General features: G+C 33.2%; 12 protein-coding genes and 4 long non-coding RNA genes across 28 annotated transcripts; 7 read left to right on the top strand and 9 right to left on the bottom strand.

Moving 5' to 3' along the window:
* The first annotated feature begins 10,686 nt into the window (after window positions 1-10,686).
* LOC123905375 lies at window positions 10,687-14,153 on the top strand. The gene is made up of 5 exons (XM_045954977.1): window positions 10,687-10,852; window positions 11,802-11,950; window positions 12,669-12,812; window positions 12,999-13,181; window positions 13,756-14,153. The coding sequence occupies exons 1-5, from the start codon at window positions 10,687-10,689 to the stop codon at window positions 14,080-14,082; spliced, it is 969 nt and encodes a 322-aa protein (XP_045810933.1). The 3' UTR covers window positions 14,083-14,153.
* A 2,941-nt stretch (window positions 14,154-17,094) lies between these two features.
* LOC123911122 lies at window positions 17,095-21,864 on the bottom strand. Of its 2 annotated transcripts, XR_006810371.1 has the most exons (4): window positions 21,536-21,864; window positions 20,917-21,034; window positions 20,113-20,234; window positions 17,095-17,982 (listed from the first exon to the last, which is right to left on the bottom strand). It is a non-coding gene; the product is annotated as an uncharacterized LOC123911122 (long non-coding RNA). The 2 variants fall into 2 exon arrangements; XR_006810370.1 differs by lacking the exon at window positions 17,095-17,982 and having other exon boundaries at window positions 18,434-20,234.
* A 3,462-nt stretch (window positions 21,865-25,326) lies between these two features.
* Window positions 25,327-26,917, bottom strand: LOC123905376 (heavy metal-associated isoprenylated plant protein 46-like). The gene is made up of 3 exons (XM_045954978.1): window positions 26,909-26,917; window positions 25,693-25,771; window positions 25,327-25,594 (listed from the first exon to the last, which is right to left on the bottom strand). The coding sequence occupies exons 1-3, from the start codon at window positions 26,915-26,917 to the stop codon at window positions 25,329-25,331; spliced, it is 354 nt and encodes a 117-aa protein (XP_045810934.1). The 3' UTR covers window positions 25,327-25,328.
* Window positions 26,918-35,954: 9,037 nt separating this feature from the next.
* Window positions 35,955-37,279, bottom strand: LOC123908968 (heavy metal-associated isoprenylated plant protein 16-like). Its single transcript, XM_045959724.1, has 3 exons — window positions 37,156-37,279; window positions 36,824-36,902; window positions 35,955-36,496 (listed from the first exon to the last, which is right to left on the bottom strand). The coding sequence occupies exons 1-3, from the start codon at window positions 37,162-37,164 to the stop codon at window positions 36,222-36,224; spliced, it is 363 nt and encodes a 120-aa protein (XP_045815680.1). The 5' UTR covers window positions 37,165-37,279; the 3' UTR covers window positions 35,955-36,221.
* Window positions 37,280-44,230: 6,951 nt separating this feature from the next.
* LOC123908959 lies at window positions 44,231-49,848 on the top strand. 5 transcript variants are annotated; one of them, XR_006809788.1, is made up of 9 exons: window positions 44,258-44,338; window positions 44,496-44,596; window positions 44,920-45,191; window positions 45,344-45,477; window positions 46,679-47,037; window positions 47,445-47,581; window positions 48,579-48,719; window positions 49,083-49,174; window positions 49,649-49,848. It is a non-coding gene; the product is annotated as an uncharacterized LOC123908959 (long non-coding RNA). The 5 variants fall into 5 exon arrangements; XR_006809785.1 differs by lacking the exon at window positions 49,649-49,848 and having other exon boundaries at window positions 44,231-44,338; window positions 44,496-45,191; window positions 46,679-46,853; window positions 46,962-47,037; window positions 49,083-49,340; XR_006809786.1 differs by lacking the exon at window positions 49,649-49,848 and having other exon boundaries at window positions 49,040-49,340.
* An 81-nt stretch (window positions 49,849-49,929) lies between these two features.
* LOC123905377 (two-component response regulator ARR2-like) lies at window positions 49,930-51,284 on the bottom strand. Its single transcript, XM_045954980.1, has 5 exons — window positions 51,137-51,284; window positions 50,846-50,998; window positions 50,378-50,743; window positions 50,147-50,223; window positions 49,930-50,031 (listed from the first exon to the last, which is right to left on the bottom strand). The coding sequence occupies exons 1-5, from the start codon at window positions 51,282-51,284 to the stop codon at window positions 49,930-49,932; spliced, it is 846 nt and encodes a 281-aa protein (XP_045810936.1).
* Window positions 51,285-53,003: 1,719 nt separating this feature from the next.
* Window positions 53,004-54,687, bottom strand: LOC123908960. Its single transcript, XR_006809789.1, has 4 exons — window positions 54,593-54,687; window positions 53,715-53,757; window positions 53,420-53,473; window positions 53,004-53,324 (listed from the first exon to the last, which is right to left on the bottom strand). It is a non-coding gene; the product is annotated as an uncharacterized LOC123908960 (long non-coding RNA).
* A 4,344-nt stretch (window positions 54,688-59,031) lies between these two features.
* Window positions 59,032-63,986, top strand: LOC123908958. The gene is made up of 14 exons (XM_045959711.1): window positions 59,032-59,181; window positions 59,271-59,307; window positions 59,398-59,465; window positions 59,564-59,606; window positions 59,713-59,750; window positions 59,912-60,037; window positions 60,569-60,737; window positions 61,671-61,951; window positions 62,042-62,179; window positions 62,257-62,384; window positions 62,483-62,580; window positions 62,789-62,880; window positions 63,250-63,383; window positions 63,558-63,986. Exons 1-14 carry the CDS (start codon window positions 59,170-59,172, stop codon window positions 63,616-63,618), a joined length of 1,425 nt encoding a protein of 474 aa, XP_045815667.1. The 5' UTR covers window positions 59,032-59,169; the 3' UTR covers window positions 63,619-63,986.
* Window positions 63,987-64,553: 567 nt separating this feature from the next.
* On the top strand, window positions 64,554-68,621 carry LOC123908957 (uncharacterized membrane protein At3g27390-like). Its single transcript, XM_045959710.1, has 10 exons — window positions 64,554-64,689; window positions 64,919-65,027; window positions 65,141-65,333; window positions 65,755-65,891; window positions 66,418-66,706; window positions 67,017-67,123; window positions 67,407-67,569; window positions 67,649-67,844; window positions 67,927-68,167; window positions 68,344-68,621. Exons 1-10 carry the CDS (start codon window positions 64,596-64,598, stop codon window positions 68,480-68,482), a joined length of 1,668 nt encoding a protein of 555 aa, XP_045815666.1. The 5' UTR covers window positions 64,554-64,595; the 3' UTR covers window positions 68,483-68,621.
* Window positions 68,622-71,843: 3,222 nt separating this feature from the next.
* On the top strand, window positions 71,844-72,839 carry LOC123909655. Its single transcript, XM_045960529.1, has one exon. It carries the CDS (start codon window positions 71,877-71,879, stop codon window positions 72,774-72,776), a length of 900 nt encoding a protein of 299 aa, XP_045816485.1. The 5' UTR covers window positions 71,844-71,876; the 3' UTR covers window positions 72,777-72,839.
* A 965-nt stretch (window positions 72,840-73,804) lies between these two features.
* Window positions 73,805-79,104, bottom strand: LOC123910843 (endoglucanase 12-like). The gene is made up of 5 exons (XM_045962118.1): window positions 78,714-79,104; window positions 76,212-76,519; window positions 75,042-75,639; window positions 74,603-74,775; window positions 73,805-74,209 (listed from the first exon to the last, which is right to left on the bottom strand). The coding sequence occupies exons 1-5, from the start codon at window positions 79,102-79,104 to the stop codon at window positions 73,805-73,807; spliced, it is 1,875 nt and encodes a 624-aa protein (XP_045818074.1).
* Window positions 79,105-83,357: 4,253 nt separating this feature from the next.
* On the top strand, window positions 83,358-118,560 carry LOC123905660. Of its 7 annotated transcripts, none has more exons than XM_045955349.1 (23): window positions 83,359-83,832; window positions 83,943-84,397; window positions 84,688-84,921; window positions 85,452-86,558; window positions 87,205-87,882; window positions 87,969-88,040; window positions 88,201-88,281; window positions 88,689-88,729; window positions 88,842-88,929; window positions 89,005-89,154; window positions 112,621-113,139; window positions 113,226-113,297; window positions 113,458-113,538; window positions 113,946-113,986; window positions 114,099-114,186; window positions 114,262-114,411; window positions 115,246-115,437; window positions 115,525-115,604; window positions 115,707-115,776; window positions 115,872-115,973; window positions 116,306-116,411; window positions 117,332-117,419; window positions 117,955-118,560. In XM_045955349.1, exons 1-23 carry the CDS (start codon window positions 83,493-83,495, stop codon window positions 118,148-118,150), a joined length of 5,031 nt encoding a protein of 1,676 aa, XP_045811305.1. In that variant the 5' UTR covers window positions 83,359-83,492; the 3' UTR covers window positions 118,151-118,560. The 7 variants fall into 7 exon arrangements, with proteins under 7 accessions (XP_045811310.1, XP_045811305.1, XP_045811308.1 ...); XM_045955352.1 differs by lacking the exon at window positions 117,955-118,560 and adding an exon at window positions 117,517-117,699 and having other exon boundaries at window positions 83,371-83,832; window positions 117,332-117,453; XM_045955351.1 differs by having other exon boundaries at window positions 83,372-83,832; window positions 113,949-113,986.
* LOC123905662 (endoglucanase 12-like) lies at window positions 94,004-104,378 on the bottom strand. The gene is made up of 5 exons (XM_045955357.1): window positions 103,988-104,378; window positions 96,410-96,717; window positions 95,255-95,852; window positions 94,816-94,988; window positions 94,004-94,408 (listed from the first exon to the last, which is right to left on the bottom strand). The coding sequence occupies exons 1-5, from the start codon at window positions 104,376-104,378 to the stop codon at window positions 94,004-94,006; spliced, it is 1,875 nt and encodes a 624-aa protein (XP_045811313.1).
* Window positions 97,287-101,844, top strand: LOC123905663. The gene is made up of 3 exons (XR_006808446.1): window positions 97,287-97,367; window positions 98,552-98,553; window positions 101,671-101,844. It is a non-coding gene; the product is annotated as an uncharacterized LOC123905663 (long non-coding RNA).
* Window positions 118,561-122,158: 3,598 nt separating the features above from the next.
* Window positions 122,159-123,938, bottom strand: LOC123908367 (probable E3 ubiquitin-protein ligase XERICO). Its single transcript, XM_045958989.1, has 2 exons — window positions 123,787-123,938; window positions 122,159-122,994 (listed from the first exon to the last, which is right to left on the bottom strand). Exon 2 carries the CDS (start codon window positions 122,902-122,904, stop codon window positions 122,425-122,427), a length of 480 nt encoding a protein of 159 aa, XP_045814945.1. The 5' UTR covers window positions 122,905-122,994; window positions 123,787-123,938; the 3' UTR covers window positions 122,159-122,424.
* Window positions 123,939-131,734: 7,796 nt separating this feature from the next.
* Window positions 131,735-135,885, bottom strand: LOC123906976 (zinc finger protein CONSTANS-LIKE 9). 2 transcript variants are annotated; one of them, XM_045957020.1, is made up of 6 exons: window positions 135,445-135,885; window positions 134,173-134,827; window positions 133,757-133,987; window positions 133,015-133,325; window positions 132,330-132,461; window positions 131,735-132,216 (listed from the first exon to the last, which is right to left on the bottom strand). In XM_045957020.1, exons 2-5 carry the CDS (start codon window positions 134,737-134,739, stop codon window positions 132,332-132,334), a joined length of 1,239 nt encoding a protein of 412 aa, XP_045812976.1. In that variant the 5' UTR covers window positions 134,740-134,827; window positions 135,445-135,885; the 3' UTR covers window positions 131,735-132,216; window positions 132,330-132,331. The 2 variants fall into 2 exon arrangements, with proteins under 2 accessions (XP_045812976.1, XP_045812974.1); XM_045957018.1 differs by having other exon boundaries at window positions 132,302-132,461; window positions 135,445-135,773.
* Between the last annotated feature and the right edge of the window lie 7,711 nt (window positions 135,886-143,596).

Raw genomic sequence — 143,596 nt, forward strand, 5'->3', positions numbered from 1 at the left:
GGAAATGAGATCAAGTCTAGGGGATGAGAGAAATTTAATAAGTTGATGATTAAAGATGAAGTTAATCCTGGCAATCAGATGTGGGCTAGGGAGTTCTTTGCAAATGCCTATTTACCGGATCAACCAATGTTTCCGGAATATACTTCTGTGGTTAGGGGTGTTAAGGTGAGTTATTCTTTTGAAACTATAAATAATCTGCTTGGTTGTGCTGCGGGAGGTGTGTGTGAATTCTTGCGTGATAGAGAGGGGATCGACAAGAGTGGTATCGAAGTTAGGGAGGAACTGAAGAGTATAGTGTGTCGACCGGGAGCAATGTGGCTAGCTCACTCACCGACTTCTCTCCCTAGAAGGTTGAGCTTAACAAATTTTAATCCCGTTCACCGAGCTTGGGGTGAATTTTGGTTGAAGAATGTGAGGGTTGTTGGTAACAATTCAGAGATTCAGCTTGATAATGCTTACGCGGTCCGATTGTTGGTTGAAGGGAAGTATATTAATCTCGGGTATTGGTTACAAAAAGATCTTCATGAGATAGCCAATCATCCGAATCCTACTTTTACTTTGGGACATTGTAATCTCATCGCTGCTTTGTGTAGAGCGAATAATGTTCCAATGAATGTGCAAGAAGGTGATCTTCATCCGGTTCATCCTTTGTCATTATCTTACTTCATAAAAAAGTTTGAGAGAGGCCCTATTGTGCCCCGAGGTGAGGGGAATGCTGCAAGGGAGGAAGCCTTGAGGGAAGAAGAAGAGATTAATCGGTTTGAAGAGGGTAATCATCCGGATCAACAGGGGGATCCGGTACATGAGTCTCACGATATACCAGATCAGGACCCTCCTCTTTATTCTCATGATGTCAATCAGCTTGCTTCGATGTTGCATCAGATGGAGATTTCTCAATACTCCGGGCTGCCGAATCTTTACTTTGATACCGCCTCTTCCATGTACACCGAGGCGATGACTTACCGGTCTACTTTCCCTCCTCCCACTTTCAGGACTTTGTATCCCGTGGATGCTGATTGGGAGGCACATCAGGCGAGGGAGCTGACTTCATTCCAGGCTAGACAAGCTTACAATTCGGGTCTGAGAACTTCTGAGTTGGCGGAGATCGAGAGGCGCCGCCGGGTTGAGCAGGATGAGGCAGCTGCCATGGAGAGGGAAATGTTGGATGTGGACGGGCTGAATCTGAACTTGAATAGCCCTTTCACAAACTACTTCACTGGCCAGCCGGATGACACCGTTTGACGTCTTTGGTTATGATTTTTCTGCTGCTGCTACTCTACTACTCTATCTTTACTTTTACTTTCGTTTACTTTACTTTCGTTGGTTTGTAATAATAATTTGATGTTGCTTGGATATTGGCTGGATGTTTTATTTGTGTACTCTGAATTTGAATCTTCTTTTGTTTGATTGTGGAATGGTTTTTACTTTTAGAGTCTGTTTCAATACTTTGGCATGTTCCTTCTTGTTACTTGAGTATCAATTGCTTGATTTTCTCCGTATGTGATATGTGAAACTTGCAGTGCAATAGCTTGTTGCACTCATGTGATCAAGAGGCAAAGGAAGGGAACGCACACTTTTTGACCGGTTCTTTGATTCGACCCAACCGAGAGGTATTGAGCCAAACACTCATTTTCCTTCTATGTGTGATATCCACTCATGTATTGTCTCTCGATTTTGCTTGTCGTCTTTTTATTTGATTGGTACTTTTGTAGCACACACGAGGCATGTTCCTTGGTACCTTTGAGCCTTTCAATCCACCCTTACATATAATTATCCTTTGCTTAACCAATTTGAGCTGAAAAAGAAATTGTTATTTGTGCAACCTTAAGAAAATTTTTGATGAAAAAAAGGAATGACTTTCTTGGAGGTTAGGCACCTAATTAGTGGTTGATGCGCATTGCTCACCACTAAGTTTGGGGTTGCTCTTTGAAATTAGCAACAAATAAAGTTTGGGGTGAGGGTACTAGAGAACTTACAAAAGTTTTTTTGAGAAAAATTTTCAAAGATTACAAGGCTTTATGTGGAAGAAAGATAAGAAAAAAAAAAAAAAAAAGGAAATGAATATGTTGAAAAAGAGAAAAGAAGTACTAAAAGAAGTGATAGCCTTGAGTTCAAAAAGAATTGCAAAACTTTGTGATGATTTAACAATGTTCTCTAGTCCACTATGTTTCAAAAGAATAAGGGTTAGCTTATGGAAATGTTCTTTGACCAATAGGGGGATCTAACTCCAAGTTTTTCTACTACTTATCCAAAAATGTCACCATCCACCCTAGCCAAGCCACGTTATAACCCTAAAAGACCTCTAATGTGTGTGCACAAAGTGAACCGAATGAATTCTTAGACTCCTTGCAAAATTATTGTTGACTTGCATTGATGTGTTGATTTGAGTGAAGTACCAAAAACTGGAGAGTGCATGTAAGTAGTGTGATGTGATCATAGAGCCGTGGTTGAAAAGTGTGAACTACTTGAAAATGTCTTGCGGGAACGATTGTGCGATTGAGCATTGTTTGCAGGTGGATCATTGATCATTAGGTGGGTCTCACGTATGTATGATTCAAGTGAATTTAAGGAAAATGCCAAGGTCTTGACACAAAAGCTTGAGGTAAAAGTTGTTTCCTTGAGGACAAGGAAAGGTTTAAGTTTGGGGTTGTGATGACGGATCGTCACACTCTCTAATCCAGGCCCATTTTAGCAACATTAAATGCTTTTTAGTAGGTTTTTAACAATAAATATAAGAGAAATCTAATCATAAGCTTGATTACTTGTTTTGCAAGAAAACAGGAAAAATTGCAGGAAATTGCTGAGTTTCACTACGCTGGGGGCGTAGCCCATCACGCGCGGCGTAGCACTTGATCACGCGCGGCGTGAAGATGGCAGAGTTGAAGATCAGAGGCCTCTGAGTTGATCACGCGCCGCGTGATACCGTTACACGCGCGGCGTCGTTGAAGAAATTGCAACCACGCGCGGCGTAATAGATCTGGCGCGCGGCGTGGTTGCGTTCAGTATATATGGTTTCTGCATAATTCTGTTAAAGGGTTGGAAAATTCTGCAATATTCATCCATTCTCTGATTTTGGAAGCATCAAGATCCAGATCAAGGACTTCAAAGGATAGCTCCGAGCACCTCAATAGCATGGATCATCAAGCCATGAAGTTGAAGCGAGGACGCGAAGCAAGCAACATGAGGAGCTGAGCTTCTTTTGGAGGTAGGATCTAGGATAATCTAGAATGTAGATGAATTATTTGTAATCTGCTATATGTAAGAATGTACTCTGTTCATGGTGTTGATTCAATGCAATTCTATGTTTAATGCTTTATAATCCTTCATTAGTGTTGTAATGATTTCGAGTTAAGTCACGTGCGAGAGTATTGATTTAATTTCTGAACTGAATTGCATTGAGCACTCGAGTGTTTCCGGTCGAGAGATTGAGACATAGAGTGTAGCGAACGATCGACGCGCTTTCATATCATTCGTTGTAGGTAGCTTCCGCCCGAGAGATCGGGGGAGTATCGACAACGAATAGAGTGGATTTTGACAAGAGATTGCGATTCACTAATTTGTTGATCTAGTTGTGAACACTTGAGTAGATTCCTATGATATAGTAGATTGCATGTGGTTTAGCTATAGACTAGGTGATTCCGATGATTCTACCTCGCTTTTCCATTATATCAAAGCACGTTTTCTAACAATTCATCACTCAACATACCCCCAATTTATGTGTATTTCTTGCATAATGTAACATCCCGAATTTTTATCCAAGATATTAGTTAGAATTTTGCTTAATTATAAAACGTACAATTATTTTTCTTTCTTTTCATAAAATAAAATAGTTACAAAAGAGATTGAAATCAAATTTATTGAAATATAAACTTAATAAAAATGATCAATAGTTTGAAAATTCCAGCGGAAGAAAATACAACAGCAAATTATTTATTACATAAAAATTCTCAAATTTACAAAACCCAATTTTCCCCGTACGTACGCGCTTCAAGCATCACATTCAAACATGCCTTTCTCCTTGAGTACCTAAAATGTTGGTTGTAAGGGTCAATTTCCTGGTCCACATTGAATCATACTCACCACAAGAAAATGTTACAAAATAATAACAAAACACTTCACCTTATCGAAAATATAATTATTAGTTGATTATAAAAACTTGGGTAAATAGTGTCATACCCCCCTGCAAAATAGGCGAGTTTTGCGTTACCCCCCTGCAAAATATTTTTTTGAGATTACCCCCCTGCAATGTCAAGATTCCTTGCGTTACCCCCCTGGCTCAACAAGTGGGCATATGACATGGACGAATCTTGACGTGGCATGACACGTGGAAATTAATTTATTTTTTATTTATTTTTAATTGCCAACTCAGTAATTATTTATTTTTTAATTAAAAAAAATGAAAAAAACTTTTTTTTTTTAAAGGAAATTTTTTTTTTACGGTAACTTTTTTTTTTAAAGAAATCTTTTTTTTTTTAAAGAAACTTTTTTTTTTAAAGAAATTTTTTTATTTAAAGAAACTTTTTTTTTTTCGTTCCGTTCATATGCAGCGATTGTTCTTCGTTTTCAATTTCAATTTGGGGTTAGGGCAAAGCGATTGTTCTTGCGTTACTATGTGATTGCAGTTTTTTTTTTTTGGTTACTCTATTATTATTATTATTATTATTATTATTAGTTTTTTGGTTACTATTATTATTATTATTAGTTTTTTTTTTTCATCTTCGTTTTTTTTTTGGTTACTCTATTATTAGTTATTATATATATATAAGAATTTTTTATATATATATATATAATAACAACTTTTAGTAAAAAAAAAAAAAAACTTTCTTTTAAGTAAGTTCATAAAAATATAACAACTTTTAAGTTTTTTTTTCATTTTTTTAATTAAAAACTCACATTAATTAATGAGTTGGCAATTAAAAATAAATAAAAAATAAATTAATTTCCACGTGTCATGCCACGTCAAGATTCTTCCATGTCATATGCCCACTTGTTGAGCCAGGGGGGTAACGCAAGGAATCTTGACATTGCAGGGGGTAATCTCAAAAAAATATTTTGCAGGGGGTAACGCAAAACTCGCCTATTTTGCAGGGGGGTATGACACTATTTACCCTAAAAACTTTTGGGTGATAAGAGTACAATATAGAATAGAAGTTCTGATACAAAGAGTAACACATTTCAACACAAATCACAAGTTAAATGATCAGCCAAATATATAAAAAGAGAAGCGGCAACCTGTTTTGCTACGTACGTCCAATATATTTTTTTTTCTTTCTCACCTTCCATTAACATTAGTTCTTTTATGATCAATTATTTCCTATTGTTAATTTTCTTCCTCTCTATATGAAATGCAATGCAACCTAAACCACCCTATATGAGATACTAATGATCCGGATAATAAGTCTCATACCAATGAGAAAAACCAGCCACACAGGCTAAAAGTAAACCAGCCACACAGGCTAAAAGTAAAACCAGCCACAAAGGCTCAAGCCACACAGGCTAAAAATAAACAAGCCACACAGGCTAAAAGTAAACCAAGCCACAAAGGCTACCTATAGAAACTCTGCTATACACATCCTATATGATGTATGAACTCCACTTCCTTAACAAGACCAACCTGATCCCCGACATACTTAATCCTCCCTATACTTTTATTTACATCCCTTGATTTATATTTTTCAAATCACACCCATCATCTAATATTCATAGGCAATAAAGAATAGAATGAGACCAACATCTTTAACCATAAGAAGTAAATAAGAAATTAACAACCATGTACATATACGCAGCATATAGAAGCAAATATATAAAATTATTCCAATTACAAGAAAGCATATATATATATATACAAAACGAACATGAATTTATTTATGTTTATAGAGTTACTTTTTTTGGTTTATTTTAAGTGACAAAGGTTCTACTATTATCTCACAACATAACCCTATGTAGCATGAATGTGTGGGGAAAAAGCCCTTACCTTAGGCACTTTCATTCCAAACACAATAATAGACTAAATTCGCAGCTACAATGCATACACTATATCTCACGCTCCAAAGTTTGTTTCGACGATCCGGCGGTTAACGACGACACAATCACAATTTTATGATGGCAGGTGCAAATAGAATTAGAGGAGAATGAGACTTATAACAAAACTTGATGATCACTTGAATAAGTTCCTCATACTAATAAGGACCGTAAAATGTTTCTAGGCTAGGTAAGTGTTTGTGTTGCTTCACTGACTTTGAGGAAATGAAAATATACTTGAGAGGTGGCTTAGAACATAGTATAATATTCTTGTGTGTACGTTGAGAGATGATCATAATTTTGGTCAAATAAATAATTGGGTATTAGCATGATCTGGATCGTTCAAGGCTGATACAATAAGGCACAAGATTATGGAGTAATAATGGTTATTCATGGCTTGTTATTGGCATTGAAGACAATTAAAGGGAATTATCTCCTCATTTTTATTCAGACCAAAATGTTAGGAATTAACTGAGATATGTTAGGCGCATTGAACGAAACGTGAGAGCGGGAGAGAGAGATCATCATGCGTATACATCATATAAACACAATTAATTAACATCATGACAAATAAATCATCTTCTTTTTAGTAAATAAAAATAGTTATTAATGAGGTAAGAATAAATAAATAAATTGATAGAATTACTAAAATATTGGGTCGTTACACATAATGTTTATGAACACTATTAGACTAGTTTAATCACACAATCCCTGTGGATCGATATTTTTATTACTACGTGGTAATTCGTTCACTTGCGAAAATTATCCATCAGAAAGAATTGGGAACGATGGAACAAGCAAATGAAATCTTTGTTTGGATTTCAAGATACACTAGATGTGGTGATTAATGGTGTTGCAGCATTACCTGCAAATGCAAATGCAGAGGCAAGAAACAATCACAAAGATTTGAAGAAGAAAGATTGCAAGGCAATGTATGCAATTCAGGCTGCACTGAATTCAGCAAATTTTGATAAGATCTCTCATGCTGAAACATCCAAAGAAGCATGGGATATCTTGGTGAAGTATTATGATGGTGGAGAAAAGGTGAAAGCTGTGAAACTACAATCACTGAGGAGGCAGTATGAATTACTGCAAATGGACAACAATGAATCGATTGGATCTTATGCATCAAAGGTTCAAGCACTGATTCACACCATGAAGAGTTGTGGTGAAGAAATCTCTGAGAAGATGATTGTTGAAAAGGTATTGAGAACCTTAACCCCTAATTTTGATCATGTTATTGTTGCTATCCAAGAAGTTGGTAAAGTAGCAGACATGAAATTGGAAGATTTGGTTGGTTCTTTAGAAGCACATGAATTGATGATTAATGAGAGAAAGGGTGTACAAGAATCTGTGGAAGCGTTGAAAGCTCAAACATTCAAGAAGAATGATGGCTACAAAGGAAAGAATAAGTCCAAGAATGCTTCACAAAACCAGCAGAAGTTTGATGAAAAATCTGAATCCTTCAAGAAAGGAGGAGGAACATCAAATTCAAATCCAAAGAAAAAGGATAAAAGTCACATTCAATGTTACAATTGCCAGAAGTGGGGTCATTATGCATCTGAATGTAGATCAAAGAAGGCAAAAGACAGTGATGATGAAGCAAACTTGGTGGAAGAAAACTCAGTTGAAGGTAAAGGTGTTGTAACCTTCATGGCTGCTATGTCAGAAGATAAAATAGCTAATGGAGCATGGTACTTGGACACAGGGTGTTCCAATCATCATATGACTGGTCGTAAAAACTGGCTGATCAAATTTGATGACACAAAGAAAAGCAAAGTGAAACTAGCAGATGGTAGGTCCATACAAGCAGAAGGCACTGGGAACATGGTAATCAAAAGAAAGAATGGTAGTTCTGCCATAGTTGAAAATATCTTGTTTGTACCAGGTATGGATTGTAACTTGCTTAGTGTTGGTCAATTAATAGAGAAAGGCTTCTCAGTTAGTATAAAGAATGAATACTTTGAACTCTATGATCCTGCAAACATGTTAGTATTGAGGTCACCTTTGGCTAAGAATAGAACTTTCAAAACTGTGATCAACAATGCTACAGTAGAATGCATGAAAGCTGTGTCAGAAGATAAACAAAATTGGCTGTGGCACTTGAGATTTGGCCATTTGAATTTTAAATATCTGAACCAGTTAGCAAGCAAGGAAATGGTAGCAGGACTACCCAAAATTCAAATGCAAGATAAGATATATGAGGGTTGCTTAGCAGGCAAGCAAACCAGGAACATTTTCAAAAAATCTTTACAATTAAGATCTGCAAATGTTTTGGAAGTTGTACACTCAGATGTGTGTGGACCATTTGATGTGAAATCACTTGGTGGAAACAGGTACTTCATAACATTTGTGGATGAATTTAGCAGAAAATTGTGGGTTTACTTGATACAGTCAAAAGATGAAGCATTTGATGTGTTCAAAAGATTCAAGGCGTTGGTAGAGAATCAATGCAGCAAGAGAATTAAAATTCTCAGAACTGATGGAGGAGGTGAGTATACTTCAAGGAGGTTTGAGTCATTTTGTGAAGAAAATGGCATTGAACATGAAGTCACAGCTCCATACACACCTCAACACAATGGTTTGGCTGAGAGAAGGAACAGAACAATACTTGACATGGCTAGATGCATGGTGAAGCATAGAAATCTGCCTAAGTCATTCTGGGGTGAAGCTGTAAGTACTGCAGTGTATGTGTTAAACAGATGCCCTACAAAGAAACTCAAAGACAAAGTACCAGAAGAAGTATGGGGTGGCAAGAAGCCAAGTGTAAGTCACTTTAGAGTCTTTGGTGCATTGTGCTACAAGCATGTACCAGAAGCCAAGAGAAAGAAGCTGGATGATAGAAGTGAATCAATGATTCTAGTAGGCTATGATGTAACTGGAGCTTATAAACTGTACAATCCAACAACAAAGAAAATGATATACAGTAGAGATGTCATTGTTGATGAAGCAAAGAGTTGGGATTGGATATCTAGCAGCAGCACAAGCAAGCCATTGATGAGTTTAACTGAAGACAGTGATAGTGATCAGAATGCTGAGACAGATGCTGCAGCATCAGAAGCAGCAGATGCTAAAGCATCAGAAGCAGCAGATGATGAAGCTTCAGAAACAGCAGATGCTGAAGCATCAGAAGTTGGAACCAGAGCCAGATCATCAAGGGCAAGAAAAATTCCAGCCAGATTACAAGATTGTGATGTGGTAAATGATAATGAGGTAAATGAAGATGGTGATCTAGTACACTTTGCACTGCTAGCAGGAGCAGAACCTGTTAATCATATTGAAACTCTGAATAACATGAAATGGAAGCAAGCTATGGAGGAAGAACTATGTGCCATTGAGAAGAATCATACACGGGAGATAGTCAAGTTACCATCAGACAAGAAAGCAATAGCAGTAAAATGGGTGTTCAAATTGAAGCTCAACCCAGATGGTTCCATAGCAAAGCACAAAGCAAGATTGGTTGCAAGAGGTTTTCTCACCTGTTGCTAGAATTGAGAAGGGATGCAAAGCACAAAGCAAGATTGGTTGCAAAGAGAAGGGCTGGATTACTCAGAGGTTTACTCACCTGTTGCTATAATTGAGACTGTAAGGCTGGTAGTAGCTATAGCAAATGCAAGAGATTGGCCTATGTACCATCTAGATGTCAAATCTGCTTTTCTAAATGGACCATTAGAAGAAGTAGTTTTTGTAACTCAACCTCCTAGTTTTGTGATAAAAGGTAAAGAAAACATGGTATACAGGTTGAAGAAAGCCCTATATGGCTTGAAGCAAGCTCCAAGAGCCTGGAACAAAAGGATTGATGGATTCCTTGTGAAACAAGGTTTCAGCAAATGCAAGTCAGAATATGGAGTTTATGTACAAAAGTCAACTTCAAGCATCATTCTTATATGTTTGTATGTTGATGATCTCTTGGTAACTGGGAGTGACAAAGCTAAGATTAAGAAGTTCAAAACTGTCATGATGACTGAATTTGAAATGACAGATTTGGGAGAAATTTCTTACTTCTTAGGTATTGAATTTTTGAAAACTTCAAAAGGATTAATGCTACATCAAAGAAAGTATGCTGGTGAGATTTTGAAGAGATTCAATATGTCTGATTGTACCTATGCTATAACTCCAATGGAGACAAATCTTAAGCTGGAAAAGAATGAAAGTGAAGATGTAGTGGATCCTACAATGTTCAAACAGATTGTTGGGTCATTGAGATATCTGTGCAATAGCAGGCCAGACATATGCTTTGCAGTTGGCTTGATTAGCAGATTTATGGAGGATCCTAGACAATCTCATATGAAAGCTGCTATGAGAATATTGAGGTACATAGCTGGCACACTAGATTTTGGAATTCTCTTTCCAAAGTCAGCAGTGAATGCAAAATCAGAAATAATTTGCTATTCAGATGCTGATTGGTGTGGTGATAAAGTGGATAGAAGGAGTACCACTGGCTACTTCTTCAAGTATTTGAATGCTTCAGTTGCTTGGTGTTCAAGGAAGCAACCAGTAGTTGCACTTTCCTCGTGTGAAGCAGAATATATTGCTGGTTCTTATGCAGCATGTCAAGCCATATGAATTAACTCAGTGCTTAAGGAATTGAAGATCGATGTGAAGAAGCCAATTACACTGCAAATTGACAATCAATCTGCAATAAACTTAGCTAAAAATCCAGTGATGCATGGAAGAAGCAAACATATAGAAGCCAAATTTCATTTCTTGAGGGAGCAGGTGAATCAAGGTAGCTTAGAAGTAATTCATTGTGCTACTGGTTCACAGGTTGCAGACATTATGACTAAGAGTTTGAAGGTTGACAGATTTTTGAACTTAAGGAATTCACTTGGTGTGTTCCAACTTAGATCATGAGGTTGAATTTGTTGTATAGGTTTGAAAATTAAGGGAGCATGTTGTTTTGTAATTGTTCAAACCTAGTTTAGAAGTTAGTTTCATTTCAAGTTAGTTGGTTGTAACTAACTTGTTAGTTAGTAGTTGGTTAGTTGGTTACTTGTCTATCAAGTTAACCACCTATCTTTGTTTGCTATAAGTAGGAGTTAGAATAAAGTGTAGAATCACTCCTTGTAAACCATTTCACAATATTCACTAATCAATAAGAATCTCTTTTCTTTCTCCTAAATCTCCTTCCTCTTCTTCAATAACACAAAGTGTGTGCTTGTTCTCCAACAAATATCAGTACCTCCTAAGAAAATTTGAAAAGCAACAAGCCAACAACCAGAGAACACAATACCAAAACATAACAAGGAAAACAACACTAGTAGAAAAATGACTTTTGGATAAGGGATTCCACTACTGGTATGTGAATACCAGTAGTGAAACACATTTGACCAAAGAATTCCACTACTGATATTTGAATACCAGTAGTGAAAAGCTCATAGACAAGGGATTTCACTACTGGTTTTCTTAAATCAGTAGTGAAAAGTAGACACGGTGGCAATGTTGTAATTACGTTGAAATTTGTTTTAATTGGATTTCACTACTGATGTTTTCCACGGTAGTTAAATCTCTTAACTTAGAATTATGATGTGTTCTTTTCATTCAACTCATTCATACGCATGCGTTCTCGTTTCATTCCCAAACGCAGTGACTTCGAAACGCAGTGACTTCGTCTTCTTCGTCTTCGTCCCACAAATCCCAAATCGTGTGACTTCGAAATCCCAAATCATGGCATAAAACTCTTTGAAATCCCTAAATCTCAAATCCCTAAATCCGGATTCAAACTCGTTTTCACCCAGCTCGTTCCAGATTCAAACTCGTTTTCACTCATCTCGTTCCAGATTCAAACTTCTTCACAACTGTTCGTTCAATCACACTCAGATTCAAACTCACGAGTTCCAGATTCTTGGTTCCTTCTTCATTCAGATTCAATCTTCTTCACAACTCGTTCTTTCAATCTAAGATTCAGATTCAACCTCGTTTGTTCAAGGTAAGCTTCAAATTCAACTCAAATTCTTCAATTAACCTTCAAAATCACCTTTAGGTCCAGTTTCTCACTTCGTTAATGTTGAATTTGTTATATATTATTCCAATTTTGTCATCATATGGTAGATTAATAAATTCGTAATTAGGTATATGAAATTTATTTATTCATTTGTTATATGTTTTGATTGAGTATGAAGAATTAGGTTTTGAAATTTATTTATTGGTTTATTGTATGTTTTGATTGAGTATGAATTAGGTATTTAAAACTTTCCGACGACCGCAAAAGTTGAGACAGAGCTAATATGAAGAATTATATTTTGGAGGAAAGAATCGTGTTGTTTGACATAGATCAAATCTCTAACTTTACACAAAGGTTTGCATTCTAAATTAAAGCTTATTTACTTGTTTTGGAACAACTTTTTCTCATTGTTTCTTCATGATTTCATAACGGTAATTCTTCATGATTTTTTACTCACTTTAGAGGAGTCAAATCCATTGTTTTAGATAAGATAATTGTGTCTGGGTTATACTTGCTACTTGGTACGAAGCCCTCTTTGGAGATTTTATATAAACTGAGAATAGTAAAGCTGTTGCAACAAACTTCCAGTTCCACATAAGTTCTTCTGCGTGCTATTATGAAATGATATAGGGCAAGCTGATACTTTTTATATTGGCGTATGTATATTATTTGTGAATTTTGATGAGTGTTAGTATTTCTTTAGATTGACAAAGAAAGTTATGATGATAATTTATGCTTGACAAAGTTATACCGATGTTATGCAGTTGAACCCCCAAACACTGAGCAAGCTTTAAAATGGTTGTACAAAGCTTCCAAAGGTGGGAGCAAAAGTAATATAAGAGAAGCTGTTAGTGCTCTATCTCTATTCATTTCCTCTACTACAATTTTAAATTACAAATAAACAGGGAGGGGTTGGGAGATCTGCATAGTTCTTTGTTTGAGAATTGAAATATAACATCGGGTATTTTGGGTTATTTTATTATCACAACAATATATTCCTATTTTTGCTTTTAACAAGTTTTCCATGGAATAGGTTAAGTGGTATATGAAAGCAGCAGAAGGCGGGTATGTGCGTGCTATGTACAATATATCCTTATGCTACTCATTTGGGGAAGGACTGTCACGCAATCATCAAGTAGCAAGAAAGTGGATGAAGCGGGTTGCAGATCGTGGTCATAGTAAAGCTCAATTTGAGCATGGACTTGCTCTTTATTCTGTAAGTGTTTATCCCTTTATGAAAACTGGTCATCATTGCACTTCTTTTTAATCAATATTCTTGCCACACTTGTTGTTTTGAAGCTTGTTAATTCAAAACTGAGGTCTTATTCTAGTCATTTTTTGTATGACTTTTGCATCTCATCTGCTCTGGTTCTACTCAATGTTTCTTGGTTACATTGATCTCTATGTTCCAGACGTCTGTTAAGGTAGTTTTCAATTGCTATAGGCATACACGCCAACTCGTGCATAATGCAATTTTCACCTGTATTGCATATTTATTTGAGGTTGTATTTCAATTCAGCATTCTGACATTTGTCCTTCAAAGTTTTGCGATCAGTTGCCTCACATTTGCTGTTGGGTTGAATATATTCTGACTATCATATCTGGAATTCGTTTATACTAATGGAATAGTTGTCAGCAATAACTAAAAGTTATGGTAAACTGACAATGATTATTAATAACTAAAAGGTTCTAATAACAAGTTTGATCTGGTGGACAATAATTGAGACTTCACTATTTAATGTTAGATTATAATGTCTTTCTAATTAAGGTATTAAATTATATCTGCACAGGAGGGAGACATGATCAAGGCTTTGGTTTACTTGGAACTTGCTAGCCGTGCTGGTGAAAAGGGTGCTCCTCATGTTAAGAATGTAATTGTTCACCGGCTTTCTGCTGCTTCACGCAATCATGCCATGCTTCTAGCTGATAGTTGGCGTGCTTTGCCATCAAATTGGGCTAAAATCTGTATGATCAGCGAGCAAGAAATCGCATTACTTTTACCACTAATTGAGGCATTAATTGTTTTTTCTTTTGTTCCGGGGGCAATATACAGTGTTAATGATAGCCCTTCCGATGGTAGATTTTTGTATAAGACTGTTGCAATTTTAGCCATATGAACAAAGTACTCCTTTCTGTGTAGACTCACATTGTCTTGAATCATGTTAGTGTATAATGTTTTTAGTGTTAATAGATCTTCTCAATTTGGTTACTTTGAGTGCCAAAGTCTAGTTATTACAAGAAGCATAAGAAGAGGTACCAATACATATGGTCTGTTTCTGATGCCTAAAAATGGTACAGGAAGCAAAAAAACGAAGAAAAAAAAATCAAACATACCACTACTGATATTCAGTTTAACAGTCGTGAAACCATACATACTACTACTGGTATTCATTAAACCCGACGTGGAATCCTCATGATTTAAATTAAAAAAATTTGAAACCATACATACAACAACTGTTATTCATTATAACCGACGTGAAAACCACACATACCACTACGGGTAATTGGAAAAACCGACGTGGAATCCCCATGATTTTTAATAAAAGTTACTACCAAAATCAGGATACCACGTCGGTTATTAAATGACTCGACGTGGAAAGTCCAGACTTACAACGACAACTGCATTTACTACTGGCCACCACCCGACGTGGAAAGTCCCTTTGGCCAGTAGTGGAAACCCCTTTCTGCACTAGTGCAAAACCAAAAACTAAGCAACCTGCAAATTTGGAAGAAAAAAAAAAAAAACACGCAATAGATCAGGAAAAAAACACACGACAGAGCAGACTTCACAGTAGCAGATTAATTAAAAGAATCAAAATGACCTCTAAAATTCAAAAAAAAATATTGGTAATCTAAATAACTAATCATTCATACATAACCAAAAAACATACATGTTTGTTGATAAGCTAAAGACCAAGTAAAACCCAAACAACTAACTAGAAGAATCAACTAATGGCTACTAAAATGTAATGATTATGATTGATATTCCAAAAAACTAAGCATGCCTTATGCTCAAATAACTTACAAATTAGTTAATGAACACATACCTCCTTCAACGCCTTTAGTTGTTGGGAAACAATGCATTTACTCAATCTCCACCCTTTGGATCTTTTCCACCTCCTTAATTCAATCTGCATTCAAATTTCTACGCATACAAATGTGAAACAATGCATAAATTATAAAACAAGTACATTTATAAAAAAAAATTACTTGCAATCTTAGAGGCCACACATTTGTTGCCTCATTGTACAATTTCTTAATAGCTTTTGTCCGGCCATGCGTCAGCCATACCTCATTGTTCTAGTGTAGGTACATCCGTTGAACCTAAGCCTTCTATAAGCATTTGGTTCTTCCTCTCTTCCATTATCTTGGCTTTAACCTTATTGTAACCCCCTTCGGGGCAATATGTGCGGATGGACATTTTACGATGCAGTTTGCTTGCTCTTTTCCCTGTTTTCGTGTAAAACACACGCAACAAAATAAAATTCAATAAAGATAATCAAATTTTACCAAGTCAAACAAAAATATATTAAAAAAATAACACACAAGAAAAAAAATAATACTTGGTGTTCACACAACCAATTAGAACAGGATTTTAGTTTACCCAACCATATGTGCGACACTCTCCAACCCATATTAGCATCAACAGAACTTGTTACTGTCTGGAAGATAGGTTCAACAGGATACATAGTAGGGTTAGTTCTTTATAGGACCCATTTCTAAAAAATAATTGATGCAAAAGTAGATGAAAACAAAACTGAGTGAAGCCAAACTCAAAACTCTCAATAAAAGTAAAGTAATTAATATACAACTCTAAATTCGAAATAAAGGGACGAGTAATAAATTGTATACTTGCGTTAGTTATCTCTAATCAAGAGCTGGAGACATTGACAATAGAATATCTCATCAATTTATCTCACAATTTTCTGCAAACCTTCATAATGAAAATAAAGAAGTGAACTAATATGCTAGTAATGTTAAACAAATAGTTGTTGTTGCTTCTGTTAAATAAATAAGCAAACCTTATAAACTAGTGATCAAAATTTAAGTTAACAAATATAAATTGATCACGTATAACTAAGTGTACAATTTAAACCTTATAAGTACATTTATAATAAAAGTAAGGTTAATTACACTTTTAGTCCCTTATCTTTATTTTAGGTTTCAAGTTGATCCCTTATCTTTTAAAAGTTTCAAGTTGGTCCCTTATCTTTTCTTCAGGTTTCAAGTTGGTCCCTCCTGTCAAAATTTTCACTATTACCGTTAAATTTGGACGTGTCATCTTTTCAAATGTGGTTTCCGTTTGCCACGTGTCCAAATTTAACGGTAATAGTGAAAATTTTGACGGGATGGACCAATATGAAACCTGCAGAAAAGATAAGGGACCAACTTGAAACTTTTAAAAGATAAGGGACGAACTTGAAACCTAAAATAAAGATAAGGACCAAAAATGCAATTAAGCCTAAAATTAAAAATGGTATATGATAGGATTATTTATGTTGTTTTAGGGGACCACATCTGCTAATGAATGCATGTATGTATAGAAGAGGATCAGAATAGAGTTGAAGAGTAAATGAGGGTTTGGGTTTTTTTTTGTTATAACATAACACTGAAATGAATCTGCAACAAAAAATTATTTAGCTTTACAATACAAACATTAAAAGAAAAAAATGAGTGAGATTATTCAGGAAAAAGATAATTTTTTTATAAAGCAATATGGTGCAAAAGCATCAATAATCCTATGATATATACCATTTTGAATATTATTATAGATGCAGTTATAAGGTTTAAAAGGTCAACTAGCCATTTTATTTTCAAAACAAGACACGTGTCACAATGCAAAACATCTATAAAAAGTTCATAAAGATAAGCAGAACAATATTGCAAGTAGTTATTTCATAATATGTTTCACTCAATTTGTAATATATATATTTGTAAACAGTATGTAATTGCATTATTCTATATGCTATTCATATGTTACTTTTCAAGGAAGGTACCATCACATAAATAGACTAAATCTGACAATGACATTTGAAAGATTATGCCGGCGGCAAAGGGTAAATTTGAGATCTTTGATTTCCCAAATAACCATTCCAACGTAGTAAATTTTATATTTTAAGCTTCCATGCTATTCGGTAATTAGAATCAGACACAACCATCCTCAGTATACATGTGAATTGCTGAGTTTTAGGATGCAAATATAGTTCAAAAGAGTAAGAACATGTTTGATTTTGATGAGTTTTTCCACAGAAACAGCCTTTTGAGTAAATGCTCTCTTGAGAATTTTCATGGCAAGTTCCAACCAAATGCATAGTTTTTCATTTAAATTATGCTACATTCCTAGTTGAGTCAATTTTCAGGTCCAAGAATCGCTTTCATATTGCACCACAACCATATGCATCGCACATAAAACATAGGTGCTGCACATAGTAACAGGACACGGGCCACAATAAAACATAGGTGCTGCACATAGTAACAGGACACGGGCCACAATAAAACATAGGTGCTGCACATAATAACAGGACGCGGGCAATAGATATTACCTGATGTCCATCAAAGAATATACTTGCATATGATCGTGGTTAAGAAGAATAAGAGGAAGATCAACTCGTAGTGGTTCCAACTTCCAATCCTAAGTTGTTCTAAGGTTGAAAAAAAACATCTGTTTCACATTATCCCAACAAAATGGTTGACATTTTACCACAAGGAGAGAATTTGGAATTGCCCACAATCATTGCCCAAACCTTCAAAACTGTACGAGTAATCTGATGGAACAATATAACATAAGAAGATACAAGACCTGTCTTTGAAAACAGACATGTACACAATATTTTAACACAGACACTACCTTCGCAACATTGTTAAAACTACCAAATATAATAAAACCATTGGAAAAGGTAGGAGTTGGACAAACACGACCAGCCTCAGGGGAAAGAGTTTAACAGAGGAAGCAATTTGGTAATTGAACTAAACCTTCAACATGTTTGTAGCACAGGGAACATAACATGAGGAAAAAACTGCAATGAGAGTAACAAAAAAACATATATCAATGACAAGAATGTACGGAAATTAGAGAAGATAACTACTTCGGCTTTGTTTTAGGACGGTCTGCCAGTGAACCATATATTCTATAATCAATTGCAGGCAATCCTGTAGTATTGGGATAACCAATCCAAGTCACTTGCATATCATGCAACATAAGTTACAAATTTGAAGAGATCAAATTATATACATTCACCACATTAATAACAGTATAATGCCTGTTATATAAAATGATATGTGCCACTACAAATCACATGCTTGATGGGTAGATTTAGCACATACATGCAGAAGAATATGTAAAAGATTGAAACAAAAGCATACATAAAGACATATATATATATATATATATATATATATATATATATATATATATATATATATATATATATATATATATATATATATATATATAAGATAGTTGTTCAAAATGTAGTAAGTACCTTCTGGACTCGTGTGTAATATTGTTTATCATCAAGTAAATAGTATTTTAGAAATAAATACTGACAATTAGCCACGATAAACTAAGAAGCGCCGTCAAACAACATTTAATTATCTTCAGATAATTTACATAGCCATTAGCAATTGGACTTAAGCGTCATTGAGGCAACCATAACCATATCAAAATAGCAATTGCACTTAAAGGTCATTGAACCAACATTTAACCATCCTAATATTTATTGGACATATCGAGGAATCATATAACCAACTTAGAATTTGTTGGACTTTAACGGTCATCGAGGCAACACATAATCATCCTCAATTTATTTTACCAATAACAATGGGACTTAAAAGTCACCGAGGCAACATTTAACCATCTCAAGATAATTTACATAGCCAATAGCAATTTGACTTAAGCGTCGTTGAGGCAACCATAACCATATCAAACTATCAATGGCACTTAAAGGTCATCGAGCCAACATTTATTGAACATATCGAGGCAACATTTAACCATCTCATAAATTATTGGACCTTAACGGTCATCGAGGCAGCATATAACCATCCTAATATTTATTTACCAATAACAATGGCACATAAAAGTCATCGAACCAACATTAAACCATCTCAAGATAATTTACATAGGCAATACCAATTGGACTTGAGCGTCGTCGAGGCAACCACCATAACCATATCAAAATAGCAATTGCACTTAAAGGTCATCGAACCAACATTTAACCATCCCAATATTTATTGGACATATCGAGGAACCATTTAACCATCTTAGAATTTGTTGGACTTTAACGATCATTGAGGCAACACATAACCATCCCCAATTTATTTTACCGATAAAAATGGCACTTAAAAGTCACCTAGGCAACATTTAACCATCTCAAGATAATTTACATAGCCAATAGCAATTTGACTTAAGCATCGTCGAGGCAACCATAACTATATCAAAATATCAATGGCACTTAAAGGTCATTGAGCCGACCTTTATTGAACATATTGAGGCAACATTTAACCATCTCATAAATTATTGGACCTTAACGGTCATCGAGGTAGCATATAACCAATTTAATATTTATTTACCAATAACAATCACACTTAAAAGTCATCGAGCCAACATTAAACCATCTCAAGATTGGACTTAAGCGTCGTCAAGGAAACCATAGTCATTTCAAAATATCAATTGCACTTAAAAGTCACCGAGCCAACATTTATTGGACATATCGAGGCAACAAAAAAGCAGCCTGGCTAGGGACGATTATTTACTTTGGTTTTTCTTTAGACTTTATTTTGGTTTATGTGGGCTACTTGTGGCCCGTACAGGCTAGCCCGTGTTTTAAATGGGTTTATTCAGCCTAGGCTAGAAGCAACACCCCCCCTCCCCTTTCGTAAACAGGCCCTAAGATTTTCACAGCCACTGGATCCAGTAACCAAATTTTGAATAGCCCCTCACTTAGCTAGGTGTTCCTTCAGGGTGTGGTATTTTACCCATCAACAGAAGCATGCACAAAAAGGGAATAATGATGTGACTCGTGTGTTTTCAGCAACAAATCAAATCACACTCATTCCAACAAACAAATGTGAAACAAATTAAAAGAATACGCATAACAGAAATTAAAATATATGACTGCATTGTGTTGGGGATCAATAAAGCAACTCACAGCAGCTACCGTTTCATATAGAGGACAAATGATTTTCTCAAGGAACTTTTCAGAACCAATCATCATCTGACTGCAGCTTCAGCTTCTCCGTGATCCAAAATAGCGCCCAGTTTCTTTGCCATCTGAATAAACCAATATAAGAGGGGAAATTTTAGCATTCTTCAAAAGTGACTTGAAACAACTTATGAAACAGGGACATAACCTAAGTAACATTCAAGCACAAAACCACACTTTTGATGAAAAATAAACAAATTTTTTTGAAACATTATTGATAAAAAACATTCAATTAAAATAAAAATCTTTATTTTATGATTGGATATTTTTATTTCTATTTTTTCTGTGTCTAACCTTTCGAATTCAAAGTATACAGACAGCTACCAGATACCATCAAAATGTATGTAAAACTTAAAATAAAATCTGACCAGAACAGTCCAACTACTAAAAGTTCAAGTTAATCTTCAAAACAGGCAGGTTTAATACCTTCCTTCTTATGAGAGTACTGGAGCCCTAATCAATTAGAGTGTAATATTTGTCCATGTTCAGTACTCACTTGAAATATAAATAAACAGATAGTCATTTTATATTTGTTCCAATTGAATGACACAGGTGACTAAATATCTTCTTCGCAAAGGCTATTTTAAACCCATCAAAACAGAGAGCACAATAGTAACCTCTGTATATTTGAGGCAAAATATCCATTTTATGAAAGAAAAAAAATTATCAAGTTATCTCAATTATTTGAGGAAACAGCGCTAACAAAGGCAGAAATAACCCATAAGTCAAAAGGTACAATAAAAAACTTACATGGTGGAATATATAGCAAATACACTCAGGGAGAAACCAGATGTTCGCAGCTTCACCCCAAATAAGAAAATACAGAGAAACCAAAATAAGCTTCCTATCACAGTTAATTGCCTCTAAACTGCGGGGAACAAAAACCTTATCAAGCAAACTCAAAGAGAAAACTAGTTCAAAGCAAGAGACAATTCAAGTATGCAAGACGAATTCACAGGTATCACTTGATATAGTTATCTAGCACCTTCAAGAAGACTTCATTGATTGTTTTCTCGTCTATTTACTGCATTCATGTACTGTACTGATCGCACATATTAAAGAAAATTAAGATTATCAATGACAAATATTAAACATGGTTAGTATCAAGACACTCCTAAATTTAGCATAATGTTTTACAACATTATCTTGAAAGTGAATTTAGATTCAAAGATAACACAAAACATAGTTCATATAGAAATATTGGCAACGGTATCATAACTAATCACAATTACAGCCGCATCAACCAGAAAACTATCTCAATATCAAGGTTTACCGCAACGGATTGCAATTCAGAAACCATGAAATTAAGTTATTATATATTTAATCAATTTTCAACTATTAACTTTTCAAGAAAAGATCAAACAATTACCGTTAAGTGAAGGCCAAACCCTAAGAAATCAAAGTTACCGAGAAGACAGAGAATACGAGATTCACGCAAACACACCGAGTATGATTAGAATTCATGTTTTTCTCTATATTTCACAGTGCTTTGTCGGTTCCCAAATACGAACCTGAATCGAATAGAATCATGAACGAATTACAGGACAATGAGTGCTAGCAACAAAATGAATCAAGGTGAGAGTGAACATGAATTGCAGAGAATAGGGTTTTGTTTTGAGTCTGAGAGAAAAGAGAACAAGCTATAGTTGTCGGGTATTGTGTGAATTTGAAAGCGAGAGAGATATTGAGACAAGCCGGAGAGACGGACAAAGGCTCTTTTTGGTAAAATATACTGTCGTTTTTTGGTTACAGCTTATTTCAGAAAAAAATCACTTTTTTTATAAAAATAATTATAATTATTTTTTATTGTTTTGTATCTTTTTGATAGAGCATCCACAATGGAGTACTCCATTTTTTACTTAAATGGTCCCACATAGACACATCATCAATTTATTATTTTTTTAATAATAGTACCTAATAGGTACTCAACCCCTCCAATGGAGTATTTCTTAAAAAGTTCTAAAATGGGTCTCATCAATAACTCCACATCATTAAAATTTGAAATTTAATTTAAAATAATATTGCCAAATTAATTTTTTTTGAATATATTAAATAAAGTGGGTCTCATAAAAAGAAGAGAGAGAGTTCTTATATTAGAAGTGGGACCTATTAGGTACTAAAATGTGTTGTGCTCCAATGGTAGTACCTAATAAGTACCATGAGTACCTAATAGGTCCTACACCATTGGAGATGGTCTTCCAGATTTTTAAAATAATTAATAGTTAAAAATAATTAAAAAATAGATAAAAATGATAAGCTACTAAAAGTAGCTTAATAATAGATTTTTTTAGATCAAAGAGTAAATAAATGTTAGAAAAAGAAAGTTGTTTGTAATTAAAAAAATCATTTTTATAAGTTGTATCCAAACAAACAAAAGATTATTTTATTTTTAAAAAGTAATTTTTATTATAATAAACAAACACAAAGTAAATTCAACTTTTCTAAAAATCTCTTAAAATTAATCTCTAAATTATTTAACATCAAAATCACTATTTTTTTAATCTGTAACAAACAGTTATAGCTTATAAGCTAGTTGATAGCTGAAAAACTAGCTTATAGCTGATAGATAAAAACTTAGCCGATTGAAATTAAAGTGTTTGGTCAAATTAGTTTTTTAAATTATTGATAAATATTAAAAGACATAAAAGGACATTTATACGTGGTGGATAGTTTTTTTTAGTGGGTAGTTTTTTTTTATAAAAGATAATAAAATTAAATTAAAGGTTAAAAATAGAAAAAATTGTAAAAAGCTATAAGCTATAAGTTCAAACGTTACTTGAAATAGCATCTAGAAAAAACTATAAGCTCGTGAGAAAAGCATTTTACCAAACACTTTTATTTTTTTCAAACAAGCTTATAAGCTAGTCCAATAAGCTATAAGCTAGCTTATTGGACTTACCAAACACACCCAAAATATAATATTTACCCGGATTGGATTGTCTGTCTTGATACTTGAGTAAAAGAAAACAAAACTGGAATAGTTGATTTTGAGTTTATGTAAAATACTTTATACAATTATAAAAAATATCTTTCTAATAAGCTATTTTATATAAACTCAAAAATAAGTCATTTCAAATTGCATAAGATATTTATGTCATCTTATTAACTTACACATTGGCTTTGTATGGAGCTTATGAAAAGATGAGACATCTTTTTGATTATCGCGTGCTGATTTTCTCCGTATTAGCATTTTGTTTACTTATCTTTTTGTTTATTGTCAAAAAAATTTATCTTTTTGTTTTTACACGTTTTTTTTATCACACATTTATCTTTTATCTCAACTTGTCTTTTGTATTATATATATATATGGGGCTGCTAACTTAGACCCAGTTGGGTCTAAGTTAGCAAGGTGCACCTTTTAAGTTGGACCAAAATACTCATTCTTTTTAATTAATTAACCAAATTACCATCAATGGACGCGGATCCAGTGTCGCGCGCGTAACGCAGTACCATGGTTACAGGCCGTTGATTTCCATCAGACAGCCAAGATCTGATCTCATCAAGACTGTCTGATCAATCAGACAGCCCAGATCATCCGAATCCATCAGATTCCAGCTCGTGCACCACACTGGATTACAGCCTGGAGAGAGAAGAATCTACTTTTTAAAAGCAGGACACGTGTCGCTGTCTGATTGGCTGGGCGTGATTTTTTTCCATTTAATACTTTGAACTCAATTATTTCGTTGTAAATTAATTTTTTATTTATTTTTTTATACCAAAATTCATAATTTTTTTTTCTCTACAAATAGAGACTTGGTTCGTTTGATTTGGACACAGAAAAAAAAACCCAATTTTTCACTACCTTAATCTCATTTTTCACTACCTTACATCAACTCACTGAAACCATTCTACCAGCAAAATGGTTTCAGATTACAACTCTCTGAAACCATTGTACCAGATAAATGGTTTCAGAAGCAAACACAATTAATAAATTACTCATTGAAACCATTCTACCAGTAAAATGGTTTCAGAATACAACTATGTGCAACCATTCTACAAGCTAAATGGTTTCAGAAGCAAATAACTAATAATCAACTTACTGAAACCATTCTACCAGCAAAATGGTTTCAGATTACAACTCTCTGAAACCATTGTACCAGATAAATGGTTTCAGAAGCAAACACAATTAATAAATTACTCATTGAAACCATTCTACCAGTAAAATGGTTTCAGAATACAACTATGTGCAACCATTCTACCAGTAAAATGGTTTCAGAAGCAAACATTAGTTTTTAATTACCGTTTTATCTCATTTAATTAACTAAAAATAGTTTCAGGTCTCCAAAAATTTCATAAAATATACCAAAAGTTCCAGAATATTATCTACTATTTTCCTGGTATAATGGTTTCAGTGAGTTGGTTGAGTGGCGCGTGTTAAATTACAACACACAAGTAACGTATTTAGTAGACAAAAAATGAGATTAAGGTAGTGAAAAATTGCGTTTTTTTTTCGGTGTCCAAATCAAACGAACCAAGTCTCTATTTGTAGGAAAAAAAAATTATGATTTTTGGTATAAAAATAAAAAAATAAAAAATTAATTTACAACGAAATAATTGAGTTCAAAGTATTAAATGAACAAAAATCACGCCCAGCCAACCATTGTGTGACACGTGTCCTACTTTTAAAAAGCAAATTTTTCTCTCTCCAGGTTGTAATCCAGTGTGGCGCAGGCGCTGGAATCTGATGGATCAGGATGATCTGGGCTGTCTGATTGATCAGACAGTCTTGATGAGATCAGATCTTGGCTGTCTGATGGAAATCAACGGTCTGTAACCATGGTCCTTCGGTACGCGCGCGACACTGGATCTGCGTCTACTAATGGGTATTTTGGTTAATTAATTAAAAAGAATGGGTATTTTGGTCCAATTGAAAAGGTGCACCTTGCTAACTTAGACCTAACTAGGGTCTAAGTTAGAAAACCCCTATATATATATATATATATATATATATATATATATATATATATATATATATATATATATATATATATATATATAGTTTTTTTATATTTTTAACTTATTAATAAATAAATTTTCAAATATATACACTTTCCAAATACCTAAAAACATGTACCGTACACTTTGATTTAATGTTTATTTTAACATGTACATGTACTCCTCTGTTTTGATTCTTTTGTATACATATTGTTGAAGACATTAATTCACATGATGGAACAAGAAGGGTCCTCGTATTGATATGAGTTCCTTATCTGATAGACAGGGTAATGAGGAACACTATAAGTATAAGGCCATGTCACAATTTCTTCATCTTTCTTTTCCTCTGGCTTTCCCACATCACCAACACTCACCAATTCAGCATGACCAAATTTCTTTCTTAGAAGAGATGTGAGTCTAACTGAGTCCACTCCTTCTCCGGTTACTTCTAATTCATCCTTGCTATCTCCTTCTATTGTTGCACCTTCCACTCCTGAATATTTTTATAATAAATGAATAATTTGTTAAGTGGTGGTTTTTTAATAAAGAAAAATTAATGGTTAAAATTTAAATTAGACTGAATTTTGTTACCCGAGACTCCAACTACAATTGTCATGGCTTTGGACCTAAATTTTTCGTTGTTCATAGTCACCTTGATCACTATCTTTTGCTGCACACATTTCACATTCAAACATATTAATTACTTTAAACACATATAACTAGCGTAAATTTTCTACAACAGAATCATAGTCATTGATCTATTAATAATTCTAAGGAGAATGTTAACATGTCTTAGAAATGGGTATTGAACTTAATTCATCCTTACACAACCGGTTTGTAAAGTGAAGATTTCCTTTAGTTTATAAACATTTAGTCAGGTCATCTCTCAACCGATGTGGGACTTTTTAACACACCCCTCGCGCCCAGCACTATTGGGCTTGGTGCGCGGATATAAACGGTGGACGGTCCGATAGCGGAAACCTGATAACAGGTGGCCCAACGGATCATGGAGAGACTTTAATATCATCTTAGAAATGAGTATTGAACCTAATTAATCCTTACAAAACCGGCTTGTAATGTGAGGATTGCCTCTAGTTTATAAACAATGTGCACATATGACACATGTTAAGGAATTAAAAATAGAAATTATGCTTTAAAATTTGTGCATTTTAACTTTTCAAGCATTAAATTTTATATATCATTAAATGTTGAATTTTTATATTAAAATACTTTAACATGTGATGTAGGAGGATTTCTTCTGTATATTATTATTTTAGTTAGATTTAGTTTTATTATATTTTATGTAGATTTCTTATTTTTATATTTCACCTAGATTAGTTATTTTTATATTTTAGGTAGATTTGTAATTTTTATTTAGCTAGGTTTGTTGTTTTTATTTTTACAATCTTTTAGGAGATTTGTTAATTTTATTTTTCACTCCTATTTAAACTAAATTATTGTAGCCTTGAAGGCAAACCTTTTGATTCAATAAAAATTCAGAGATTTTCTCAAATTTGGTGGATTCCAAATTACTCTTTCTGGTGAATTCCGGAAATCTGGTGGATTTCAGAACCTTTATCCTTGTTTTTCCTTCATGCTTCCGTACTACGTCAACATGTGTCATATATGCAGACGTTAACAAGACTTTAATTCTAATACGTCAAACATAATTGATGGTGAGAATTACCACGGAACATATCTCCAGTAAAAGATTCATCGAAAATGATATGTTCTCAGTTGTCACACATATACACTACGCATTTAACTAGTTAGCAGAGTTAATATAAAATTATAAATATTAATTTACCTTGGTCATGATGGCTATGAGAAAGATCTATAGACTATAGATAAATAAATGGAGTACTATAACTGTAAAATGAAATGGATTAGGAGAGTGTTTTTGTTTTTTAAGTGTAGTAGGAAAGTGTTTGATGAAGTACTAATGCATTTAACGTATTTATAGCGCATTCTTTTTTCTTTTCTTTTTTTGACTGATTATACTATAGAGCATTCTTTTGAGCTTTTCTGTGTGGGAACAAAATGAAACGCGTGGTCGTTGAAGACTTTGATTTTTTCAGGGTACTAAAGTTTTTCTTCGTCTTATTATAGTTATATATACACACTAATATATATGCAAGAAATTGATTGGCTCAATCCCTTACATTATTATATTCAATGTGATTAGTTGGTTGGGAAAAATATATTATTCTTGAAAAGAAATATAGTGTCATCAGTCAAGATGTTTAGACGTCCACCCATATACAAAATAGTAAGTCATGGTTGTTGAAATTAATTTACTTTTTGCGTCAAAAAAAATTAATTTACTTTTTAAAAAAAAATGATATTTATTCATTTAAATAGGCAAAATACACCAATCGAAATCATTACATATTCAAATTCGCTAAAAACTAAAAATGATGAATCTGCGAACAAGCTCACATCATCTGAGTTAATAGCATAAAACGGCTCAATGTCTACAAATATAACAAAGCCTACAATTGATATAATAAACTTCAAGTGTCCATAATTGTTATGCCTCGGATCCGCAACGTTGACGACTCTAAAAATCATTGAATCTGCTCTGAATTTGGATTGAAAATAATCTGCAAATTTAAACAAAACAAACATCGTACAAAGACGGCATAAACAGCTTACGAAGACAGGATAAGAAAGAAACAACTTCGCACTAAGACGGGACAACTGACGAAATCACAAAGAAAAAACTCAAATGAAACATAAAATTATGTGTAAATCGGTTATTGAATTGAAAAAAAAAATACAATCAAAGGGGTGATTCCGGATCAAAATTGATCCTAAATCACTCTTTCTAATGGATGAACCAAGATAAAAGAAGAATCAGGGATGAAAAATTTTGCCTCTAGCGGCTAAGAGAAAGGTATTTGCTAACCAGAGTCGCTGGTGGGAAAGCGGGTGTGTGTGTGTGGGGATTTTAACGCGGTCAAACACATCGATGAAAGACGGTCGGCTAGGGATGGGTACCGTTTCTCGGATCATATCCCTTTTAATCGTTTCATTGATGATAACAGTCTGGTGGATCTCCCTTTAATTGGCCGTAAGTTTACTTGGTTCAAAGGGGATGGTCTTTCGATGAGCCGTCTTGATAGGTTTCTTCTCTCTGAGGAGTGGTGTTTGGCTTGGCCTAATTGCAAGCAAGTGGCCAGGTTGAGGGGGATATCCGACCATTGTCCCCTGGTCCTGTCTGCGAATGAGGAAGATTGGGGACCTCGGCCATCGAGAATGCTCAAGTGTTGGAAGGATATACCTGGCTACAACTTGTTCGTTAGAGATAAGTGGAAATCGTTTCAGGTGGATGGATGGGGTGGTTACGTGCTTAAGGAAAAGTTTAGGATGATTAAGGCGGCCCTGAAAGAGTGGCATTCAACTCATGTTCAGAATCTCCCAAGTCGTATCGAGACTTTGAAGGTCAAGCTCTCTACCCTAGACGAGAAGGGGGAGGAAGAGGATCTTTCTGAGGAGGAGTTAGCCGAGCTTCACGGGGTTTCGTTTGATCTTCATTCGCTTTGTAAGTTGCATGCCAGTATTAGTTGGCAACAATCTCGCACGTTGTGGCTCAAGGAAGGAGATGCTAATTCAAAGTATTTTCATTCAGTTTTGACGAGCCGTCGTCGCAGGAATGCTTTGTCCGTTATTCAGGTTGATGGTGTTACTTTGGAGGGGGTGATCCCTATTAGGCAGGCTGTGTTTTCACATTTTGAATCACACTTTAAGGCTCCTATTGTGGAGAGGCCTGGGGTTGACGACCTTCAATTTAAGAGATTGAATCAGGTGGAGATTGGTGGGTTGACCAAACCTTTTACGGAGGCAGAAGTGAAAGAAGCTGTGTGGGATTGCGATAGTTATAAAAGTTCAGGCCCTGATGGAATTAATTTTGGTTTTATTAAAGATTTCTGGGTTGAGCTTCGGGGCGATGTTATGCATTTTATTTGCCATTTCCATCGGAATGGCAGGCTGACTAAAGGTATTAACTCCACTTTCATTGCTCTGATACCCAAAACGGATAGTCCCCAAAGGTTGAATGACTTTCGGCCCATTTCGCTTGTGGGAAGCCTCTATAAAATTCTGGCGAAGGTCCTAGCGAATAGGTTGCGCCATGTGATTGGTAGTGTAATCTCTGAGTCCCAGACCGCATTCGTGAAAAACAGACAAATCCTTGATGGTATTCTTATTGCAAATGAGGTGGTGGATGAGGCGCGGAAAGCTAATAAAGATCTTATGTTGTTCAAGGTTGATTTTGAGAAAGCTTATGATTCGGTGGATTGGGGGTATCTGGATGCCGTCATGGGGAGAATGTCTTTTCCAACTTTGTGGCGGAAGTGGATCAGAGAGTGTGTTTGTACGGCTACAGCATCTGTGTTAGTCAACGGTAGTCCGACTGATGAATTTCCTCTTCAGCGTGGTCTCAGGCAAGGTGATCCGCTTTCTCCTTTCCTTTTTCTTTTGGCGGCAGAGGGCCTTAACGTGCTCATGGAGGCTATGGTAGCACGTAATTTATTTACGGGTTATAGTATCGGTGGCCAGGGGTCAATCACGGTGTCGCATCTTCAGTTTGCTGATGATACTCTCTTGATGGGGGTTAAAAGTTGGGCTAATGTTCGGGCTTTGCGGGCTGTTTTAGTACTTTTTGAGACTATGTCAGGCTTGAAGGTTAATTTTAATAAAAGTATGTTGGTTGGCGTGAATATCCCTGATTCTTGGTTAGGCGAAGCTGCGTCTGCGTTGTGTTGTAAAGTGGGAAAGATTCCTTTCCTTTATCTGGGTCTTCAGATTGGGGGTGATCCACGGCGTTTGGTTTTTTGGGAACCGGTGTTGACTCGTATAAAGAATAGATTGTCTGGGTGGAAGAGCCGCTTTTTGTCTTTTGGTGGTCGTCTGGTTCTGTTAAAGTCTGTCTTGACCTCTTTACCTGTCTATGCTCTTTCCTTCTTCAAAGCTCCCTCAGGTATTATTTCCTCTATTGAGTCTCTTTTCATTAAATTTTTTTGGGGGGGTTGTGAGGATTCTAGGAAAATCTCTTGGGTCAGTTGGAAATCTATTTGTTTGCGTAAGGAGTTTGGAGGTTTGGGGTTAGACAGTTGCGTGAGTTTAACCTGGCCCTGCTGGGTAAGTGGTGCTAGAGGATGCTGGTGGACAGGGAGGGGTTGTGGTTTAGGGTGTTGGCGGCTAGGTATGGGGTGGAGGGTGGTCGACTACGGGTTGGAGGTAGGAGAGGATCGGTGTGGTGGAGGGAGATAGCGCGGATTAGGGAGGGTGAGGGTGAGTTAGGAGGCAGTTGGTTTGGGGAGCATGTTGTGAGGCGGGTGGGGGACGGGTCAGATACTTTTTTCTGGACCGATCCCTGGCTGGATGGTTTTTCGTTGCGGGAGCGATTTGGGCGCCTATTTGAGTTGGCGGAGACCAAATCGCGTACGGTGGCAGAGATGTTTACTCTAGGTTGGGGGGAAAATGGGGAGGCGTGGGAGTGGCGGAGGCGGTTGAGGGCGTGGGAGGAGGAGATGTTGGGGGAGTGTCAGTCTTAACTTCTTGACATTTTTTTGCAGGATCAGACCATTGATAGGTGGCAGTGGAGCCCAGACCCTGACTTAGGCTATACTGTCGGGGGTGCTTATCAGCTTTTGACTTCTCATGCCTCAGTTACTTTGGATGATGCGGAAAACCTTGTATGGCACTCTCAGGTCCCTTTGAAGGTTTCCATATTTGCGTGGCGTTTATTGCGTGACAGGTTGCCTACGAGAGTAAACCTGGTCACTCGGGGAGTTTTGTCTTCTACAGCTGGCACGTGTGTTTTTGGATGTGGAGCGGCCGAATTGGCCCATCATTTATTTCTCTCATGTAGTTTTGCTGGATCTCTTTGGGACTTAGTTCGCGCGTGGATTGGTATCTCTTTGGTGGATTTCACTTCTTTGCGTGATCATTTTGTCCAGTTTACAGCCTCAGCAGGTGGATCTCGAGCGCGTCGGTCTTTTTTGCAGCTTATTTGGCTTACTTGTGTTTGGGTGATATGGACAGAGAGAAATCATCGTTTATTCAAAGGCTCAACAGACACACCTCATCTTTTGTTGGATAAGATCAAGCTTTTCTCATTTCGGTGGTTGAAGACAACGAGTATCACGTTAACTTCAAACTATCATAGCTGGTGGTCTGATCCATTGTTGTGTTTGGGCCTTGTATGATTTGATTATGATTGTATCTTATTGACTTTTTGTAAACTGGTATAGTCTTCCTTGGTACGTCTTGTGCTGGGGAGGCTGTTTATGTTAATATATCTCATTTTGGCTTCTTCAAAAAAAAAATTAATTTAAAGAAATGTTAAATGTCCCAAAACAGAGTTCAGATACGCTTCATTAGCTTATCCTCCATTAACTTCCATTACATTGTTCAGATCGTGACACATGGATAAAAATTTATCAATGGTCCAGATTTAAAATGTAAGGAAAAGTAATAAAAGAAAAAAAGAAACAAGTAAATTGCATAAATTTCCCTCTTGCTTGCAATACATTGCTCTTGATCTTCTTCCTTGTTGCTGCAACACCGTCATCTCCTCACACAAATCACTCTCCATCCCAACGTCGTCGTCTTCCCATCTCATTGTCAATACTAACACACTTGCTCACGTTGTTGTCACCCTTCTCTATCCGTTCAACCGTCGTCGCCGTCATTTTCGCTATTTTCAGTTTTAAAATATCTCTGTTCTTCCGACCACCCAGCATCACTGTTGCTACTATTTTTGGCCAAAGTATTATTGGTTTTTAAAACTATAACTTTTTGTTCTTGTTGATGTTGTTATTGTTTTGATACATTAATTAGTTGGGAATGTGTATTATTGTTGTTATTATAATATTATTGCTTTTCAAGGTATTATTGTTATTATTATACTATGAATTTTATGTTGTAATAGTCCAGAACACAATTGAAAAGGGGGAAGTGGTGGTGAGACACCGCGGCGGTAGCGGCGAGGAAGAAGAGGTCTTGTCGGCGATCGTTAGTGAGAGACACTATGATAGAGAGATGGAGATGCGGCGTAGAGATTGAGAGGTGTTTTGTTGTGACGGATAAGAGGAAAATTGAGAGAGAGAAGTAAGATGAGGTTGTTGCGAAAGGAATAAGAAGAATATGATTTTCCAATCTAATCTAAACCAGTGGGGCGACGGCGTTGGAACAGAGAGAGATTTGACGGCGGCCAGTTGTGAGAAGATGTCGAGTAGTGTTGTAGCAACAAGGAAGAAGATGAAGAACGATATATTGCAAGGAAGAGAGAAGTTTACACAGTATCAAGAAGAGAGAACATTTTAAATTTGGAGCATTGATAAATTTTTATCATGTGTCACGATCTAAACAAGGTAATAGAAGCTAATGGAGGATAAGCTAATGGAGCATATCTGAACTCCCCAAAACAATGATTAAAGAACAAAAGTCGTAATAGTACATTTAATGTCTTGAATTTTAATTAAAATGTTTGTTCCGGTCATGTGAGCATAACTTAATTAATAGAGATATCATATTATATATGCAAGAGTCTGAGTTCGAACTCATACATTCGACTTATTTATCTTTAATTTAAATAAAATTTATAACCACTAACTACTTAATAAAAAATATTTGTTTTTGTTTCATTTATATTTTCTTAATCATTACTCGGATGACATATTAATTTATATTATAAATTAACTATATATTAACTATAGCCCCGTTGTTTTAAAAAAAAAACTATAGCCCCGGTTATAAAAGTCATGGTTGTTGATAATGCCTAAAAAAAAAGTCACATAGTAAGTTTGATAAGCAATAAAATAAAAATAGATAAATCGTCCGGCATTACGCGTTCTCACTATAATTTTTAAATAGTAAATTTTAAGTGTCTCTTTGACTAGTTATTTTGATTTTTAAATGTGATTTTTTAAGTTATCCTCAAATTTATTTTTCTCAATCAATTTAATCTAAAAATAAAAATAAAAGTTCTTAAAAAAATACAAATAAAATAAAATACTCGCTCATTGTGTATTACTATTTTTTTTATCTTATACTCATATAGCGTACTGCAATACTAATAGAGTCTTTGCACAAAATAAAAAAAAAAAAAAAGGGACATAGACGACTGATGGCTTACATTTTCAGAAGTGCATTGTGAGACAAACGAAAGGGGTAAAAATGATGGTGCCTAGCAAAAGAAGAGGTTAGAACCAGCTCCATCGGCTAGAGGGACATGGACTCTTCAGGAGGCTCGGGTTTAATAATAGAATCTAATATATTAGTTCCACCACAAATCGATTTCGCCGGTTAGATTGGATTAATGAAAAAAGTGTATTCAATTCAACCATTTACATGATCTCCCCTAACCTAAGACTGTCCTCTTTTCCAAATGAACAGATGAACACTCGAACCGAACTCGCTCATCCTTTTTTTGGGCATAGGGACGCGAGAACTTAATCAACCGCAATTTTAGAAAATTTGCCTCCACTCCAGCAAGACAAGATAAAGACTAACATCTCAGGCATACCATAAAGAAGAAGAGACTAATAATACCTAATCAATACATATTATTATTTTCTATATATATATATATATACTTCATCTACAAAAAAGATACTCATATGACTTAAATATTTCTTTATGTAACTAATTTTGGTGGCTCTGTGTTTGGCATGATCAAGGCTGATTGGAAAATATCAATAGCCAACTGATCATATATATATGTACTAGTCCCACACTCGTGCGATGCACGGGTGTTATGCGATATTTTATATTATAATAATGTTGAATTCACTTCTTTCAATCACATGCGTAATAGGGAATGGATTCTCTCAAGTGTGATTTACACTTGAGAGAATAAAGTGTAATCTAACATCATCTAAATTCATTTTCTCTAAATTTTTATATGTTTCTCTCTCTTGATCAATGGTAACAAACCACACTTTATTCTCTCAAGTGTAAATTACACTTGAGAGAATCCATTCCCTGCGTAATAACATCTAAAACAATTAAATTTAAAATAGAGACATATTATCTAGATTAAAATATCAATCAATATATGAGATTTAAATTAAAACGAAAGCTAATAATCATTACCAACTATTTTTTTCTTCTTCAGTTGAATTCAAAATATCTTGGAATGACATAAAATCAAAATGGTTCAATGGAATGTGTGGAGCATCGATCTTGGTAAATGTAGTAGTGTGCGATGCACGGACATTATGCGTTGTTTTATAATGAAGCGTCAAAAAATTATTTGTATAAATAGTAAATTAATAATTGAAACAATAGATATTATCAAAATAATATAGCAATAAAACTTAATTAAAAATATTAACAATATGAATTATATTTGTAATTGCATTTCAAACAATTTATTTGTAGTGTTTTGTAAATATCATGCAAAGTCCCACTATAGAAATATCACAAATTAGACAATAAGAATGCTAAGGAAAAAAAAAGTTGAATATTAAAAGGGAAAGAAATGAAGAAATATGATGAGAAAGAGGGTTGGGTAGAAGGGTTATACAATGACTATGATAAAGTGTTAAAATAGAATAAAGAGCATCAAAATCTATATATACTTGCAAAATCAACAATATAGTCTCACTCGTTAAATACAAAGAAAAAGAAAGATACAATAAAATCATAAAATTTCATAAACATATCATTCTTCTACAACACTAATAACCCTTCCAAATAGAAATTTCACATGCCCATATATGTATGAGGAGGGATATAAGACATATATATATATATTATATAAAATAAGACATATATATTATAAAATAATTAATTCACAAAACCGTTTTTATTATAGTGGGAATGTTATAATCAAAAGGCTTGACACTAAAAAAACATTAAAAGAGGTGATTGTTTCACTTATTATCTAACTCTTGATTTTTCCACAAAAAAATGATCTAAAGGCTATGATTGATTGATACAATTAGGGTTAGGATTAGTGATATGAGAACTATCTATGATTTATATATATATATATATATATATATATATATATATATATATATATATATATACACACAGGTTGATCTCTATGAGGCTTCAACGACCATCACCTCTTTTTTCTAATCCTAATTATAATAGTTTCAACACTTCCTTTTTTCCACTGCATATTACGAAAAATGGCTTCTCTTAACAATTTTACAAACCTTGCTTTAGATTTGTTGACATTCTCGCTACTTGATACTCTTCGCAAGTCTATCATTCGTCCTTGAAAAGACATAAACGCATACAAAAATTTGAAGCATTACTTTTATGCTCATTAGATTATCACTCCTCAAATTTTCATCATTTTGATTGTTTTTTTTCTTTTTTCGAATAAGATTGCTTTGTTGTGTGTGCTTCAATTTGCTTTTGTAACACTCCAAAAAAATGGTTTAATTACATGTTTATTTTTACTCACTCACAAAATCAGTCTCCCTATTTTAAAATCACTCGGTTTTAGTCTTGCTATCAGATTTTTATACTTGAAAGTAGTTATTTAATAGTATATTTTAAATGACATGAGATACAACTTGATGGTATAAATTCATCAGGTGGATTAATTATTTATAATTCATTAATTAATTTATAGATATGAATAATTTGTGAAATTTAAAACGAAGTTTTTGATGAATTTTCTTATAATTTTATGATTTTTTTTATCATTTAATATCACCACGTTGTATGTCACATCATTTAAAATATGTTAAATAACTATAACTATTTTTAATAGCAAAAAATATAACAGATGCACCAAAATTGGGTGATTTTCAAATAAGATGATCAATTTTATGAGTGAATGAGAATAAAAGATCAAAACAGTAGTTAAGAAGAAAAAAAAACTTTTATACAGAGTTTGAATTTTTGCCTCCAAAATTTATATTTATAATTCACTTTTATATAAATACATCAAAATACTAATCACTTGAAATTTAATTTAATTTTAATCAAAACCAAAAATACCAATTACTTGAAATTTAATTTATTTTTAATCAAAACCAATCACTTAAAAATGAAGTTTTGTCACTCCAAAATCTACTCTCTAGTAGCTCTATGTTTTCCTCTGTTTTCATTCTTTAGTATGCATGCATATTGTTGATGATGACATTAATTTACATGATGGAACAAGAAGGGTCATTCCTTATTTGATACACAGGGTAATGAGGTACACTATAATTATAAGGCCATGCCACAATTGCTTCTACTTTAGTTTCATCTTTTTTTTCTTCTTTCTTTTCCTCTGGCTTTCCCACATCACCAACACTCACCAATTCTGCATGACAAAATCTCTTTCTTAGCAGAGATGTCAGTCTAACTGAGTCCACCCCTTCTCCAGTTACTTCTATTTGATCCTTGTTATCTCCTTGTATAGTTGCTCCTTCCACTCCTGAATATTAATTTTTGCACATTAATATTTTTGTTTTTTGATAAGCTTTGCACATTAATATTAGTTAAGTGGTATTTTTTTTAATATAGTATATAAATATGAGTCATGTTAAACAGTGTACCCGATGCACTTGTTAAGCATACCCAAGATAAAAATAAAACATAAAGTTAATGTTGATAAAAATAATTTTTTACACTTTCAATGCATTGAATGTACGAGTTTCAAGACAAAATTTTCTTATTTATGTGCTTATTCAGTCCACCGGATGCACTATTTAACATTTTCCTATAAATATAAATTTAAATCAGAGTGAATTTTCATTATCACCTGAGACTCCAACTGCAATCTTCATGGCTCTGGACCTTGATTTTTGGTCGTTCAAAGACATCTTGATCACTATCTTTTGCTGCACATATTTTACGATCAAACATATATATATTAATTACTTGATGGAAAATACACATATATACATATAACAAATTCTCTATCGTGTAAGTGGAATCCTAGCCATTGATTTACTAATATTTATAATTGATCAAACATAATTGAATGTGAGAATTACCACGACACACTCTCTAGTGAAAACCTCACCGTAGAGAATAAGTTCCCACACGTATTTAACTAGCTAGTTAGCGGAGTTAAAATTATAAATTAATTACCTTGGTCATGATGGATATGAGAAAGATCTATGTATAAATAAATGGACTTATAATAATAGCTGTAAAAAGAAGTGGATTAGCAAGAAGAGAGGTTTATGTTTAGTGTAATAGGAAAGTGTTTAATGAAGTACTAATATGCATTTAACGTATTTATAAGGCATCATTTTCTTTGTTGTGGAATAAAATCAAACGCGTGGTTATTGAAGACTTTGATTTTACGGGTGTGTACCATATAGTTTTCTTCGTCTTTTTATAGTTTTATTATAATACGCAAAAAAAAAACTATGTATAAAAATGTGACGTATTGTTTTCTTTGGGTCAACCCTTTGATATTTGTTTTAGTTACAGGAAATTTCTCAGTCATTTTATATTCAAGCTAATTGGAAAATAACATTCTTTGTTCTAGAAAAGTCCTAACATAGTGTCATGGTGGTTAGAGTCCACCCATACAAATTAAATAAGAAAACTTAGAAAAGTATAGTATACGAGTCAAAAATAAACGTATAGTCTCAGTAATCTTATTTTCTTTTCTTTAGTTTTTTTATAATTAAACTGTGACTTTTTTTTTTTCCTATTTGCAATACATAAACCGTTTGAACAAAAAATTAATTTTTTTATTTATTTACAATGAGTTGGAGGTCGAACTCATAACCTATAACGTACTAACCAAATCTCTGGTCACTAAAAAAAATTATTTTCAGTGGTTCATGTAAAAATATTTGAAACATTTGGTGGACCAAATTTGTTGGACTTATTCTTGATGGACCTATTCTTCAGCAAAATTAGTTTTTAATTAATAGTTGTTTTTTTCTCTTGTTTAGTTAATAAAAGACCTATTCTTCAGGTCCTTATTTTGTGGTTAGTTAGACTGCTAGTGGGAAACGTGACTTTCATTTTGTAAAGGCTATTTAAGCCATGCTTTTCTTTGCATAAGATTAGACAAGTGATTTCATCTATCAGCAAATATATTGAGTTTATATTTTAGTGTGTGAACACAAGTTTTAACAAATTGGTATCAGAGCTTCATCACTGAGGCCTGATCCAGAGAGTGAGAAAAATGTCTAATGAAGGACAAAACTTGTTGAGTATTCCTAAGTTTGATGGGGATTACGATCATTGGAGTATGCTGATGGAGAATTTACTTCATTCCAAGGAGTGGTGGCATCTAATTGATCCCGGATACGTCGAGTTGGACGCAAGGGTAGTGGAGAATGATGCAGAGAAGAAGGAAAGAGCAGATTTGAAACTAAAAGATATGAAAGTCAAAAATTATCTATTTGCAGCCATAGATAAGACCATTCTGAAGACAATCCTGCAGAAAGACACATCTGCACAACTTTGGGAATCAATGAGAAGGAAATATCAAGGAAGTAAGAGGGTACAAAGAGCCCAATTGCAAGCTCTCAGAAGAGAATTTGAAATCCTGGAAATGAAAGAAGGAGAAACCATTGTCGAATATTTCTCCAGAGTCATGACGGTGGCAAACAACATGCGCAACAATGGAGAGGCAATGCAAGACATTCAAATTGTGGAGAAAATTCTGCGGACTCTCACCGAGAGGTTTAATTACATAGTTGTCTCGATAGAGGAATCAAAAGACATAAACTGCCTCTCAGTCGATGAACTTCAAAGCTCACTCATCGTCCATGAACAAAAGTTACGAAGAAGGATCAATGAGGAAGAGCAGGTGCTTAAAGTGACTCAAGAAGAGAGAAGCGAAAGAGGAAGAGGCAGAAGCACGTTTGGAGGATATCGAGGACGGGGTCGAGGGAGATCATCACCAGCTTACAAAGCAGCAATAGAGTGCTTCAAGTGTCACAAAAAGGGACACTTCCAGTACGAATGTCCAGATTGGGAAAGAGAGGCCAACTTTGTTGAATTAGAGCATGAAGATGAGTTGTTACTCATGGCATATGTTGAAGAAAAGAAAGAAACAAGAGAAGAAATATGGTTCTTGGACTCTGGATGCAGCAATCACATGAGTGGAAATAAAAAGTGGTTTACAGACCTGAATGAGGACTTCAAGCAAACAGTGAAATTGGGAAATGATAGTCGTATTGCAGTGACAGGAATAGGAAGTGTGCGATTATGGGTAAATGGCATTGTTCAGGTAATTACCAATATTTATTATATTCCTGAACTAAAGAATAATTTGTTAAGTATTGGGCAATTACAAGAAAAGGGGCTCACTGTATTAATTCAGAATGGCACCTGCAAGGTGTTACATCCTAGTAGAGGACCAATCATGCATTCAGATATGAGTGGAAATAGAATGTTCTATTTCTTGGCGAAGATGGTGTCAACTCTACCTAAATGTATGCAAGTCGAAGCCGATGATGAATCACGACTATGGCATTCACGGTTTGGACATCTCAACTACAAGGGACTCAGAACTCTTGCATATCGAGGAATGGTTGAAGGGCTGCCTACTGTGAAAACTCCACAAAAGTTGTGCACACATTGTCTCGTAGGGAAGCAGCATCGAGATCCCATTCCTAAAAGAAATCTCTGGAGAGCAACACACAAATTGCAGCTTGTTCACTCAGACATTTGTGGTCCTATTAGCCCAATTTCCAACAGCAATAAGAGGTATGTCCTAAGTTTTATTGATGACTTTACATGTAAAACTTGGATATATTTTTTGAATCAGAAATCAGAAGCATTGGAGGCCTTCAAAGGATTCAAAACATGGACTGAAAAGGAGGCTGGAACAAGCATCAAATGCTTGAGAACGGATAGAGGAGGCGAGTATAACTCGAAGGAGTTTACAGAATTTTGTAGCACTCATGGGATCAATCGACAACTAACAGCAGCATACACTCCCCAACAAAATGGTGTTGCTGAGCGGAAGAACCGGACGATCATGAATATGGTGCGCTCCATGTTGTCAGAGAAACAAATGCCGAAGGAATTCTGGGCTGAAGCTGCAAATTGGTCGATTCACATTCTTAATAGATGTCCAACAACAGCTCTTGAAAACATGACCCCACAAGAAGCATGGACTGGCTGCAAACCAAGAGTGGATCACTTCCGAATATTCGGTTGTCTTGCTCATGTACATGTTCCAGATCAGAAAAGAATAAAGCTAGATGACAAAAGCAAAACACACATTTTTCTTGGTGTGAGCAAGGAGTCCAAAGCATACAAACTCTTTGATCCTATTACCAAGAAAATAACAATCAGCAGAGATGTAAAATTTGAAGAAAATGCATGTTGGAAATGGAAACAAAGCAAAGGAGAAGTACAATCAGATGTGCTGGACTTGGAAGACAAAAATTCAGATGCCAACAAAGAGTTAGAGTTAGAAGAAGACTCTGATTCTAACAATACAAGTAACACAATCTCGCAAACAGGAGGAAATTCTTCCACAACTTCATCAGGTGGAAGCGAGCCAAACTCGCCTACAGGCAGATTTCGAAGAGCTCCTGGATGGATGTCAGATTACACACCCGGAGAAGGACTTTCAGAGGAGGAAGAAGAAGCAATGATGAGGATAACAGAAGAAGATCCAGTCACATACAATGAAGCTGCGAAAGAAAAAAAAATGGAGAGATGCGATGGCTAAAGAGATTGACTCGATAGAGAAAAATGGCACGTGGAGACTTACAACCTTACCAAGTGGAGTCAAAGCTATTGGAGTTAAATGGATTTTTAAAACCAAGCTTAATGAGCATGGTAATGTAGAGAAGTACAAAGCTAGGTTGGTGGCCAAAGGATATGCGCAACAATATGGGATTGACTACACAGAGGTGTTTGCTCCGGTGGCACGTCTTGATACAATAAGACTTATCCTGGCAACTGCAGCTCAAAACAAGTGGGAAGTATACCAGTTAGATGTCAAGAGTGCATTTCTTCAAGGAGAACTCAAGGAAGAGGTGTATGTACAACAACCTACCGACTTTGAGAAGAAGGGAGAAGAAGATAAAGTATATAAGCTAAATAAAGCTTTATACGATCTGAAACAGGCTCCGCGAGCATGGTACAGTCGCATAGAATCCTACTTCATTCGAGAGGGCTTCGAAAGGTGTGCTTCTGAACATACACTCTTTACAAAAGAAAAGGAGGGAGATTTGGGAAAGATGAGCTATTTTCTTGGCATGGAAATTATACAGAATTCAAAGGGAATATTTATGTGTTAAAGAAAGTATGCGAGAGAAGTGCTGGCAAGGTTTGGCATGTCTGATAGCAAACCAGTTGGAAATCCTATTGTAGCAGGCACAAGGCTTTCCAAGGATGAGAAGGGAACCAAGATCGACTCAACCATGTTCAAGCAAGTTGTTGGCAGCTTGATGTACTTGACAGCAACAAGACCAGATATTATGTTTGGAGTGAGTTTGATTAGCAGATATATGTCATCTCCAACTGAGGAGCATTGGTGTGCAGCAAAGAGGATATTAAGATACATCAATGGCACAATTGAAATGGGAATTCTTTACAAAGGAGAAAGCATCACAGAATTGGTGGCATACACGGACAGTGACTTTGCAGGATATCTTAATGACAGAAAAAGTACTTCTGGTTTTGCATTTCTTCTTGCAGGAGGTGCAGTTTCTTGGGCATCAAAGAAGCAGCCTGTAGTTACATTATCTACCACTGAAGCTGAGTATATTGCAGCGGCTTCTTGCGCATGTCAATACATTTGGCTTACAAGGTTACTCGAAAAACTTGGGCATAAAGGAGAAGAAGGCAGCATAATGTACTGTGATAACAGTTCAACGATACAATTGTCAAAGCATTCTGTGTTCCATGGCAAGAGTAAACACATAGATGTGAAGTTCCATTTTTTGAGAGATTTAGTAAATGAAGGAACTGTGAAATTGAAGTATTGTAATACCCAGAATCAAGTTGCAGATATTATGACAAAGCCATTGAAGAAAGAACAATTTATCAAGCTACGAGAGATGTTGGGGCTGATGTCTGCAATGGAAGTAAGCTGACTTACTTACTGTATTCAGCTTAAAGGAGAGATTGTTGGACTTATTCTTGATGGACCTATTCTTCAGCAAAATTAGTTTTTAATTAATAGTTGTTTTTTTCTCTCTGTTTAGTTAATAAAAGACCTATTCTTCAGGTCCTTATTTTGTGGTTAGTTAGACTGCTAGTGGGAAACGTGACTTTCATTTTGTAAAGGCTATTTAAGCCATGCTTTTCTTTGCATAAGATTAGACAAGTGATTTCATCTATCAGCAAATATATTGAGTTTATATTTTAGTGTGTGAACACAAGTTTTAACAAAATTTTCCCGAAATTTTGACTGCTATAAGGGAACGATAGAAGTGGTGTAAGAGTTCAATTGATTTCTTTTTCCCCTCAGGATGTTAATAGTCCAAATGTTTAATTGGTTTTCACTAATTTTAAGTTTTCTATTTTTTTAGTGAATCACATTTATTTGGGATTTTTTTTTACACAATTTATGGGAATTCTTTTATATTTTTATAAACAGAGAATGATTTTAATATATTAATTTTTTTAATTATTATATAACATATGTCATACAATCTAAGCTTACCATTTTTTCATTAGAGTTTATTTTTTTATTAGAGTTTTTTGACTTATACAAAAAATATTAATATTAATTATATATGTACTAAAAAAATTGGTGCACTAAAAAGTTGTGCCATGTGCCACCGTTTCTCCTGAACCCCTACATAGAGCTGAATAAGAGTAAGATATCATACAAATAATATAAGTATTTATAATATGGACATTCGATAATAAAGATGATAACATTATTCATTTTTTATTTTTTTTTTTATACATACACATGAATAGTACACGGGATAAGCAGTGTTTGTTTATCGTAATAAAAATCATATTTTTAGTAAAATAACCTTTAACTTGTTTTGATACAATAAGTTAGTCTTAGCAGCTTTTGTAGTTTTTTTAAAATTATTTTTAGATTTAGTTTTTTTTTTTTTAAAAAATCTGTAACAAACAAATGCAATATTTCTAAAAGCGATTATTTTTATAAAAACTGTGATTTTTCTCTAAAAAAAGTTGTGACAAATGACCTCTCAATTGCGGATTTGAAATTCGACTTCTACATGTAAAATACGATATTTATTAACTGAGTTATGAGTTAAGGTTAAGAGAATGAAAACTCTATTATTATCATGTTCTATTCAAAATTATATGCCAACTGAATGAAAACTCCAATAATTTAGAGTTTAACAGGAAGTTAAATTCGACGGTTAAGTAAAATTTGGTAAAAATTATTTCCTAGAAATCAAACTCAAATTCTTTCGAACAATTCATCTTAGAACGAGCTAATTAATCATTTGAGTCCTCTACTTCAATTTATTAAACATCACTTCATATTTATTAAGAAAATCAAAATACAATTAATTGACGGTAAATTCTAATATGGACCACTTCATCAAGTGGTCCACGGTGGACCAGACACAAATAACATTATAACGAATACGAATTTTACAAAATCTACCATTTGATTGAAAGTTTAGATCATATAGATCATCTATAGAAAAATTGAAAACTATTTGATATATTATTGAGACACATCAAGATTAACGGTTTATTAAATAACGTAAATCTTTGATGATGAGTTTTAATAACACATCAAATAATTTTCAAAAAAATTTAAAAAATTTAAAAAAATTTATGGATGATCTATACGATATAAACTTTAAATCAAATATTAAATTTTGTAAAATTCATATTCGATATATCACTTGTCAACGGTGAACCACTATAGTAACATTAACCTTAATTTACAGCACTATGGAAAGACGTAAAATCAATTTTCATTAGTTACTGTAAAATCAATTTTCATTAGTTATTGAAAAAATAAAAGAAAAAATCACACAAATAAGTAAAAAAAAAAAATCTTAAAATTGCATGAAATTCTAGTGACCAGCAATGAGTTAGTATCCCTCTATTTCCAATTCTTTCCATTTCCTTCATTATTATATAGTTTTGGGAATATAAATGCAAAAATATGACATCAAGTGGGTCCAAATGTCATTTATACACCCCAAAATATTTAAAAACTTTGATAATGAAAGAAATGGAAAACATAAGAAATGGAGAGGATCTCAACTCACCAGCTATTTCGCAAATAAATAAATAGAGTTCTGAAGCAGGTTTTGAATGGGGGGCAACTGTGCGACGTCGGAGAAGAAGATGTTATTCGCCGGAGATTGAAGCTCCATCTATGTTCTGAGCTGTAGCTACCTACATTGTTCTCGTTACGATTATTATTATTATTATTATTATTATTATTATTATTATTATTATTATTATTATTATTATTATTATTATTATTATTATTATTATTATTATAATTATTGTTATTTATTTATTATTGTTGTTGTTGTGATCAGAAATCGCTGGAAGATGAGGAGGTTGAAATGCCTGACTTCAATGAGAAGTGGTTGCTGATTCAGATTCAGGTGAAGAAGATACTGTTTCTGAAGATGATGAGGTACTCTCTGAAGTTTGCATAGAATGTTTTGTGTTGCCATGTGTTAGTTTATGCTTTGCTTTATCTTGTTTGTTTCGGTCATTGCTAAATTATTTCATCTTTTATGTTTAGAGTAAATAGTCAAATTAGTTTTTTCAAAGATATAATGGAAATTTTATGCCTCAAGTTCGCAAATGTGCGTTTGTTTAGTTAAATCAGCCCCTCATGATTTGAGTACTACACTACTACTAACTAGACTGGTGGAACACATTAGGACTCTTCATATTCAGTGATGACGCTGTAATTTCCATTATTTAAGGACTAATGTTGTATTGTATCCGAAGGATATGTGCAGTGCAACCGTAAACATATCCTTGGAGAGAATCAACAAATTGATAACTGTTGCAGGCATCTGCAGCAAAGCTAAGCCAAGATTTTCATTGCAATCAGTGACACATAAATATGGGCACATTGGCTCTTCTTTCTCTAATATTGATAGTGGAATTAGATTTAGACGCTGAGCCTTCAGAAACCGAAGCTCTTCTGTATGAATTTAGTCTTCCCCTAATGGCTGTTCTTTTTGACAACTTCCAAGATAAGACTGATCTGGTGGAAGGTGATCTGTTGTTTTTGCACCTCTATTTTCCAGTATCCACATGAAAATCAAAGAAAAGGAAAAACAGTGCAGCCTTTTCAGAAGAAAAGGAAAAATACTGTTATTTAATGTTCAATTGAAAATTGATGGAAGGTGATCTGTTGTTTTTGCAGAATTTTCTCTTACAAGCTAAAGAAATGGGATTTTATGGCAGTAAAGGTGGTCAAAGAACCATTATCTTCAATCCAAGAGTTTGCGACAATGTTGACCTTGAAGTGGGGAGCTTAATCCGCATTCACCCTCCATGGTAAGATTGTTACGTTTGCATTTTTTTGTACAAGTTTACTTGGTCGAAGTTTAATTGTTCTATAACTTAGATATTTTAATATCTATTCCTTACTGCGGGCTCTCAACTTGCTGTCAATTGCAAGTGTTTTTGTTTCTTGATCCCTTTTGGTGTTGGTTATTGAACAGGAAGTTCAAGTGGTAAATGATACTATTATCTTGTGTTCTTATTTCTCTGAAATTTCATCCCCATTTTGATTAATGCGGAGAGCAGACCATGAACGTGTAATGTTCATTTTTGTTTCTTACAAACCAAGGAAAGTCGTGCAAGCCTCCGTTTGTAGTGAATAGAATACCAAATTGGGGATATTCCCACATAAAATAATAAAATAATAAACAAGAACAGCAAATTAGTGTACCTTCTTACTTTGACTCATGAGTTAAGGTCACCTTTGAATTAATGTAAGGGAAATTTTAGGGTTCTTTTATTTAATTTTTTTTCCTTCTCAACTAGTGTTTCATTGTGACCGTGGAAAATTAACAAATCACACTCACATTGACATGCGAATTCATTCACATACCGCCACGACTCACCGTCTTTACACCACTTCCATAAAAAAAGTTAACATTACAATTATGCAAAAATAATTTCTAACTTTTAATACAATATTTTGTTGTAACAATTTTTTTGTTATTGTTTATTAGTTTTCTTCTCATTTAAAAGAAATAATAAAATTGTAGTAGTATGTATAGAAAGTAATTAATTGGAAATTTTGTTTGTTGTTGCTAACAATTCTCCAAAATTCGCAATTGGTTTTCACTTGTTCAGTTTTCTTAAATAATAAATATAACACCATTTATATTTGTCTGTTATATCCACCATCAATGATTCATCTCCAGGTTTAGTGACCAAATTATGTAGCTTTATTTCTTTCCTCTCATTCTTCTTCTTGCTCTTTATACTTGGTATCATTAAAGGTTCATTTCTTCTTTTCACTTTTGTATTTTTGTTTTCATGCTCTTGGTTGGTTAGACTTAAATACATATATTAAATGTGTCATGTGTGTAAGAGGGTCCTTCAACAAAAAAGATAAAAATATATTGGAAAAATCAATGGTTGAAGTTGTAATACTTTAAAATGTTGATTTTATAAAGTATTACGGAGTATTTTCATGCTTATATACTCTTTAATACATAATTTGATAAAGAAATGTTCATGGCAGGTGCATTGATAGGTCCAATTGCATTTGCCATTTTGGCTGTTGGAAATTCAGCTGTTATCATTGGACTTTGGACTGCACATGTTATATGGACATACTATTGTGTGGCAAGGTTGTAGTTTATGTTCTAATTCAATCTCAATCTTCAATCGTTGGCCTTTGACAACAGAACAAAGAGGTTTGGACTGGTCTTCAAAGTTGTGGTGCTGATATGTTTGCCTGTTCCTTTGTTACTTTGGCCAGTAGTGTTGGTAGCTTTTTAATTTTTATGTGGAATTGGATACAGCTTTTTTGCTCCTCTTCTTGCAACTTTTGAGGCTGTTGAAGAAAATGTTGAAGACAAATTTTATCATTGCTTCATTGTAAGTTATTATTTATGCTTAAGTATCCTTATGTAAGTTATTAATATTTGTGCTCATGTATCCTTATGCTTGATAATTGCTATCCTGACTTGACTATGTGATTTAGGCCTTGCTTAGATACAATTTAATTAAGCGCTTCTCATAGAATAAGTGCTTATCATATAAGTTATTTCAATATAAGCTAGAAGTTGTTGTCATATGCTATTATAGATAACTTATGGAATAAGCTGAAAATAGTTTATGGACACAGCATATTGTTTCCATAAGCTCTTCCGAACAGTTTCACGGATGCTTATGTCGGTAGGTAAGCTCAAATAAGCTTGATCCAAATAGGTCCATAGTTAATTAATTAATTATCTTAAAAGCAGAATGCAGGAAGCTTTAATGCAACTTAATAATGATTCCAGGATGGTTGTTGGTCAGCAATTGAAACAAGCTGCACAGTGGTTCAAGATGTCACAGACTTTTGCTTTTACTCCTATTTTTCATACATGGATAAACTAAGAAAAAATTTAATCCCTCAAGAAAAGCCATTTGATATCAGGTAAGTTGTTCCCTCCAATTTAAGTTTGACAGTTTGAGTTTGAAAATATAATCTTGTGGACTAGTAGTTTAGATAATTTTTAATTGTTCTCTAGATTATCAAATTGAGATTCAAATCGTGAATCATAAGACCTTTTTTTGTGAATTGTGAATCAAATCTTGTTATGAATCTTAACTCATAAGATACATTGCCAATAATAATATGTCATTTTTAAGTAAAAAAACAAGCGACATAAAAAAACTATAAGCTGATATATTATATACGAGCCTCATAATAATTCAAGATTCAAGTAATTATCGAATGTCAATAGAAAAGTGGTTGGTTATACAAAACTGACAAAAAAAAAGTAGTTTTCTTTTCTTGAGGGGTTAAATTTTAGGTAGTGCTTTCTCAGAACGAATCATGATTCATGTCCAAATAGATACACACTAAACATAGTATTAATTAGGTTCAAATAGATACACACTAAACATACTAATAACCATGGTTATCTTAGTTAGATTGTTACTATTACCATGTTGCTTGTTGGATATCTTGGTTGGAGTTCCCTTCGATTTGGTTTTAATCACATCTATTTCTATATGTAAGAGCCCTTACATGCTGTTTAGAGCATGGAAGATACTGTTAGAAGATTTAATTGGAAGAAAGTGACCTTTCCTAGAAACTGAATGTGTCCCATTTGCCGGCCTTGCCATCATCCTCTGGCCTTTGGCTGTTCTAGGAGCTGTATTAGCAGCTACCATTATCAGCCCTTTCATTAAATTCCGAAGGATATGTGCAACCGTAAACATATATATTTTTATCTGCAAGTTTAACTGAAAATCATCTTGAAGATGATGACATAGTGGAATTAGATTGATACATTGAGCCTTCTGAAACCGAAGATCTTCCGCCTGAATTTAATCTTCCCATAATGGCTGATCTTTTTGACAACCTCTAAGTTAAGACATGTGTTTACTTCTTCTCTGTATAAGATCTTTCCACCTCTAATTTCCAGTATCCGCATGAAAAAGAAAAAAAAGAAGGAAAAACAGCGCAGTTTTTTCAGAAGAATAGTAGGTCCCACTTGCCAGAGACAGTTGTTAACAGTGAAGACTCCCCTGAACCTGTGGATAGCGGATCATCAAGTGACAATGAGGTATTACTTCTCTATGGTTGCTCATATACTTAATTAGTTTATTGTCATATCTTGCTTCAAATAACTATGGACCAGAGAGAGAATGAGGAGTAAAGCATCCTTTTGCTCCTTCTGTTTTAGCTCATACTTTAGTGGAACCCCCCCCATCCCTGATAGTAAAACTTTTGCCTTTACTCTGTCTGCCCTTACATTGTTGTCCAAGTAAAACACCATTTAAGACTTCTATATTGTATAGACAATCATTAATTGTAGGTTTCTTTTTTCTTTTCATTTTTTGGGGTTGGGAGGTTGCATAAAGCTGATTTTACATTTGTTTACAGACATGGACCCAAATGTTTGATGTACAAAGAAAAATAATTTCAGGTGAGTTTGGCTGTGTTGATGTAAATATCATTTCAAGATACCTGGACGGAAAGCTGATTGTTTGTCATTGCTCATTTAGCAAGTATACCGAGGTGAAGTTTTAAAAATCAACCGATTCAATTTCCATAGGTCATTTGATTATTTGATATGCTTGTTATTGCCCTGAAACTATATATAGGCTTGGAGAATGGAGACTTGTGATGGTCTCTCACTCTTGTAAACTCTAGTATTTTCTGTTATTCCATTTGATTTAGGGAAGTGTATTGCAATGAGATTTTAAAAGTTTATTTATGATAAAACAAATGTATAGTTTCGATCAAGATCTTTAACACGCGAAGAGTAATAATAAAGTGTTAACTCGCAAGTTGTGAGAATGATTATTTTATTAAAATATCAATAATATACAAGCTCGTTTGGATAATAATCAACGAGAGATGGATTAATAATAGAAGCATCATAAACTTGAAAATCAAATCCACTGCAATTCTGCTGGTAGATAGAAGCTGGACTAGTTTCTTCCTCAGAATCAGTTTGATAAAAATTAAATGGAGCTGCATTAACTTCAGGAGGAATGAAATTGTTGGGCTGGTGAGGAAAATTTGTGGGTATGAAACTGTTGGGAACAACATGAGGAGTAGAAGCATCATAAGCTTGAAAATCAAATCCACTGCAATTCTGCTGGTAGATAGAAGCTGAACTAGTTTCCTCCTCAGAATCAGTTTGATAAAAATTAAATGGAGCTGCATTAACTTCAGGAGGAATGAAATTGTTGGGCTGATGAGTAAAATTTGTTGGGATGAAATTGTTGGGAACAACATGAGGAGTAGAAGCATCATAAGCTTGAAAATCAAATTCTGAAGATCCATTTGAAATCTTGGTTTCTCTTTTTGTTTCTGCAGTTCTGTTCTGTTTTTTTTGTTTCTTTGTATCTCCTCTCTTCAATTTCTCTCTATATTTCTGCAAGTCAAATTACAAATTAAATGCAACTGTCATTATTGGTGTTATTGTAAATTTTGGTTATAACATGAACTATGTATCATGAAAGTGAAAGAAAGAAAACATACCTGTAAGTGACTAGCTACATGCTCTCTTGTCAACCCAGGCACATTCATCCTTGCAAGAATTTTATTGGGTTGTGCCTCTAAAAAAATTAACAAAGAAAGAAATTAATAAAACAATTTTCACAATTAGCAGCAAATATAATAACAATAACTGTTTATATTTTTTTTTTGTCAAAAAAATATTTAAATAGTAAATATCAAAGAAAAAAAAGAAGAATTGGTAAAGAATTATACTATCGGCATTGAGTTCCATTATAGCACTAGCAAACTTTCTCTTCAACTCTTGTGTCCATTTAACACGTGTCTTTGTTGACGATTCAGGTTTGTCATTATTCTTTTCTACACTCTTTTGTTCCACACTAGTGTTGATCACTCCTATTTTTGGATCAATTAAAGGCAATTTTGAATCATATATCTCCCCTTTTTTCAGACTGACTTCAACCCCAAATTTTAGGTTTTTATTTTCATTCCACATTTTTCTTGCAACATGTTGCCACATGTTCATAATTAGATTATCAGTCAAAGGTTTGATCCAATAATCACACGCTCCATCTTCAATAGCCTTCATCACAACACTTCTTGAGTCATCCGCACTCATCACTGCATGTCACATAAAAATAACAATGCCACATTAATTATTGATTAACAAAGTGATATAATTAGAAGAAAAAAAAGTACAGTTAATTATAAATTTGTACTTACTAATAACAGGAATATCAATTTGTTGCCTAACATATTGCAAAAATTCATATGAATTCACATTGGGCATTATAGCTTCAATTAGTAGCAAATCAAAATTATCCTTTTTTTCCATCAAAAGATTCAAAGCATCCGAAACATTGGAGCATGTCCTGACTAAAAAAAAAATAAAGAAAAGAAAAAGACAACATTAAGAAAACACAGAAGTAACAAAAAGTTTGAGACTTAGTTAACCTAAATTACTAATTTAGAAAGGAACAAAATAACACAATAAGAAATTTATAGATTACTAACCTGTGTAATAGAATTGACTGCATACTTTCTCAATAGAATTGAGAAGATTGATATCATGATCAATCACAAGAACCCTAATCTTGGTTGAAAATTGTTGAGAAAACAACTCTCGTATAGAAGAAAAAGAAGAAAAAGAAGAAAGTGACATCGCAAGAAGAAAAAGAAGAATCAGCCGCTGCTGGTGAAGTGAAGTGAAGCGAAGTAATTGTTTGGCGATTCAAGTAACTGCCACTATACTGTATATATAGAGTCTGATATTTGGGCCAGCTGTCCTAAGTTCCTAACAGCTATTTTTTAACGCAAGAAAGAAACCCTAATAAGAAATTTTTTTTTTCTACCCCAACAATCTTCACTTTATCCCAACATATTTTTCAAAATACCCAATATACCTTTATTAAAAATTAATATATTTTAATTTATTTATTTTTGTCGTATTATACTGTTCCGGTAGAATTTTTTTCCTCCTAAAAAACTGTTCCGGTAAGTATCTATCGTTACCGGTAAGTTAACTTTACCGGTATACTTTTTAAAAAGTGTTCCGGTATGTTAATATTACCGGTATTGTAGTTTTATTATTTTTTAACGAATTTTATTTTTTACAGTAACTAATACGGAATAGTAATTTTTTTATGGTAGAAATGAAAAAATTTGTCTAAATTTAATAAGAGATATTTGTAAAAAGAAACTTATGTTTTTAGTACCTTTGGCGGACTTCTAAAATCCATATATATTTTTTATTATATTTTTAATCCCCTGCATTTTTGTCGTTTTCAACATTAGTCCCTACCTAAGAAGTACCGACACTCCTCAGATTAGGCGTGTCCGTGTCGAACACGTGTCGGTGTCCATGTCTGACACTGACACTTATAATTACACTAAATTATGTCATTTTTCCAAATTTTTATCGGTGTCGATGTGTCAGTGTCCATGTCGTGTCATGTGTCTGCGTATGTGTCCGTGCTTCATAGGTCCCTACTATGAAATTTTGGTTGACTGGATAGACAAAAAATAACACATAGCGCTGCTAAGCAGATTCATTTAATAGCTTAGATGCACAGAAAGTAAGCATTAAATGAGTCCGTGAGACATATATGTGGCATTTTTCGCCTGTCCCGTCAACCAAAATTTCACTAAAGAAATTTTTTGTCTAAATTAATAAGAGATATTTAGGGGATTTGCATTTGTTTTCTTTTTTTTTTTTTGTGATTTACCTTGATATTGATACGAAGTTTTCACCGCCGTTAGCGATGACTAATTTCCATCGAGAAATTTGTGTACGCATGAATCAGGAATCGAATCCCTAACCACATACTTAAGGGGACCAAAATCCTTATCACTTGAACTAATTCATTTTTTTGTTATAATATTACGGGGTTTTGCCCCTTTATGTAAAAAAAAAACAAAAATAAAAGATATTTTGGATAAATTATTCTGAATTGACCAACATCTAATTAAGTTTGAATGTGAAATTTTTTTTGTTAACACTTTGTTATTTGAATGCGTGCATTCAATACCTCAAAAGTACAAAAAGTTGTCTTTTCAATATAAATTTTATTTTTTATTTTCTTTTTAGGTATGCTTAACAAGTGCCCCGGGGCACTGTTTAGCATGACCCATTTTTTTATTATAATTTATTTGGCCTCGGGTTACTTGTGGTCCATTAGAATTAGCCCATATTTTAAATGGGATTTAACGGGCCAGGCTAAAAGTTCAGGAAAAAATTGGGCTGAAATTTAAGACCCAAACCCTAAAAAAAGAGAATTTATTTTGCGATCCTACGCTACCACTTTCTAGTGCGACATACAAATTTATCAAAATACTCAGGTCCATTACTTGAGCAGCTTATAAAAAAAAAAAAATCTAGATTCTCCAATGTCTAAGACTTAACTGCCAGAGACATCCTACTAGGACTATACGGTAAAAATAGAAAGTCGTGGGCATGCGCGAAACACATAATTTTTTTTTATTAGTCAAAAAAAATTTCTTAATACTAGTATGATTTTTGTGAATTGTTAACTACATCAGATTTTATATTGAAAGGAATGGGAATTCAAACTGAAACAGTCGCCATTAAGCTGGAATTTTGAAGAAGGTTTTGAAAGGGGCGACGTTGGAGAAGAAGGAGATGTTATTTCCCTACTTATTCAATCCGGTAAAATGGTTATTCCTGCTTATTCAATCCCAATTCCTACATATATGGATCGTTTCTCATCATCTAATAAGAGCTGCAAAATAATTAGAATTACATAAGATCAATCATGACGAGCCATGCATTAGGGTTACCTTGTATGCAATGCAATAGTCATTATCTTAAATCTCTCTTCTGCACAAGGTTCCCTGCAGCATAAAGTGAATGTACATAATAAGTCAATGATAAGCAACATTAATCAAATGATTATGACCACGGAAAAATCATCGAACTAGAAATCATGACATGACATGAGAAAGACACCCAAACCACTTTGTTCACAGCAATAGTGAAATCAGAGTTAAAATTTAGAAAAGAAAGAGTTGGAACAGGGCAAATAAAGGATTTTATTAGGAAGCAGAGAACTTCAACGAGAGAAAAAAAACTCACTTGTTCACATCTGGATGATAATTCTGGGCTAGCTTCCGATAAGCTGAAATATTCACAGTAGAAAGATTTTATAAATTATAATGCAATGATACAATGGGAAAAAATGCATAACCAAGTAAAAGCAAACAACACATAGCCTCTGGCTATAATAATAACTTCTCGATCACAAACAACCTAACTATTGATGTTTCTATACTAATTTTAAACTTGTTTTCCAAACCTTTCCTACATTAATTACCAATTACCAATAAATGTGAAGTGAAATGAATCTTCAGTTTCAACTTGTGCACGAAAAGGCGGAAATTCCTACAGTAGCATGTGCCGGGATTCTAATTTTTATTTGTTATGCAAGTCTATACAGAAGACTAATGGTCATATGTGAATTCAAAACTAATTTGGTATTGACATCATTACTCAAGTTTCGATTCTAAGTTTTGGAAGACTTGACCGTTTTAACTATCAGATTTTATTATCAGTACTTATCTTACATGCTTTGCAGACATTTTATCTGAACCTTTTTGGGTGCTGGTATTTCAATTAAACAATGTTAAAGAAGCAGCAAGAGTTATTATATAAAATGAGAAAATTGATTTTTGAAAATAAGAGATCATTGATGCATTCAACAACTATAAGAAAATAAAATTTGAACGCATCAACTAATGATGGAGGAATAATGATATTAGTCAGAGAAGAAGGAAGTGCAGAAAAAAAATAGCAGTCTTAATTTCAGATTTAGTAGCATTTTTTGACACCCCAAGAAATCCTGCACATGCGTACATATTAGATATTATTCAGCGAATATATTGGATGTTCAAGATAATACTTTCACAAGGAACCCTTGTAAGCATAGAAAACAAACATGAGTAATAAAAACTTACTTTATAAACCTGGATCCTGTGTTAAAACGCAAGGAATCCCGAGGAGCAAAAGAGGTTGAAGTTGGGGCAGACATAAAGTTTACCCTACCCTGCTTGTAACACAATGAATTTATGTTGAAAAAGTTGTGAATCAAAGACCTACCTATATTTGACTATAACCTGAGGACAAATTCCCCGTTGAATAGCTGATGTATTACCAAAAGGTGTAACAGCCATCTAATGAATTACAAGATATGAAACACGGACCCAGATACGGACACCGGACACGACACGGACACTGACACATAGACACCGATAAAAATTTGGAAAAATGACATAATTTAGTGTAATTATAAGTGTCGCTGTCGGACACCGACACGTGTCCGATACAGACACGCCTAATCTGAGGAGTGTCGTTGCTTCCTGGATTACAAGAAAAACGAAATTGAAAATAAAAAAGTTATGTTTGTAGTTGAATATGAATATGAATATGAATTAATTAAGAGTAGACAGAGAAAGAGAAACCTGATCTCTGTTGGCGATGTTTGGAATTGGGACTGGGAGCCTCGTCTTGGAATTGAATTAGAAAGAGGAATAAGTTTTACTGTTGTTTAGTTTCTCATTCATTGGATTCATCTAATGGTCAATAATATTTCGAGAAAGAAGGAGAGAGAGAGAACGAGACAATTCGGCTAGGAGTAGAGCTGTCAAAGGGGCCGGCCCAAGGGGGCCCGATCACGTAAAGGGGTCAGCCCTGCCCGACCCGTTAACTTCATGGGCCGACTTGCTTAGCCCGGCCCGATAAGCAAAAGCCTACTTGACCCGATGGGCCGGCCCACTAACTTTCATAGTTTTTTTTTTTGAAAAAAAAAATTGATTCTACTAAATTTATGTTATATTTCTCAACTAAATCTCCAAGAATTCGTATCCCTGTGTTTTCTCGCATAATCTCTCAAACAACAATATCTTCCATTTTATCCTCATAAAAAAAACAAATCTCTAACAAATAGTCTCATTCTAATATCATGGTGAGTTTGTCAATAAGATATTTTGTGCCCTCAGTATTTTATACCTACTTTTAATATAATAAAATTAATTACTACCAAAGTTACTAATTTATCCTTAGTAGGTTTAACCATATTCCAAGTTTTATACCAATCGTTAGTTGGTTCAGTGGTGATTGACATTGAACTTGGTAGGGAGGAATGCGGTTCGATCCTCCGCAACTGCGATCGGGAGGGGGCTGGAACCACTTGATGCCAGAACTGACCTCCAAACCAGATTAAACGGGTGGTGAAAACAAAAAATAAAAATATTCCAAGTTTTATATCTTTCATTGTAATTTAAGTAAAAAAATAAATAGAAAGAATATCGAAAGAATATAAAATAAATACAATAAAAAGATGATATGCTTAAAAATAGGACTAAAACAGAATATAGATAAGAACAACAAAACACAAATAATAACAGTAAAACGACAAAAAAAATAAATTAAAAAAATATAGAAAGAATATAAGATAAATATAATAAAAAGATGATATGCTTTTTTTTTTGAACCAAACAAACTTACTGCATTTCAAAAAAAAAGATGATATGCTTAAAAATAGAACTAAAACAGAATATAGATAAGAACAACAAAACACAAATAATAACAGTAAAACGACAAAAAAAAAAAAAAATATAGAAAGAATATAAGATAAATACAATAAAAAGATGATATGCTTTTTTTTTTAACCAAACAAACTTACTGCATTTCAAAAAAAAAAATGATATGCTTAAAAAGGGATTGATTATTATACATAAGCTATCCTTATGCACCATGCATAAGTTACTTAGTGCACCCCCCAAATTACTTGTGCACCCCCAAATTACTAGCACACCCCCAAATTTCTCATGCACCCCCCAAATTACTTGTGCACCCCCAAATTTCTCATGCACCCCCAAATTTCTCATGCACCCCCAAAATTTCTCGCACACCCCCAATATGACTTTTGCCCCCCAATTTTATTTTTTTGGTCCCCTCCACATTTCTAGCCTAAACCATTTTGTTGTGGGAATGGTTTCAGAGATATGCACTCCAAAACCATTAAGTGTATAAGATGGTTTTAGAGTACAACCCTATAATTAGAATACAAACAATAATTGTGATTTGAAACCATTTAACCAACATAATGGTTTCCAGAATTTTTAAAACCATATAAACACACATAAAACCATTTTACAATACAAATGGTTTCAGTGTATAACTATCTGAAACCATTTAACCAACATAATGATTTCCAGAATTTTTAAAACCATAAAAACACACATAAAACCATTTTACAATACAAATGGTTTCAGTGTATAACTATCTGAAACCATTTAACCAGCATAATGGTTTCCAGAATTTTTGAAACCATAAAAACACACATAAAACCATTTTACAATACAAATGGTTTTAGTGTATAACTATCTGAAACCATTTAACTGGTTTTAAATAATGATTATAATTGTACCAAAAAAAACAATTATGATTCTAATTATAGGTTGTACTTCAAAACCATCTTATGCACTTAATGGTTTTGGAGTGTATATTTTTGAAACCATTCCCACAGCAAAATGGTTTAGGCTTGAAATATGGGGGTGTGAGATTAGGCGTGAAAAATTTTGGGGGGTGCGCTAGAAATTTGGGGGTGCGCGAGAAATTGGGGGTGCATGAGAAATTTGGGGGGGTGCACGAGAAATTTGGGGGGTGTGAGATTAGGTGTGAGTGTGTGAGTTGAGATTGGCTAGGATTATTACATGTGGATGCTCAATCTAATGGATGTTATTGACTTATGTACCATGCATAAGGATTACACTTATGTATAATAACTTCTCCCGCTTAAAAATAAGACTAAAACAGAATATAGATAAGAACAACAAAACACAAATAATAACAGTAAAACGACAAAAAAAATAAAAAAAATAATATATAAATTGATGCATAAAAATAGGACCAAAATATAACAATAAAAAAATTATAGAATTTTTAATTTTTTTTTTAATTCTTTAAGGGGCCGGCCCAAAAGTATGTGGGTCGGCCCATAACAACCTATGAAAAAACCTAATCCGATAAAATCCGGCCTGATAATGCCCAGCCCCTTTTTATGAAGTCCAGCCCGTTAAAAATACAGGGTTAATGAGCCAATCAGATAGCCCAGCCCTTTTTTACGGCCGTAGCCGGGGAGAGAGGATCGAGGAGTTCCTTCCTTCTAGGAGAATGGAATGGAAACCCAAAATATTTATTTATTTATGGCTTAAATGCAGTTTTACCCCCCCTATTTTGAAAAATGCGGAATTTTACCCCCCCTATTTTAAAATGCGGAATTTTACCCCCCCTATTTTATAATTTGTTGGATTTTGCCCCCCCACCAAAATTTTGCACAAAATCTGCTTCTGAGCCTCAAGTTCAAAGCTACGCACATAACTCAATTTGGATCAATAATTCACCAAACTGGTACCGAAACGACCGCAATCGAGTTAGTTTTTCACAGAATCAAACTCCACTAAATTTGGAGTTAAAGAGAGAGATTAATTACTGTTTTAGTGAAGGTCTGTTCAAATTAATTATCGTATGAAACTACTACTGGTATTCTCGTCATTCCTCTCACCCTGTAGCTCATTTTTTAATACTATTTACATGTATGGAAATCTAACTAAATTACCCTTGTTGGCATTTCAATTTCGTCGAATTTGGAGTTACGATGTGTTCGGTAGACGATGTTGAATTTGAAGATCACAAGTAGATTTCTGCAGAATTAATAATTGGACAGACCTTCACTAAAACGGTAATTAATCTCTCTCTCTATAACTCCAAATTTAGTGGGGTTTGATTCTGTGGAAATCTAACTCGATTACGGTCATTTCGGTAGGGATTTGGTGAATTATGGATCCAAATTGAGTTGTATGCGAAGCTTTGAAGTTGTGACTCGAAAGCAGATTTTTTGCAGAATTTTGGGGACATACCTTCACTAAAACGGTAATTAATCTCTCTTTGTAACTCCAAATTCAGTGGGGTTTGATTATGTGGAAAGATAACTCGATTACGGTCATTTCGGTAGCCGTTTGGTGAATTATGGATCCAAATTGAGTTGTATGCGAAGCTTTGAAGTTGTGACTCGAAAGCAAATTTTTTGCAGAATTTTGGGGGACATACCTTCACTAAAACGGTAATTAATCTCTCTTTGTAACTCCAAATTCAGTGGGGTTTGATTATGTGGAAAGATAACTTGATTACGGTCATTTCGGTATCCTTTTGGTAAATTATTGATCAAAATTGAGTTGTGTACAAAGCTTTAAAGTTGTGACTCGAAAGCAGAATTTTAGGGGGGGCAAAATCCAACAAATTATAAAACAGGGGGGTAAAAGTCCGCGTTTTAAAACAGGGGGGTAAAATTCCGATCTAATCAAAATAGGGGGGGTAAAACTGCATTTAAGCCTATTTATTTTTTACAAAAACTCAAGAAACCGGAATTCAAACTGAAACAGTCTCCATTAAGCTGGAATTCTGAAAAAGGATGTTATTCGCCGGTGATTGAAGCTCCATCCATGTTCTGAGCTACAGCTACCTACAAAAAATGTTCCTCCACGTAAATCCTCGTTTTTTTTTTTGTTTTTTTTTATTTCTTCCTCATTTTCTTCTATTCTTCTATTTCTAATCTTACATTCATGTTTACAGTTACAGCAAAATCCACATTCAGATGACAGCATTTCCGGTAACTAATTTCTACTTATTCAATCCCAATTACTACTTAATTACATTTATCTTCTCTTCTTATTCCTTAATTTTTTTTGTTAATTACCAGATGACGACGACAATCGACATGATCTCCCTAACGATGTGCTTTCATTTCAACACAACTCCACCAACAAGGTTCACACCTATGCTTATAATGAGAGATAAATCTCATTTTGTAAATATAATTATCATTAATTAATTAATTAATTAATATAATCTCTTGTTTATTTTAGCAACATGAACTACCTCTTCCCGCACGGTTAGATTTGTTAAAAGGTGCCTCACTTTAACTACCTATCTGATTCTGCTCTTCAATTTTGTTGTTAATTAAATATTGCTTTACATTTATTCCGTTTGATTAATTTCTGTTAATACTTCACAGGAAGATTCTGTAATCAGAATTCGTCTTCTTCATTTCAGGTATTTTCATTATTATGTCTTTGATTTCTCATTACAACTATTATTATTATTATTATTATTATTATTATTATTATTATTATTATTATTATTATTATTATTATTATTATTATTATTATTATTATTATTATTATTGTTGTTGTTGTTGTTGTTGTTGTGATTAGAAATTGCTCCAAGATGATGAGGTTGAAATGCCCGACTTCAATGAGGGTGACTTCCGGGATGTATCAGGAGAGGTGGTTGCTGATTCAGATTCAGGTGAAGAAGATACTGTTTCTGAAGATGATGAGGTACTCTCTGACGTTTGCATAGAATGTTTTGTGTTGCCATGTGTTAGTTTATGCTTTGCTTTATTTTGTTTGTTTGGGCTATTACTAAATTATTTCATCTTTTATGTTTTGATTAAATAGTTAAATTAGTCTTTTGAAAGATATAACCTCACTTATGTTCTATGAAGTACAGACACACGCTGATGTCTGACGCCGAGATATGATTACACTAAATTATGCCATTTTCTGAAATCATTATCAGTGTCGACGTGTCAGTCAGTGTTTTTCTCTGTGTTTGTGCTTCGTAGGTTACGTGGGCATATGAATAATGGAAATATTATGCCTGATGTACCTAAATGGCTAAATGTACATTTGTTTAGTCGAAGTCTTCACAATTCGAGGACTAAATCAACTGATGGATCATGTTTAAGGACTCTGCATATTCAGTGGCCTTAGGGCGTAATTTCCATTATTTAGAGACTGATATGACCAACATTGTATCTTTTGGAGACTAAGTTGGTTATTTACTCTATCTTTGTTTACTCGTTAAAGGGTAGCACTGTCCTCTCGACCAGACGCCTCCATAAATATGGTCCTCAGTTTATAAGAAATGATAATGAAGTTAGAGATACAAAGAGGAAATCAGAAGCATTGCTATGTTTTAAAGAAAGCGCTTCATGTTCGTCATACCATGCTACCTACTCCAAAGCAAATTCATCTGGTACCTGCACCAAAGAAAATGCTAGTTTCTGGGTTAGAGCACGAGTTACTTGCAATTATCTGTTGAAACTGAAAATATTTGTTAATTGGTTTTCTTGCAATTCCCAGGTTTTTTAATATGTTCCCCATGCTACATGTCAGGTTGTGTAAAATAATTTATGCTTTGAAATATACCAAGGTCTTTCTTTTTTAGAACTATGTTTAATTAGAAGTCAAAATTATGAACTCTTCTAACTAATCTGTAATGATGAGATGACTGAAGTCTAGGCCATTGGCCTAAAGGAGATCTGCAACCGTAAACATATAGATGGAGAATCAACAAAAATATTTTTTAATATTTTTATCTGGGTGTGATTTGTTGGTTTCTGTGCTATAATTTTACTGCACATCAGTTTTTGTGACTTTTATTTCCTTTGCTGGTAAAAGACATGATATAATTGTATCAGATTAACAGTTTTTAATAAGGATATATATTTCTGCATTACTACTACTAGTTGTCTTGTATGTTTTAGACATACCCAATGTGAATTTGGAATTCAAAGACTTTACCTTCCTAGATAAAGAGAGAGGCACATGGGAAATTGTATTTCTATGATTATTAATTGGCTTGTGTTTAAAAAAAGTATGTTATGGATATGGAATATGTATATGTCACATTTTTAATGTTGGATTAAGATACCATTTTGCAAATGTTGTCAGTTTCCCACCTTTTGACAGATATAGGGAAATGCTTTTTTAGTATCTAGAATTGCAGATGCATCTTGCTGTATGTGGAGTTTGCACATAATTATTGTTCCCTGAAACATTTTTTCTTTTCAAATGACGGGACCTAGGTTTACGTTTACTTCACCAGGATAGTAATCAGTAATCACAATTACATCAATCCTTGAAGGGAAATATCTGAATATTATATCACATTGATAATATGTTGCAGGCATCTGGAGCAAGGCTAAGCCAAGATTTTCATTGCAATCAGTGACACATAAATATGGGCACATTGGCTCTTCTATCTCTAATATTGATAGGCTGCCTGAAATTATGAAAGCTGTTGATCCTAGGGCTTCTGCAAGTTTAGCTGAAAATCATCTTGAAGATGATGACATAGTGGAATTAGATTTAGACACTGAGCCTTCTGAAACCGAAGCTCTTCCACATGAATTTAATCTTCCCCTAATGGCTGATATTTTTGACAACCTCCAAGATAAAACGGATCTGGTGGGTGGAAATTCTAGAAATGCTACCCTTATTCTTTTGACATGTGTTTACTTCTTCTCTGTCTAAGATCTTTCCACCTCTATTTTCCAGTATCCACATGAAAATCAAAGAAAAGGAAAACCAGTGCGGCTTTTTCAGAAGAATAGTAGATCCCACTTGCCAGAGACAGTTGTTGACAGTGAAGACTCCCCTGAACCTGTGGATAGCGGATCATCAAGTGACAATGAGGTATTACTTCTCTATGGTTGCTCATATACTTATTAGTTTATTGTCATATTTTGCTTCAAATCTGTTTACTTGTACAGGAAAGCTATCAACACATGAAAATCACTTTCCCAGGAAAGAAAATGCAGACCATGGCAGATAGATTTCATGAGGCTTTAGGGTCTTCCTCTGTTATCGCTGAAAATGTTGGAGCACTTAATTCATTGAGGTATAAAATTGTAGTTTCCTGGTATTTTTATGCAGTTGAAAACTTGCGTACGAATTAATTCTGAATTTAGTGTGTCATTGTCTTATTAAATTTTTCAGAACTGGAATATTTGAAAAACTACAGCAGGTGATGCAGAAAGAAAAAGAAACAGACATAGACTTCTCAAAAAAGTTACAAGCTGGAGCTAGGCCAGATGGTAAAACTTTTGCCTTTACTCTGTCTGCCCTTTCATTGTTGTCTAAGTAAAACACAATTTAAGACTTCTCTATGGCATAGACAATCATTCATTAGTAATTTTCTTTTTCTTTTCATTTTTTGGGGTTGGGAGGTTGCATAAAGAAGACTTTTCATTTGTTTACACACATGGACTCAAATGTTTGATGTACAAAGAAAAATAATTTCAGGTGAATTTGGCTGTGTTGATGTAAACATCATTTCAAGATACCTGGATGGAAAGCTGATTGTTTGTCATTGCTCAGTTAGCAAGTCTACCCAGGTGAAGTTTTGAAAATCAACCGATTCAATTTCCGTAGGTTGTTTGATTATTTGGTATGCTTGTTATTGCCCTGAAAGTATATAGACTTGGAGAATGGAGACTCGTTATGGTCTCCTCACTCTTTTGTAAACTCTAGTATTTTGTCTGTTACTCCATTTGATTTAGGCAGATGTATTGGAATGAGATTTTAAAAGATTATTTATGATAAAACAAATGTATATCGAGATTAATATTGTTTTATTCAATCAAGATTTGTACTAGTGAGAGATTATAATTTTGCTTCAAATGAAACAACCACTTATGTTTACAAAATACGCGTATTTAATGTTCAATTGAAAATTGATGGAAGGTGATCTGTTGTTTTTGCAGAATTTTCTCTTACAAGCTAAAGAAATGGGATTTGATGGCAGCAAAGGTGGTCAAAGAACCATTATCTTCAATCCAAGAGTTTGCGACAATGTTGACCTTGAAGTGGGGAGCTTAATCCGCATTCACCCTCCATGGTAAGATTGTTACATTTGCATTTGCATTTTTTTTACACAAGTTTACTTGGTCGAAGTTTAATTCTTCTATAACTTAGATATTTTAATATCTATTCCTTGCTGTGGGATCTCAACTTGCTGTCAATTGCAAGTGTTTTTGTTTGATGATCTCTTTTGGTTTTGGTTATTGAACAGGAAGGAAGTTCAAGTTGGAAATGATACTATTATCCTGTGTTCTTATTTCTCCAAAGTTTGATTCACGCGGAGAGCAGACCTTGAACGTGTAATGTTCATTCTTGTTTCTTACAAACCAAGGAAAGTCTTGCAAGCCTCCCTTTGTAGTGAATAGAATACCAAATTGGGGATATTCCCACAAAATATAATAAACAAGAACAGAAAATTAGTGTACATTCTTTCTTACTTTGACTTATGAGTTAAGGTCACCTTTGAATTAATGTAAGGGAAATTTTAGGATTTTTTATTTTTTTTTTCCCCTTCTTAACAAGTATCTTATTGTGACCGTTGTGTAATATAAAAAATCAATTTAGTAATTTTTGTTGAGTTTTTCTGCTATCGATTGATTATTTTTAATTCAATTATTAGCATAACTATAATGGTCACAATAGTGCCCAGAGAAACTTAAGGAACTAAATATTTACGGCATAATTTGCGTATTAATGAAAAATGTTACTAGTTAACACACACTTTAAGTATTAGAAACAAATGTATTACAGTACAGCTGCGTTGGGAATCCCAAGGGCAACGTAGCAATCATTGGTCATGACATGAGTCACTCTAGGAAGATGGAAAATTACCACATCATACTTACATATTGACACGTGAATTCATTCACTTACTGCCACGAGTCACTCTCTTTACACCACTTTCAAAACCCTCTCTACTCCACTTCCATAAGAAAAAAGGTGATACTAAAATTATTATGAAAAATAATTTCTAACTTTTACTTCAATATTTACTAAGTTGTAATGAAATTTTTATTATTGTTTAATAGTTTTCTTCTCATTTAAAAAAGGAACAACAAAATTGTAGTAGTATGAATATAAAGTACTTAATTGGAAATTTTGTTTGTTATTATTGATAACAAATTCTACAAATTTTCTATTGGTTTTCAGTTTTCTTAAATAATAATATAAATATAAGCTAGAAAGCCATAGAAAAACTAGTTCAACATATATATAACACCATTTATATTTGTCTGTTATATCCACCATCATGGATTCATCTGCAGGTTTAGTGACCAAATTATGGAGCTTTATTTCTTTCCTCCCATTCTTCTTCTTGCTCTTTATACTTGGTATCATTAAAGGTTCATTTCTTCTTTTCACTTTTGTATCTTTATTAAATACATATTAAATATGTCATGTGTCTAAGAGGGTCCTTCAAAACATAAAATATAAAAATATATTGAAAAAATCAATGGTTAAAGTTGTAATACTTTAAAATGTTGATTTTATAAAGTATCATATTCATGCTTATATAGTCTTTAATACGTAATTTGATAAAGAAATGTTCATGGTCATTAATGTGCATGGCAGGTGCATTGATAGGTCCAATTGCATTTGCCCTTTTAGCTGTTGGAAATTCAGCTGTTATCATTGGACTTTGGACTGCACATGTTATATGGACATACTATTGTGTGGCAAGGTTGTAATTTATTTCCAAATTCTTTTGAGATGCAAAATGTAAATTATGTATGATTATATGTTTCAAATGTTCGAACTCAATCTCCTTTTGTAAATTTTGGCCTTTGACAACAGAACAAAGAGGTTTGGACTTGTCTTCAAAGTTGTGGTGCTGATATGTTTGCCTGTTCCTTTGTTACTTTGGCCAGTAGTTGGTATTGTTGGTAGCTTTTTAGGTGGAATTGGATATGGCTTTTTTGCTCCTCTTCTTGCAACTTTTGAGGCTGTTGGGGAGAATGTTGAAGACAAATTTCACCATTGCTTCATTGTAAGTTATTATTTATGCTTATGTATCCTTATGTTGGAAAGAATATTATTATTTATCCTTATGTAAGTTATCATTTATGTTTATGTATCCTTATGCTTGATAATTGCTACCCTGACTTGACTATGTAGTTTAGGCCTTGCTTAGATATACAATTTAAGCAAGCGCTTCTCATAGAATAAGTGCTTATCATATAAGTTATTTCAATATAAGCCAGAAGTTGTTGTCATATGCTATTATGGAAATAAGCTTATAATAGTTTATGGACATGGCATAATATTTCCATAAGCTCTTTTGAACAGTCTCACGAATGCTTATGTCGGTAGGTAAGCTCAAATATGCCGATCCAAATAGGCCCGTAGTTAATTAATTATCTTAAAAGCGGAATGCAGGAAGCTTTAATGCAACTTAATAATTATTACAGGATGGTTGTTGGTCAACAATTGAAACAAGCTGCACAGTGGTTCAAGATGTCACAGACTTTTGCTTTCACTCATATTTTTCATACATGGATGAACTAAGAGAAAATTTAAACCCTGAAGATAAGCCATTTGATATCAGGTAAGTTGTTCCCTCCAAATGTATGTTTGACAGTTTGAGTTTGAAAAAATAATCTTGTTGACTATTAGTTTGGATAATTTTTAATTATTCTCTAGATTATCAAATATTCGTGAATCATAAGACCTTTTTCCGAATTGTGAATCAAATCATGTTTTGAATCGTAAGATACATTGCCAATAATAATGTCATTTTAAGTAAAAAAATAAGCGACATAACAAAATTATAAGCTCATATTATATATGAACCTCATAAAAATGCAAGACTCAAGTCATTATAAAAAGTGATATATTATGTATGAACCTCATAATAATTCGAAATTCAAGTCATTATCAAATGACAAAAAGAAAAGTGGTTGGTTATACAAATTGACAAAAAAACAGTATTTGGCTTCACCTAGTTTAGGTAGTGATTTATCAGAACAAATCGGGATTCATGTCCAAATAGATACACACTAAACATTTGCATCAATCGGGTTCAATTTAGTGTACTGTTGTAAGATACTAATAACCATGGTTCTCTTTGTTAGATTGTCACAATTACCATGTTGCTTGTTGGTGATCTTGGTTGGAGTGCCCTTTGATATGGTTTTAATCACATCTATTGCTATATGGAAGAGCCCTTACATGCTGTTTAGAGGATGGAAGAGACTGTTAGAAGATTTGATTGGAAGAAAGGGACCTTTCCTAGAAACTGAATGTGTCCCATTTGCCGGCCTTGCCATCATCCTCTGGCCTTTGGCTGTTCTAGGAGCTGTATTAGCAGCTACTATTGTCAGCCCTTTTCTTGGCCTATACAGTGGAGTTGTTGTCCATCAGGTCAGTCAAACTATGGTACTTCAAGTTTTGTTAAGTTTCTTGTATATACAATGCATGTCATTGAACTTGTCCACGAGGTTTCAGCTCAGTGGTAAGAGTTTGACCTTGTAATCTCAATGGTCAGAGTCCTAATCCCCTCGGAGATAGTTGTATGATGATCATTAGTGCCACTTTATTGAATAATAATTTCTCGTTCTCTAATTTTATTTTATTTTTTATAAAAATACATGTCATTGAAATTCACAAGTGTCATCTTAACCATCTAATGCAAGTTTTAAGAGATTTTATTGAGTGAATATTTTTATTTTAGGAGGAGTCATTACAAATGGGGTTTGCCTACATTGTGTCTGTGGTTTCACTTTTCGATGAATATGTGAATGATTTACTCTACTTGAGAGAGGGATCCTGCCTTCCCAGGTGCTACCGAATTTTCTTTACTGTGCTTTACATATTGCTATTGTGAACAGAAGTACTAGCAACGCACTCTGTCACACTTTCTTTCAAACACTCTCTATTACAGGGTGAAGTTTTTGTGAGTCCGCTTAATTCACTTGGTATGAACCCACATGAAGTTCAGCCAACAATAGATAATGTTGGAAAGACAGTGTCTGTGAGTGTTGCGCTAATACTCCTACTATGAAAGTTTGTTTTCAGAGGCAAACATTGGTCACTTACGCCACGTAATCCTTGTGACAGCCAGGCCAGTATATCATAGAAATACGAGGCATGTGCATGAGAAGAAAAACCATGAAGGAAGTGATCATAATTTGAAAAATCAGAGGGATGGTTCACAAAATTCAAAACATACCTTACAACAATCCAGAAGTATGAAGTGGAAAATTCATCACTACAAACCTGTGCAGGTGATGATGGTGTAATATGACTTAAAAATAATCATTTTCTACGAAATTTTCTAACTTGAAAAGAGTGACACTTTTGCAGGTATGGGACTGGCTTTTCAAGTCATGTGAGGTAAATGGCCGCATAGTCCTGCGTGATGGTCTGATAAGCGTGAAAGAAATTGAGGAATGCATTAGCAAAGGCAATTGCAAAAAATTAAGCCTCAAGTTACCGGCTTGGTCCTTGCTCCACTGTCTTCTAACTTCAGCAAAATCAAATTCAGATGGATTGGTTATAAGTACTAATCTTACTCATGCTATGCCTTCATTCAATTGGAATACATAATTATATTCATGCTTCGACATATATATCCATTGCAGCTGATGATGTAGCATTGACAAGGATGAATGGACCAAAGGATAAAGTGTTTGAATGGTTTATTGGACCTTTACTGATCATGAAAGAGCAGCTTAAGAACCTTGAGCTGAAAGAAAGTGAAGAAACTTGTTTGAAAGAACTTGTTATGAGATGCAAAAATGATATACCAGAGGATTGGGATAGCACTGGATTCCCATCTACTGACAATGTTAGAAGAGCACAGTTGCAAGCCATAATTAGAAGGTATGTTTTTAAATAATGTGTATCTCATAAAATGAGCACTTGTTTGTGTAACTCGTTGTGAGAGTGTATGAAAATAGTTTATGACAATGTTATTCTTTAACTTATTTTATAACTGTTCAAGATAGTTTATGAAAACAGTTTAGAGCTTATATAAATATGGCATTTCATTGTTTTAGGTTGCAGGGGATTGTGGCTTCCATGTCCCGGATGCCAACTTTTCGACGTAGATTTAGGAATCTAGTCAAGGTTTTGTATATAGAAGCATTGCAGGCCAGTGCTTCTGCTAAAGAAGGCATAAATATTGCTGAACCTTAGCAAGATAAACCTTTGCAGAAGGCAATCGGCTGGAAATCGATGCCTTACAGCATAATCTTGGACTGTTGAAAACTTTACGAAAACCGTGTAACCGAAGTTTCTTGTAAATTCATAAGATTCTTGCAAATCCTTGTTATTTATGGCCATTTTTTTTCCTTTTTTCTATATTTCAATGTTTTTTCTGTTGCTTTATTATAGTATAAGAAAAACTTTTTCAATATATTGGTTTTTTATTTCTTAGTTATCTAGTTGGTTGTTTTGATTGAACTATGACTCAAAAGTCTCATCAATTTGATCACTGATTTTGGACTTAAATATCAACTCGCATACAATTTGAATTGTAAACAGATACCAACCAAGCCGACTCAACATAGTTAGAAGCCTAAAACAAGTTTAATTGTAGAGTCTTTACTTATATGGAGCTTTTAGAATAAAATATGTTGTTTAAATCTCATTGATAACAATATTTTTGTAGTATTTTATGGAAGGCTAATTTTTTTTTTCAGAGAAAACAATCTAATTATTATTGTTTTGTTTACAATAGAGACATTGAGAATCGAATGGACTTCATGTATACTATTCAAATTTCTCACTACTAGATCTGGATTCCATGAAGTCAAAATACCTGAATGGACTTCATGTATACTATTCAAATTTCTCACTACTAGATCTGGATTCCATGAAGTCAAAATACCTTACGGTCACTGCATTGCAGTCTTTCGATTAAATTTTGATCAAATAAATAATATACTTTAATAAAATTGGATGGCTGCGATTTATCTGCAGTCAAATAGTGATCGCGGAGAATTCATTTATCTCACCACTAGACCAAACCTACCGGTTTAAAGATATTCCTCAAGTTAGATATCAAACTTTTTTTTTGACACAAGTTAGATATCAAAGATGAATATTTGATTTGAGAATTTAATTTTGAGGAGAATTTTACTTTTGGTTTAGAAAATTTAAATGTTGCAAGATTTAATTAAAGAAAAGAAGAAAACACAAATAATATACCTTACGTTTTAATAATTTTTTTCTTAGTAAAAAAAACCAAATTTTAAATTAAAAAATTAAAATTTTAATATTAATAAATCATACACAATTTTCTTATTCTCATGTATTCTTTTATTTTCATGTATTAAATATGATTTTTGGAGTAATGCATATCAATCACTAAAAACACCTAACTAGTTATTACATGCATAACACTATAAATATATTAGAATTCATTTTCTCTTATTTTTTCATGTAATACGACGTGCATTATTATTTATTTGATCTATTGTTTATTTTCATATTTTTCTTTTTTCTTTCCTTTCTTATTTTTTGCATGGATCAAGATCAAATGACACCAAATAGTTTGACATCAAATGTTACACCCCTCAATAACGTTTTAACCGATATAAATTTTATAAAATCTACTGTTGAATTGAAAGTTTATATCATATAGATCATTTATGTAAAACTTTAGACAAATCCAAAATCATTTGATATGTTATTGAGATACATCAAAATTAACGGTTTGAGTATTTTTTTTTTACGGAGTACATTGTATATTGCTACTAGAAAACCACAAAATATATATATATATATATATATATATATATATATATATATATATATATATATATATATATATATATATATATATATATATATATAATCCTATAACTATTTACAATACTATAAAAATAAATTTATGTTTATCCAATATTTACATAAGTTGTTAATCTCGAACCATTGTTTACGGATATTTACTATGCAAGTTTATTTTGTATGTCCATTAAACTATTTGTCTTGTTTCTATGCTGGATTTTATCCACAGTCACAACTACCGTGTGTATGAAATTTTTATTTTCTATTCTTATATGTACCCATTTTATTCATTTTAACATTTACTTTTTAACTTCGATAATCAAAAATTATTCATAACAAATAATTTTAGTAAAATAAAATATAACAAATAATAATTTTTTATTATCTAACCCGGGCAACATGGGAAAATACGCTAGTAAATAAAAACTAAATATTTCTAAGGTCAAGGGTTAAACTTGTGTTTAAGAGAATTTGTGGCATTTAACTTTATCCTTTACAAATTCTGCTAAAAAAATATTTGAAATTTACTTGTCGTATTATATATTTATAATCAAATTAAATTTTATATTTGAAATTTACTTGTCGTATTATATATTTATAATCAAATTAAATTTTTTAAATAGTAATGAAACGAATCGTTTTTAAGTGTTATTTTGAAGAGAATTTCATTGAGAAAAAAAAAAAAAAGCATTCTTTGGACAAGAAGAGAGTGTTACATGAGGGTTTAGATAAATTTTGATTCTAATTATAGAATGAAGTATAAAAAATAGGATAGAAATTGATACCGTGGGAGACTAAAATAGTGAAACGTATGCATTATAGAATGAAGTATTAACTATTAAGGACTAACTCATTGCTGAATAGAATCGATGACTTGTGATTGATGAATATCTATTAATTAATACGATGATGATATTAAGCACAAACTCTGTGTATGATATTTTAAGCATGTAAATGGAACACAAAATTTCAAATTATTTTTTATTTTGGGTAACATGAAAATTATATTTGGGGAGTTTTGAATAATTTTAATTAAGGTAGTGGCCAATTTAAATGGGAATTCACTCTTCTTTTTTTTTTTTCTTTTCAATTTTGTAATTACATGTGTTTCAAGTTATCTAAATCCGCATAAACATCTCTTAGTAGAGAAATAGTAGTAGAAAGTTGTAAACAAAATATTTGTGAGATTAGTGAGAATCTTCATAAGCTTGGTTGGTAGTAGACAAAGTTGTTATTTCCTAATTATAGTATTATTATGATGTAGACCGATAAACATTCATGTAATAAACTAACCTTCTAAAAAAGATTGTTTGTTAATCGTAAGACTTTTTCTTAATAATAATAATAAAAAAAAAAGTTGATTAAGACTTTAAACACAAGATTAGTTTTCCTCCTTGCCCTTCGGATGCAACTCTATTTTGTAGCCCTTACATGAAGACTTTTTCTCTAAAACAAAAAAAAAACAAACTTTCGTGTCATTCATCACTCTTTCATCGCCAATAACTTCTGTCAAAATTCAATTTCCAACCAAATCACCAACAGAATTACATTGTCACCATATTATTTTTCCAAGTCAAATTACAATTTTTAATCATCTAATTAATAACTCTTTGATTCATTCCTTCCACAGCAACCAAACAAACATTAAACTAAAATTATAACCTTAAAACAAATATTCAAATCATAAGACACATACATTTGTTATTGTCAAAAGTGATTAATTTGAAAGAACCCATTAAGAAGGGTATGTGTTATGTGTTTTCATCTTTCATTTAGATCATAATCAGTCTCGAACGCGATGCAAGCTACACCGTTATCACAGAGAACATCAGAAGAACCATTACCAACAAAAACAGCACAAAGCACAGTCACATGCATCTACCAAGCCAGCATTGCAAACCAATGGAGAAACATATATGTCTTATGGTGCAAAAGTCTCATTAACCACACATTAAACCTCAAAATCGATAGCATAAGAGGCGAACAGTTTCTTCACAGTATCAAAATTGAAGTTAAACCATGGTTTCATTGGAACAAAAAAGGTTGCAAGTCATTCGAAGTTGACGGTAATCATATCGATGTCTATTGGGATCTACGATCGGCTAAATTCGCTGGTGGTTGTCCTGAGCCTTCTAGCGATTACTATGTCACGTTAGTTTGCGATGACGAGGTTATTTTGTTGTTGGGTGATTACAAGAAAAAGGCTTATAAGAGAATGAAAATGAAACCAACACTTGTTGAAGCTACATTATTGGTTAAAAGAGAGAATGTTTTTGCAAAGAAAAGTTTTTCAATAAAGGCTAAATTTGATGAGAAGAGAAAAGAGAGTGATATTGTTGTTGAAAGTTCAACTGTTGGTAATAAAGATCCTGAAATGTGGATTAGTATTGATGGAATTGTTTTGATTCATGTTAAGAATTTGCAGTGGAAATTTAGAGGGAATCAAACTGTTATGGTTAATAAACAACCTGTGCAAGTGTTTTATGATGTTCATGATTGGTTGTTTAGTGTTTCTGGATCTGGGCCTGGGCCTGGTGTTTTTATCTTCAAACCTGGGCCCACTGAAGTTGAGATTGATGATAAAGGTGTTGAAGGTTGTGAAAGTGATGATGGTAGTGCTACTAGTGGTTATTACTCAACTAAAAGTTATACTCCTTTTGAGTCTTCCCTTGTACTTTGTGCCTATAAACTTGAGTAATAAGTTTAAGTTATAAGGCTAAGAGAAGAGACCAATTAATGTTTATATGATAGTGCGTGTGCGTGGGCGGAAACTCTGGTTTTAAATTGCGGTTGCGGTTATGCTGAGAATTTTTCCTTATAATGTGGTTGGGATGTTGTTGCAGAGACCTCAAATGTCTTTATATTGCAGGATGCAACTTAAAATCATGGTGGCAATAGTAGAGACATTGTATAGTTCTATTTTGTTTTACTATTCTTTTTTGAGTCTAATGGATATGAGCTATATTGGTTTTGAAAGTGAATTGGAAGATCTTGTTGATGCTTGCTTATTCAATTTTTATGGTATCCTATGTTTCATCAATTTTGACTCTTTGTTCTAATTTTCAAAGCATGAACTAGTAATGGAGTCATATTGTTTTATGTTTCAAAGGATGTGTATGCAACAAACAATAGTTTAGTATCCAATAAAACTTAGCCCTTGGATCCATCATTTTGGTTGTCAAAAAAAAATCTATGTTACTTGATTTTCTTTCAATCAGATATTCATGCATTTAATATCCTAATCAAGTTCCTTATTTAAAAATCACATGAAACAAAGGATCTTTACATTATGGAAATGGATTCCCTACTAACAATGCTAAGGATCTATATTCAAGAAACAGACTTTGTTGCTGTTAGCAATTACGGCAATCAATGACTTTGGCGGTTGATTAAGATCAGACAAGTCAGATTTTGAGTTCTCAATATTTTATAGTCAAGATGTGAACCGTCTAATCTCTATCCATTAACTTAGATGAATTGACTCCAATAACAATAGGAAATTCCAACTGTAGAGAATTCGAGTTCCTATACCGGTTAACTCAAAATAGGGTTTTGAAATCCACAATTCAAAAATAGTACAATAAATTTTAAATAATATATAAGAGTGTATAACTAGCTAAATCATTTATAAATAAATGAATATACATGCATAAGTTGAAAATTGGAGAAGTATTGTCCAAAACACAAGGACTAGGATAAAATCAATGAATGAAATAGTATATGATATCATGGTTTCCAAGGTGGTGGTGGAGGTGGATTTTGTGGCCCAAATGGTGGAATAGCTTCAAAAATTGTATTAATATCAACACCACTAGTACCTTCAATACTTGTTAAGGAAATTAAAGCAGCTACTAATCCTGCATTACCAGCTAAAGTTGGTTCAGTATAGTTGTAATTAGTCCTTGAATCATGGAATTGGTCAAAATTATTTGGTCCTCCAACCATTGCTCCTGTAATGTTGTGAGGATTTCTGTTATCTGTGTCGCGCCACTTCCAACCACCAGTGCATGAGTAATGCTTGTGATCATTTGGAGTTGATGCACCTCTATGATGAACATGTCTTGGAAATTTATTGCCATATCCTACTATGTAGCTCATATTCATTGGATTTTTACCCATTATGTATTCAATCTGCTTCATGATGGAAATATAGAAAAGGACATTATTTTCGTTAAGAGAACGAATGATTTTTGTACAAGACAAATTTTTCGACAACTTTATAGGTGGTTAATGAATATATCAGATGCCGAAACTCATTAATCATCAATATTACTTCATAACCAAAAATTTGGACATGAATTTCTCTAAGTACTTTTAGATTTGAACAACTAAAATTATGGTTAATCGCTCCAAAATTGTGGTTAGTGAAGTTACGATCACAGTTAATGAGTTTAACGACCTAATATATTTTTTAACCATCTACTCAACGTAATTAATCGCTTATTTGAACTACATTAACCACTTAAAAAAGTTCTCGCAAAAGTTTTAGCAAAAGTTGTCTAAATTTAGTTGTTCAAACAGTACCTGAGAGGTTGCAAATGCCTTCAGAACAGATCTTGAAACGTAATTAGGACCACAATTCCATCCAGGAACACCTTTGGCTTCCATATAATCAGCAAAAAGAGATGCCAAAAATGCAGCATTGACAGCATATTGAAGAGATTGTGGTCTTCCATGGTTCAATTGTATCAATCCTCCTGCAAATTTTCATGTCAACATGCATCTTATGATCCTATTGAAACTTCACGATCATAACTTTTTGAATGAAAAAACAACTCAAAAATATAACATGTTAACTAATACTCCCTCTGATCCTTTTTATAAGAGACACTTCACCTTTCTAGATTCATTGAATAATTAATGTATCTGGTCTATAGATCATGTATATTAATTATTTAATAAATCTAGAAAAGTGAAGTGTCTCTTGTAAAAAGGACCGGAAGGAGTAATTATTTTGAATTACCTCTAGTCCAGTTAAAGACCTTGAATTGTTGAAGATAAGAGCACATGGTAAGACTAGTAACATTATGGTACATACTAAGCATTTCCTCATAAGGGTAACCAGGACTAAGAAACATCCTAAACCTTGTCAACAACAACATAGCAGCAGGTAACTTATTATCCCAGCTCAGAACACTCAAATCAGGAATCATATAAAATGCATTGGAATGCTTAGGCACATTAGGATCAGTTGCCAATGAAATGTAGGTACTATTTCCAGTTGCATAAAACAACCAAGCACCACCCCACATGTACTCATCAAAGTAACCAGATGAGTTATAAAAAGGTTCGATGTTAGGCTTTCCGCGACTATATGTCGATCTTTTACCAAAGTCTCGTGCAAATGCAAAGACCGTTTCAGCTCCCTTGAGTAGTTTTTTGGAATATGTGGTGTCGTCTTGGAATACTATGGATGCTGCTGCTAATGCTGCTGCCATTTCTCCCGCAAGATCAGGTCCTTCGAATATAGTTGTCGTTGGGCGTGGATAGTCCATGTCTTCTGGTTTTTGCCAACAGTAATGATCATCTGGTGTTTTAGAACCATTTAGAGATCCACCAACCTAACATAAAATGAAAATGCATTGCACTAATTAGCATTCAAATTTATAGAATGTGCTATATAATGTTTCTATCGGAGTTTGTTTTAGGCCTCACTCGCTCTTAGACCGACCAGAAGGTGGCACGAATTAAGAAATACTACATAAGATTTGTTGAATTATACCACAAGAAAGATATATAGAACATAAAAAAGTTATGCATGCATGATTTAGGCCTGGTTGAATTGACTTATTTGAATTTATCTACTGATTTAAACACTTGTGAGATTGTTTGTGAAAGTTTATGAAAACAGCTTACGATATGTCCATAAATTGTTTTATGCTTATTTTCGTAAGCTTTCGAAGATAGTTTAAGAAAACTGCTAATATGAAATCAGCCTAACATTATTTTATATTTTGTTATATAAATAGCTTATAGTTAAGCACTTAGTAGTATATCATCAACACTAATGCTAATTAAGTAATTTTATCAAAATATAATCTTCTATGTAACACAACATTGAACATTGATCACTAAATGTTTCACCCCTTTTTTAAGGGTAGAATAAAATGTATAGAAACAAAAATTAACTTACCTGAGCATAAATTTTGTTGATTTTGGAAGCAGAACTGTTGAAGGTTAAAAGCAAGTAATCAGTACCCCACCTAATGAGTTCTCTAGCATGATCATACTCATTAATTGCCATGTATTTTTGCTTATATTCAAGCACACTCCAACTTAGCATTGTCATAGCAAAAGACATTGGAAAATGGAACTTTATATTGTCTCCTGCATCATAATAACCACCAACAAGTCCTTTTTTATCATCAGTAGTGTCTTTTCCATCTTGTAATCCTGAGTTTCCTCTCCATGGAATGCCATTGCTCTTTGGTAATTCCCCGGCTTCACAAATCAAAGGTAAATATATTACAGGTATCATAACAAAAATATTTGTCCTTAATTTTTCACTTGATAATTCAAATTATTTTTAAATGTATTAGTACGTACATTTTTAAACATATGATGATGCAACTATTATCTTATTAAAAGCTAGTTATTATTATGCATATACTTAATAGTTAATTGTATAATTGAGTTGAGACAAAAAATTATTATTGTCTATAAGACCTAACTCAACTGTCAATGTCGATGTTGCTAGATTGGACACCATCACTCAGAAACATATAGAACACCAAGATTTAGTATGCTAGCTGGCCCAATTATTGGCCCACTTTACATGACCACTCTTTCTAGAAGTAATTAGAATGGGGGAGAAGAAGAGTTAGTGGGCATTTTATGAGAATAAATATGTTATAAAAGGGAGAGAAGGGTAGTGAGTAAATTATTCAGAAAGTTGATAAGAGTTTGTTTAGAAGATATATTTCTCAAGTCTAAGAAGTACGGATGTTAATTGTTATGTTAGTTTTTTAACGATTTGTCAGAACTTGAATCTTGCACCTTCAATTTCTTTTAACCCTTAGTTCAATCTCACCCCTTTTGCAACTCTGATTTAGTCTTTATACTTTTCTTTTCTATCTTTCATCATTATAGAGCTTGACTCATCAAATTTCCATAAATGATAAATAATTTCCTTTATTAAAATTCCGGAGTGCTATGAAACTCACGGTTATGTGTGTGAATTTCTAGTACTATCCTTCTAAAAATTATATATACTATGTAAGAATGTACTTCTAGAGATAAAATATGAAACAATATGTGTAGTATTAAAAATAGAGATAAAATATGGATGTTTGCAAAAAACAATAACTAAAAGATTATAATCTAAAATAAGAATGGAATGAAAAACGGGTTGCAGCATGTAGTTAATTTAGGTGTCATTTGGCAAGTTGTGGTAACAAATGAACAAACAGAACCATTCAAATTCAAATACTAGCGACACAAATGCCGTCTGGTTGATATCATATATATTTTTTTTTTGAAAAAGTCAAGAACTATGTGTGGAATGAAACTTTTTTTTTTTTGAATGAAGAATGAAACTTAATTAGAACAAGTTCAAAGCAACTTGTTGGAATGAAATGACGTTAAATATCATTTGACAATAATAAAAATGTAAAAATAATTAGTGTCTTGATCATATTAGTTCAAAAATATAAAGAAAAATTATGAAAAGGATTGTCAACTATATTTCAATTTATTAATCAACGCTCTAAATTATTACTACTTAGATAGAGTCTAATAGTGTCATGTAAATTCAGCTCAATCCGCAGGAATATTACATTATACATGCAGAGTTGGAGTTCGAATCTCGAACACCTACTTATTTACCTTAAGGGTGGACTTTCTAGCCACTAAACTGCTTTATAAAAAAATATAATAATACTAATAATAAGACACATAATAAGTGTTACATAGCACAATTTGAGAGGTTCGAATTCGAACCTCGGATTTTTGCCTTTATGACACATGTTAGTATCAAGACCTTTATATAAATATATGTGTTATGTTTGACAGAGCTTAAGAAAGTAATTTATTTTTTGGTGTAAAAAAAAAGTAATTTATAATAAGTGCTTAATTAAATAAGTGTTCCAAACACACAACCAAATAGGTTTATCTCACTTCAAAAAGCTATAGTAGATAATATTTTGAGATTTGAGATAATATGCAGATGCAGATAGCTAGTTAAAATAAGTTTTTCTTGGGCTTATTGAATCTGCCTTTGGAAGAAGTTGACGGACAAAAGGGGACAACAAATGCTTCTGTCCATTAGAAAAAAATGCCTTTTGTAAGAAAACAAATTTGAATCTTTCAAGAGAACAATTACAGGATATCATATTTATATATTTTTTATTGGGTTATATATTTTAAATTATTAGTAACATCTATTAACTAAAAACTCACATTTCATAAGTCATAACCAGCAAAAAACATGCCTATTCAAATGCATATGCTATGAAATATGAATGCAATATTTTAAGGATCTTATATCGTCATATATTTAGTCTATAATCATCTAATAAATCAAATAATAAAATCATTAGAGAAAAGGTAAAATAAGACCAATAAATTAGAACAAAAATAATGCATATACTATGTTAATTTGCATAATGATAATGAGATGGTAGAAGAAAATACATACATTTCTGAGCATTGAAGAAGAGTAACGCTTTATGGAGGGCAAGAGTGTAATTATCAGGTGGTATAGGTCGAGAATGATGTTTGGGCAAATTCTTTGCAACTATGATGGGAAGCCCAATTACACAAAATCCCACAAAGATTATACCAAAAATCCATTTCAATGCCTTGTAACTCAACTTCATGCATCCAATATCCACATACTTAGTTTTCTTCTTAGTAATTGGCCTTTCAAGAATCCAACTTTGTACCGTCGAATCCATTGTGTCGCTTGCCGGACTGAGCAGCGCCGCCCTGTCCCATTGATCTCCTATGCGGCTCGTCTCATAGTCGGACGCCACTTCATTACTATTTGTCAACTCAAATGATCCTCCCCATTGATTCCTTGAATGCATAATGAGTAATTAACTCAAATATATTATCTTTGATGATATGACGCGAGTATTCTTTGCATCAATTTTGATAATTCCCCTTTCCTAGTGACAATTTTTCGATATACTTTTATTACCTCTTCCGACCGAACTTCAGATTAATTGAGATTCATTTCTCCATGTGCAAATTAAATCTCACTCGAATCAAAGATGACTACTAGATATTATGTGTGATGTGAGGGTATGGAATGAGGATTGAGGTTTTAGAAGAGATGAGAGAAATTGGTGCAAATTTGATGTTGGAATTTTTGAGAGGTTCTTTGTGTCTACATGTATATATATACAAAGAACCAATTAATTAATTAATTAATTAATTGATTATGACACTATTATAAAGTTTGTGTTGCGACTTTTGAAAAGTGTGATACTTGGCATTGTAGTATTTTTTGAGTCACATATAGATCCAATGTACCCGTTCAGCAACACACATCATCGCCGACCATTACAAAAAACTCAATTTAATTTGCACATAATAACAGTCAAACTCATTTTAATTTGATCCGAATAAAACTTAATTTGCCACTGCATATATTATACATTGTGGTTAGCTACAAAATTGTGAGTTCGAATTCAAGGTACACCTTGGAAATATTTTTACTAAAGGAAAATAAAGATTACATATGCTTACCATGTATTTTGGCATAGAATTCCCTTTTTTTTTTTTCCAAACCAAATTTCTTTTATTTATTTATTAGTTTCCATTGACATGGAGATTTCTATCCTAAGCTTTTTTCTTATCAAGCTATTGTTTCTTGGATTTTTATCATATATAGTATAGTAACTTAATACATAATTGGATTTTTATTATAGTAGTTACTTTCTACCGTTTGAGGTGCATTAATAATTACTTAATGCTAATTATGGTAACAATTATATGCAACGTATAATTATTTCAATTTTTTTTGTTTCCTCTCCTATTTCAATAAAAAGAGTATGAAAATTCAAAATTCAACCAATGAATAAAAAGGATGGGATGAGTAGCTCAACTGGTTAAACTAGTTGAGCTGAGAGTTAAAGAGCAGAAGGTCCTGACCCAGGAGAAAAAAACTAACATAACATTGTATACTAACAACTAACGTTATTTATAAAAAAAAACCAATGAATAAAAAAAGTTTAACAAAAAACTATTCCACACAAAATTTAAACTCGAATTGTGGTTAACAATTCGTCATTAATTAGCTGTCTGTTGTGTGCAGCTAGAAATTCAAATGGTGTTTGTTAGTGTTTCAACAATATTCATGCATTTTACTTGCGTTGAATGGGCAGAACGGAACAGTACATTTGGCAAGGCTAAGGTGTTGTTTGTGGTGGTTGAGAGCTTCAGGCGCAGAGTGGAAAAGTACCTGCAAAAATGTTAGCATTTCGATGTGTGTACATTGAGAGCTTGAAATATGAGCGTATTTATAGATCAAGTCTTGCATATGCATGGGAACTGGCTCCACTACGTTAGTGGAATTGAGAATTGTATTGTCAAATGACTATTCTTGTACTATGTTGGATTGCTATCGGTTGAAGTCATATGCCCTCCAAGGACATGTATGTCTTGTACTAAAGAGTATTATCTTGGACCTAAAATATAATATATAATGGGCATTTGGTATAGTGAGCTTTAGTCTAGTTCCGAACACCCTCCAAGTTCTTGCTATGAAGATAGTAAAGATTTGAATCTCTTGGACTTAGGTTGAAGGAGATGACAGACATTTTTCTTGGATAAACTTGGGAAAAACAAATCTCTTAGACTATGTTTGGATTTATGGAATATAATGGAGCGAAACGGAATGGAATATGATAGAATCGAATGGAACGGAATAGATTGGAGCATTAATTTCATTCCATTGTTTGAATATTTTATAATGTGATGGAATATTATTTCACTCTTTTTTTTTTGGTAAAGAAATATTATTTCACTCTATTGTTTGGAAAATAGACGGAATGAAATAAATTATAAATATTTTATTCCAATTCTATCCTATTTAAAATCAAGATTACATAAAAATAAAAGTAAAAAATTTTACAATAAAAACATATAATCTTCTATTCTCATATTTAAATAATACTAAATAATACTAGTATATAACGTCAGACCAAATAATGTATATTTAATTTTCATTTTATTTTTATGTTTGAAGCAATTTTGATTTTTGTTTACTTTATAATAATGAAATAGTAGTATCACATTGTTTCTTTGTCACGACGACTCACGAGCATAAACCATCGCCGAAGAAGGTTTTGGCAACAAAAATAATAATAAGAAGGTCGATGGAGAGTTGTAGAATATACAGACTGAAGAAGAAACAAACGATAGAAGAAGAGGGAAGAAAGAAAGCTTTATGAAATAGAAAAATAAGGACAAAATTGTATTTGTATTACTAATTTGTTTCATTCCATTGCATACACCCCAAATTGGGTGGAATGAAAAAAATGGTTGAATGGGTGGTATTGGATGGAATGGATTCCATCACACACCATTCCATTCATATTTTACAAACTCAAACAATGGAATCTAACATTATTCCACTCCATTCCATTCCACAATTTTCCATCAATCCAAACATAGTCTTAAGGACGAAATGTCATTTGTTATGAATATATATCTTAAATAAAATAGAAAATGAATAAGTAAAGTGATGAGAACATGGGTTATAAGGATGAAATGTCCCTTGACATGTTCCATTGTGGGATGCTTTCATCCTCACGACTATTTGTTATGTCCAGGAACTCTTGGCTTTCCCCTTTTCATCATCATAACAGATGTCATGTGAAGTGAGATCCTCTTTATTCGAGAAAAGTTAAGCCATCAGGGGACTCTTATTGATGATTGGGATTTGTTTGCAACGAGGTTATCCTTTACGCTAGACTGAGGAAACGTGAGAAAATTTTCCATCGTTGTTTGTTGGAGAAAGAAGTCAATGTTGATTGTCTAGGCTCGAAGAGAACGTCAAACTCCGATAGTTCCACAAACCATTTTATCATGCGGCTAGCGAGATCCGATCTAAACAAAACTAGCTTGAGGGATTGGTTTGTTCTACCACTATGGCGTGGGCTAGAAAATACCTCAAAAGTTTTCTACCAGCCATCATTAGTGTCAGGGCAATTTTTTCAATCTTCTGGTATCTTTTGTGCTTAAATGGTAGTTGAGAAGGTTTGCAATTTTTTTTTGGTTTATAACTCTCTGGTTTCTAAGGGAAAGGAGCCCTAATAGTCCAGAGTTCGGCCGCGAGATAAGTAAAGTCTGGCCAAGAAATTGTTCCACCCAGAAATCGAACCCGGGTTCTCCCGAAATCCGTCATTTTTGGTGAAATTCATTAACTACTTGAGCCCAATAACTTGGTTGAGAAGGTTTGTAATTTTGATATTGTAAAAAATTGCAATTGAGAGTTGTAATCACTCCTTATAAAGATTAGAGATGTAGTAATAAATTATTATTGAGTTGATTTTGCTTTGTTTTATTATTTTGTGAAAATTCTATTTACTCTTACTTGTTGCGTTGCAATTTTTCCGGTTACTTTCCTAACAAAAAATAACACAATTTTCTAGTAGTGATGAATTTGAATAGTATGGTAGATATCGTATGTTCGATCATCAGCTCTATTGTAAACAAAAAAACAAATAACACAATTTTTTTACTACAACTATTTTGGTTAATATTCGTAAACTTTGTTAGAAGATTCTATAATAAGAGAGGAAGAAAATAGTTAGATTGTCAATAGATTGAATTAATTAATGACATTCAACAGTTTCAACTTCTTTCTTTCTTTCTTTTTTTTTTTTTTTTTGTAAAAAAACAAAACAATTATACTTATCTTTTTTAATCTTAGATGCCACCAACACAGTGAAACTCACACAAATTTGAGTCCGTTTGAATTTAGCTTATTTTCAAGCTTATGAAAAATTGTATCTTTATAAGCCTTTTCTCATAAACTACCCTGAAAATTTATAATATTGCTTAAAAACTTATTTTATTTGTATAAGCTATTTCGCATAAACTCAAAAATAAATCAATCCAAACATGTCATTTGTAGTATCAGATTCGAATTTGGACCACAGTGTTCAACCTAACCATTTCAATTTTATTTATTTTATGTTTTTACAACTTCAATTGTTATTTTTATTTGTTTGTCCAAATTATCCTCAATCAAAAATATGTTAAAAAATGGAATTAATTTTTGTGGTTATTTTTTTAAAAAACTACAAGATAGCTAAACCCTAATGATGATAAGGATAGTAATAATGAATCAAATTTATGAAACCAAACAGTGAAACACAACGGCATCATCAAGAGCATTCTCACAAAATGCATTTTCCCGCACAAAAATCTCAACACAAACACTGAGAACAAAATAGCACCACCAATGGAACCTTCCAAATCCAACAACACTGAAACAGAAGAAGAAACCATAGCTTTCAACAGAAAAAGAGCACGCCGCGTTAGCTTCGCCGACAATGAAATCACCTCCGTCCACATCTTCCGTCCCGACGACGACCATTCCTCCTCCTCCTCCGAGATCCCCGCCGAAACACTAGATATATTCCGTCAACTTGTCGCAGAAAGCGACGATGAGGAACCCGACCGCCGCCGTAACTCTACTGACGGTGAGGGTGAAGCGGTTGATCATAGAAACTCCTTTCTGCAACCAATTGGTTCTCCTTCTCCTGGTGGAAGCAGTATCAACGCTGATGACGACACTGATGGTGAGTTATTATAACCCTAATGACCTAATTTCATGTAGTAGCTAATTGTTCGAATTTCAATTGCTATTGTTTTTGTTTTTTTTTAATTTTTTACAAATTTGATTTTTCAGATGACGAATTTGGTGGTCCTGTGTCGATGGATTTCATCAAACCGGGACGGTTATCGGATTCTGGTGTCTCCGACGACATCACGATGGACTCAACTGCTTTTTCGATGCATTACCGGAGTCTAGCACGATCGGATTCAGGGGATCTGAAGACGCCGACTAGGTTTGAAGCGACGGTGAGCACACCTGGTCTAAGCAGTGCTACTCCGGGGAGTTTCATGGAACTCACTGATCGTGAAAAGAGAGTGCCTCAGTCACCGGTGGTGGCGAGTGCCAGCGAGGACTCAGATGCCATGAGCATTGAAGGGGAACAGCCAAAAACCTATGATTATGTAAGACTCTCTCCTGGGTTGGTTGCAATTTTGGCACAGGGAAGCAAGGATTTGGATGGTGTTTCCCCATTAGGTTCAAAAGCTACGCATCCACCAATTGCAGTTGCTTTTGGGTCTTCGACCAAGGTTGAAAATCTTTTTAGGCTATTTGCTTACAGCAGTTTTCTCAGTTGACTTGTTTTTTGTATGCTTCAAAGTTCATTTTCTTTTATTTCAGATGTTAGGGTCCCTTTTAGTTAGTTGCGTATAGTTATTGTAATGTATGGAATTGTAGCCGTGTATGGTTTATGATGATATTGTTGTGGTTGTGGGCAGTGGCTATCTTTGTAGAGCTATATATGCAATTACATATGGTGGCTTGTGTAAATGCATGGTAGTAGTAATTGACAAGTGATATTTGTTATTTTCATTTTCAGAATACTAAGGAGTTTGTTAATGACGAAACTCTGTTAGCTTGTAAACAATTGAACTCTGCTAAGGCTAATAGAGCAACCCCACCAAATATGGATGAAGGCGATAAGTTAGCCACACATTCACCAATTGCAAATCATATGGAAGTTTTACCCAACATGGAATCCTTAGTTAACTCTCCTGTTCATCAAATCACCCATGATACTACAGTTGCTTCTGCTTTGGAGTCTTCAATCAAGGTTATTAAATGATTTTTTCTACTTAACCTTTGTCTCATGTTCAAGTCTTTCTGAGTGGAAAAATGTAGGCATTGAGACAGCTTTGCATTCTTATGTGTCCATTTATATGACTTGGAAATTGGAATAGTTGGGGAATAATGAAGGTTTAGGAATTGAAGAATTTGCATTCTTATGTGTCCATTTATATGACTTGAAAATTGGAATAGTCGGGGAATAATGAAGGTTTAGGAATGGAAGATCTTGCGTTCTACTGGAATCAATGTGGGGGTTCTATTATTCTTGCTGATTGTTGTCAGTTCTCCCAGCTGACTCGTTTCCTGTATGCTTCAATTTCAAAGTTTATTTTATTTCAGATATTAGGATCTTTACCCTTTATTTAGTTGCCGAATATATCAAATTTTAGTTGTGCATGGTTTATGATGATACTTTTGTGGTTGTGGCTATCCTCATAAATGCTATTACGTCTGTGGATTTGTATAAATGTATCGTAGTAGTAATCGATAAGTGATATTTTTTATTTTCATTTTCAGAACACTAAGGAGTTTGTTAATGATGCAACTCCGTTTGCTTGTAATCAATTGGACTCTGCTAAGGCTAATAGAGGAACCCCACCAAAGATGGATGAAGCTGATAAGTTAGATTTGGCTGCTAAGTATGAACTTGGTTTCTGTGAAGTCCCCGTAAATGAGAGTAATTCTAAAGACAGGGGACAAGTGACTGACTCTAATAATAAGTCTGATCAAGTTACTGGAAATCATCCAGTACATGAGTTTACACCATTGTCCTGTTCTGCAAATAAACTAGCATTTATGGTTTCTCCTGATTCATTCAGACGTACTGGAAATATAACTCGTCCCTTAAACTTAAAGCAATCTGGTATGCTTGGGCCTGAGGTACATGCCGCAAATAGTGCAACTTTGTTGTCCATACGTAAAAACATTTCAAAGTTGAAAAATCTTCCCAACACATCTACTCTCAAAGAAAAAAATGACAAATTGAAACGTAGGTTTTCAAAATACTCTCCAGGGACTTCTTTCTTTCCTGAAAGAGATTTTGAAAACAAGCAAGTTGAAACCCTCACTGCTCCTTTGGAGGAACAGCCGTTTAGTTTAACTCTGGAAAATAACATGCATCAAAGTTTGATCAACACTGGTGACCATGTAGTTGATTCTTTGATAAATACTAGCAAGTTAAGCCAAAATGAAGAGACTGTGGCCACCGAAAAGGATGAGGAAAAAATTTGTTTGATTTCGGCCAAAGTTTCCTACAATGATAAAAATCTTGCGCCTATGGATATTGGTGCTTCTCCCACGCTTAAGACGCATATAACAAGAGTGGAAGATAGCACAGTTGAGAAAAGAAAAGATGAAATTCTAACCAATACGCATGCCAAACCTTTTTCTTCACCTGTAAAATCATTTGACCATACTTTATTGCCATCTGTAGAATGTCAAAGTAATTTCCATGGTGAGTTGAAGCAAATGGAAATGCAGAATGAATCTGTTAATAGTGGTCTAGAACAAGCCATTGAATACGACAAACTAACAGTAGCTAGAAAATTGGATTTGTCTGGTGTTGGAAACAGTAAACAGCCTAGCTCACCTTTTGAGGATGCACAGTTCAGCAAGTTTATTAAGGTAAAATTAAAGAGAGTGGCTCTATTTTTTGCTTAGTTACGATTCATGCAAATAAAAAAAGGTCTCTGAAACCTTTGCATATCCTTATTACTATTGAGGAACATGTGGAGTTGGTATTTGCTAAAATGATAGAAAAGGAATTTTCAAGCTTGATTCTAAATATGGTTATTTAATGCATCTCCTTCATGGTTAATTCTCTATGGCATGATTTTCAGAGTCTATTACAAAAAACATAGTTGATTTACTGATATTTTTTCATTTAGATATTTATTCTATTTCCTTAAGTCCATTCCCCCTACTTTTTATGGTTGTGATATTTGTAAGTATAATATATTTCAGTACAGTCAAGTTTTTCTTTTCTTTTTTTTTTGGTTACAATACAGTCAAGTTTTTCTAATCATTAAAATTTGCAAATCCTATTTCAGTTTTCTTCCCTATTTTGTCTAGACAAGTAAAAAATGTCATGGTTATGATTCTTTACGAAATTAAAATTTCGACTCTTGCTAAAATGTATGGGTAAAGGTGTCTCCACAGAGATCAAAACATTGGCTCCAGTGGAAGACTAATTTTTCTTTCTTTTATGACGCCGAACATGTCAGTTCTATGCATCTGATTTGTTATTCTGTTTGATGCTCGGATGATTTAGAGTGCATTGAAGGGAAAACCGGCTAGGAGTCCTCCTAATAGATTTCCAGATCTTAGCAGTCCTATCCAAGAAGCAACAACTGCGTTACCCTCCCTGCAAGAGCCTCCTAGTGACATCCAAGACTTGTCTCCCAGGATTAATTCTGATGGGCATGGTGTTGATCTTGATAACAACCACCATCTGACATTCCAAGTAGCTCAGAGCCCTCTCAAAACTGGTATTGAGGTTTCTTCCGGGGAGAAAAGGAATGATGTTGATCTTGATAACAACTGCCATCCGGCACTCCAAGTATCTCACAGCCCTTTTACCAAAACCGGTATCGAGGTTTCTTCTGAGAAGAAAAGGAAAGGTGTCGAATTATTAAGTGATATTCGAGCCTTGTCTCACAGGATTAATTCTGATGGCCATGGGGTTGATCTTGATAACAACTGCCATCCGACACTCCAAGTAGCTCAGAGCCCTCTTACCAAAACTGGTATCGAGGTTTCTTCTGGGAAGAAAAGGAAAGGTGTCCAGTTATTAAGTAATGGAGATGATATAGAGAAGACAGGGAGGATTGACAGAAGTCAAGAGGTTCATAAAAGTGGGGATGGAGATCTACAGTTTGTTTTGGAGCAAACAAGTATGAGAAGTGAAAGAGAAAAGTTTGGCGATCAGAAGTGGAATGATTTCGATCATGTATGGTTCCTGCTTTATATTAATAGTTAGTTAGAACTTTGTTTTTTTGGGTCTCTTAAGTCTTTACTTTTTCAATTATCTTGCAGGTTCTAGAAAGATTCTCAACCAGCACAAAACAATTGCTTTCTCCGTCATTTGATAAGCTAAATTTCAGATTGGTATGTTCTAATATATGGTTGTAGAATTAGAAAATAGTAGCATGCGAATACAATTGTGGATATTTTTGCTTACTTTTTAATCATTCAAAAATATTTTATCATTAGTCAAAAAAAATAATTTATCATAGCTATTTATACTATTTTGGCTCTCAATATTTAGATGGGCACACTGGAAGATATTTTGGTTCGTCTGCAGAAAGTTAAGAAATGGGATATTCTTTCTTCTGAAATTCATTCTCAGGTTTGGATTAGATAATTGAATTTAGTGCACTTTGCTAGTTATATTATAACATAGCATGAACAAGCTGCTTATATTTGTAATGATTAGTACATATTACTTCCTCTAAAGACAATATCTAAGGGCATGTTTCCTTTGAGACAACATTGTCTGTTTTGACTTTTAAATACAAAAAATATAATCTTGTTTTCACTTTGTTGATTTCAAAGATGTGTATAGGAGGATACCCTGAAAATAATATATAATTATTTGTCGACTATTTCCTATACAGACATTTGAAAATAAAAAACATGCGACAATTTTGTAAATAAAAGTGAAAACAGGAAATGAAAACAAATGCTTTCTCAAATCAAACTTGCTCTCTGTTCGGAATTTCCTGTTTCTTATTGACATGGTTGTTTTTCTTTCAGAAGAAATTAACGGATCCTCTAGATATTCCTAGACACAAAAGGTTTGTATAAGCTGTTTGACTAATTCACTATTTGGGTTGCGTTGTTTCTTACACAAGTTTATGGAATTGCTTTCTAATTAATGGTTGATAATGTTAAGTATTTCTTTTGCAGAGTTGTGGAAATGAAATTGTTGCTTTTTAATATAGCATATGAGAAGGCTAAGCTACAATTAATGAATGTTAAGCGTGAGAGATTACTGGTATTCTCTCTTGCACATAAATCTTAGTATTTAGCAATACATACTATTGGTGATACAAACATTCATTATTCACAGGAAAAAGTACAACAGCTGAGTTCTGGGCTTCAAGAGACTCAGATGATGAAAAATTCCATGCCATGTTCTGCTAAGACTAGACTGGTTGACATTCAAGCTGATGATAGTCATATCAATACAAAAATATTTAATTCACAAGGAAAATGTCAGGTACAATTCATTGTATGCGATTTAGTTTAAATGACCCAGTGATAATAGCTTTAAATTATCATGATGCACTTTCATGTTATATCCAATCTTCAAAACCTTTTATTGGTATTGGAAATACACTGATGAGAGAATTACACTGAGTTAAGATCGCTACTTGACATTATATTTAAAGCAACTTTAATTTAAGGATCTTTGAAAGAATAAAAATCTACATTCTCTGTCCTCGCACTTCGATTCCCTTGCTACACAACATGTCAATCTTTGAGGGAGCATTCTTATACAGAGAGCTCTCCTAACAAAATGTCTCTGTATTTTTTTGTTGTCAATAGAATCTTGGAGCTCAGAGAGATCTCCTTGCAAACTTTTTACAATCTCTAACTCACACTAATTCAATATTTATAAGTTGTTAGATGAATTGGTGACCCGTTGTCGTATAGCGGTGCAATAGCTCTATTACGTAGCGGATTTTGATGAATCTGCCAGGAAAAACCACGGTTTATGCATATTCTGCTATAAGGGCTGTAGCAGCTGCTATAACATCATTTGCGGCCACAATTGAAAAAAGTTAAAACAAAGGGTGCTGGTTCGGTTAGTTTTTTGGGTTAAATGTAACAATCACCTGACTAGCTCGCTTAAAGTTAAAACAAATTTGTACTTAACATTCATGAAAGTTATGTTCGTCTGATGAATGAATTTCCTTTTGTTTGCATGATATATTTTCCCTTGCATGTCCCTAGTTTCTGTTTGTAGTTCATTGATGCAACATGATCATAAAAGGTTTAATATGTTGTCCCATTGTATTTCAATTGGCAATGTTTTATTGGTCAATCTTAGGTTTCTTGCAAAAATGTGATGGAAACGAGGCAAGAGCTTGAAAATTTGGATCAGAAAGCAAAATCTTTAAGTGAATTCTTTTATAGTTACTGCAAGATGAAAGGGGATCAAAGCTATACCAACGTCGTAAGATCTGTTCGTGATTATTTGGAAAAGAGAATATCTTACAAGTTGGTATTCCAGAATTTGAAGGTTGTTTGACTTTAAATATGGTTCTTATCTATGTACAAGCTAAGATTTCATTTTCTGACCAACAATTTTTTTTCTACTATTTGTCAGTTGTGGGATGTTGAAGATTTTGAGCGTAAGGATGATTATCACATGATTATTCTCAACTATCGCGGATATTTCATCCAAAGGTTAACTTTGATTTGTTTCTTTTTTTTAAGGATTGGAGCTCAAGTGTATCTTTTGTGACATTACTGAATATGCAAGTGCCTATTTACTTTGATGGAATGTAGGTTCACAGTAAATGCTGGTCTATCAAGCATTATAGTATCGAATAGCTTGAATGATGTGAATATTGGAAAGGTAATTTGGTTGACAATTTATCCGTTTTATTATTATATTATATATTCAACATTCATACCTTGCAGTTTTCTAATATGATACATTTAGTTTTTCAGACCTATCCAAATATGGATGCTTTCTCTGCATTTGTGTTTGCCTTAAATCCACATACCACCAGCAAGTGCATGGGTCGAATCAGTATGGCACAAGAAACACAGGTAAGTAACTGTTTCTTGTGCTGATTTTCTTCTAGCAAGTTTGTTTCATTTTTTATTTCATATTTCCTATATTTTTAGAGGGGATTACCATATTCATTAAATTATTAGTTACAGCAGGGGTGGTCCTCACTCATTTTCAAAATCTACTTGATACGTACTAGAAAAGTAAACTAATGGTATGAATGGTGTGGTTTATGAGAGTTAAGAAAATTTAGTTTCAAAGAAGCCTTTAAGTAGTCTTTTCTGTTATCCCTTTGCTTTCTATTTCTTGGGCTCAAAGTTTTCTTTTGCAACCTCATAGTGTGTTGTAGCTAACCAGCTATTTTATGCAGATAACAGGTTCACTTCTAAGTAATTTGCTAGATGTGGTTGAGGAGGTTCAGTTAGCTCGGGTAGAAATTAGAAATTTGGTCCAGGCTAAGTTCAATTCTCATTCAGGTATGCAAATTTCCTCTGTACTCTAAATATTATACCATGTGCCAATGTTTTAAAAATTAAGGTGGGGGCAGTCATTGAATCAGTGAAAGAATGTTATTTACTACTTCAACTCCAAGTTGAACTGCTGATAATTAAATATATATTATTAATATTATATTATTATATATAACATATCAAATAAGAAGCTATAAGGAATAAAGCTTCATATAAATCTAAATTAACTTAAAACCATATTATATGTCTTGCTAGACAAAAATTAATCAATAATAAGAGACTAAATGATATATTTGAACCATATACAAATGCGAACCTCATACACGAGTCTTTGTAACTTAGCATTAGGCCTTTATTCTGAAAAATAATTATAGTCTTTTTGAAATCACGACTTTTCAAATTTAGTCCCTAAATAAATTTTATTCGCCTTCAGTTCCTATTTGAAAAGGGCACTTTAGTCCCTCAAAATAATCCCTATAAAAAAATTGGAACTAAAAGTGATTTAAATTTATTTAGATACTGAACTTGAAAGGCCGTGATTTATAAGGACTATATACATATTAAACTTATAAATATGCATCTGGTTGGATTAAAAAAACAGGTTCAAGCAGCTTATAATGGAGAAACCTCCTTTATTGAATTTCTGCTTTATTTTTTACTAGTTTGACCTGCGTCCACTGGTTTTATGAACAGTTTTTTGGGATTGAAATTGAACAGAACTACTGAACAAGTACTTAATCAGTTTATCAGTCAGTTACCCTATCAAACTGGCCGGTCCGGACTGATTTAATTTTCAAAACCATAATATGAACCTTTTATCAACAGAATATTCCTTCCTTAATTAATTGGAATTGGTACTACCTTCCATTTTCTGACATTAGATCTAACAGGTATTTCACATTGTCTATTTCATACCGTTTTTGCAGTTAATCAACTTGATTTGCAGCTATCTTTCATCGACTTCTGTGGTGGGAAGAAGGTGCAAGTGATTCTCGATATGACATGCTTAAAATGGTAATCCTGCAATTATTTTAACATTCACCTTTAAATTATTTTTCCTTGTTACCAAGGTGTCTTTGGTTTGCCGAAAAATTATGTTTTGACAAGTAAAACTACTTGTATGTTTGATTTGAAAATGGTCATGGAAGACAATACATAAGATGAAGCAGAAGACAAGTCTTGAATTCTGTTACCAAGTGAAATAGGATACAACTTTTTTGTGTAATGCACATTATACAAAACCAAAAGTTAAAATTACTATTCAACTTTTTCTACAAAACAAAAAGTTGTGCTATGACTCAATTATTTGTACTGTACTATTCTGCTTTTGTTATACTAGAACATCTATCAAACGTACCCTAGCTGTTGTTTGTTTCTTGCTTGAGTGTTCCAATCATATAAGCACCGTACACAAGTCACTTAAAATTGAGTCTGCCAAGTGTTTAAATATGTTGTAACTTTGTAATGAAACGAACTGATTTAACAATTGGTTTGAGCAGTGGGGCATATCCTGCAGAGGTTCTTCCGTCTCAAATATATGGTCTTGCTGCTAATGGGGAACAAAAGGCTCTTCCTTCATCGCTTGTAGATGAAATAAGAAGTGCAGCAGAGAGTGTGAGTGTGGGGTATTCAAGAATTGTTAGGCTTTGTAGGTGCATTTCCCAGGCAGTTCAGGGTTGCACTCAAGGAAGGTGATCTTGTCTAATTGCCTTCATTCACTGTCAATTTTGGGTTGATTGTTCATTAGAGCTTTCTCTTGTATATTTTCACATCCCGCCGTTGCTATAAATGGACGAGTAATTCTCATGAAGCACGAAATCATTCACTAATTTCCCAATGATTAGTGCTGTCATAAAGGAAAACAGTTTTTCAAGATCTGAAGTTCTTTGTGATTTTTTGCAAGCTTTTCAATCTATAAGTTTCTTGTTCAAGTATAATATTTGGTTATCAGAATGTTCGAAGATGAAAATTTGTGTATATTTCTTGTGAATATATTTGAGTTTAGAATGTTGGTTTTATAACATTGGTATGATATTTAAAAGATGTAAACATGAACATTTAACCTTCTGAAATTAATAGATGTTAAGATCAAAATGTTGACCAAATTAGTGCTCAAAATTATTTGACATTGACGTTTCTTGAAGACACGGATTATTTCGAATTTGTCCAGGCATTAGATAAAATTAAAAAGAAATAGTTCATGTGAGCATAATTTAGTTGATAGAGATAATGTATGTTATTATAGGGAATGAGGTTCAATAGTTTAGTATCCAATAAAACTTAGCCCTTGGATCCATCATTTTGACTGTCAAAAAAAAATCTATGTTATCTTGATTGTCTTTCAATTAGATATTCGTGCATTTAATATCCTAATCAAGTTCCTTATTTAAAAATCACATGAAAGAAAGGATCTTTACATTATGGAAATGGATTCCCTACTAACAATGCTAAGGATCTATATTCAAGACAGACTTTGTTGCTGTTAGCGATCACGACAATCAATGACTTTGGCGGTTGATTAAGATCAGACAAGTCAGATTTTGAGTTCTCAATATTTTATAGTCAAGATGTGAACCGTCTAATCTCTATCCATCAACTTAGATGAATTGACTCCAATAACAATAGGAAATTCCAACCGTAGAGAATCTGAGTTCCTATACCAGTTAACTCAAAATAGGGTTTTGAAATCCACAATTCAAAAATAGTACAATAAATTTTAAATAATATATAAGAGTGTATAACTAGCTAAATCATTTATAAATAAATGAATATACATTCATAAGTTGAAAATTGGAGAAGTATTGTCCAAAACACAAGGACTAGGATAAAATCAATGAATGAAATAGTATATGATATCATGGTTTCCAAGGTGGTGGTGGAGGTGGATTTTGTGGCCCAAATGGTGGAATAGCTTCAAAAATTGTATTAATATCAACACCACTAGTACCTTCAATACTTGTTAAGGAAATTAAAGCAGCTACTAATCCCGCATTACCAGCTAAAGTTGGTTCAGTATAGTTGTAATTAGTCCTTGAATCATGGAATTGGTCAAAATTATTTGGTCCTCCAACCATTGCTCCTGTAATGTTGTGAGGATTTCTGTTATCTGTGTCGCGCCACTTCCAACCACCAGTGCATGAGTAATGCTTGTGATCATTTGGAGTTGATGCACCTCTATGATGAACATGTCTTGGAAATTTATTGCCATATCCTACTATGTAGCTCATATTCATTGGATTTTTACCCATTATGTATTCAATCTGTTTCATGATGGAAATATAGAAAAGGACATTATTTTCGTTAAGAGAACGAATGATTTTTGTACAAGACAAATTTTTCGACAACTTTATAGGTGGTTAATGAATATATCAGATGCCGAAACTCATTAATCATCAATATTACTTCATAACCAAAAATTTGGACATGAATAACCATACTTTTCAAGTACTTGTAGATTTGAACAACTAAAATTATGGTTAATCGCTCCAAAATTGTGGTTAGTGAAGTTACGATCACAATTAATGAGTTTAACGACCTAATATATTTTTTAACCATCTACTCAATGTAATTAATCGCTTATTTGAACTACATTAACCACTTAAAAAAGTTCTCGCGAAAGTTATAGCAAAAGTTGTCTAAATTTAGTTGTTCAAACTTCAAATAGTACCTGAGAGGTTGCAAATGCCTTCAGAACAGATTTTGAAAAGTAATTAGGACCACAATTCCATCCAGGAACACCTTTGGCTTCCATATAATCAGCAAAAAGAGATGCCAAAAATGCAGCATTGACAGCATATTGAAGAGATTGTGGTCTTCCATGGTTCAATTGTATCAATCCTCCTGCAAATTTTCATGTCAACATGCATCTTATGATCCTGTTGAAACTTGACGATCATAACTTTTTGAATGAAAAAACAACTCAAAAATATAACATGTTAACTAATACTCCCTCTGATCCTTTTTATAAGAGACACTTCACCTTTCCAGATTCATTGAATAATTAATGTATCTGGTCTATAGATCATGTATATTAATTATTTAATAAATCTAGAAAAGTGAAGTGTCTCTTGTAAAAAGGACCGGAAGGAGTAATTATTTTGAATTACCTCTAGTCCAGTTAAAGACCTTGAATTGTTGAAGATATGAGCACATGGTAAGACTAGTAACATTATGGTACATACTAAGCATTTCCTCATAAGGGTAACCAGGACTAAGAAACATCCTAAACCTTGTCAACAACAACATAGCAGCAGGTAACTTATTATCCCAGCTCAGAACACTCAAATCAGGAATCATATAAAATGCATTGGAATGCTTAGGCACATTAGGATCAGTTGCCAATGAAATGTAGGTACTATTTCCAGTTGCATAAAACAACCAAGCACCACCCCACATGTACTCATCAAAGTAACCAGATGAGTTATAAAAAGGTTCTATGTTAGGCTTTCCGCGACTATATGTCGATCTTTTACCAAAGTCTCGTGCAAATGCAAAGACGGTTTCAGCTCCCTTGAGTAGTTTTTTGGAATATGTGGTGTCGTCTTGGAATACTATGGATGCTGCTGCTAATGCTGCTGCCATTTCTCCCGCAAGATCAGGTCCTTCGAATATAGTTGTCGTTGGGCGTGGATAGTCCATGTCTTCTGGTTTTTGCCAACAGTAATGATCATCTGGTGTTTTAGAACCATTTAGAGATCCACCAACCTAAACATAAAATGAAAATGCATTGCACTTAGCATTCAAATTTATAGAATGTGCTATATAATGTTTCTATCGGAGTTTGTTTTAGGCCTCACTCGCTCTTAGACCGACCAGAAGGTGGCACGAATTAAGAAATACTACATAAGATTTGTTGAATTATACCACAAGAAAGATATATAGAACATAAAAAAGTTATGCATGCATGATTTAGGCCTGGTTGAATTGACTTATTTGAATTTATCTACTGATTTAAACACTTGTGAGATTGTTTGTGAAAGTATATGAAAACAGCTTACGAATTGTTTTATGCTTATTTTCGTAAGCTTTCGAAGATAGTTTATGAAAACTGCTAATATGAAATCAGCCTAACATTATTTTATACTTTGTTATATAAATAGCTTATAGTTAAGCACTTAGTAGTATATCATCAACACTAATGCTAATTAAGTTTTTATCAAAATATAATTTTCTAAGTAACACAACATTGAACATTCATCACTAAATGTTTCACCCCTTTTTTAAGGGTAGAATAAAATGTATAGAAACAAAAATTAACTTACCTGAGCATAAATTTTGTTGATTTTGGAAGCAGAACTGTTGAAGGTTAAAAGCAAGTAATCAGTACCCCACCTAATGAGTTCTCTAGCATGATCATACTCATTAATTGCCATGTATTTTTGCTTATATTCAAGCACACTCCAACTTAGCATTGTCATAGCAAAAGACATTGGAAAATGGAACTTTATATTGTCTCCTGCATCATAATAACCACCAACAAGTCCTTTTTTATCATCAGTAGTGTCTTTTCCATCTTGTAATCCTGAGTTTCCTCTCCATGGAATGCCATTGCTCTTTGGTAATTCCCCGGCTTCACAAATCAAAGGTAAATATTACAGGCATCATAACAAAAATATCTGTCCTTATTAAAAGCTAGTTATTACTATGCATATACTTAATAGTTAATTGTATAATTGAGTTGAGACAAAAAATTATTATTGTCTATAAGACCTAACTCAACTGTCAAATGTCGATATTGCTAGACTGGACACCATCACTCAGAAACATATAGAACACCAAGATTTAGTATGCTAGCTGGCCCAATTATTGGCCCACTTTACATGACCACTCTTTCTAGAAGTAATTAGAATGGGGGAGAAGAAGAGTTAGTGGGCATTTTAGGGGAGTTAGTGTCATTTTATGAGAATAAATATGTTATAAAAGGGAGAGAAGGGTAGTGAGTAAGTTATTCAGAAAGTTGATAAGAGTTTGTTTAGAAGATATATTTCTCAAGTCTAAGAAGTATGGATGTTAATTGTTATGTTAGTTTTTTAACGATTTGTCAGAACTTGAATCACCTTCAATTTCTTTTAACCCTTAGCTCAATCTCTGTTAGAAATTGATGTTCTTCTTAAGCCCATATCCATTATGATCCAAGCCCATCCATTGTAGGATCCCTCCATAACATTTTGTATGTGATACACTTGGCTTGTTGCAAGTATCACACTTGTATTATTGCATGTAGTTTCCCTTACCACTTGTATAGATGCATGTATTTTCTTTACCACTTGTCATGTTGCATGTATTTCTCTTGACACTTTCCTTCATGCAAGTAAGCTATGTAGTTGCTCCTTCTACTATAAATAGGAGTTCACAATGTACCTTGTATCATCCAACAATTAGCAACATAACATCTTCCTCCAAAACTTTATTGTCTTTCTAGTTTTCTAGTTTCTCTAACCTTCTTCTCCACCACTTTACAATAGCCTTTGTTTTTTCTTACATGGTATCAAGAGCTTCATTGATCTTAACGGGTCTGTGAGGAAACAAAACCAGCAAGAAAACATTCACAAAAAAAAACCTTTATACACCATAAATGGCTTCCAACAATAGTTCTTTACCTCCACCTCCTATGTTTGTAGGAGAAAACTATCATTTGTGGGCTGCAAAAATGAAAACTTATTTGAGAGCTCAAAGTTTATGGGATGTTGTGGAAAATGGAAGCACCCCACCGGTTCTTCCAAATAACCCAACAGTAGCTCAAATAAGAAATCACAATGAGGAAGTGGCAAAAGAAGGAAGAGCACTTGCCATAATACATGCAGCTCTACATGATGATATATTTATCAAGATCTTGAATCTTGAGACCGCAAAAGAAGCTTGGGACAAGCTGAAGGAAGAGTTCCAAGGGAGTGAAAGAACAAAGAAGATGCAAGTGTTGAACTTGAGAAGAGAGTTTGAAGCACTAAAAATGAAAGAAACCGAAACTGTTAGAGAATTTTCTGACAGAATTTCGAAGGTGGTTTCGCAAATAAGATTGCTGGGAGAGGATCTCAGTGATCAAAGAGTTGTGGAAAAAATTTTAGTGTGTCTTCCAGAGAGGTTTGAAGCAAAAATATCCTCTCTCGAAGAAACCAAGGACTTTTCTCAAATCACACTTGCAGAGCTTGTTAATGCTTTGCAAGCTACTGAGCAGAGAAGATCTTTAAGGTTGGAAGAAAATGTTGAAGGTGCTTTTGTGGCAAACACCAAAGGCAAAAACCAAAGCTACAATAGTTTTGGGAAAAAACCTTTTGGTGAGAAGAAAGGGAAAGGAAAGAAGGAGGATGTCAACAACAAAGGAGAGAGCTGGAAAAAGAAGTTTCCAACTTGTCAACATTGCAAAAAAGATACTCATTTAGAGAAGCATTGTTGGTATAGACCAGATGTTAAATGCAGAGCCTGCAATCAACTTGGTCATGTGGAGAAGGTTTGCAAAAACAAAGCAAACCAGCAGAGACAACAAGCCCAAGTTGTCGAACACCACCAACAAGAGGAGCAATTATTCATGGCTTCTTGCTATTCAACCGGAAGTAGCAAAGAAACATGGCTAATAGATAGCGGGTGCACCAATCATATGACTCATAATGTTGGCATTTTTAAGGAACTTGATAAGTCCTTCTTCTCTAAAGTTACTATTGGCAATGGAGAACATGTTGATGTCAAAGGAAAAGGTGTTGTAGCTGTTGAAACTCCCTCAGGTATCAAATATATCTCAGATGTTTTATTTGTACCTGAAATAAATCAAAGTCTTTTAAGTGTGGGGCAAATGATGGAGAAAAACTATTCATTGCATTTCAAAGATAAGAGATGCACTATTCTAGATCCTTCTGGATCTAAGTTAATGACTGTTGAAATGAGGGGTAAAAGTTTTCCAATAGAGTGGAAACAAACAACCATGCATGCTTTTCCAAGTAGTGTTAATGATTCCTCCTTGTGGCATAAAAGGTTGGGTCATTTTAGTTACTCAACCTTGAAACAAATGAGTTCTCATGATTTGGTTGAAAATTTACCAATCATCGAAGATGTTGTTGACATGTGTGATGTATGTCAATATGGAAAACAAAGTAGATTTCCATTTCCCGCTGCGTCAACCTGGAGAGCTTCTGAAAAGTTACAGCTGATACACACTGATGTGTGTGGTCCGATGCCAACGACATCTTTAAATGACAGCAAGTATTTTCTGCTATTTATAGATGATTTTACAAGGATGAGCTGGGTATTTTTTCTTAAGCAGAAGTCAGATGTGTTTCCTGCATTTCAGAGTTTCAAATTTATGGTTGAAAAAGAGACTGATTGTCAGATTAAAAAGCTCGGATCTGATAATGGAACTGAGTATACAGTAGGGGAATTTAAAACCTTTTGTGAGCAAGCTGGAATTCAACATCAATTTACTGTTCCTTACACTCCTCAACAAAATGGAGTGAGCGAAAGGAAGAACAGGACCATCATGAAGATGGCCCGGTGTTTGCTCTTTGAGAAAGGTATTCCTAAAACTTTTTGGGCTGAGGCTGTAAACACCTCAGTTTACTTGCTGAATTTGTTGCCTACCAAAGCCTTGAAGGGAAAAACACCCTTTGAAGCATGGTATGAAAGAAAGCCATCTGTTGAACATTTAAGAATATTTGGATGCGTGTGTTATGTTCATGTTCCAAGTGTGAAAAGAGATAAATTGGAAACCAAATTTGTGGTTGGTATCTTTTTGGGGTACAGCAGTAACTCTAAAGGGTATCGAATTTATAATTTGGAGACCAAAAAAATTCTGGTTAGCAGAGATGTGAAGTTTGATGAGTACTCTAAATGGAATTGGGAGAAAAGTCAAGCAGAAGGTTCAAGTAAGGTATTGCCTGCTGAAGATAGTTTGGAAGATGAAAATTCAAACTATGATAGTGATGATGATTTTCCAATCCGAGGTACTAGAACCTTGGATGATATTTATGCAAGGTGCAATATAGCTACATTAGAGCCTACACGGTATGCTGAAGCTGCTAATGTTGAAGGATGGAAAGTTGCCATGCAGGAGGAGATGAAGATGATAGAGAAAAATCAAACATGGCAGCTTGTAGACAAACCAGAAAATCAAAAGATTATTGGTGTTAAGTGGGTTTATAGAACCAAACTCAATCCTGATGGTTCTATAAATAAACTTAAGGCCAGATTGGTGGTAAAAGGTTATTTTCAACAACATGGTGTTGATTTTCCAGACACTTTTGCACCTGTTGCAAGACATGATACAATTAGGCTGTCGGTTGCCTTAGCGGCAAAATTGGGCTGGAAAATTTATCATTTTGATGTTAAATCAGCTTTTTTAAATGGGTTGCTTGATGAAGACATTTATGTCGACCAACCTGAAGGTTTTAAGGTTGCAGGAAGTGAAAATAAAGTTTACAAGCTTCACAAAGCCCTCTATGGCTTAAAACAAGCACCAAGAGCATGGTATAGTATAATTGATGGCTATCTCCTGCAAAGTGGTTTTAAAAGAAGTGAAAATGAAGCTACTTTGTATGTTAAGTGGTCGAAGAATGAAGTGAAGCTAATAGTGTCCCTGTATGTTGATGATTTGCTGGTTATAGGGAATGAATCAAATTCTTTAAGTCAATTCAAGCAAGCTATGGAGAATGAATTTGAGATGACAGATTTGGGTGAAATGAAATATTTTCTTGGAATGAAGATTTTTCAGTCAAGTGTTGGAATCTTCATTTCACAAAAGAAATATGCTTTGGAGGTATTAAAGAAGTTTCATATGGATAAGTGCAAGCCTGTTTCCACACCTCTGGTTGTGAATGAAAAATTATCAAAGGATGATGGTGATAATAGTGCAGATGCTTCTATTTATAGAAGTATAATTTGAAGTTTGTTGTATCTTTCAGCAACCAGACCTGATATAATGTTTGCTGCTAGCTTACTTTCCAGGTTCATGCATTCTCCAAGTCAAGTTCATCTTGGTGCAGCTAAGAGAGTTTTGAGGTATATAAATGGTACAACTGATTATGGTTTGCGTTTCTTGAAAAATGAAAGTGGAGACCTCCAAGGATATACAGATAGTGACTGGGCTGGAAGTGTAGATGATGCGAAAAGTACCTCTGGTTATGTTTTCTCATTTGGCAGTGCTGTGTTCTCATGGAATTCAAAGAAGCAAGAAGTGGTCGCCCAATCATCAGCTGAAGCTGAGTATATTTCTGCTGCTGCAGCAACAAATCAAACTATTTGGCTAAGGAAGATTTTATCAGATGTGGGACAATTTCAAAGCAAAGCTACTGTCATATGGGTGGATAACAAATCTGCTATTGCCATAGCAAAGAATCCAGTCCAACATGGAAGAACCAAACACATCAAGGTTAAATATCATGCTATTAGAGAAGCTGAAAAGTCAAAGGAAATCAGTTTGGAGCATTGCAATTCAGAAAATCAAATTGCAGATATAATGACTAAAGCTCTTTCCAAGGGAAAGTTTGAAGAGTTGAGGTCAATGCTTGGAGTATTCAAGAAAAACATCAAGGAGGAGTGTTAGAAATTGATGTTCTTCTTAAGCCCATATCCATTGTGATCCAAGCCCATCCATTGTAGGATCCCTCCATAACATTTTGTATGTGATACACTTGGCTTGTTGCAAGTATCACACTTGTATTATTGCATGTAGTTTCCCTTACCACTTGTATAGATGCATGTATTTTCTTTACCATTTGTCATGTTGCATGTATTTCTCTTGACACTTGCCTTCATGCATGTAAGCTATGTAGTTGCTCCTTCTACTATAAATAGGAGTTCACAATGTACCTTGTATCATCCAACAATTAGCAACATAACATCTTCCTCCAAAACTTTATTGTCTTTCTAGTTTTCTAGTTTCTCTAACCTTCTTCTCCACCACTTTACAATAGCCTTTGTTTTTTCTTACAATCTCACCCCTTTTGCAACTCTGATTTAGTCTTTATACTTTTCTTTTCTATCTTTCATCATTATAGAGCTTGACTCATCAAATTTCCATAAATGATAAACAATTTCCTTTATTAAAATTCCGGAGTGTTATGAAACTCACGGTTATGTGTGTGAATTTCTATTACTATCCTTCTAAAAATTATATATACTATGTAAAAATGTACTTCTAGAGATAAAATATGAAACATTATGTGTAGTATTAAAAATAGAGATAAAATATGGATGTTTGCAAAAAACAATAACTAAAAGATTATAATCTAAAATAAGAATGGAATGAAAAACGGGTTGCAGCATGTAGTTAATTTAGGTGTCATTTGGCAAGTTGTGGTAACAAATGAACAAACAGAACCATTCAAATTCAAATACTAGCGACACAAATGCCGTCTGGTTGATATCATATATATTTTTTTTTTGAAAAAGTCAAGAACTATGTGTGGAATGAAACTTTTTTTTTTTGAATGAAGAATGAAACTTAATTAGAACAAGTTCAAAGCAACTTGTTGGAATGAAATGACGTTAAATATCATTTGACAACAATAAAAATGTAAAAATTATTAGTGTCTTGATCATATTAGTTCAAAAATATAAAGAAAAATTATGAAAAGGATTGTCAACTATATTTTAATTTATTAATCATATATTTTAATTTATTAATCAACGCTCTAAATTATTACTACTTAGAAAGAGTCTAATAGTGTCATGTAAATTCAGCTCAGTCCGCAGGGATATTACATTATACATGCAGAGTTGGAGTTCGAATCTCGAACACCTACTTATTTATCTTAAGGGTGAAGCATGGACATTATTGCAAGCTATGAATGAAGCTAAGAGTAGAGGTTTTGAAAGCGTCCAATTTGAAAGTGACTCTCAAGTGTTGGTTGATGCTATTCGTACCAATCGGCGAGGCAACTCAGAATTTCTTTCAATCGTTAATGAAATTATTCTTGTTATGTTATCATGTGTGAACTTTGAAGTTAAGTTTATTAGGAGACAAGTGAATTCGGTTGCTCACACTTTAGCTAGGGCGGCCAATTCTTGGACTAGTTTCCATAGATTTGAGATGATTCCTTCATGTATTGAACTTTTGATAAGTAATGAAATGCAGTAAGTTTGTTTGGTTAAAAAAAAAATATAATAATACTAATAATAAGACACATAATAAGTGTTACATAGCACAATTTGAGAGGTTCGAATTCGAACCTCGGATTTTTGCCTTTAGGACACATGTTAGTATCAAGACCTTTATAAAAATATATGTGTTATGTTTGACAGAGCTTAAGAAAGTAATTTATTTTTTGGTGTAAAAAAAAAGTAATTTATAATAAGTGTTCCAAACACACAACCAAATAGGTTTATCTCACGTCAAAAAGCTATAGTAGATAATATTTTGAGATTTGAGATAACATGCAGATGCAGATAGCTAGTTAAAATAAGTTTTTCTTGGGCTTATTGAATCAACCTTTGGAAGAAGTTGACGGACAAAATGGGACAACAAATGCTTCTGTCCATTATAAAAAAATGCCTTTTGTAAGAAAACAAATTTGAATCTATCAAGAGAGCAATTACAGGATATCATATTTATATATTTTTTGTTGTGTTATATATTTTAAATTATTAGTAACATCTATTAACTAAAAACTCACATTTCATATGTCATAACCAGCAAAAAACATGCCTATTCAAATGCATATGCTATGAAATATGAATGCAATATTTTAAGGATCTTATATCATCATATATTTAGTCTACAATCATCTAATAAATCAAATAATAAAATCATTAGAGAAAAGGTAAAATAAGACCAATAAATTAGAACAAAAATAATGCATATACTATGTTAATTTGCATAATGATAATGAGATATGGTAGAAGAAAATACATACATTTCTGAGCATTGAAGAAGAGTAACGCTTTATGGAGGGCAAGAGTGTAATTATCAGGTGGTATAGGTCGAGAATGATGTTTGGGAAAATTCTTTGCAACTATGATGGGAAGCCCAATTACACAAAATCCCACAAAGATTATACCAAAAATCCATTTCAATGTCTTGTAACTCAACTTCATGCATCCAATATCCACATACTTAGTTTTCTTCTTAGTAATTGGCCTTTCAAGAATCCAACTTTGTACCGTCGAATCCATTGTGTCGCTTGCCGGACTAAGCAACGCCGCCCTGTCCCATTGATCTCCTATGCGGCTCGTTTCATAGTCAGACGCCACTTCATTACTATTTGTCAACTCAAATGATCCTCCCCATTGATTCCTTGAATGCATAATGAGTAATTAACTCAAATATATTATCTTTGATGATATGACGCGAGTATTCTTTGCGTCAATTTTGATAATTCCCCTTTCCTAGTGACAATTTTTCGATATACTTTTATTACCTCTTCCGACCGAACTTCAGATTAATTGAGATTCATTTCTCCATGCGCAAATTAAATCTCACTCGAATCGAAGATGACTACTTAGATATTATGTGTGAGGAGGGTATGGAATGGGGATTGAGGTTTTAGAAGAGATGAGAGAAATTGGTGCAAATTTGATGTTGGATTTTTTGAGAGGTTCTTTGTGTCTACATGTATATATATACAAAGAACCAATTAATTAATTAATTGATTATGACACTATTATAAAGTTTGTGTTGCGATTTTTGAAAAGTGTGATACTTGGCATTGTAGTATTTTTTGAGTCACATATAGATCCAACGTACCCGTTCAGCAACACACATCATCGCCGACCATTACAAAAAAACTCAATTTAATTTGCACATAATAACAGTCAAACTCATTTTAATTTGATCCGGATAAAACTTAATTTGCCACTGCATATACATTGTGGTTAATGACGAATTGTTAACAACAATTCGACTTGTTAAACTTTTTTTATTCATTCTGCTCTTTAACCATTAGTTCAACTAGCTTATCCAGTTGAGCTACTCATTCCGCCCCTTTTATTCATTGATTGAATTTTGAATTTTGAATTTTCATACTCTTTTTATTGAAATAGGAGATCTAGAGGAAACAAAAAAATTGAAATAATTATACGTTGCATATAATTGTTACCATAATTAGTATTAAGTAATTATTAATGCACCTCAAACGGTAGAAAGTAACTACTATGATAAAAATCCAATTATGTATTAAGTTACTATACTATATATGATAAAAATCCAAGAAACAATAGCTTGATAAGAAAAAAAGCTTAGGATAGAAATCTCTATGTCAATGGAAACTAATAAAAAAAAAAGAAATTTGGTTTGGAAAAAAAAAGGGAATTCTATGCCAAAATACATGGTAAGCATATGTAATCTTTATTTTCCTTTAGTAAAAATATTGTCAAGGTGTATATTTTTCCTTGAATTCGAACTCACAATTTTGTCGTTGTTGTGTGCAGCTAGAAATTCAAATGATGTTTGTTAGTGTTTTAACAATATTCATGCACTTTACTTGTGTTGAACGGGCAGAACGGAACAGTTCATTTGGCAAGGCTAAGGTGTTGTTTGTGGTGGTTGAGAGCTTCAGGCGTGGAGTGGAAAAGTACCTGCAAAAATGTTAGCATTTCGATGTGTGTACATTGGGAGCTTGAGATATGAGCATATTTATAGATCAAGTCTTGCATATGCATGGGGACCGGCTCCACTACGTTAATGGAATTGAGAATTGTATTTATTCTGGACTAGACTATAACTAATCCAGCATTACACCCTCTAAGTCCACAATGGCTTGTCCAACCACATCCGTGTCAGCACAGCAGAACATGGTAGAACCTCTCCACCAAGATAGGAGCAGATCATTGCTTCACCCACTATTTAAGGGTAATATCTTGGCAATCCATCTTATTGGGCCTAACCTGATCCAACCCAATAAGAGGACCTTTGGCCCAGAGTTGGGGGCTATATAAGCTCTCCTATACAGGAGAGCTATGTAACACTATTCATTCACTCAATTACTTTCCCTCTCTTGTATCTCTCTTGCTCTCATTCCCTCTCTAACTTTGGCATCGGAGCACCTGCAGGTACAACCCCCCTCCGTGGATCAGCTGCTCGACCCGCTGTCAACCACCTGCTCAACGGACTGCTAGCTGGTCATCCATCTGTTCTGATCAACAGTTAAGATCAGTATTGTCAAATGACTATTCTTGTACTATGTTGGATTGCTATCCGTTGAAGTCATGTGCCCTCCAAAGACATATATGTCCTGTACTAAAGAGTCTTGGACCTAAAATATAATGAGCATTTGATATAGTGAGCTTTAGTCTAGTTCGGAACACCCCCCAAGTTCTTGCTATGAAGATAGTAAAGATTTGAATCTCTTGGACTTAGGTTGAAGGAGTTGACAGACATTTTTCTTGGATTAACTTGGGAAAAACAAATCTCTTAGACTATGTTTGGATTGATGGAATATAATGGAGCGAAACGGAATGGAATATGATAGAATCGAATGGAACGAAACAGATTGGAGCATTAATTTTATTCCATTGTTTGAATATTTTATAATGTGATGGAATATTGTTTCACTCTATTGTTTAGAAAATAGACGGAATGGAATAAATTATAAATATTTTATTCCAATTCTACCCTATTTAAAATCAAGATTACATAAAAATAAAAGTAAAAAATTTTACAATAAAAACATATAATCTTCTATTCTCATATTTAAATAATACTAGTACTAGTATATAACGTCAGACCAAATAATGTATATTTATTTTTCATTTTTTTTTTATGTTTGAAGCAATTTTGATTTTTGTTTACTTTATAATAATAAAATAGTAGTGTCACATTATTTCTTTGTCACGACGACTCACGAGCATAGATCATCACCGAAGAAGGTTTTGCCAACAAATATAATAATAAGAAGGTCGATGAAGAGTTGTAGAATATACAGGCCGAAGAAAAAACAAACGATAGAAGAAGAGGGAAGAAATAAAGCTTTATGAAATAGAAAAATAAGGACAAAATTGTATTTGTATTACTAATTTGTTTCATTCCATTGCATACACCCCAAATTGGGTGGAGTGAAAAAATGGTTGAATGGGTGGTATTGGATGGAATGGATTCCATCACACACCATTCCATTCATATTTTACAAACTCAAACAATGGAATCTAACATTATTTCACTCCATTCCATTCCACAATTTTCCATCAATCCAAACATAGTCTTAAGGACGAAATGTCATTTGTTCTGAATATATATCTTAAATAAAATATAAAATGAATAAGTAAAGTGATGAGAATATGGGTTATAAGGACGAAATGTCCCTTGACATGTTCCATTGTGGGATGTTTTCATCCTCACAACTATCTGTTATGTCCAGGAACTCTTGGCTTTCCCCTTTTCATCATCATAACAGATGTCATGTGAAGTGAGATCCTCGTTATTCGAGAAAAGTTAAGCCATCATGGGACTCTTATTGATGATTGGGATTTGTTTGCAAGGAGGTTATCCTTTACACTAGACTGAGGAAACGTGAGGAAATTTTCCATCGTTGTTTGTTGGAGAAAGAAGTCAATGTTGATTGTCTAGGCTCGAAGAGAACGTCAAACTCCGATAGTTCCACAAACCATTTTCTCATGCGTCTAGTGAGATCCGATCTAAACAAAACTAGCTTGAGGGGTTGGTCCGTTCTAACCACTATGGCGTGGGCTAGAAATTAGAAAATACCTCAAAAGTTTTCTACCGACCATCATCAGTGTCAGGGCAATTTTTTCAATCTTCTAGTATCTTTTGTGCTTAAATGGTAGTTGAGAAGGTTTGTAGTTTTGATATTGTAAAAAATTGCAATTGTGTGAGAGCTTGAGAGTTGTAATCACGCCTTGTAAAGATTAGAGATGTATTAATAAATTCTTTTGTGAAAATTCTTTACTTTGTTTTATTATTTTGTGAAAATTCTTTACTTTTACTTGTTGCGTGGAAATTTTTCCGGTTTCTTTCCTAACAAAAAATAACACAATTTTTTAGTGGTGATGAATTTGGATAGTATGGTAGATGTCGTATATTCGATCATCAGCTCTATTGTAAACAAAAAACAAATAACACAATTTTTTTACTACAACTATTTTGGTTAATATTCGTAAACTTTGTTAGAAGATTCTATAATAAGAGAGGAAGAAAATAGTTAGATTATCAATAGATTGAATTAATTAATGACATTCAACTTCTTCTTTCTTTCTTTTTTCTTCTTTTTTTTTTTTTGTAAAAAAACAAAACAATTATACTTATTTTTTTTTAATCTTAGATGCCACGTCACACAATTTCGAGTCCGTTTGAATTTAGTTTATTTTTAAGCTTATGAAAAATTATATCTTTATAAGCCTTTTCTCATAAACTATCCTGAAAATTTATAATATTACATAAAAGTTTATTTATTTGTATAAGCTATTTCGCATAAACTCAAAAATAAATCAATCCAAACAAGCCGCATCAGATTCGAATTTGGACTACAGTGTTCAACCTAACCCTTTCAATTTTTATTTATTTTATGTTTTTACAACCTCAGTCAAAAATATGTTAAAAAATGGAATTAATTTCTGTGGTTTTTTTTTTAAAAAAAACTACAAGATAGCTAAAGCCTAATGATCATATCACAAGGATAGTAATAATGAATCAAATTTATGAAACCAAACAGTGAAACACAACGGCATCATCAAGAGCATTCTCACAAAATGCATTTTCCCGCACAAAAATCTCAACACAAACACTGAGAACAAAATAGCACCACCAATGGAACCTTCTAAATCCAACAACACTGAAACAGAAGAAGAAACCATAGCCTTCAACAGAAAAAGAGCACGCCGCGTTAGCTTCGCCGACAATGAAATCACCTCCGTCCACATCTTCCGTCCCGACGACGACCATTCCTCCTCCTCCGACGAGATCCCTGCCGAAACACTAGATCTATTCCGTCAACTTGTCGCAGAAAGCGACGATGAGGAACCCGACCGCCGCCGTAACTCTACTGACGGTGAGGGTGAAGCGGTTGATCATAGAAACTCCTTTCTGCAACCAATTGGTTCTCCTTCTCCTGGTGGAAGCAGTATCAACGCTGATGACGAAACTGATGGTGAGTTATTATAACCCTAATGACCTAATTTCATGTAGTAGCTAATTGTTCGAATTTCAATTGCTATTGTTTTTGTTTTTTTTTAATTTTTTACAAATTTGATTTTCAGATGACGAATTTGGTGGTCCTGTGTCGATGGATTTCATCAAACCGGGACGGTTATCGGATTCTGGTGTCTCCGACGACATCACGATGGACTCAACTGCTTTTTCGATGCATTACCGGAGTCTAGCACGTTCGGATTCAGGGGATCTGAAGACGCCGACTAGGTTTGAAGCGACGGTGAGCACACCTGGTCTAAGCAGTGCTACTCCGGGGAGTTTCATGGAACTCACTGATCGTGAAAAGAGAGTGCCTCAGTCACCGGTGGTGGCGAGTGCCAGCGAGGACTCAGATGCCATGAGCATTGAAGGGGAACAGCCAAAAACCTATGATTATGTAAGACTCTCTCCTGGGTTGGTTGCAATTTTGGCACAGGGAAGCAAGGATTTGGATGGTGTTTCCCCATTAGGTTCAAAAGCTACGCATCCACCAATTGCAGTTGCTTTTGGGTCTTCGACCAAGGTTGAAAATCTTTTTAGGCTATTTGCTTACAGCAGTTTTCTCAGTTGACTTGTTTTTTGTATGCTTCAAAGTTCATTTTCTTTTATTTCAGATGTTAGGGTCCCTTTTAGTTAGTTGCGTATAGTTATTGTAATGTATGGAATTGTAGCCGTGTATGGTTTATGATGATATTGTTGTGGTTGTGGCTATCTTTGTAGAGCTATATATGCAATTACATATGGTGGCTTGTGTAAATGCATGGTAGTAGTAATTGACAAGTGATATTTGTTATTTTCATTTTCAGAATACTAAGGAGTTTGTTAATGACGAAACTCTGTTAGCTTGTAAACAATTGAACTCTGCTAAGGCTAATAGAGCAACCCCACCAAATATGGATGAAGGCGATAAGTTAGCCACACATTCACCAATTGCAAATCATATGGAAGTTTTACCCAACATGGAATCCTTAGTTAACTCTCCTGTTCATCAAATCACCCATGATACTGCAGTTGCTTCTGCTTTGGAGTCTTCAACCAAGGTTATTAAATGATTTGTTTATATGTTTTCGCTCAACATTCTTTTTTCATGGTAGCCTAAAGTTGTTACATTTTTTCAATGACCGTTGTCTAAGTGCAAGGAGCTTTTTTCTACTTAACCTTTGTCTCATGTTCAAGTCTTTCTGAGTGGAAAAATGTAGGCATTGAGACAGCTTTGCATTCTTATGTATCCATTTATATGACTTGGAAATTGGAATAGTTGGGGAATAATGAAGGTTTAGGAATTGAAGAATTTGCATTCTTATGTGTCCATTTATATGACTTGAAAATTGGAATAGTCGGGGAATAATGAAGGTTTAGGAATGGAAGATTTTGCGTTCTGCTGGAATCAATGTGGGGGTTCTATTATTCTTGCTGATTGTTGTCAGTTCTCCCAGCTGACTTGTTTCCTGTATGCTTCAAAGTTTATTTTATTTCAGATATTAGGATCTTTACCCTTTATTTAGTTGCCGAATATATCAAATTTTAGTTGTGCATGGTTTATGATGATACTGTTGTGGTTGTGGCTATCCTCATAAATGCTATTACGTCTGTGGATTTGTATAAATGTATCGTAGTAGTAATCGATAAGTGATATTTTTTATTTTCATTTTCAGAACACTAAGGAGTTTGTTAATGATGCAACTCTGTTTGCTTGTAATCAATTGGACTCTGCTAAGGCTAATAGAGGAACCCCACCAAAGATGGATGAAGCTGATAAGTTAGATTTGGCTGCTAAGTATGAACTGGGTTTCTGTGAAGTCCCCGTAAATGAGAGTAATTCTAAAGACAGGGGACAAGTGACTGACTCTAATAATAAGTCTGATCAAGTTACTGGAAATCATCCAGTACATGAGTTTACACCATTGTCCCTTTCTGCAAATAAACTAGCATTTATGGTTTCTCCTGATTCATTCAGACGTACTGGAAATATAACTCCTCCCTTAAACTTAAAGCAATCTGGTATGCTTGGGCCTGAGGTACATGCCGCAAATAGTGCAACTTTGTTGTCCATACGTAAAAACCTTTCAAAGTTGAAAAATCTTCCCAACACATCTACTCTCAAAGAAAAAAATGACAAATTGAAACGTAGGTTTTCAAAATACTCTCCAGGGACTTCTTTCTTTCCTGAAAGAGATTTTGAAAACAAGCAAGTTGAAACCCTCACTGCTCCTTTGGAGGAACAGCCGTTTAGTTTAACTCTGGAAAATAACATGCATCAAAGTTTGATCAACACTGGTGACCATGTAGTTGATTCTTTGATAAATACTAGCAAGTTAAGCCAAAATGAAGAGACTGCGGCCACCGAAAAGGATGAGGAAAAAATTTGTTTGATTTCGGCCAAAGTTTCCTACAATGATAAAAATCTTGCGCCTATGGATATTGGTGCTTCTCCCACGCTTAAGACGCATATAACAAGAGTGGCAGATAGCACAGTTGAGAAAAGAAAAGATGAAATTCTAACCAATACGCATGCCAAACCTTTTTCTTCACCTGTAAAATCATTTGACCATACTTTATTGCCATCTGTAGAATGTCAAAGTAATTTCCATGGTGAGTTGAAGCAAATGGAAATGCAGAATGAATCTGTTAATAGTGGTCTAGAACAAGCCATTGAATACGACAAACTAACAGTAGCTAGAAAATTGGATTTGTCTGGTGTTGGAAACAGTAAACAGCCTAGCTCACCTTTTGAGGATGCACAGTTCAGCAAGTTTATTAAGGTAAAATTAAAGAGAGTGGCTCTATTTTTTGCTTAGTTACGATTCATGCAAATAAAAAAAGGTCTCTGAAACCTTTGCATATCCTTATTACTATTGAGGAACATGTGGAGTTGGTATTTGCTAAAATGATAGAAAAGGAATATTCAAGCTTGATTCTAAATATGGTTATTTAATGCATCTCCTTCATGGTTAATTCTCTATGGCATGATTTTCAGAGTCTATTACAAAAAACATAGTTGATTTACTGATATTTTTTCATTTATATATTTATTCTATTTCCTTAAGTCCATTCCCCCTACTTTTTATGGTTGTGATATTTGTAAGTATAATATATTTCAGTACAGTCAAGTTTTTCTTTTCTTTTTTTTTTGGTTACAATACAGTCAAGTTTTTCTAATCATTAAAATTTGCAAATCCTATTTCAGTTTTCTTCCCTATTTTGTCTAGACAAGTAAAAAATGTCATGGTTATGATTCTTTACGAAATTAAAATTTCGACTCTTGCTAAAATGTATGGGTAAAGGTGTCTCCACAGAGATCAAAACATTGGCTCCAGTGGAAGACTAATTTTTCTTTCTTTTATGACGCCGAACATGTCAGTTCTATGCATCTGATTTGTTATTCTGTTTGATGCTCGGATGATTTAGAGTGCATTGAAGGGAAAACCGGCTAGGAGTCCTCCTAATAGATTTCCAGATCTTAGCAGTCCTATCCAAGAAGCAACAACTGCGTTACCCTCCCTGCAAGAGCCTCCTAGTGACATCCAAGACTTGTCTCCCAGGATTAATTCTGATGGGCATGGTGTTGATCTTGATAACAACCACCATCTGACATTCCAAGTAGCTCAGAGCCCTCTCAAAACTGGTATTGAGGTTTCTTCCGGGGAGAAAAGGAATGATGTTGATCTTGATAACAATGGTCATCCGACACTCCAAGTAGCTCAGAGTCCTCCTACCAAAACAAGTATCGAGGTTTCTTCTGGGAAGAAAAGGAAAGGTGTCCAGTTATTAAGTAATGGAGATGATATAGAGAAGACAGGGAGGATTGACAGAAGTCAAGAGGTTCATAAAAGTGGGGATGGAGATCTACAGTTTGTTTTGGAGCAAACAAGTATGAGAAGTGAAAGAGAAAAGTTTGGCGATCAGAAGTGGAATGATTTCGATCATGTATGGTTCCTGCTTTATATTAATAGTTAGTTAGAACTTTGTTTTTTTGGGTCTCTTAAGTCTTTACTTTTTCAATTATCTTGCAGGTTCTAGAAAGATTCTCAACCAGCACAAAACAATTGCTTTCTCCGTCATTTGATAAGCTAAATTTCAGATTGGTATGTTCTAATATATGGTTGTAGAATAAGAAAATAGTAGCATGCGAATACAATTGTGGATATTTTTGCTTACTTTTTAATCATTCAAAAATATTTTATCATTAGTCAAAAAAAATAATTTATCATAGCTATTTATACTATTTTGGCTCTCAATATTTAGATGGGCACACTGGAAGATATTTTGGTTCGTCTGCAGAAAGTTAAGAAATGGGATATTCTTTCTTCTGAAATTCATTCTCAGGTTTGGATTAGATAATTGAATTTAGTGCACTTTGCTAGTTATATTATAACATAGCATGAACAAGCTGCTTATATTTGTAATGATTAGTACATATTACTTCCTCTAAAGACAATATCTAAGGGCATGTTTCCTTTGAGACAACATTGTCTGTTTTGACTTTTAAATACAAAAAATATAATCTTGTTTTCACTTTGTTGATTTCAAAGATGTGTATAGGAGGATACCCTGAAAATAATATATAATTATTTGTCGACTATTTCCTATACAGACATTTGAAAATAAAAAACATGCGACAATTTTGTAAATAAAAGTGAAAACAGGAAATGAAAACAAATGCTTTCTCAAATCAAACTTGCTCTCTGTTCGGAATTTCCTGTTTCTTATTGACATGGTTGTTTTTCTTTCAGAAGAAATTAACGGATCCTCTAGATATTCCTAGACACAAAAGGTTTGTATAAGCTGTTTGACTAATTCACTATTTGGGTTGCGTTGTTTCTTACACAAGTTTATGGAATTGCTTTCTAATTAATGGTTGATAATGTTAAGTATTTCTTTTGCAGAGTTGTGGAAATGAAATTGTTGCTTTTTAATATAGCATATGAGAAGGCTAAGCTACAATTAATGAATGTTAAGCGTGAGAGATTACTGGTATTCTCTCTTGCACATAAATCTTAGTATTTAGCAATACATACTATTGGTGATACAAACATTCATTATTCACAGGAAAAAGTACAACAGCTGAGTTCTGGGCTTCAAGAGACTCAGATGATGAAAAATTCCATGCCATGTTCTGCTAAGACTAGACTGGTTGACATTCAAGCTGATGATAGTCATATCAATACAAAAATATTTAATTCACAAGGAAAATGTCAGGTACAATTCATTGTATGCGATTTAGTTTAAATGACCCAGTGATAATAGCTTTAAATTATCATGATGCACTTTCATGTTATATCCAATCTTCAAAACCTTTTATTGGTATTGGAAATACACTGATGAGAGAATTACACTGAGTTAAGATCGCTACTTGACATTATATTTAAAGCAACTTTAATTTAAGGATCTTTGAAAGAATAAAAATCTACATTCTCTGTCCTCGCACTTCGATTCCCTTGCTACACAACATGTCAATCTTTGAGGGAGCATTCTTATACAGAGAGCTCTCCTAACAAAATGTCCCTGTATTTTTTTGTTGTCAATAGAATCTTGGAGCTCAGAGAGATCTCCTTGCAAACTTTTTACAATCTCTAACTCACACTAATTCAATATTTATAAGTTGTTAGATGAATTGGTGACCCGTTGTCGTATAGCGGTGCAATAGCTCTATTACGTAGCGGATTTTGATGAATCTGCCAGGAAAAACCACGGTTTATGCATATTCTGCTATAAGGGCTGTAGCAGCTGCTATAACATCATTTGCGGCCACAATTGAAAAAAGTTAAAACAAAGGGTGCTGGTTCGGTTAGTTTTTTGGGTTAAATGTAACAATCACCTGACTAGCTCGCTTAAAGTTAAAACAAATTTGTACTTAACATTCATGAAAGTTATGTTCGTCTGATGAATGAATTTCCTTTTGTTTGCATGATATATTTTCCCTTGCATGTCCCTAGTTTCTGTTTGTAGTTCATTGATGCAACATGATCATAAAAGGTTTAATATGTTGTCCCATTGTATTTCAATTGGCAATGTTTTATTGGTCAATCTTAGGTTTCTTGCAAAAATGTGATGGAAACGAGGCAAGAGCTTGAAAATTTGGATCAGAAAGCAAAATCTTTAAGTGAATTCTTTTATAGTTACTGCAAGATGAAAGGGGATCAAAGCTATACCAACGTCGTAAGATCTGTTCGTGATTATTTGGAAAAGAGAATATCTTACAAGTTGGTATTCCAGAATTTGAAGGTTGTTTGACTTTAAATATGGTTCTTATCTATGTACAAGCTAAGATTTCATTTTCTGACCAACAATTTTTTTTCTACTATTTGTCAGTTGTGGGATGTTGAAGATTTTGAGCGTAAGGATGATTATCACATGATTATTCTCAACTATCGCGGATATATCATCCAAAGGTTAACTTTGATTTGTTTCTTTTTTTTAAGGATTGGAGCTCAAGTGTATCTTTTGTGACATTACTGAATATGCAAGTGCCTATTTACTTTGATGGAATGTAGGTTCACAGTAAATGCTGGTCTATCAAGCATTATAGTATCGAATAGCTTGAATGATGTGAATATTGGAAAGGTAATTTGGTTGACAATTTATCCGTTTTATTATTATATTATATATTCAACATTCATACCTTGCAGTTTTCTAATATGATACATTTAGTTTTTCAGACCTATCCAAATATGGATGCTTTCTCTGCATTTGTGTTTGCCTTAAATCCACATACCACCAGCAAGTGCATGGGTCGAATCAGTATGGCACAAGAAACACAGGTAAGTAACTGTTTCTTGTGCTGATTTTCTTCTAGCAAGTTTGTTTCATTTTTTATTTCATATTTCCTATATTTTTAGAGGGGATTACCATATTCATTAAATTATTAGTTACAGCAGGGGTGGTCCTCACTCATTTTCAAAATCTACTTGATACGTACTAGAAAAGTAAACTAATGGTATGAATGGTGTGGTTTATGAGAGTTAAGAAAATTTAGTTTCAAAGAAGCCTTTAAGTAGTCTTTTCTGTTATCCCTTTGCTTTCTATTTCTTGGGCTCAAAGTTTTCTTTTGCAACCTCATAGTGTGTTGTAGCTAACCAGCTATTTTATGCAGATAACAGGTTCACTTCTAAGTAATTTGCTAGATGTGGTTGAGGAGGTTCAGTTAGCTCGGGTAGAAATTAGAAATTTGGTCCAGGCTAAGTTCAATTCTCATTCAGGTATGCAAATTTCCTCTGTACTCTAAATATTATACCATGTGCCAATGTTTTAAAAATTAAGGTGGGGGCAGTCATTGAATCAGTGAAAGAATGTTATTTACTACTTCAACTCCAAGTTGAACTGCTGATAATTAAATATATATTATTAATATTATATTATTATATATAACATATCAAATAAGAAGCTATAAGGAATAAAGCTTCATATAAATCTAAATTAACTTAAAACCATATTATATGTCTTGCTAGACAAAAATTAATCAATAATAAGAGACTAAATGATATATTTGAACCATATACAAATGCGAACCTCATACACGAGTCTTTGTAACTTAGCATTAGGCCTTTATTCTGAAAAATAATTATAGTCTTTTTGAAATCACGACTTTTCAAATTTAGTCCCTAAATAAATTTTATTCGCCTTCAGTTCCTATTTGAAAAGGGCGCTTTAGTCCCTCAAAATAATCCCTATAAAAAAATTGGAACTAAAAGTGATTTAAATTTATTTAGATACTGAACTTGAAAGGCCGTGATTTATAAGGACTATATACATATTAAACTTATAAATATGCATCTGGTTGGATTAAAAAAACAGGTTCAAGCAGCTTATAATGGAGAAACCTCCTTTATTGAATTTCTGCTTTATTTTTTACTAGTTTGACCTGCGTCCACTGGTTTTATGAACAGTTTTTTGGGATTGAAATTGAACAGAACTACTGAACAAGTACTTAATCAGTTTATCAGTCAGTTACCCTATCAAACTGGCCGGTCCGGACCGATTTAATTTTCAAAACCATAATATGAACCTTTTATCAACAGAATATTCCTTCCTTAATTAATTGGAATTGGTACTACCTTCCATTTTCTGACATTAGATCTAACTGGTATTTCACATTGTCTATTTCATACCGTTTTTGCAGTTAATCAACTTGATTTGCAGCTATCTTTCATCGACTTCTGTGGTGGGAAGAAGGTGCAAGTGATTCTCGATATGACATGCTTAAAATGGTAATCCTGCAATTATTTTAACATTCACCTTTAAATTATTTTTCCTTGTTACCAAGGTGTCTTTGGTTTGCCGAAAAATTATGTTTTGACAAGTAAAACTACTTGTATGTTTGATTTGAAAATGGTCATGGAAGACAATACATAAGATGAAGCAGAAGACAAGTCTTGAATTCTGTTACCAAGTGAAATAGGATACAACTTTTTTGTGTAATGCACATTATACAAAACCAAAAGTTAAAATTACTATTCAACTTTTTCTACAAAACAAAAAGTTATGCTATGACTCAATTATTTGTACTGTACTATTCTGCTTTTGTTATACTAGAACATCTATCAAACGTACCCTAGCTGTTGTTTGTTTCTTGCTTGAGTGTTCCAATCATATAAGCACTGTACACAAGTCACTTAAAATTGAGTCTGCCAAGTGTTTAAATATGTTGATATCCCGGCATGAGATAAGCTTTATGGTTACATTTTTTTTTGGTATTTGTAACTTTGTAATGAAACGAACTGATTTAACAATTGGTTTGAGCAGTGGGGCATATCCTGCAGAGGTTCTTCCGTCTCAAATATATGGTCTTGCTGCTAATGGGGAACAAAAGGCTCTTCCTTCATCGCTTGTAGATGAAATAAGAAGTGCAGCAGAGAGTGTGAGTGTGGGGTATTCAAGAATTGTTAGGCTTTGTAGGTGCATTTCCCAGGCAGTTCAGGGTTGCACTCAAGGAAGGTGATCTTGTCTAATTGCCTTCATTCACTGTCAATTTTGGGTTGATTGTTCATTAGAGCTTTATCTTGTATATTTTCACATCCCGCCGTTGCTATAAATGGACGAGTAATTCTCATGAAGCACGAAATCATTCACTAATTTCCCAATGATTAGTGCTGTCATAAAGGAAATCAGTTTTTCAAGATCTGAAGTTCTTTGTGATTTTTTGCAAGCTTTTCAATCTATAAGTTTCTTGTTCAAGTATAATATTTGGTTATCAGAATGTTAGAAGATGAAAATTTGTGTATATTTCTTGTGAATATATTTGAGTTTAGAAGGTTGGTTTTATAACATTGGTATGATATTTAAAAGATGTAAACATGAACATTTAACCTTCTGAAATCAATAGATGTTAAGATCAAAATGTTGACCAAATTAGTGCTCAAAATTATTTGACATTGACGTTTCTTGAAGACACGGATTATTTCGAATTTGTCCAGGCATTAGATAAAATTAAAAAGAAATAGTTCATGTGAGCATAGTTTAGTTGACAGAGATAGTGCATGTTATTATAGGGAATGAGGTTCAATAGTTTAGTATCCAATAAAACTTAGCCCTTGGATCCATCATTTTGACTGTCAAAAAAAAATCTATGTTATCTTGATTGTCTTTCAATTAGATATTCGTGCATTTAATATCCTAATCAAGTTCCTTATTTAAAAATCACATGAAAGAAAGGATCTTTACATTATGGAAATGGATTCCCTACTAACAATGCTAAGGATCTATATTCAAGACAGACTTTGTTGCTGTTAGCGATCACGGCAATCAATGACTTTGGCGGTTGATTAAGATCAGACAAGTCAGATTTTGAGTTCTCAATATTTTATAGTCAAGATGTGAACCGTCTAATCTCCATCCATCAACTTAGATGAATTGACTCCAATAACAATAGGAAATTCCAACCGTAGAGAATCTGAGTTCCTATACCAGTTAACTCAAAATAGGGTTTTGAAATCCACAATTCAAAAATAGTACAATAAATTTTAAATAATATATAAGAGTGTATAACTAGCTAAATCATTTATAAATAAATGAATATACATTCATAGGTTGAAAATTGGAGAAGTATTGTCCAAAACACAAGGACTAGGATAAAATCAATGAATGAAATAGTATATGATATCATGGTTTCCAAGGTGGTGGTGGAGGTGGATTTTGTGGCCCAAATGGTAGAATAGCTTCAAAATGAATTTTCTTATTTTGCTCCCAAAATAAAGATTTACTGTAAAATAAAGTTTATTTCCAAAATAAAAATTTTAAAGATTTATTTTCAAATTTTTTTGAATTAAAAAAAAACATAATCTTTATTTTTTAAAAACAAAACTTTATTTTTTTTGTTAATCTCTTTGAATTAAAAAAATAGAAAAAGAAGTTTTATTCGTGTTTTCCTAATCTACCAAAACTATTTGTCCTAGAACTAGAAAAATAGAAAGAAGCATAAGACAATAACGAAGTAGAAGACGATTCTGCCGATTGAAGAAGTTGACGACGAATACGATCACAACGGTGGAAGCAAACGATTCTGGTGAAGTTTTTTTTTAATTCAAAAAGATTTGAAAATAAATCTTTAAAATCTTTATTTTGGAAATAAAATTTATTTGGGAGTAGATCTTTATTTTGGGAGCAAAATAAGAATTTTTTTTTTTTATTTTAGGAAAAAAATAATAATTTTGTACGAAAAAAAATTATTTTTAGGAATTTTTTTTATTTTTTATGAAAAAAATTTTATTTTTTTTTTGGTAGGATTTTTTTTATTTTGGGAAAAAAATAAATAAGGAAATTCGTTTTTTTAATTTTGTAGGAAAAAAATATTATCTGACGTGGAATTTAAAAAATAAATATAGATGATTTTTTTCCACGTGTACAAGTCATGTCAGCAAATTTGCACAGTCACTTGTCCTACCGTACACTGAAGGGGCAAAATGAGGGAATCTAGTTTTTGCAGGGGGGTAAACAGAAAAAAAATCTGCATAGGGGGATAAACAAAAATTTGACTATTTTGCAGGGGGATAAATGATCATTTACCCTAAAATTAAAAAGAAATAGTTCATGTGAGCATAGTTTAGTTGACAGAGATAGTGCATGTTATTATAGGGAATGAGGTTCGAATCCCAATACTTCTACTTATTCACCTTAAAATGTGAAATTTTAGCTATTAGGCTACTTGACTAAAAAAAAAATTAAAAAGAAAAGTTTTTATGACAATTTAAATGTGGGAAAATATATTATTTTACTATTCTCATGAAGGTTTTGAATTATGTATCTTGAAGTTATAAAGTTAAACTCGTCATTGAGTTAACACCTCAAGAAAATACTAATCATGGGATAAGAGGGTGAATTTCTTAAAAATCAAATTTCAATTTTCTCAAATAATTCGAAAAGATTCTTGTTTTGTACCAGATTTTTAGGCTGAATCAAGTCCAATGTCACATCTATCGGTCCAATACCATATTCATTGGCCTATATATACAAAGTTTTACCACCTCCTAAGGTAGGTATTATTCTAACGTCTACCTCCACTTCAAGTTTATACTGACTTGGGCGTCTGAATGTTTTTTGCAGGTAACCTCCCTTTCGCCATGGCTGGTCGTTGACTTTTAGCTCGGAACATTTCTTTCATAGGTCCACCAAGTGAGTTTCTCTATCATCTCTTTTATCTCTTCAAATAAAACTTGAGTTCTATTACAAACAAATCTCATTAACCATTTGAGTAGAATCATCTATTTCATTTTATTTTAATAAGTGTAATTTTTCTTGCCCAAAGTCTCTTTCCTTATCAAATTTGTGGAACATAAACTTTTTATTTGCTTTTTTACTCATTCATTTCTACTGTATATTAGCATGTAAAAATATGATTATCTTTTTTGGGTTATCATAATTTATCCTCCGTTAAAACTTGGAATCAAAGTGTCATGACATCTTCAAAAGATATTTATATAGTTACAATCTTTTGAATACAATATTTAGTCACACATACATCAAAACATATACTCCGTATTAATTATTTAAAAAGTATACAATATTTAATTATTTTCTCTTTCGACTTTTTTTAAAAATGTGGTTTCTAAATGATTGTAACACACAAATCTTTCTCCCATCTTTCATGACCATTTTCATCGGTGTCAGCATCAGCCAGATAGATATGTGATTTGTTGTCTGAAAATAATACCACCCTAAAAATCACAAATTGCTGTTCAATTCAAAGCAAAATGTTGATCATATAAAAACAAAACTTATCTTTCTTTTTATGTAACTAAATTCCATTGTGGTGCCATGTGACTAAACTTTTTTTATTCGATATTTATAATGAAAAAACACAGTTTTAATTTAACATTAATAAAATCATACAAAATGTTTAGATAGAGCATAATACTGAATGCATATATTCAGTTCCATTTTTTAACTGAACTAAATGGTATTTTATTTCTTGTGCATGATATCTCGACTTAGTGGCAAGAACTTGAATTTATAATCTCAATGAAAGAAGTTGATATCCCATATTATAAAAGAGTTGCAAAATAACTATTAATATTACCGTTATTTGTCTGATGCGGGGTTTGGACTTCCTAGTAGCAAAATAATTGCATTTAGTGGTTTTAAAGCAGTTTGTGTACATTCTCATGAGCTTAGTTCAGGTGGTAGGAAAATCGCATTATATATGCATGGGTCAGAGTTCGAACTCCGAATATCACTTATTCTATTCATCTTAGGGGTAAAATTTCTAACCATTAGTTTGTGTACAACATATAATTCGTGCAATAAGCCCTTGAATACTGAGTTGGATTAGTGATTGGATAAAAAACGGACATAGATTCAATGCAGTCACTGTGATGCAGTCTCACTGCACCCAATCCAGGTCAATAAAAAACTCATCACATAATGCATTATTATAACTAAGAGAATGTTAGCAAAAAAAGAAAAAGAAAAAAGACTTGTAACATCAAATAAAAACACATGGGAGGGCATTATGGACAAACAAGCAAAAAAAAGTATACCCCTGATCTCATATGTGGCAACATCAGATACAGATAACAGAGAAAGAAAGAAAAAAAGTAAATAAAAGCCTCCACTAACTCTACATCATAAAAAAGCCAAAGCACTAAGAAGACTAAAGAAAAAGTCAGATACATAGGAACATCAAAATCAAAATTGTAACACAAATATGTACACACTATATATAATGTACATCAAAAGAACCTCTCTATTTTACATTTGTGCATGCTTTAATCATTGCTCTTACCATAAGCAAGTTGCATCATCTTCAGGAATTAAAGGACTCCTACAAAGTGGACATGTAATGTTCCAATAATCCAACCACTTTTCCAAACACACTTTATGAAAAACATGTCCACAAGATAAACAGTAGTTTATCTCTGATTCAGGTTCAAATTGAGTAAGACACACTGAACAATCATGTTCAGGTTCTTTCCAGCTACTACACACACTGTCAAACCTAAGTGTTGGTGTCCTACTTCTAAACTCTTCAATGAAATCATCTGAGGGACTGAGATGAAATTCATACGACTCAGGTGAGTTTTGAGAGATACTGTAATCTTGTGAAGGAGTGGAAGTTGAGGATAATGGTGAAGCAATGATACCAATTATATGTAGGATAGTCCTAATAATGCCTTTGAATATTGATATTGACATAGCAGTGTTTACTAGAATTATGCATAAAACTCCTTCAGATGGTGCTGGAAGACTTGATAGGCCCATTTTGTGATACACTTTATGATCCAACTTTTGTGCACAAAAGTAGTAACTTATGTGTCAAATAATTAATGGAAACTCTTGTTGATAACTTACCTGTAAACACATCAAAAGGGTATACTTTAATAAAATTAAAGAAAACAAATAATAAAGTGTTGTGTTGACTAATCAATTAAAAAGATTGAATTGATTGGGTTATAGTGGTCAAAATATCTGATTTCACATGTTTACTGCAAAATATCTAGAGTTTGCAACATACCAAGAATTTGGATAAGGAAATAGGAATTTAAAAAATCTCATTGAAAATTGATATTCAGAATACAAATTTTTTTATATTTACAATGGAGCTGATGATCGAAACCAGGACCTCATGCATACTACCCAAATTCCTCACCACTAGACCAGACCTAATGGCTTATTCAGAATACAAATTTGTTATTACCCTAAAAATCTAAACAAATTAGGTAAAAGAGGAACAGAAAAGTTCTGTTCTTTAATAGACAAGAACAAAGGGGTTTTAAGGAGACAAATCAAACAACCAAGTGGAAAAAATTTGTTTTTTTTAAAACCCAATTAGCTTATAATTTGATGTTAAAGTTTCCAGATTTCAAATTGATCAAACTAGATTAAATTATAAGCATTGGAATTTAGGGTGGCTTCTTCATCAACAAAATTACCAAAAAAAACAAAACTTTATGTAACAAAATATGGCTCAAAATTCTTATGTTTAAGGTTACAAGACAAAAACAACAACAACAAAAGAATCATAGAAAGAAACTAACATAGGATCTAACATTTCATGGAAGCATGTTAAATTACAATATGGAAAAATATTAAATACCCATAATAGTGAAGAAGAAGAAAAAAAATGCAATTTTTAGGACTTACAATGAAGGGATTTGAGGATTTGTGAATTGGGTGATGAAATTGAAGTGAAAAGAGGTTGTTATTACAAGTGAGTTTGTGATATTGGAGTTGATGATGAGTAGTGTTTTTCCCACTTTTCCCTTTTGCTTTATAGAGCAATACCCCACTTAACACTAATAGCTAGAGATTCATTGATTATCTCTAGTGTAACCTTAGTTCCTTAACCATGGTTACTAGTTCCTTGTTTTCCGGACAAAAGACGATTAACCATAGTTAGTTTTCTTTTCATCATGTGCCTATCATTTTCTTTGTCTTTCTCATTTTGTATGTGACTCTAAAAAAAAACTGAAAATTAACCCAAACATTAACATAGGTGAGTAATGAGCAGCAGCGGACCTAGGGGTAGGCTGAGGTGGGCCATGGCCCACCCCACCCTCAAATTTTTTTTTTTTTTTTTTTATATGTAGGTTATTAATTTAAATGTATTATTAATGATTTTAAGTCACCCGGTATATATATATGTACAAATATTAATGTAAATATTAATTTAGAGTATATTATTGATGATTATAAGTAATTCGGTACACATATTAGTTCAAGTATTAGTGTAAATGTTAGTTCATAATTAATTGAATTTATAATAATAGATAAAATTAGCAGTTGAACTAGCATATATAAATATGAAATGACATAAAAAATATGTTTAATTAATATTAAATTTTTCAAGTCCCATATTTTCACATTTGTTGCAATTTTAGTCCTATCTCAATATTTTTTTATTACTTTTTTGCTGTAAAATTAGCGAATTTTAATGGGAAAAAATTGTGAATTTTGGTCTCAAATTTGATATTTCATCTTTAGATTCAATGTTGGAGACAATAAATCACGTTTATAGCCAAAAATCACAATTTTTAGAGTAAAAATATAGTTTGTTGGTACCAAAATTGTAACATGTGAAAATAGAGGAGCAAAAAATTCAATTTGAAAATAGATTGACTATTTTTCGGCCCACCCACGATATTTTTTCTGGTTCCGCCACTGGTAATGAGCTTTCATCAAACGACGGGTTGTTCGGGATAATTCGAGTTCAATTCTTGAATGAAACAATTTTTTTTACTATATTTTACTTATCTCGCGACTAAATTTGAATTATTAGGATCTCCTTTTTTTAAGAACCGAAAGGTTAACACTCGCACAAAAAAAAGCTGATAATTAACATACAAATTTATAACGGATAAATTTAAAGAAAATTGAATTTCTTAGTGTTCAATATAATTAGTTCAAATTAACATACAAATTTATAACGGATAAAAAAAAAAAATTATGTTCAATGAATATTTGATCTTTCTTCAAGTAAGATGGTCTTGATAAAACTCTTAGAAACAAAAGAGGGAGCTCCGGAAGTGCAAAGTGAAACAACGAGTCAATATTCGAGGATCGCAAAGAGAGACATCACATTTCAATGCAAAATCTTAAATCATTAAATACTCATTTATCTTCATAATTGAGCTAGAACTAATCACTCAGATTTTGGAAAGTGCTTTGCAATTTCTATTTGTTTACTAGTATTCTTAATTTTGTTATGTTTCTCCCTTCGAGTTATTATTTGGAATTTCTTTTTTACAATATTTGCATCTCATCTTATCCTACTAAACACTTCCAGGTGAGACTGGTTGAATGAAACTTTTCTCTTCTTTTAGTTTTTTTGAAAATTAAGATCATGTGGAAAAATAAATAATTGTAGATTATTAGTTGTTGAATGTTAATTTCATGTTTTTGTGAAGTTTATATAGACAATTTCTCACTTATCACTTCATTCTTACATGTAGAATTGAAGAATGAAATGAATTTTATACAAAAAAAGATGACACTTTAGAGGTTTCCAATGCAAAAGATTGATTCGATTCACTATATACATTTCATCAAAATTTTGAATTGGATCCACGGTTCATATGCCTAAGAACCCTCTTTTTTAGTTTCTTTAACATTGAACTTTGTCATAATGAAAACGAATTCTTGTCCAAGCAACGGTTCATCGCAATTTATCAACTTAAGATATAAATATATTTTTTAGCTTATGATGGAGCCAATAAGAATTGAATTTAGACCTAATGCATACTACTTAAATTCATCACCATTAAACTAAACTTAGTGACTTAATAAGTTCTATTTTAAGATATGTGAGATATCAAAATTCATCACCATTAAACTAAACCTAGTGGACTAAGTCAGTCTCTTTAATAAGTTTTGCAGCACTGCCCAAAATTTTGCAAAGCAGACCATCAAACACGATGTCTCCGAGATAAAACAATTCACAGTTCAAACGGCTACGATTTACTACTGCAATATAAAAAACCGGTCAATATTACACCTTCTATGGTACGATGACCACTCAAATTGGAACTGCTTGCAACCACTCGAATATGGCACAAAAGTCACTCTTAATCGAAACGGGAAAAAGTAAATATATTTTATTTTTGGTGTTAATCCTCTGGTTCCCAAAGGAAGGAAGTCTCGATAATCTAGAGTTCGGCTGCGAGGTAAAATAAAGTCTAACCAAGAATAAAAATTGGGTCGACCAAAAATCAGGAAGAGAGTGATTCCAAAACCGAAAAAGAGGAACATTGAAAGTGAATTTGATTAGTTATCGGATCAAGAATGCATTTAATATATCCAAAAATAATTGAATTATTTTTCAATTTCGGGTATACCATTTTCTTCACCAACAACAACAAACCCAAAAATAATGATGAAGTTTATGAATTATTTTCGTTGGTGCTTACAATTTGCTATTGATCACAATCGGAAGCGAACTTCTCTAGCCTATGATACAACTGTCATTGACATTCTCAATATCTATCAAGTATTGCATAACTGCTAATGATGCTAATAATAGAATAACACAGCAGAATAATTTAAATTTTCTCTTCAATGGATCATTACAAATGAACATGAATCAGTTAATAGAAGTTATACCTCTTCTAGCACAGAAACAGAAACTTTGTAGTCGAAAAGCTTTTGTTCACGAGAAAAGCAAAGTGCTTCTACTCGTCCACACGAATAGTGCTTCTCCAATGACAAATGCTAACCAAATCGAACGAGCGTCTCAGAGAGAGAGTCAAAGAAAATTTGTGGTTAGGATTTTTGTTTTATGATGAAAAACTCTAGCGCCTTAATTGACCACAAGACATATATTGTGTCATCCTTGTATAGTTTAATATCGTGTTTTTGGATCCCGGAATATACTGAGCGACAACTAAGCTCAATATCTCGTATTAACTTAGTTCAACATGGCCATGCATTTTTCTAGTCATATTCCATTAAGAGGCATGTACGCATATATTTCTCTCATCATGCAGGAAGGACAAATCTCATCTAGATTACTCATGTCCCTCAACATGATTCGTGAAGTACATATTAACCAACTTTATAATCATCTTATTACAAACAAAGTTTAAACGACAATAAGACACTTGAGTCCACATCTAGGGATCATAGTTAATTCAGGTTCAAGGGTGGTATAAACCTTTATCACTGTGAATAATTTATAACACATTTATAATATATTATTCTCATGTGCGTGGTATAAATATTATGCTCAATATTTATATATACTTTTGTATGACTTGATATCTCATATCTATGTATGAATTGTGAGATGCAATCATCACGAGTCTACATACATAATGATGGTCTCTCTACACTTTACTATTATTTCAATTCATATTAAAGCTTGAATATGGACACTTTAAGAATAACGTTCTATATGGTAATGAAGTCTCGCAATTAAGTTACACTTAATATTCTTTTAGCAACTTTTTTTTTTTGTTACAAAAAGAGGGCAGGGCCCAAAAAAGAAACTAGAACACTACAGGAACACTCCGAGGCATGCAAGCGCCGGATACATCATTAAAAATTAGACTTCGGAGTTCTCTAGGAGGACTCTCTAGAAGATGCAAATCAAAAGAGTTCAAACTTAGACTGAAATTAGCTAACCAATCAGCTGATCTGTTTCATTCTCGCCATGTATGGTTAAACTGAACATGTCAATTCATGTTCTTGAGATCACGAATATGCTTGATCAAAGTAGGAATATTTCCGTTAACATTGCAGTTTCCTGTTACTATGTCGACCAACATCTTCGAATCACTTTCTACTTGAAGATGGGTAATTTCTTGCCTGCGAGCTAAATTCATTCCAATGTACATGCCCCACATCTCAGCATGGAGCGCATCGCATGAGCCAATTTTACGCGCAAAACTGCTCAAACAATTACCATTGCTATCTCGAAGAAGACCTCAACACCCTGACAGGTTTATTGAGCTTTTATGTGCGCCATCACAATTGAGCTTAATTCATCCTTCTCGAGGTTGCTTCCACCCAATAAAAATAGTATCTTTTTGCCGAGGCCTTCCATTCGCATGAGCTTGCTTGCATCTATCGATCTCGGTAACCATCTTGAGAATCACATGAGTTGGGTTGTTGGGGCGGCGAAAACCCTCCTCAAAGATACTCTTGTTTCTCCACATCCACAAGTGCCAACATGTTACCATAAAAATAGTCTGTCAATCCTTATCGAAGATCCAGTCTCTGCAAGACAAAGGCAAAGAAAAGAAGTTAGTAATATGATTAGAAGTCAATAACCAGATCCAAATTTGGGTTGCATGCATACAATCCCTTAAAACATGGATAATTGTTTCATCATCATTATTCTTTTAGCAACTTTAATGTTATAACTCATAAGTAATAAGTTAGTATATTTATCTGCGAGTATTGGCTCCAAAACTTGGGATCACTCCCATATCAACTTCAAGCTGATTTGCCTCATGTATCTTTCTCTAGTTATTAATGGAATGTGCTTACTTTCAACAATAAAAAATGTCCTGACTGAATTCGTTGTTTTTCTGGCTGCAGAAAATTCCATTTTGTTCTTTATAGGCAACATTGTTACAACTTACAAGTGAAAAATTAGTTGAAATATACCTAAATTGAGTTGTATAATTTAATTTCATGATTAATATTTGGATTAACCTATAGTTCTTAATTTGTTGCTTACCTTCAACAACAACAAAAATGTCTCAAATGCTGAATGCATTGTTTTTTTTTGCTGCAGCAAAATTACATTTTGTTCTTTATATAGGCAACACTGTTACAAGTGAAAAATTAGTTGAAATACCTAAATTAAGTTATATACTTTAATTTCATGATTAATATTTAGATTATCTAGTTCTTAATTTGTTGCATGTTGCATGTTTTGGTTCGTGTCATTTCAATAAAATTATAAAAGAACACAATTACACGATTTTTAAAAAAATTAAAAAAATAAATAAATAAATAATGTTGGCAATTGCTTTATTTAGTGTTTATAGTCCCTAAACATAACTTATCCTTGGTCTGACATGATTTAACTCTCTTATAAAAGTGTTTGTAGTAAATTTCATTTCATTCTTTTATATGCAACACTATTAGAAGTGGCAAATTAGTTGGAATACCTAAATTGAGTTATACATTAATTTTGTGATTAATATTTGGACTAAACCTTTCGTTCTTAATTTGTTGCTTGTTCTAGTTCGTTTTATTTCATTTCATAAAACTATAAAAGAAAGATGTCACAATCATACAATATTTTTTGAAAAATGTTAGCAAAGTGTCTTTAAGATGTTATTTAGTCTTTGTTTGATTTTACATTTACACCCATATGACGTACGTTATCTGAGTTTGGCTTGATTTAACATAAACACTCATGTAAAGATCTTGTAAAAAAAAACCACTCATGTAAAGATGTTTGAATTATTTTTTTTGACAACTCAATTTTGTGTTAAGAAAAAAGTTGATTCTTAATGAAGCATGAAATTATAACTTCCTCGATAAATCAAATCGATTATACCACATGCATGTCTCATTCATTTGGTTTCGGGGACGGACATAGGGGGCAAGTAGGGGCTGAGGCCCCCCTCTTGTCGTATTTTTTTTTCATATACTTGTTCTTCATACATATGTACACATAAATTGATATTTGAGAGATGTGTTTAAAGATTAGTAACTACCGTTTGATGCAAAACATGTACCCACAACATAGTAATTGTAACAATTTACTTTAAAATATTTTGATAATATATATTATATACTACTAGAGTCCAAATTCAATTAAGTTAGTTCTGATTGTTTGCTACAAGTGAGAGATTATTTTCTACTATGAAGATTGTGAAAAATAGGTTGAGAAACAAGATAGAAAATGAATTTCAAAATAATTATGTGATTAGTTACACCGAGAGAAGAATTGCTAAAAATTTTAATACAAATTCAGTTGTTGATGAATTTTATGATATAGAGCAATATCGTGTACAATTTAGATAAACAATGTGATGTATTTTTTATTTTTTATTGAGTATATTTAAATACTATTATAATTATTATTTATTTAATATTTATTATTTAGGAATTCCAGCCCCCCGTTTTATAGATTCCTGGATCCGTCCCTGTTTGGTTTGATTTAAATTTTATGAAAGAATATTAAAAAAATTGAATCAACCCAAATTAATATTATTTTATTGGTTCATATTGTTTTTCACCACCTTACCAAAAAAAAAAATTGTTTTTCACCCAAAAACTAAATAAAATTGACATGTTATACCCCTATGTGAATCAATCAAGCTGGGTGGGGTCGAAACTGACCCGTTTTGACACTTGTAATATTTTTCTGAAAATATCTTCTTTTGTCAAATATAAAAATAACTCACCTTGTTTTCTTGTTGCAATATGAACGATATTATTGGTGCTAGTGGACACTGGACAGAATGCTTATTCCTTTGGGCTATCAATGGTCAAAGGGGATAGAGAAACTACATACTCCTTATGTTCTAAAACAATCTTCTATTGTTGTTTCAGAATAATAAGTTTTAAAAATCTAAGATATTTGTTCTAAATAATTATAATAATCTATGTTGGGTTTTAAGAGTAAGTTTACATCGATTATGATTGGATAAAATGTTTGATATACAATAGAGGTAATTCATATACCTTAATGTTTTAAGATTTTGAGTGAAGATTAGATGCGGGCGTCTCCCTATTTTATGGTCTGGAGCATTGAACTGTTATTTCCCTCAATCCCTTTTTAGATTTTCCAACAAGTAGTATCAAAGCTTTTGGTTCGATTCAGAAATAGGAGTTCTTCGTAAGCTCTTTGGTTGCAACAATGTATGGTCTTCCACATCAAAAAATAAGATTTTGAGTGAAGATGCGACCGTCTCTCTATTTTGTGATCTTGGAGCATTGAATTGTTATTTCGCTTGGTACTTTCTTAGATTTTTCAATAAACGGTATCAAAGCTCTTTGTTTTTAACCGTATCTTTAGAGTATTTGTGTTCTTTTCATTAGAAAACCATTAGAAAATTAGAATTTATAATTAAAAAAATACATGTAATTGAGGGAGTACTGCTTGGTGCTCCACGATCAGAAACTTATCCACAATATAATATTTAGCAAAAGTACCAATTTTTTATTAATATTATCTACAAATTTATTCTTTTCTACGACACCAAGAAAAAGTAACCAATAAAATCACTTACTATGTATATAATTCAATGGTTGGTACGGAGATTCTATCCTATGGCCTTTTTCAGCATATATTCTTCAAAAAGGTTATGTATAAAAGTACAAAAAAAACAATCAAGTTGAGCGCTAGTGATTGATGCGCGAGGCACGCGAATGTCAAGGACCAGGATCGAGCGCTAGTTATTGATGCACAGGATATGCGAATGTCAAGGACCAGAATCGAGGGTAGTGATTGATGTGCAGGGCATGCGAATGTCAAGGACCAGGATCCAGCGCTAGTGATTGATGCGCAGGACATGCGAATGTCAAGGACCAGGATCAAGCGTTAGTGATTGATGCGCAAGGCATGTGAAAGTCATAAAGTTCCCTGAGTTCGATTCCCACACTAAAAAGAAGCATCAAGAAAACACATAAATTCCGGTCACAAACAAAACTTGTATTGGTAGATTTCCAGCAGCATACATGATATCCTATTCTATACATAGTACTAACACCATTTGAATATATCCTTTACAGTTTGTCTTAAGTCAGATCCATTTATACATCTAATTGCATACATGTAGATTGTGTGCTATACATCTCAGAGTAGAGAGGCCACATATTACAATATACAACTATTGCAGTTTATCGCCAACCGTCAAATTAACAAACTCATCATCATGCCTTCTCAGGCACTTCGAGACGCGACTATAACATAGGACATGACAAACATGGTGCATTGGTTAAGGACAGAGAATCTGGATGGAACACTTCTCAATTCTTTCGGAAGAATTAAGAAGAAAAAATTGCCAAGTTTCGATATACTTGGTAGTGAAGGAAAGAGAATCAGCTTCTGAGTTTATACTGTTGAACACAGCCTTCTTTGACTCTTGATCGTCCGAGAAGAAAGCTAGATCCCTGTGATAAAATCAGACAGATTGTCATTACACGGAAAAAGAATGCATCAAATTTCATCCATTTTCAGGTATAATTGTGTCTTAACTTTAAAATAACATGGTTAAATATTGTACACTCAATAGCTTCTGGTTTGGCTCAAAGGGTCATAATCGTAGGCCTCGCCAGCTTTGACAAACCGGCCTTTCACGCGTCTTCGGACGTCAGCTCTTTCCTTGCGAGAGGCATACCTCACTCTTTTGTCGAACCTAGAAGATAATAAAAATCAATGTTAAAACAAATCAAGAGAAAACACAATTTGAAGTTTTGAAACAAGATTAATCCACTAATCTCTAGCTTGTTAGCAAAGATGGTAACACATAATCATTTAAGTTTTTATATTAGGCCTAACTTATTCTTACAAAACCGGTTTGTAAAGTGAGCCACTATTTATAAACTTTTTTCAGGCGTTATCTCTTTTAAGGGAGAGTTTCCCAGGTGCTTAAGCGCTTATCACAAGCCCAACAAGTTTGTTGTATAAGCTGATAGCTCAGAAGAGGTCAAAGCCTATGAAGCACAGATACTCCTCAGATTAGGCGTGTTTCAGTGTTGAACATGTGTTGGTGTCAAACACCGACACAACACCAACACTTATGATTACACTGAACTATGTCAATTATTAACGGTGTCGACGTGTCAGTGTTCGTGCTTCATAGGTCAAAGCTCATTCCAACCCATGTTAGGTGTTGTTCATTAACACATTCATTAGGTAAAGTTATTAATTATCAGTTTACATTAAACAGTATTGTTGCAATTACTTACTTGCGAGTCTTCTTCTTTTCCTTGTATCGCATAACAGCACTACAGCGATTAGCAGATTGTAGTTGTAGCTCATTTTCAGGACAAGTGTTTAACCAAGGAGGTTCTCCCATGAGAAGCATTGAAGAAGCTCCACAATCTTGATAGTCTCCACCACCACCGTCTTCATTAATACCAGAAAAAGAAAGGCTTGATTGGGATGGTTTTGCCGTAATACAAAGATTCGGTTCAGTTTTAGTACTCAATATAGAATCTGCAGATGCTGCAGTGCTGCATGCTGGTTGTGCTGCATTAACATGTCCAATTGATGAACCCTGCACATAAAAATTAGATATAGAAATAAGTACTCTACTTAAAATTAACTAAAGCCTGAAGGTGAAAACAACTTGTATTAAGTTGTACAAACACTTTGAGCAAGAACTTTCAATAGTAGACACAGCCCTGTTTGGATAAACAGCTTAATTAAGCGCTTATAGCATAATTGCTTATCATATAAGTGCTTATATATAAACTATTTCTAAAACAAACGATAAATAAAGTCAAATTGTTCTCATATAAGTAATACGTTGCTTTCATAAGCTATCCTGGAGAGCTTATAAACATGTCACAAGTTGTTTCCATAAGCTCTCCCAAATAGTCTCAAGTCACAGATGCTTATGCCAATAGGTAAACTCAAATAAGTCGATGCAATCAAATGATAGAAAAGGCAAGATTATCGCAGACAAAGAATGACAAAATTAAGCACCTCAGCTGCAATAGCATCTTGACAATTGGAATCTCCAGCAGACATGGCCTTTGCTCCAAATAAGCTGTTAAATCCACCGTTTTCAAAAAGCTCTTCAGAATGAGTAAGGGCCATACCAAAAAGTTCATCATAGTTCTCAATATTTATATCCATTTCATCCATATCGAAATCGCCATACAGATCATCATCATCTTCACTTGCATCAGGGCAATTTTTAGCAGGACAGTATAACTGGAGATCAACAATGAGAGTTAGCTATATAATAATTAAACGAAATTGTGAAAATTTCTATTACAAACCTCAAGTTGTGTAACTCATTTAAGTAAATTAGATACAAGTCGGCAAAATCATATATAATAAACTTTCTTTTAATTAAGCCATCCACATGAAAATGACAATATAACATTTAGGTATACCTTTGGCACACATTCATTGGTAGGTCCATCTGAGCGGTCAAGCATACGCGGTTCTTTGCTTGATTCTGGCTTTGAAGATGTACCGACGAAAGACTTATCCGAATCAGGTAAATCAGTAGCTTTATCTGAATCAGACACATTCTGGTTTTTCGGATCGACCCAAGCACTCCTATTCTCATTAATACTCATGAAACCTAATTCTTGCTCACATGTAGTTTCACTCAAAGAAGGGATATCCAACACAAAAGACCATATTGAAGAAAGTTCGGACGACGAAGGACAACCGGAGTAACAATTAATTGTTTGTCTCTTATGATTGGAAGATGTAGAGTTATTACCATGACCTAACCAATCACAATTCTGACAAAGTGAAATTTTCTCTTCAGAACACCTAACCAAAGCTGGTTGTGAACTGCATCTTTCACATAAAAGTGTCCTCGAATGTCTTCGAGCTAGCGTATTCGCTGAATGAACATTTCGATCACACGACAAACATAAACATGCTGCATCGGAACGGCAGTACACCATCGACCTTTGGTCTCCACAAAAATCACATATGTAACCCATCTTTAAACTGATCTTTCAATCCTGTAACTGTGAAACTTTCAAATAGTGTGACAAAGATAGTAGATTCTCAAAACTGTGAATTCGGCAGCTGCAAAAAAAATAATAAATTAGTTACCATTTAATATAATAAGAATAAGAACTATATAATTAGCAAAAAGGAAAAAAAAATTGGGAATTTCATTTTGAACAAAACTAGTATACATGCCATGGCAAGTAATTCATAGTTTCATACAACAAGGATTGTGAAAACTTGCAACCAAGATTAAGAAAAAAGTTCAAAGTATTGGTAAAAGAATTTGCAAGATTTTGGATTTGAAAATACAAATTATTTTACATATCAAATGAAATTTTCATTTTCATCATCATTCATCAAATCAACAACAAACAACTTAAAAGAGAAAAAATAATAATAGGATAATCTATAAGTATCAGATCAATATAAAATAACCAAAAAAGTCAGAAAAATCACTTAACACATAATCATATAACCACAAAAACATGAACAAAAAAGGGGGAAAATAAACAGAAACAACTAATTCAAGCACCAAATAGCAAAACAATTACCAGTCTCATAAAAATTTAAACTTTTGATTATCTTTAAACACTCACAAAAAGATGTTCCAAACCCAGAAAAACAAAACAAAAACAAAACCATATTTTTCATGAAAAGCAAAGAAGGAAAACTACACAAGCTAAGAAAATTACCTTAAGGCAAGGAAAACAAAGAGTACAAGATCTGTAAGCAAAAGGGTATTGCTTTTTCAGGAAAAAGCATAGATTTTTGTTATGCAAAACCTGAAAGCAAAGAAAAAAACTGAACTTTAGAAGATATTTCTCTCTCTTTCTTATGGTAGCTACTAAATAAGATATTTTTTTGAGTTGAGAGTTATAAGACAGAACAGAACATAAGATAGATAAGAAATAGGAAAGGAAGAGAAGATATTATTTGTAGGTCAGATATTATTTGAGAGGAATAATAATGGAAATTGGTGTGTGTATGGTTAAAAGTGACATAATCAAAGTTTGATAAAAAAAAAGTGCAAAAACAAAAAGAGTAAAAAAATAGATATAATGGAAGTAGGGTCATGTCCTTTTCTTAGTGAAAAGAAAAGGTTAGGACTTTTCTTTTGCTTTTTGGTTCTTCACATCAAAAAATTAAATGCATAGACAACTTAACAGCTGCTATTTTTATTATTATATTTATTGAAAAAAATGCACTTTTTCAATTTGTCTTGTTGCCACTGTGATTCCACATGGTTATTTTTGCACTTATTTTCTCTTTTTATTTCTTTACTATATTTGTGTTTTATTCATTTTTTTGGCTTAATTAAATATATATTAGGTTGTTTAATTTATTCTAAAAGTTTAGTTTAATTTTATAATTTTAAAATAAATGGATTTGGCTCCTATTTATGTCGTCTTAAATATTTTGAAGATCTTGTTTTAATCTTAAAAATTTGGCTTAATAAAAAAAGCAGTGAAATTTTTAATTTGTATAATAAACAATATTGCTCTCGAAAATAAGAATGATTTCTAACGTCTACGCTTCAAAATTATTGTTATTAATTTTATTAAAAATAAGGAGTACTGTTTTGGCGTGCAGTTGTAATTGCAGAGTAAAACTATTTTTTTTTTTTTTGTAATAGACAACACTTCGCCATAAAAACAAAATTGTTCTTGTATGTACAGGTTATGACTGCAATTTTTTTTTCTCATTTGCAAATTTTTTTGTGTTATCATAGATCTAAATGAAAACTTTCGAGCCCAAAATATTTAAGCCAGTAAATTAGTGTACTTTGGCCCCTCAACGTAATCCCCTAATAGATAGATATGATCGTATATTTTTATAAGTTAAAAGAGCATTAATTTATACAAGTTAGGTACTAAATTGACTGATTTTAAATTTAAAGAAACTAAGTTGTGTTAAATTTAAATGCTCTTAATTTACAAAACAATTACTTAAATTAGGAGAAAAAATTGGCAGATTTTTAATTTAAGAGACTAAACTCACTTTTAAAATAAGTTAAGAGATTAAAGTGTAAAGACAGGCATTTGAGCTTTTATTTTTATGTTATATGATATATATATATATATATATATCCATATTATCAAATTTTTAAAAAGATAAATCAATAAATACTTAAATAGTCAATGTAAGGTTGAACTTGGTTCTGTAAAAAAAAAAGGTTGAACTTTGCTGAAAAGTACAACATCACATGCTTGTTGAGGTGGACAAATGGGAGCATTGTTTTGTGACCTTTTGTGCTTCTTTTTCTCTTTAAGATTGGCTTTTTAGACTTTTTGGTGGTAATGGCAAGTCATCCATGGATTTTGGGTACCTTGGTTTCGTACCCCTACAGCAATCACTTACTCAATCACCAATGATGGACATCATATAAGCAAACACTATCATATACCTAATATCTTAATGTTTTAATTAACCACGTATTGCTAAAAATTTAATATGGGAATCTCATATACCATCCTCTTAGCAACCTATTCAATGTTATTGTTAGATGGTAAACCTCTAGATCTCCTGTCTTTGTATTAACAAAAGTTAAAAGCATTTTTTTTTTTAATTTCATGAAAAAATAAACACATTTACAAAATTATATTTTTATGTTATTTATTACTAACCTGTCTCATTTCAATTGTTTACAATATTTTTAAAATTCTATGTTATTTATTACAAAAATAATTAAAATTACTTGCAATAGAGACAAAATATATACAAATAAATGCAATAAAAATAGTCAAAATTATTTATATTAGAGAAGAAAAATATATTTTGAATACATAATTAATGCCATAATGAAGACTAGAGACTACAACTTTTTTTTGAATAAACTAGATAATACAACTTTTTTTTTTTTGGGTACATAACTAGATAATACAACTTTAAAAAGGGGGCTATGAGAGTTGAGTTGTCTAGTTTTTATTGACCATGTTTTCTATTCAACAATTTTTTATTCAGATAATATATGATCACTATTTTTAAAAATTGACAAACATTGAGTAAACAATAGATATTAGGTAAGTAATTACTGTAATTACATTAATCAAAGTAGGCAGTTTTTGTGATAGAGATGTAATTTAGTTGGGATTTTTTTTTTCTTTCATTCTATTCATTTTCTCGCGCCCTATAAAATTATAAAATATATTTCTATTTGTTATTTAAGTAGCAGAACATCCTATCAGATTTATTTTTTATAACGTTCACTATTTAAATAATGACGACATTTAAAAAAAAAACATTCTTATAATGTCCGTTACTTAAATAGATAAAAGGTAAAACGGAAAATTCATAGGACACATGAGAAATTAATAGTGAAAATCTCAATTTAGCTTCTTTATTTTTCTGGTACAAGTAATTTAGCTATGTTATTATCTAATTGGTATTTAATGTATGACTCTAACTCATTCTTATACACCAATAATTTTTCTGGTGAGCTCATCATGAAACTCATTCATTTGACCACATCATCTATATTGTGTAGCAAGTGTGATATTGAAAGTCCCACATTTTTTAAAAAAAATAAAGGTTGAACACTTTATAAATGAGAGGACTCATAAATCAATGGCCTACGACGTGTTTGGTAGAGGTGAGTTCAGGGAAAGAGAAATCGAGGCCAGAGAGATAAAAGATACAATGTGCATAAGGTTTTGAGTAAATATGTGATGTTTAACTCACTTGTGTGACTATTTTTCGTCCAATATGGACGATCTCCTGGACTCTCCTCATGATCTAACAATTTGTCCACCATTATTAGAAAGACTTTCAATATAAAAAGTTGGTCATTGTATATTTATATATGTTAGTTCAATTGTTAATTTTACCTAACACTACAACTTATATTCGCTATCAACCATTTTTCGTCAAACAAAACTAAAGTTGATTATTATAAAATTAGATTGCATACATTCAAATAATACTCTACGTATACCTTGAAATCATCAATAATAAACTATGAACTAATACTTGAATTAATACGTGTATTGAGTGATTCTAAGCTAATACACCCTGCGTGACAATATATAAGTAAAAGTTACTTTTCTAGGTTCATTCCATAATTAATGTATCTGGTCTATAATATAGACCAAATATATTAAATATGTAATGAACCTAAAAATGTATTTTTTGCTTATATATTGTCACGAAGGGAATATGTACATTAATATTTGTGCTAATATGTATACCAAATAACTTGAAATCATTTATAATATACTTCAATTAATACTATACTATAAAAAAAATTGTTTATAAAAAAAATACTATAAAAAAAATTATTGTGTTAGGGGTGGGTCATGGCCCACCTCAGCCTACCCATGGTATCGCCATTGGAAATTATGTATATGGGTTATCTCACATATATGATGCTCAATATTCATACAATATCAAAGGATTTTCAATTTTTTATGGATGATCTATATGATATAAACTTTCAATCTAACGGTGAATTTTGTAAAATTCGTATTCATTATAATATAATTGCTAACTTGGGCATCATGCACCACTTAACAAAACCATAAATATGTAGTATTGTGTCCACGCGTTAATGGTGCACAAGAGCACCATGTACAACCATAATTATTTTTGATTTTTTTTTGTTTATAATGAGCTGATGGTCGAACTCATAACCTATATCATACTACTCGATTCCTTCACCACTGGATCAAATTTAGTGGTTTATTATTTTTGATTTTTTAAATAAATAAAAAATCAGCTATATAGTGACTTAATGCAAGACAAAATCTTGTTCATTAATTAAATTTAAAATCAATAAATTCTAAAACTATTAGACCACATATAATTAATGCAAGACATGCTCAAATTGTGCATGTTAAACAAAATCTTATCTTTTATTTGAGTATATTTACAAGTACAAATAATAATAAAAAAGATGACGTAAGAATTATACTTACACATCACATGTCATGGTCGGTTACATATATGACCTACTAGTTTATTAACTAAATTTATAATATTTCTAACAAAAAAAAAATAATATAAAATTGGAAGCACTATTAGACTTAAGACTGTTTGGTAACTTCAATGAATTATAGTTTATTCGACTAGCTTATAAGCTTGTTTAATAAAAATGTGAAGTGTTTGGTAACGAGCTTCTCTAACTAGCTTATAATATTTTTTGATATGTTATTTCAAGTAGCGTATGTGCTTATAATTTTTTATATTTTTCCCATTTTTACCCTTATTATTTTTATTTTTTATTTTTTTAAATATAATAATTATCTATTAATCATGTGCTTTTATGTCATTTTATACTTACAACAGCTAAATATGTCAAATACTTTAATTATATTCTACTAACTTTTCAGTTATAAGCTATCAGCTATAAGGTATTTTTTAAGCTATAAGCTAGTTTTTCAGTTGTAATAGTTTTGTATTTAGCAAACAGAGCCTTAACTCAAAGTCCTTGAATTATACTTTGCTTTTATAAAGTTTTACAACTACAAAAACAAAAATAATAAAATAAGAATTAAACTTACATATCATATCATGGTCGGTTTATGGACAAATTAGTTTATGACTAAATTCCACCAAAAAAAGTTAATGTACTATTAAATTTATTTAAAAAATAGAGGGCACTATAGTTTGACATAAAGATCAATATATGTATACACTATACACCTCGTATCTATTTTCTTTTTCCTTGATTGCCCTAACCTTTTTCTTTTGTCACTAACGTGCTAGTAACGATTAAGAGTCCTACATCGGTTGAGAGATGGTTTGACTAAGTGTTTATATACTAGAGGCAATTCTCACCTTACAAGTCGATTTTGTAAAGATGAGTTAGGTCCAATACTCATTTCTAATATGGTATCAGAGCCTCACCACGATCCGTTGGGCCACCTATTATCAGGTTTCCGCTATCGGGCCACCTACCGTTTATATCCACGCACCGAGCCCAATAGTGCTGGGCGTGAGGGGGTGTGTTAAGAGTCCCACATCGGTTGAGAGATGGTCTGACTAAATTTTATATACTAGAGGCAATTCTCACCTTACAAATCGGTTTTGTAAGGATGAGTTAGACTCAATACTCATTTCTAATAGTAAACAACAAAAATTCACATCAATAAAAAATTTCAAATTCGGATTTAAATAAAGGTGTTTAATTAAATAATATTGGCATTTAACAATTGAGTGGCACTTCGTCCTTACTCTTTAGTATTAATTGGTAAAATATAAAATTTCATATTTTGGTCATCACAATAAGTCAATAAAGAACATTTAGAGAGTGTCATAGAGACATGAGAGGGAGTAGTAGAGGATCTGTACCGTTTTGTGTTTTTTTACCAAAGATCTATATCTTATTTATTTATCTAAGTTTAAAAATGATTTGCGCACTAAGTGAAGATTTTGTCTTGGGTGTCTTAGTTTCATATATTTGCCTTAGTATCTCGCCATTTCGAAAGTAATGTTTACCAAGAAAAATATGAATCTCGATTGTGGATAGACCGATAGATGTGATTGTATTGTAGTCTGTTATATTTAAACAGTTTGATTAAGATTAGATGATTTAAATTTTCAATTTGAATTATATATTTAAAAAAAAAACAATTAAAATTTAATCTTAAAATTGAACTGTTTAATATTGATCGAATGATTCTGATATGCATGCTTTGTATGCAATCACACTACATTGAATCCATTCCTTTTACACGTTACAACTGCAAAGGTAAAAGAAGATTGATATTAGGGCATTTTCTCAATTAATTTTCTTAGAAATTATATAAAATAAGCCTTTAAAATTATTAATTTTATACCTAGGACTCCTTCCCTCAACAACCAAAAAATTAACACTTACCCAAAAAAAAACCAAAAAATTAACAAAAAAACATCAGTTAAGCTCAGCGAATAATTTTTTCGGTGGTCGGATTCTAAGAGTGTCTCTAAATAGGAGTAGCATAAAGATTTTTCAACAATAAAATATTGACTTGACATGTCACATATAATATTTGCGTTTGTAGCAGTTAGGTCTTAAGTTATTTAGGGCTTAATTAGTAAAATGGTCCCTTAAAAACATTTTTGGTTTCAGATTGGTCCCTTAAAGAAAAAAAGGTCCAAATAGGTCCCTTAAAGAAAAAAAAGTCCGAATAGGTCCCTTAAAGACATCTCCGTTAATCAGTTTGGTCCTATTTAGACCTCTTTTTAGGGACCAAACTGATTAACGGAGATGTCTTTAAGGGACCTATTCGGACTTTTTTTCCTTTAAGGGACCTATTTGGACCTTTTTTTCTTTAAGGGACCAATCTGAAACCAAAAATGTCTTTAAGGGACCATCTTACTAATTAAGCCAGTTATTTAGATAATGATGACAGCCAATTATATGATATTTTTAGTAGTAGATTAATATAGTTTTTATAGTAAATAAAGACCAAAAGCAAGGAAATATCAGGAAAAATGAAGACACAATGACCATAAGCAACAAAAATTGAAAAAGTGTAACGACCCATTTTTCGTATTCGTATATTTTATTAAATGTTATTTTATTTATTAATTGGCTTTTATTATTTTAGTGAGCGGCGAATAATTATTTAGCCGAACGTAAGTTATTAGACGCGAGAACCTTTGTTTTGGGCTTGAGGGGCGTGGGAGGCCATATGGGCCTAAGCCAATTGGGCTTGGTCCATGACTTTAGGGAATGGTATAAGTAGCAATATCAACCTTGAATAGTATCATAACTTCATTTCTTTGAGTTTGAGTGAGTAAGAGCAAGAGCAAAACCATAGAGCAAGAGCTAGGGTTTGATCAAGAGAGAAAGCTTGAGCAAGAGAAGGCTTGAATCATCACCAAACTTAAGGTAAGAGATTAGAATTCATGATTCTTGAGTGACAAGGAGGGGGGAGATTGTCTATGTCTCCATTCCCGAACTCTCCCACTCAATTTCTTTTAGACTTTTAATTAAGCTTTTGTATGTGAGTGTGATGTTCTTCATCATCACTTTGTATGTGTTAATCACTAGCTTGATTTCATGAAAAATATATATGTATTTGAATCATTTTTGAAAAGTTTATGAAAGTTACTTAAAACCCAAGAAATTGGCATGATTTTGATCATTAGAGGTATTTGGATGTTTGGAAGAGATGATTAATGTTCCTTGATACCATATATGTTTGGAATGGCTGTTTATATGAATTTATAACATGTTTGAATGAATTTTTGAGTTGATTTAAGGTTAAACCGCCTTAGAAACTCAAGAACAGATATTTTCTTTCTGGTGTAGTTCGCTAAGCGACCAGGAGTTCGCTGTAGCGAACAGGTTCGCTGAAGCTCGCCAATGCTCGCCATGAGCAGGTGACTTCCGGGTGAGGTTCGCTTAGGCTCGCTAAGCCTTCGCTCAGCGAATAGTTCGTTGAAGCTCGCCAATGCTCGCCATGAGCAGGTGACTTCCTGGAACGTGGTTCGCCATGTCTCGCTAAGCCCTCGCTTAGCGAAGGCCTCTGTGACAGCAATTTTTGTTGATGTTTGTAAGTGTAATTAGGCACTTGTAACATGGTTTAAGAGTATCCTCACATGATTGTTGATACATGTTGATACTGTTAATGCTTATTGTTAATCGTTATATGATTGATAAACGTGTATGCAATAAGTTGTAGCTTAATGTGAGCAATGTTATGTTTTGGCATTAAATTGCAATGTTAAGTGAATGTGTTAGGATTGTGTTCCCGCATTCATAAAAGAGTAGCTTCGAGCTAGAGAAATATCATATTGATGATATGTGTAAACATACATGCATTCATGTATATATATGTTGAATTGGAAACTAGGGTTCCAATAGATTTAAATGGATTTTTGAGTCCATAAGGAAGCCGAGGATCGGATTAGATGAATCCA

Source organism: Trifolium pratense, linkage group LG2 (genome assembly GCF_020283565.1).
Source record: "Trifolium pratense cultivar HEN17-A07 linkage group LG2, ARS_RC_1.1, whole genome shotgun sequence".
Lineage (NCBI taxonomy): Eukaryota > Viridiplantae > Streptophyta > Magnoliopsida > Fabales > Fabaceae > Trifolium > Trifolium pratense.

Coding starts and splice junctions, on each gene's coding strand:
- LOC123908957 (XM_045959710.1), top strand. CDS start 64,596: ATGGATTCATCTGCAGGTTTAGTGACCAAATTATGGAGCTTTATTTCT. Junction 64,690..64,918: donor TATACTTGGTATCATTAAAG/GTTCATTTCTTC, acceptor TGTGCATGGCAG/GTGCATTGATAGGTCCAATT. Junction 65,028..65,140: donor ACATACTATTGTGTGGCAAG/GTTGTAATTTAT, acceptor CTTTGACAACAG/AACAAAGAGGTTTGGACTTG.
- LOC123905377 (XM_045954980.1), bottom strand. CDS start 51,284: ATGTCACTTTCTTCTTTTTCTTCTTTTTCTTCTATACGAGAGTTGTTT. Junction 50,999..51,136: donor CAGTCAATTCTATTACACAG/GTTAGTAATCTA, acceptor TTTTTTTTTTAG/TCAGGACATGCTCCAATGTT. Junction 50,032..50,146: donor ATGTAGCTAGTCACTTACAG/GTATGTTTTCTT, acceptor GCAGAAATATAG/AGAGAAATTGAAGAGAGGAG.
- LOC123906976 (XM_045957020.1), bottom strand. CDS start 134,739: ATGGGTTACATATGTGATTTTTGTGGAGACCAAAGGTCGATGGTGTAC. Junction 133,988..134,172: donor CCAATGAATGTGTGCCAAAG/GTATACCTAAAT, acceptor GTTGATCTCCAG/TTATACTGTCCTGCTAAAAA. Junction 133,326..133,756: donor AAGATGCTATTGCAGCTGAG/GTGCTTAATTTT, acceptor TTTTATGTGCAG/GGTTCATCAATTGGACATGT.
- LOC123905660 (XM_045955349.1), top strand. CDS start 83,493: ATGGAACCTTCCAAATCCAACAACACTGAAACAGAAGAAGAAACCATA. Junction 87,883..87,968: donor AGTGGAATGATTTCGATCAT/GTATGGTTCCTG, acceptor ATTATCTTGCAG/GTTCTAGAAAGATTCTCAAC. Junction 114,412..115,245: donor ATTCACAAGGAAAATGTCAG/GTACAATTCATT, acceptor GGTCAATCTTAG/GTTTCTTGCAAAAATGTGAT.
- LOC123910843 (XM_045962118.1), bottom strand. CDS start 79,104: ATGCATTCAAGGAATCAATGGGGAGGATCATTTGAGTTGACAAATAGT. Junction 75,640..76,211: donor TCAACAAAATTTATGCTCAG/GTAAGTTAATTT, acceptor ATTTTATGTTAG/GTTGGTGGATCTCTAAATGG. Junction 74,210..74,602: donor AGGCATTTGCAACCTCTCAG/GTACTGTTTGAA, acceptor ATCATGAAGCAG/ATTGAATACATAATGGGTAA.
- LOC123908367 (XM_045958989.1), bottom strand. CDS start 122,904: ATGGGCCTATCAAGTCTTCCAGCACCATCTGAAGGAGTTTTATGCATA.
- LOC123908958 (XM_045959711.1), top strand. Junction 61,952..62,041: donor TCCAAGATAAAACGGATCTG/GTGGGTGGAAAT, acceptor TCTATTTTCCAG/TATCCACATGAAAATCAAAG. Junction 62,385..62,482: donor GGAGCACTTAATTCATTGAG/GTATAAAATTGT, acceptor TAAATTTTTCAG/AACTGGAATATTTGAAAAAC.
- LOC123905662 (XM_045955357.1), bottom strand. CDS start 104,378: ATGCATTCAAGGAATCAATGGGGAGGATCATTTGAGTTGACAAATAGT. Junction 94,989..95,254: donor GGTCTTTAACTGGACTAGAG/GTAATTCAAAAT, acceptor GAAAATTTGCAG/GAGGATTGATACAATTGAAC. Junction 94,409..94,815: donor AGGCATTTGCAACCTCTCAG/GTACTATTTGAA, acceptor ATCATGAAACAG/ATTGAATACATAATGGGTAA.
- LOC123909655 (XM_045960529.1), top strand. CDS start 71,877: ATGCAAGCTACACCGTTATCACAGAGAACATCAGAAGAACCATTACCA.
- LOC123905376 (XM_045954978.1), bottom strand. Junction 25,595..25,692: donor AATTGTAGTTGGAGTCTCGG/GTAACAAAATTC, acceptor AAAAATATTCAG/GAGTGGAAGGTGCAACAATA.
- LOC123908968 (XM_045959724.1), bottom strand. Junction 36,497..36,823: donor GATTGCAGTTGGAGTCTCAG/GTGATAATGAAA, acceptor ATTAATATTCAG/GAGTGGAAGGAGCAACTATA.
- LOC123905375 (XM_045954977.1), top strand. CDS start 10,687: ATGCATGGAAGAAGCAAACATATAGAAGCCAAATTTCATTTCTTGAGG. Junction 12,813..12,998: donor AAAGTAATATAAGAGAAGCT/GTTAGTGCTCTA, acceptor TCCATGGAATAG/GTTAAGTGGTATATGAAAGC. Junction 13,182..13,755: donor ATGGACTTGCTCTTTATTCT/GTAAGTGTTTAT, acceptor ATATCTGCACAG/GAGGGAGACATGATCAAGGC.